The sequence below is a fragment of the Magnolia sinica genome, chromosome 13 (assembly GCF_029962835.1).
Source record: "Magnolia sinica isolate HGM2019 chromosome 13, MsV1, whole genome shotgun sequence".
In the NCBI taxonomy this organism is placed as follows: Eukaryota; Viridiplantae; Streptophyta; class Magnoliopsida; order Magnoliales; family Magnoliaceae; genus Magnolia; species Magnolia sinica.
The window spans coordinates 21,404,047-21,548,225 of NC_080585.1; the positions used below are offsets into that span (position 1 = coordinate 21,404,047).

Genomic DNA, 144,179 nt, shown 5'->3' on the forward strand with positions numbered 1-144,179 from the left:
CTTCTTTTCATATGTTAAAATGATCTGAGAAAAATGATGAACGGAGTGGATAAAACCCTTACGTCAAGGTGGGCTCCACAGAGGGTAGGACGCAATCCTCGTCCATTTGGGACTTGAGAGTGACACTTTCATGTAGAACTATCAAGTGGACCACACTGAAAAAAGCAGCGGGGATTCAACGTCTACCATTGAAACCCATTTCGGGGTCACAGAAGTTTTGGATAATTTATTTATTTTCCTCTTAATGCAGGTCCTTGTGACCTCATGAATATATTGTATTCAAAATAAACGTCATGGTGGGCCTATGATTTTTTATTTTTATTTTTTGGGTTAGCTTGTTAGTACACACCATGTCAGTACACACACTCCATGTAAGCAACCCCCGCTAGGGATCGATCCCAAGACCTCAGTCTACCAGTTGAGCTATGGATCTGGGTGTGGCCCTATGAATTGTTTAACGGTGATAATCATTATCTCCGCTGCTATTTGTGGTGTGGTCCACCTGATCTTTGGATATGATTATTTTTTGGATAATGCTCTAAAATGATCTCTAAAAATAGATGAACAGTGTAGATATAATAAATACATCACAGTGGGGCCCATGTAACTTTGATCTCCTTTGAACCGTTCGTACAACTTGAGCTCGAGGAGCGTCAGTGCTCGTCTTCGCAGGACACGTACCTACAGCAGCTATATAGCTGGTGTGTGGTACACCAGCCAATCCGCTTCCCGCTTGTTGGCCCATATCTCCGTCCACGTGCTATGCTAATAGCGTATCTAGTTCCCTACTAGTGCTGGGGAAAGGAACTGTGAGGTCCAGCTTGTGCTTGGGAAAGGGAACTATGAGGTCCCATCAGATTTATGGGTCTCTTCTAATTTATTGGATGTCCAAAAAATCAGCTGCATCAGGAGCTTACGTGGGCTACATAATGTGAAATCATGCCTAAAACATCTAAAAGCACTTGGTGAGGCCCTACCTGAGTTTTGGAATGGCCTAAAATTTGATGTGACCCCTCATCCGAGTGGGACTCACACAATAGGTGGCTGGATGGCTGAACAACCTCTCAGTGGGCCTTATAAACCATCAGAAAGCTTTCAACGGGTGGGAATCCACTCTCAACTATTATCTGTGGTGGCCCACCTAAGTCATGAATTGGCCTGATTTTTAGGCCTACGGCCCACCACGGAAGGGTGCATCTGTTGAAAGTGTGGATGTCTAACACACATCAAGTGTGTGGATGTCTAACACACATCAAGTGGGGCCCACAGAGCTCGACCTTATTGGAAGCTTCCATGAGGTCGACCTCAGAGTACCGTTCCCCAGTGCTGATCAATGATCATCATGAAATCATGAATTATCTTTTGAGTGCGTTCCAGAGCTGCAGTTGTGTTTTTTCTTATGTCTTTTTATTTCTTTACCCGTTTCCAGCATTTTTTAAATGCATTAAATAATAAAAATTTAATTATTGAAATGTTAAGTCAAGTCAATCGAGTGACCCAACCTGCCTTGACCTAAGTTAGGCTGAGGCAAAAGAAACAAGCTAACATGTGATTCTGATGTGTGATTCCGGTGGGCCACACCAAATGAAACAGTTGGGAAATTGATGCCCACCCTTAATTTTTATCGGGCCCACCATGATTATTGTACGAAAGCACTCCGATCATTAAATTCTACAAATATTTAGGCATGTGTCCAAAAAATTATAATAATATCTAATTCACACATGCGAGCATTGCCCTATACTTTTGTTTCAAATTATGTGGTCCACCTTGATCACGAATGGAGCTGATTTTTAGGTTCTTGGCCTAACATGCGGTGATGCACCTAGTGGTTGAGGGGGATTTTAGGGAACATCACCGTGAGGCTTATCTAAGCCACTTACCCATTTGTTTTGGCAACAGCACCGTGGAATGATCACTATGGTGGTCAATGATGTAGCTTTTTGAAAAATGTACTGAAATGTCAATTTTATATTAATCAGGTAGCTTTTTGAAACTATTCCTTTTTATTTACTTATTTATTTTCTATTTTGATGCTCACTGATCCAAAAGCCGTTAACCCATAGCCATGTCGTTTCATTAGAATTCTGTAACTGGAATTGTAGTGTAGTAAGTTAATTTGCTTATTTCAAGGCATGTGGATGACTCCTTAGCAGTGGAAATGTGGAATTTGTGCAATTTGATATTTGAACATGCTGTCATGAGGAATTTGTACATTGAAGTAGGCAAGAGGATGATTATTATAGAATGGCATATAAAATTAACTCCTCCATATGAGATATTGATGGTTTTTTTATTTCTATTGCCATCGAGATTACAAAAAGAAATGGTGAGAGATCAACCCGCGGGGTAGCACTTTTCTCTATCAGATCCTCCACAATGACAAATAACAAAGTTGAGAAAGGGAGTACGTGCATGTGTGTTATAGGTAGACCACACAGATTCCAAATGTGGACCGTCATTGATGCTTTTTAATTAGTCACATCCGTATACATTTTGTTGTGCATATGTCTTGTATTCTACACTTGAGAGCTTTATTAGTTTGATTGATAAAATGTGAGTTTTCTTAGGAGCAGAGCATGTTTTGTTAGTCTAAGTTGGTTCGACCAATACAAGTTTGCCAGTCTGACCAATGGTCCCCTTGGTCCAACCGATGGACTTCGGTTTAATTATGTGGTTTTGTCCAAATTGAAATATTTAAGCTTAATTATGATTAGAGCTTATTACTACAAGTGTTTTATCTGTAATGACAACGGTTTTGCATTAATCGAGGAGAGACATATTGGCTTAAAGGATCAACATCAACTCTTAAAAGGAAAAATCACATCACAATTCCAATTATTCAAGAGGGTATATTCTATTTATCCATTCTTAATGGATCTAGATGTTGAGATGTGGAGCTATATCTGGGGGGCTGCACGATCGGTCGTGGCCCCTGCTCGATCCGTCGTGCAGCCCCCACGACCAGTCGTGGACTGGCTCGACTCAAAGTTTAACGATCATCAATTTGTGGGTTCTAAGGTGCTCGACCGGTCGTGGCTCATGCTTGACCAGTCGAGGGGTCCGCTTGACCGGTCGAGGTTACGCAGATTCGTTTCCGATTTAATGTGGACTGGGGAAATTTGAGTCGATTTTCGCGAAGGTGCGAAAGAGAAGTTGCTTAAACTATAAATAGGTGTCCCTAGGGCTTTTCTAGTTGATGGAAAATAATTCTAAGGTGTTGGCAAAGGGTTTTCTCTGTATTTTTCAGGGAGAAGTTAGTATATTGCCTTGTAATCTTTGTTTTTCTTCATAGTGGAAGTTTGCATCCGTGATTTTTTTACCCTAGTTTAAGATTTTTCCACGTATATCTTGTCTTGTGGTTTGTTTGTATTGATTTAATCTGTTTCTAGTTTATATTTCTTCTTGTTTATTGTTTGTAGGTGAAACCGAAGATTGGATCTCGGTTCACTGCGTTGTTGTCGTGTTGCGCAACACTAGACGAATAGAAATATGATATTATCACAACGTGAGATTGATAGGATTAAAATATAAATTTTGAATATATAAAGAACATAAATTTCATTGAGTTTTTAATTAAAATCCTAGTTTAGATATTTAATAAACCAAAAATTACTCTTATTTTATTATCCAACTTTCAAATTGATGGACATTTATTAAATAGTTAAAATGAAAAATATCCAAGGTCCTATTTCAACCAAAATTAAGTGTCCACAAATCAGAGGTTACAATCATTTAACCAAACTGATTTTGGAAATGTTACAGTTAGACAATTTAATTGGTTTGAAATGAGTTAATGTAAGAGTCGTGTACAAATTCTAAGTGCCACATTTAAGCATGGTATGCAACCGAAGTATCAAACAATTCCCCATAACCAAATGCCTATCTCACTAATTGAAAGTGTGATTATATCCTTGATTGTTTTTGTGGGCCAACTTAGAGGTTAAGTAAACTAACCAAACTATTGTATGTTCATGTTTCCTTAGGCTGTAAGGTGCTTTTTTTTTTTTTTTTTAAATAACATTTTTTATACCTTGATTATGATTTCATAATATTGGTATTAGTTATACTAAAATGTGGGTCGACACATATCACGTCAATCACACTTTAAAAAGATTAATTTTTTGAAGGGCTATATATTGATTCATGAGATGGACTAAATTAAAATTACTACACGTCAAACCATGTGAATTGGTGGTTGTGGGCGCAATGACATCCACAATGATTAGACAATCCCAATTGTCTTATCATTGTGAATATATATGGCTTTGTGAATTTGATTAGACCTCACCTATCGCAACTAGATCCAACAAGTAGGATACATGCTTGCAGTCAGAGATGTATGTGGGATCAAAATCCTTGAGGCATCATCCTCCTAGCAACATGTAGCAAGCAAGCATGCATAACTCAGCACAATTCGAAGGCCGTGATAATAAGTGACATATAGCTGAATTTAATTAGCCATATATAATTGTAGACTCCTAAGTGGCGCATTACAAGAAGAAAACTGTCAGCTATTTGGAAACAGAAACACGACTATACACGGCAACATAATGCTTAGCTGCCTCTGTCTCAAAGATAGAAACATACCAAGCCAAGGTTATTCCGAAAGCTAAGAACCATATGTAAGGCCAACGCCTAACCTAATTCTATAAAACCAACACAGAATGAAGAGCACTGGGCCCTCACTTATCCAAACACAACATCTCATTTCAGCTCAACGTTGTCTAATAAATAAGTGGTGGAAACCGACTGTCGCTTCATTGCGGAGGCGTCATCCAACCCCTGAGATAACACATCTTGGAATATTTGGTATTGTTACAGAGTTCCATCAACTTCGAGGTTTCTCACACCCTTAGGGAAGGAAACTCAGTGTGATAATGCTCTTGTGAGATTGGGAAGTGGTGGTTGGCCTAATAGGCAATATTTTCATCGCTCAGATCTTCCCAGCCTCATTAGAGGTCTTATAAACACGGATAACACCAGAGTAGGTGCTCTTAGGAAGATGAAATCTGGTAGGCGTCCTCCATAGAGGTAGGGCCGGGATTCTTTCTGATCTTTTACTTGTGAGGGATGAGGGTGTAAGTTTTTGGCTAGCTCTGCCCGGTCATGTGCATGTGCTAGGTGGTTGGGGGAGATATGATAGGCGAGGCTTGTAGTTTTTTCGTGGAGCCTATCCGAAGTATATGCCTGTATATCTTGTTCATTCAGTATAGTTGTATGTAGCGTTTACCACCGATTGTTTGAAAAAAAAAAAAACTTTTATTCAAACCCTGCGTGTAGGTCTCTCTGAAAAAATAGATGCTGAGAGAAAAATGACCAATAATCCGTACTCAATATATGTTGGATACGGTGGAGGATTTTGCAAATCCAAAACCGTGTGAAGGGTGCGTGTGCTAGCTGTAAGATTTTTTTGGCTGTGAGATTTTTTTAAGTTTAGAATATTAGTTGGAGAAGATAAACAGTAGATTTTTCGTTTGGATTTTTTCTTTCTTTAGATGCCCCTAGGATGAATCTAGACAGGGATAAATTAGTAATTTCATAGTATAAGAAAGCCTATAAAGGCAGTAATGTAATTCATTTGTATTCATAAGAAAATACAGCAGCAGTTCATATCTTTCTCTTTTCAGTCTTTTATTCTACGGTGGCTGCAGCCACACATCGGCAAGTAGTTGGGAGACAAACCCAACAAAGTGGTATCAGAGCAGCATTCGATCATTGGGCCTCATCAGCAAAAGGCAGGTCCTGCTGTACTCCCTGTTTTCAAAAAAATCAAATTGCAGCCGTGAGAAAGAGGTCCTGCTGCCTGTTGCACTCCCTGTTTTTCAAAAAAATCTGTTTTCAAAATCAGATCCTAAAGCTGTTTTTCAAAAACTGTTTTTCAACACTTGTTTTTCAAAAGCCGTGAGAAGGAGGTTTGCAAATCTGTTTTTAAAAAAATCAGATTTCAAAAAATCTGTTTTCAAAAATCAGATTGCAGCAGAGCAGAAAAATCTGTTTTTAAAAAAAAAAAAAAATCAGATTTCGAAAAATCTGTTTTTCCAAAAATCAAATTGCAGCAAACAATCTGTTTCAAAAAAATCAGAGATTGAAAAATTTTTTTTAAAAAAAAATCAGATTTCAGCACAAAAAAAAAAATAAATAAATAAAAATAAATAAAAATCTCTTCTTCTAGTCCATCCTTTTAAAAAAAAAAAAAAAGAAATAGAAAAAGATGACTAGTACGATCCAGCCGCAGGTTCCTAAGTTGTCAAAGGACAACTATGAAAAATGGTGCATCCAAATGAAGGCATTGTTCGGGTCGCAAGAACTATGGGAGATCGTCACCGATGGGTATGAAGAATCCACTATGGAAGAAGAAACCGCCTTCACCAACGAAGAAAAGACTGCGCTCAAAAATCAAAGGAAGAGAGACAATAAGGCTTTGTTTCTCCTCTATCAAGGGTTAGATGAATCCACCTTCGAAAAGATTGCCGAAGCAATATCAAGCAAGCAAGCATGAGATACCCTTGGCACCATCTTCAAGGGTGTAGATCGAGTAAAGCGGGTTCGCCTTCAAACATTAAGAGCCGAGTTCGAAGCGACTCACATGAAGGAAGGTGAGAATGTTACTAATTATTTTTCGTGTTTGCTTATAACTGTCAATAATTTGAAAAGAAATGGTGAAAAGATTGAAGATGTCTGAGTTATTGAAAAGATACTTCGATCCCTCACAACCAAGTTTGAGCATGTGGTTGTGGCGATTGAAGAATCAAAAGATATTGAGAAACTCTCCATTAAGGAGTTGATGGGATCGTTGGAAGTTCATGAGCAACGAATGCAGAAGAATGCCAGTTCCATGCCGATGGAACAAGCTTTGGAGTCAAGATTGACTCTGAATGATAACAATGGTAGACGTGGAAGTTCACAACGTAGTGGACGTTTTACTAACAATCGCGCAAGAGGCAGAGGGCGCGGATACCAACAAAGTCATGGCCAAAACCAACAGAAGAATACCAATTTTCGTGGAAGAGAAAATGGTAGAGGTAGATCTATGCGTGGACGGGGAAGTACAAAGAACATCCAATGCTATAATTGCAACAAGCTTGGCCACTATGCATCTGATTGCTGGAGCAAGCCGGTAACTCAAGACGAGTTATCCAACTATGCTGAAGCATCAGGCCATGAACAAGAAAGCTCCACACTTCTCCTTACACAAGAGAAAAGTAGTGATCAGTAGGATGTATGGTATCTCGACACGGGTGCAAGTAATCACATGTGCGGTGATAAGAAACTCTTTGTGGAACTCACAGAAGGAGTTCATGGCGATATAACGTTTGGAGACTCATCAAAAACGTCAGTGAAAGGTAAAGGCAAAATCAAAATCTTTCAGAAGAATAGTGTTCCAAACTATATCTCTAATGTGTACTACGTGCCCAACATGAAAAGTAACATACTGAGTCTCGGATAACTCCTCGAAAAAGGGTATGTCATACACATGGAGCACTCTTCTCTTTCCATAAGAGATATCCATGGACGTTTGATTGTAAAAGTCCAGATGACGAAGAATCGTATGTTTCCTCTCTATATAAACACAATGCTTGAGAAGTGTTTTTATGGGAAAGCAAAGAATGATTCCTGGACGTGGCATCTTCGCTTTGGCCATCTAAACTTCAGTGGCTTGAAACTTCTGTCCTCATCAAGCATGGTGCATGGCTTGCCTGCCATTGAAGCTCCAGAACATGTGTGTGAGACGTGCACACTTGGGAAACAACAAAGAAACTCCTTTCCGAGTGGAGTATCCCGAAGAGCAAGAGAACCGTTGCAGTTGGTTCACACTGACATCTGTGGACCATTAGAGCCAATCTCTCTTGGAGGTAATAAGTACTTTATTACCTTCATTGATGATTTCAGTAGAAAATTGTGGGTGTATGTAATTAAAGAGAAGTCTGCTGCTTTTACTATTTTTAAAATTTTTAAGGCCCTTGTTGAAAAAGAAAGTGGTCTTAAAATCAAAACTCTCCGATCTGACAGAGGTGGGGAGTACACCTCAAATGTTTTTCGAGAATATTACAGGGAACATGGCATTAAACAACAACACACTGCAGCATACACGCCACAACAAAATGGAATTGCAGAACGAAAGAACCGCACCATCCTCGACATGACGAGGACCATGCTAAAGGAGAAAAGTCTACCAAAGAATTTCTGGGCAGAGGCAGTTGCATGTACTGCCTATCTGCTTAATAGGTGTCCGACCAAAAGTGTTAGATTCAAGACACCGCAAGAAGCATGGAGTGGATACAAGCCGAGCGTGGCGCACCTTAAGATCTTTGGGTGTGTCGCCTATGCTCAAGTTCCAGAAGCGAGAAGGAAAAAGCTTGATAATTGTGGCGAGAAATGCATCTTCATCGGTTACAGCGAAGAGTCAAAGGCATACAAGCTCTACAACCCACTAACCAATAAGCTGGTGGTGAGTAGAGATGTGGTATTTTGTGAGGAAGAAGCATGGAAATGGAATGAGGGAAACTCGGCCAAAGAAAAGCAGGTCGAGGTCGAAGAATACGAAGAAGAGAGACCTGAGATTCAAGAGCAGACATCACCCCCTTCGAATCGCCAAAGTCCAGGAGTATGCTCCATCTCTCCTGGAAGTACTTCATCAAATCAGAATTCATCCAGCACATCTTCATCCGATTCTTCTTCACCCTTGGCTCCTATTAAAATGAGAAGCCTCAACGACGTCTATGCAGAAACTGAGAAAGTAAATTTACTCTGCCTGTATGCGGACCATGAGCCTCTCACATTCGAGGAGGCTGTGAATGAAGAATGTTGGAGAAAGGCTATGGAAGAAGAGATTCATGCCATCGAGAAGAATCAAACATGGGTGTTGACCTCACTCCCCAAAAGCCAGAAGACCATTGGTCTCAAATGGGTGTACAAAATCAAGCGAAATGCCGATGGTAAAATCGAACGATATAAAGCAAGGCTCGTAGCAAAAGGTTACAAACAGAAATATGGCGTAGACTATGAAGAAGTTTTCGCCCCAGTTGCTCGCCTTGACACTGTAAGAATGATAATCTCCCTTGCAGCTCATCACAGTCGGATGATTTACCAACTGGATGTGAAATCTGCATTCTTAAATGGGGTACTTGAAGAAGAAGTATACGTTGACCAGCCTGAAGGCTTTGTCATGCAAGGGGAGGAACACAAGGTGTATCGGCTGAAGAAAGCCCTGTATGGGTTGAAGCAAGCTCCTCGTGCTTGGAATGCACGGATCGACAGTTATCTTCAAGAAAATGATTTCGTCAAATGTCCATATGAGCATGCCGTCTACACAAAGAAGAATGCTCGTAGTGATATGCTTATCGCTTGTTTATATGTTGATGATCTGCTGTTCACTGGGAGCAGTCAGGCGATGTTTGAAGAATTCAAGCAGGCTATATTCAAAGAGTTCGAAATGACTGATGGTGGATTGATGTCTTTCTTCTTGGGCATTGAGGTGAAGCAACAAGTCGGCGGCATTCACATATCCCAGAAGAAGTACACAAAGGAACTTCTTGAGAAGTTTCAGATGGTCGACTGTAAAGCCGTAAATACACCTGTTACAACATGCCTGAAGCTCACGAAAGATAGAGAAGGAAGAAATGTCGACTCAACCCTATTCAAGAGCCTAATCGGAAGCTTAAGGTACCTCACAATCACTAGGCCAGATATAGTCTACAGTGTTGGGCTTTTAAGCCGGTATATGGAAGCCCTAAAAGAGTCACACTGGCTAGTTGCAAAATGAGTACTGAGGTATATCAAAGGAACTATTGAGTTTGGTCTCTTTTATCCGTACAATGATGATGCGATGTTGTATGAATACTCTGATAGTGATTGGGGTGGTGATCAAGATGAAAGAAAAAGCATCACAGGCTATGTTTTCTATCTTGGGTCGACAGCATTCACATGGAACTCGAAGAAGCAGAGTGTGGTCGCCCTGTCCACATGTGAAGCAGAGTACATGGCAGCATCGTCCACCGTCTGTGAAGGAATTTGGTTGAGAAATTTGCTAAAGGAGCTGAAACATCCGCAGGAAGAATCCACAGTCATATATGTGGATAACAAGTCGACAATTGAGCTAGCCAAAAATCCGGTGCAGCATGGAAGAAGCAAACACATCGATACCCGATACCATTTTCTGAGAGATCATGTGAAGCAGAAAACGATGAAATTAGAGTATTGTCATACTACGGAACAGGTGGCGGATATTTTCACAAAGGCATTGCCGACAGATGCATTCAAACGACTAAGAACGATGTTCGGAATGAAGCCGGTTTTGGTTTGAAGGGGAGTGTTGGATACGGTGGAGGATTTTGCAAATCCAAAACCGTGTGAAGGGTGCATGTGCTAGCTGTGCATGCTAGCTGTAAGATTTTTTTAGCTGTGAGATTTTTCTAAGTTTAGAATATTAGTTGGAGAAGATAAACAGTAGATTTTTCTTTTGGATTTTTTCTTTCTTTAGATGCCCCTAGGATGAATCTAGACAGGGATAAATTAGTAATTTCATAGTATAAGAAAGCCTATAAAGGCAGCAATGTAATTCGTTTCTATTCATAAGAAAATACAGCAGCAGTTCGTATCTTTCTCTTTTCAGCCTTTTATTCTACGGTGGCTGCAGCCACACATCGGCAAGTAGTTGGGATACAAACCCAACAATATAGACAGCACCTCTCCGAATGAGAGGACCTGCGCTCTCTCTCTCTCTCTCTCTCTCTCTCTCTCACACACACACACACACACACTTTGTTTCGCTTCTCCATGAACAGACCCCACCCAGAAACTGTTCCGCTTTGAAAGTCCATATACCAAATTTCGGTGCCTTTTCAGTTGAATTTAGACCGTTTCTGTAGTTCTCTGCGCCTGCTGTCTATTTGCAGCCCACAAAGTGAAAATTCAGATTGTTAAATGGACGAGATTTCTGGGGCGTGGTCCACAGTAGGGTCCAACAGACCACTGGTCTAGATTACTGAACCGTGCACCTCACTCTTACAAAATGAGAACAGGAGCATCCCGTGCATGTCCTTGGATTTATTTTATTTATTTTATTGTTTTTAAAAAAGGTTGGATAATTCTCTCTGAAATGTATGATATGTTTCAAGTGAAGCTTTGAACTTTGTTGAATTATATATAGGTATTATATCCTCTAAATCCCTCTGAAAAAAAGATATAAATTAGCATTCTCTGAGTCTTACCATTGCAATAGCTACTTGAAAGTTGAAATACCTTTCTTTATGGCTATATGATTTCAGGTAGAAAAGAAGGCAGAGAACAATAATATACAGCCCTTGCAGATTAGAACATATATTAAAATGGAGTTAGTGATGTCACGTGATAGAACTGTTGCTGGCCACACATCAAGGAGCTCTCAATACATCAGATCCTGCACACCCATTGAAGAGATAATCGAGGTCAGGAAGATTCAGTATAAGACTGCATCTATATCCTACATAACTATCAAGAAAAGGAATGTATTTAATTATGATGTATGAGAGAGATTACTGAGCAAATTCGATGTTGATTTTGGTATTGGGGATCGTAGAAATGGCGTCAAAGGCTTTGTTAGATAAGGCCAGTGTCGACTGGCATGGATTGTCTCGACAAAGATCAACCACCTCTACTGTTATGGTGTTGTCTTTGCATGGTCGCCTGAGCCCGCTCAAGCACCGCAATCTATACTTCCGACCGCATGCCGCACCATTGTCCCACACCCCATTGCTTGCCGCGGCGAACAAACCATCCCCTGGAAACCGTTCTCTGCTGTAACCTGGGCATCTTGTGGCTACATCAAGGACAAGGAAAGCTAGTAATATTAGATGGAGCATCATGTATGCTTGGTTTACATTGTTATATCAGTGAATGTTGTAACATATGTTAGTTTTTAGCAAGACTTCAATGCGCACCGTACGTGAGCATTGAGTGTCCATGCTGACTTGTTATCTCCAATCTTTGAAAGGCAGTTTGTCATCTAGCAAGCATTTTGAAATGCAAATATTTAAACTCTCATTTGAAATGCATGTAGATATTCCACCAACATATTCAGTAACGGTAATGGTGGACATAACAGCCACCACCGTTCCTTTACGAAACAGGCCGTAATAATCTTTACAACCTCATTTTCTACTTAAAAAATAAATAAATAAATAAAAACTGGATAAACTTATATTTGCCTTGTAATGAACCGTTACCGCCCTTATGCCGCGCAACGGTAATCGTGGGTCATTTTTCCATAACGACAGTTACGGCCCTAAATACCTATAATATATAATGGTTATTATCATTACCTTTATGTAACGGCTATTATGGTCCATCACAACCGTTATAGCACACCATAAATTCCACCAACAAATATGCAACTCTTAACGAATTTTAGGCCCACGGAGTTCAAAACCGTGTGACCTTTTAGAAATTTTCCCAAAAAAAAAAAAAAAAAAACACCTCCTCAGTGTATATATATATATATATATATATATATATACACACACACACACACACACACACACATACACACACACTAAAACATACACAATCAGTGACATAAACAGAAGAGTATTCTACATACGTAGGTAAGGAGGGTCGTAAGATGTAGCTGTTCCAACGTCTCCCATGACAACAATCATATCGACCCACAACCATCCCACAACAATAGTTGCAAATACCAACCTAATTCCCATTGTCATCTCTAATGATGCATGTAGCATGAACTAGCTTGGTGCTTGCTTTGCCTGGAGATCACATCCTTGCTTGCTGATTTATACTGGTAGCCGTGGGACCCTCATTCTGTTATGGGCAGCCCTGTTAGCTGTAGGAATGTCCTCCACGCAACTTAAAATTTATAAATATAGAAACGGGTTGGTTATCCAACAATAGAAATTGGTTTTCGCTTAACCATTCTCATCTTTGATGATAAGGTTTTATAATGCAATTCAATCTTTCCCATGAATGTGTCATGTGTGGCTGACCTTTAATGTCTCCTTCTCTTTTCTATTTTAAGTAGTTTTGATGTTATTGGTATCTTTGATGATGGAAGTGGATGGAGGTTTACGGCACTTAAGTGGCCCTCCCACTTAAGAGCACTTAGTTTTTATATACTTGAAAAAGTGCCATTCACACGGGGAAATGTATATATATCTCATGAAAGTTGTATGCTTGTGATCGAAACTAACGATATAACGGGCCTTGGAGTGGATGATCCATCAATCTAAAGTCCCCATATTAGGAAAATCATAAATCCTCAATAGTTGGTGACGCAGGGATGGATGTGATGAGTTCAATCACCGTCTTCCTCAAAGGAATAATTATTCTGAATCCATGAACCTTCTCTGGAGTCCTCACAGAGATTTCTCAAATCCACGTGGAAAAATAGAAATAAATTCTAATAAATTTGAAAATAGATTGATTGATGATAAAAATAAAATTACAACCCTTTAAATAGTAATCTCAAACCTAAGAAGAAGTTTCAAAATTAAACTCCAACTCAAACTCCCTAAAAAAGTGACTTACTATAATGGTCATGATTTCTACTAAGCTTCATGGTTCACGGTCAAAAATAAAAAAGTGTCCAATTTGGCCTAACCACGTTATTCTCTTAAATTTTCTAAGCTTTTTTCATGTTGGTCACAAATACTAAAGCTCAAATGATCAAGAGTTATGATCGAATTAAAACTTACTATAAATAGTAAAAATGAAATTAAAAAGGACTTTCAACCATTTATCTTATGGAATCTCACAAATCCGGTGTGGGCAACCCAGTGTAGTGGGTTGGTTGGCTAAAGTAGTTTCTCCTACCCAAAATCATATATGGTACGTCAAATAATTAACTTATTCCCGTTTGCGAGATATGCCTGTTTTAGGGTTCTAACGGTCCTAATCTCTTCCGCCTCCGATTTGGGCCTTCTCTGGTCCATCTTGGACATGAAAGTGTCTGTGACCCACTCTACATCAGTTGGCTGAGAAATCGAAGGTTGCGATAGCTACATAGCAATGGTTTGCACTCTACTAGAAAAAGGTTGCATGCTAAGATTTTTCCAAATGGGGGACTTTGGGTCCATCAGTACGGTGAGACGCATCATATTAACGGTTTGGATCTATGAACATGCCCCAGTTGAACATACTGAATTTCCAAATTGTACTGTACAAACATTCGGCCTGGGTATTTCCATAATCCACAAAGTTGCAGGTGTGCTGACTTGGATTCAAACACTAATCCATTGAGTGGGTCATTCCACCATACATCAGTCCTAATTAGAACCTTCTCATGGGCAGATGTACTCATCAAAACTCCAATTGGAGTAGGATGGAGTAGTAGCAGCTAATCTTTCATTATTCATATAGGCATATGATAAGATTCTATGGGATCGAAATCCGATATATGCAGCCAGCATCCGACTATTTGGACGGTTTATGACTGTATTTTTAGAACTGGTAATGGCTGAATACAGCCAGCTGTATATCCTTCATGTGCAACATCATGCCATTCGAAGTGGCCCCACCTTGAAGATCCTTTTGAGCAAAAATCAGGCTGATCCACTCATCAGGTGGGCCACACTGATGGCTTGGATGAGATAATTTTTGTGGTATGGTCAACCTCTTGGATGGCTTGGATGTCATGCACATATGACATTTTGGACACGTGTGATTTCGACGGCTATATCCGTTTCAAACTCTAGAAGCATGTCTTGAGTCAAAAGAGCTCAGCACTCATTTCCTCGTACCTCCATTTTGTAATTGAATAATGTGTTTAAATAAGCAGTTTTCACTTTTCAGTTTTTGCTAAGAAGGATTAGAGGATGAGTTTATGTAGATCTCTATTGCATATAAGGAGAAAATAGGGTCGTAAGGGCAAAATTCGAGAGCAATTGTTTTTAAGAATTGCTTTATCAAAGGACATGAGAAGGGCTTTAAGCTGAATGTAATTGCATCTGGAACGTTAGTAGCTCTGGATGATTTTACCCATGCAATTGTTCTTGGGAGACTCCGGGCTTTGGGATTTAAAAGGAGATTAAATAAAGGCGCGCTTCCAGTTTCTCTATTAACAGACCCCACTGAAAAACTGTTCTGCTTTGAAGGTCCATCTACCAATTTTGGGTGCCTTTTCAGTTGAATTTAGACCATTTCTTCTTCTTCTTCTTCTTCTTCTTTAAATTTTAATGCGTGCTGTCTATTTGCAGCCCACAAACTGAAAATTCAGATTGTTAAATGGATGAGATTTCTGGGGCATGGTCCTCAGTAGGGTCCAACAGACCACTGGTCTAGATCACTTGACCATGGACCTCACTCTTACAAAATGAGAACAGGAGCATCCTGTGCATGTCCTTGGATTTTTTTTTATTATTATTTTTTTTTAAATGTAGGATAACTCTCTCTGAAATTTATATGTTAGCATGAAAATTACCACTGTTTTGGGATGTTAGAACTCACAAGCCCTCACTATGCTTCCATGCAATTTGGACCGGATGTTTGGACTTGGTACACAGATCACAACGATACTGAATCGACTCAAGAGAGTATCAAGTTAGGCTTTGAGCTTTCTTGGATTATATATAGATATTATATCCTCTAAATCCCTCTAAGAAAGATATAAATGAGCATTCTCCGAGTCTACCATTGCAATAGCTACTTGAAAATTGTAATATCTTTCTTTATTGCCATGTGATTTCGGGTACAAATGAAGGAAGAGAACAATGGTGTACAGCCCTTGCAAATTAGAACATGAATTAAAAATGAAGTGATGTCATGTGATAGAACTGTTGCTGGCCACGCATCAAGGAGCTCTCACTACATCAGATCCTGCATACCCATTGGAGAGAAGATTGAGGTCAGTAAGATTCAGTATCAGACTGCATCTATATCCTACATACCTATCAAGAAAAGGAATGTGAATAACTATGAAGTGCGAAAGAGAACTTACTGAGCAAATTCGATGTTGATTTTGGCATTGGGGATTCTCGAAATGGCGTCAAAGGCTTTGTTAGATAAGGCAAGCGTCGATGGGCATGGATTGTGACGACAAACATCAACCACCTCTACTGTTATAGTGTCATCTTTGCATGGGCGCCTGAGCCCACTCAAGCACCGTAATCTATACTTCCGACCGCAGGCGGCACCATTGTCCCACACCCCACTACTCGCCGCAACAAACAAGCCATCCCCTGGAAATTGTTCTTTGCTGTAGCCAGGGCATCTTGTGGCTGCATATCAAGGACACGGAAATTAACAAGTAATATAAGATGAAGCATCATGCTTAGTTGCATTGTTATAGCAGTGACCAGTGAGTTTTGTCCAATCTTTGAAAGGTAGTTTGTAATCTAGCAAGCATTTCGAAATGCAAATATTCAAACTCTCATTTGAAATGCATGTAGGGATACCACCAAGGTATTCTGTAATGATAATGGGCCACCACTGTTACCATTATATATAATTACTGACTCATTTTCTATTGAAAAATAATAATGATAAGTGCATACACATCAATTTTTTTTCATAATGGCAGTTATAACCCTAACAAGAACCGTTGCGATCATTACCCTTACATAACGGCCTTTACAGTCCATAAAGGCCGATACGGCACGACATGGATCCCACCCAATATTATTAGAGGATATGTGCACATTCACTCACAAAGACTCTGTCTAAATTTTTTTTATCACTAAAACACACACATCATCAGGCAATAAAATCAGAGACATAAGAAGGGTATGTTCTACATACGTATGTAAGGAGGGTCGTAAGATGTAGCTGTTCCAACGTCTCCCATCACCACAACCGCATCGAACCACAACCATCCCACAACCATAGCTGCTAACACCAACCTCATTGTCATTGTCATCTCTAATGCTGCATGTAGCATGAACTAGCTTTGTGCTTTCTTTGCTTGGAGACCACACCCTTGTATGTTGATTTATACTAGCTAGCCGTGGGACCCTCATTCTGTTAGCCGTAGGAATGTGATCCACGCAACTTAAAATTGATAAATATAGAAACGGGTTATTACCCAACAATAGAAATTGCTTTTCCCTTAACCAGTATCAATATTTGATGACAAGGTTTTACAATGCAATTCAATGTGTTTGGCTGACCTTTGATGTCTCCTGCTTTCTTTTCTTTTGAAGTAGACTTGATATCATTGATATCTTTGATGAATGAGGTGGATGGAGGTGTACGGCACTTAAGTGGTCCACCCACTTAAGAGCACTTAGTTTTGTTTTTTGCTATACAATATCATGATAGTTGTATGCACGTTGTGTTTTTTTTTTTTTTTTTTTTTTTTTTATATACAATATTTGTTCATGTGCCATTAGGGCTTTCATTTTGTACAAGTGAAGCTATTGTTCGTGATCCAAACGGATGATATGATGGGCTTGGAGTGGATGGCCCATCGATCAAAAATCCCCATTTTGGGAAAATTATAAATCCTCAATAAGTGGCTGAGAAATCAAAGGTTGAGATAGCTGCATAGCAATGATTTGCACTCTACTTGAAAAAGGCAGCATGCTAAGATTTTCCAAATGGGGGACTTTGGGTGTATGGGTCATTTCACGGTGAGACCCATCATATTAACGGTTTGGATCTATGGATATGACCCAATTGAACATACTGAAAGTTCGAACCGTACTGTACAAACATTCGGCCTGGGTATGTCTGTAATCCACTAAGTTCGAGAGCGACTTTCTATTTGCACGTGTGATGACGTTGTTTTTAAATACAAATCCATTGAGTGGGCCATTCCACCATGTATGTCCTCAGCAGAATATTCTCATGGGTAGATGTTCTTATCAAAAACCCAACTGAAGTAGGATATGGTGAGGTGGTATCCAATCTTTCATTATATTCACATGTGTATGATAAGATTCCTGGGGATCGCAATCTGATATATCATATATGCAGTCAGCATCCGACTGTTTGGGTGGTTTATTATTGTGTTTTTAGGATTAATATGGTTGAATACATGCATGTGCAGTATCCAAGCCATCCTAATGGGCCCCACCTTGATGATCCCTTTGAGCAAAAATCAGGCTGATCCGTTCATCAGGTGGTCCATGCCGATGTTCATTACTTTTGTAATTGTTGCTGTCTAATTAGTGGATTGCTCTTATTTTGGCACGAGATGATCTTCGTGGTGTGGCTGATCACCTCGTGGCTGGTTTGAATGTCATGCGTATGTGACGTTTTGGACACATGCATGAGGTTGACGTCCATTTCAAACGTTAAAAGCACGTCTAATTCTTGAGTCAAAGGTTTTAGTGCTCTCTTATTTTCATTTTGTAATTAAACCATGTGTTTAAATGAGTAGATTTCACTTACATATTGGTGTTATTCAATAAGATATGAGGCCACGTGTAATGAACGGTTCATATTTGGGCAAACATGTGTGGTTAAGATTAATGTCAGATGTGCTAGAGTCATATTTGACTTCAATCGATTGGACGATTTTGACCCCAGGCACCAAATCAGCCGGATTATGATCAGAACTGTGAAGGTCGTTCTGACTGTTCACCACCAATGTTGCAGCGATGAAGCGATTTACAATGGAGAGTTTAGTATGGGCCGTTCGTTGATGTGGACCATTCATTGTGTGGGCCCCACCTTCAGTATGGGTCGTTCATCATGCGTGCCCACTTTTGATGTCAACCGACCATCATGTGGGCCCACCTTCAATGACCATCATCCATCATGTGGGTCCCATCTTTGACGTGGGCACCCATTAAATGGGGCCCACTTGATGTGGATGTTCCGTCATTCCAGGCCACACTTTAATGTTGGCCATCCATCATGTGGGGCCCACCTTTGATGTGAACCATTCATTATGTGGGCCCACCTTGACCTAGGCCATACTTCATGTGGGGCCCCACATTCAATATGGGTTATTTATCATGAGGGGCCCACCTTTAATCTCCACCATCCATCATGGAGGACCACATTTTGATCTGAGCCATCCATCATATGCAAGTCCCACCTTTGATGTCTAGCATCTACGATGATAGTCCCACCTTTGTTGTGGATCATCCATCACATGGGCCTACCTTTAATGTCAACCTTCCATCATGTGGTCCCACATTCAATGTCCACCATCCATCATGTGGGTCCCACCTTTGAAGTGGATCATCCATTAGGTAAGGCCTACTTGATGTGGATCATCTATCATGTGGGGCCACACTTTGATACAGACCATCCATCACGTGGGGCTCACCTTTGATGTGATGATGCATTATGTGGGCCCACTTTTGGTGTGGACCATTCATCATGTGGGGCTCCACCTTCAATATTAGTTGTTTATCAAGTGGGCCTACCTCATAGAGATTGTAAAGTAAAGAAGAAAGAATGATGAAAATTACTTAGTAAGTTCAAGGACAAATTTGTCCAAAAATTAGCTTAAAATGTCTACATGCTTAAACTAGCTTTATAAGCTCTTTTGAAAAAATAACATCTTTCTGACTTATAAAATTAAAACTTAATTATTTGTTACTTTCTAAATAAATAAGTCCCTTAATTACACTTTTACTAAACAATATAAAAGTTAAATTTTTTTAAAAAATAAATTGATAAACTTTTATTTGTAAATATGACAAAAGCTCCCTAAGCCTCTTCTAGTTCTTGCGAGAGACTCATTTAAATCGTTTAGCAGGGAAAATAAAGAATCATGTTGCCACACTTACATGCACATATGTGATATGTGCCAACAAAAACATAATCAAACAAGCCTATCTAAAAAAAAAAAATCCTAATTCACGTGGAACCAAACTAACGGTATGTTGGCCATTTAACAATGGGGGACCATTATGGATGGTTGGATACCATACACAGGCCATGATGAGCCCCATAGACAACTAATTGTACAAACATTTCATCTATTATGGATGGGTTGGATGCCATACATACACCATGATGGGCCCATATACAATTAATTGCACCAACAATATTTCATCTATTATGGATGGGTTGGAAGCCATACACACCATGATGGCCACCATATACAACTAACTACAAGAACCTTTCATCTATAGAATGATTAGCTGCGTGTGAGACGTTCTCAATAGTTCTAAGTAACAAGCCAAGACATTTAAATGTTGATTTATTTGATTGATTGGCCTCCCTCCCCTCTATTTTGGATTATTACATATACTGCTCTTTTGTTTCAAGGAATCATTGTAGGTTATGTCATCCAACAACGAGTCATTAAGCATACTGTCATCAATTCGTCATGAAAATCTGACACCCTAGAAATCAGTGCGATCCAACCACCAGGCGGCCTACTTTGATGGTTTTCCATTGTATTGTATGTTGTGGCTCATCTAATGATTGGATTATCCTGATCGTTTGAAAGTTCAATTTTAATAGTGGTGTGATATTGCTGGATGGGTTGGATCCCATTTATACATAAAGCCTTGGGTGGGTGAGGGAATCCAATTCCTTCCTAATTTATAGGTAGCATTAGGAGTAGGGGTGTACACAAACCGAGCTAGCTCGGTTAGCTCACTCGACTCAACTCGAAAAAGCTCGATTCAACTCGGTTCAAAATTGAGTTTGAGCCAAGTCGAGCTAATTTTTTTAGCTCGAAAATGAGTTCAAGCTGAGTTCGAGCGGGCCCTAGCTCGACTCGACTCGTCTCGAATCCGGCTCGAATCGAACTTGAATCGAACCAGTTTGGTGACTCGGTTATTTTGCCATTGATGTTGCTCACAAAGTGTTTGATAAAATGACTCAACAAAGTGTGGCCGGTGGCAAGGTATGTACATGAAATAAATACTTTTTTTTTTCTTAGTTTTTCTTGGTTTTTATGTTGCTTAGAAGGTGTTTGATAAAATACCTGTAAAACCATTATTTCTGTTTCACATACAGAAAGATTTTGAAGGTGCAGGCAAGATGTGGAAATCCCTCAATGGCGAACTCGGCTCGATCTTGGCTCGAACTCGGCCCGAGCTGCTGGCCGAACCAAGCCGAGCTAGCCAATCAAGCTCGAGGACCGAGCCGAGCCGAGTTCAAGTTGAGGTCAACTAGTGGTCAAGTCGAGTCAAGCTAAGGCCAGCTCGACTCAGTTCGACTTTATGTACACCCGTAATTAGGAGTTTATTAATTCCACACGCATTGGACAGCCCTACCCATCCACATGTAGCCATAAATGTAAGATCAGACCTTTCCACTAGGTGGGCCATATTGCTTATATCTTCTTACCTAAAAATTGGGCCATTTCACTTCTCAATTGAGCCATGACATACAAACAAAATGGATGGCTTGAAAATAATTGTGTGAACCATCAATTTTCTGTGTACTTTGTGCCCCCACCAGGAGAATGAAAGTACCTGATTTTTTTTGGAAGAGATCTAAGCATTATTCCCAACTAGATGGAAAGCTCGGGTCTTGCATGCTATTCCATATTGGCACACGTGCCTGCACATGGATGGATAGGGCTCCACACGTGTGTGGAGTTACTAAACCTCATTGTGACATGTAAGGGTGTACACCGAGTCGAACCGAGTCAAGCTAGCCTCAGCTTGACTTGGCTCGTCCACTAGCTGACCCCAGCTCGAACTCGGCTCGGTCCTCGAGCCTAAGTGGCCAACTCGGCTCGGCTCGGTTTAGTCAACAGCTCAAGCCAGTTCAAGTCGAGTTTTCCTGTGTAGCATTTTTACAAACACATGGACTACACTTTTAAAATCTCACTGTATGTAAAACAGCAACAATGGTTTTATAGATATTTATCAAACACCTTCTAAGTAACATAAAAATCAAGAAAAAAAAAAGGGTACTTGTTTCATATACATACCTTCCTTGCCACTAGCCACACTTTGTTGAGTCATTTCATCAAACACTTGGTGAGCAACATCAATATCGAAGTAACCGAGCCATTGAACTAGTTCGATCTGAGTTCCATTCGAGTTGAGTTGAGCTGGAGAACTCATTTTCGAGCTCAAAAAATCGGCTCAACCCGGGTCGAACTTAGCTTTGAAGCGAGTCAAATTGTCCTTTTTTGCGTCGAGTCGAGAGAGCTAACCGGGCTAGCTCGGTTCGTGTACACCCATAGTGACATGGTAACGGATTGGCTACTCCCCTTGCAGCCATTAGTGCTCCGTGGGCCCCACAATTATGTATGTGTTTCATCCATGCCGTCCATATGTTTTTCCATATTATTTTATGACATAATACAAAAAATGAGGAATATAAAAATCTCAAGTGGACCGCATTACAGGAAACAATATTGAATGAACGATCGACCATTACAAACTTTTTGGGGGCAATAAAAGTTTAGGATCAACCTGATCTTTGTTTTTTCCATTCATCTGGGTCTGTATGACCTAATCAACAGATTGGATGTCAAATAAAAAGTACAGTGGACCTTAGGAGGATTTTTATGGTGGATATCCAATCACTATTACTTTCCTCTGGTGTGGTCCACCTGAGATTTATATCCCTCTAAAATGATCTGTAAAAATGGATGAACGGCATGGATGAAACACATACATCATGGTGGGGCCCATAGATGACCGACCACCGCCCACCGGGGTGGTGGCAGGGGGAGTAGCCAATACGCTTTCCTTGTGACATTAGCGTTCGGAAGCTTCCTAAAGATCGATTCGCATCCAACTTGTGTTGATATCTACGTAAGAGAAAATAATAATAATAATCGGAATATGCTTGTTCTACATTGGAATCATGTGCGGGAAATATATGATCCTCCACCATTAGATAAGTGGGCCCATGGTCCAGTCATCCAGGCATTAGATTAGATGGGCCCACCACTACGATGGATCACGCCCCAAGAATCCTAACCATCAAGTAACCATCGCCAAAACGCAGTTTGAATGGATAGGATTGTTCCACTGCTCAGAAGAACTTCCGGGCATGGTTCATCCAAGACGGGTCCCATGAGATCAAAAGCTTGGATCAACCAACTACGGGCCCACCTATTCAAATTGAGGACCCAAGGATAATACTTCACACATCCTCAGATGAGGATCATATGATTCCACTTCACAACGTTGGATAGGTCTTAATCTAGATGAGGATAAAAGAACCCGTTTGCAACATGTGGATTATACCTATGGGACCCACTTATTGGAACATGTGGATCACTCCTATTAGGGTTCAGATGGACGTGTTAACCGTATCTCAGTTGCGATGATAAGGGACCAAACAGATGGACGTGTTAACCTTATCTCAGTTGCGATGATAAGGGACCAAAATGTTAAAAATAGTATAAGTTGATGGCCATGTTACCCTCACATAAAAGCGAGTTAAAAATACTCTGGCGTAATGTGACTAATGATACTCGAGCACTTACATAATTACTTAGATATTGCACAAGTAGGATACTATCGGATAGGTGGACATTGATTGACCTATTAAAATAAAATAAAAATATATTTAAGATCTTTGTTGATGAAGAAATCTCATCAACCCTCCCTGGTTGTTCGGGAACCAACACAAAGAACAAACAAAAAAGAAGCGAGGACCTTCCGATGCCAAAGCTAGGGATCCGGGTCTTAGTTAAGTGTGGAAGGATTAGGGCTAGAGATTCTGCGTACCTCTCATCTTTGGGAATTTTTTTTATTTATAGGTGAGGAGAGGCGGTGGCGTAGAAGGCATCTGTTCCTGTATTGGCAGAGACAGAATCCTAGTACGATTCTAAGTTTTATGTGCGAGGGATCTTTCTAGATTATTGACTGGGATATCAAGGAGAATCGTGTTGGACATGGCTCCCGCAATCTTCGACGTGGATCACAGGCTAACTGGATGTTGGTTAGGTCGGGCTCAGCCATTTTGGGATGATCTGACCTGGTTGTCTCAAGGTCGCGTCGTCATTGCCACCCCGAGATGGACGATCTCTTTCAGATGGCCCTCTGGCCTATTGAGGTCGAGCTCAGCCTTACGTAGGGGTTGGACACGACCTATCTGCTGAGGTTGGGCTCAACCTATTGTTGAAGTCAGGCTCGACCTTAAGCTGAGAAGTTGAGCGTTCTTACTAATTGGCCCAGAGGTGAGAGTTGGCCTGCTAGCTCATGCCTATCATTGTCAGAGTACTTGAACTGGCCCATCAACGACCTACATTTTCACCATAACAATTCTAATTTAGCAAATAAGAGGTTACAATTGTGCGACCAAACTGATTTTTGAAATGTAACTGCCATACATTGAGATAGACAATTTTTCTTTTTCTTTTTTGAGATAAACAATTTAATAAGTTTGATTTAAGTTAATCTGTGCGTCATGTACAATTTCTGAGTGCTGGAGTATCAAGTGTGGTATATAGCCGGAGTATTCAAAAAATGCGTGTTCACATTTCATTTGGTGGTAAGTGTTTTTTATATATACATACCTTGATATATAAAAAGTGGGCCACATCACTCATGATCATACTTTACAAAGAACGAATTTATTGAAACGCTATTGACCCAAATGGACTAAAACTAATACACGTCGACAAACCATGATTGAGAAATAGAGTTCAAGTCAAAGCATGTGGACTGGCGGTGGTGGCCCAATAAAATCCACATTGATTGGTGATCCCAGCCGTCTTATCACCGTGAATTTTCCTTATTGAATGTCGGCATTTTGTCTTTCTTCTCCTCATTCTGTTTATAACCGTACATTTGTATTCCACTAAGCACGAATGTGAAGATGGATTAATTATAATCTGTTGACTTTGGACTATCGTCCACACATGCATGTGGTGGCTAACAAGTTAGTGGTTCCATTGAGTGCATTAGATTTTCAAGTGTACAGTGGTGATGCGAGGCAGGGGAGAAGGGGAGGTCGAGCACCGTCTTCCTCAGGAGGATAACTGTTCCAAATCCACCGTATCCGTACTTTTCTAGACTCCTCATGGAGACTTCTCAAATCCACAAGGGAAGAAAGCAAGAAAAAGAAATAAATTCTAATAAATTCATAAATTGATCTATGATTGAAATAAACAAGTTCACAACCCTTTAAATAAGGATACCAAGCAATGTGAGAGAAATCAGAATCAAACTATAACTAAAACTCCTAGAATTCGCAACTTACCATTTATAGATGGTCATGAGGGTAAGTTTTTCAGCCAAAAATAGTAACTGTCCTATATAGCTTCGCCAAATTGTTCTCCTAATTATTCTAAGCTCTTTTCACATTCGACGCAACTCCTAAAGCCCAACATATGAAGAATTATAATCAAACTAAAACTTATTATTTATAGTAAAAATGGAATTAAAATAGGGAAACGGCCATCAATCTAGTAGTATTTCGCAAATCTGGCTTGCGCAACCTAGCGTAGCGGGTTGAGTGGCTAAAGTAGCTCGTTCTACCCTAAAATTATATATTTTACGTCCGATAATGCATTCTAGATTGCAAAATACACCTGATTTAAGGTCTGACGGTCTAGATCACTTCTGTCATCGACCAGGTCTTTTCTGATCCTTCTTGGCCATGAAACTATCCACGACCCTCTATACACTATGATTTTAGAGAACATGAACTATTAGATGGATGAACAAATTCATTTTACTAAGGTGTCATATGATACAACTTATTTTCAGTATTTATTACTTAAATTTAATATTTTTAATGATTTTCACTAATTTAGGTTGTTCGATAATTTAATTTATTAAGTGCTTAAATTAATTTTTACTTAAAATATGAGTCCTTTTGGTTATCTCATTCCCTTATGCTAAAAGCTAAAGCAAGTCATACATTAAAATTTTCTTTCATTTTACTTCTTAAAATTATTTTTAAATTAAAATTCAACACTTTAAGTTTTTAGCACTTAAATTGATTCATGACTTATTTTGCAATTTAACAAACAACACCTCAGTGGAAACTCTTCAAATCAAAGGATTGAGCTCGAAGGTTGGCAATGGGAAGAGTGGGCCTACATGCTTGGCAATGAAGTGGACCCGCTTCCGAGGTGTGTTCGGGCCAAGCTAAATGGGTAGTGGGTTAGGCTTGGGTTACTGATCTGGCCCATTTAAGTAAATGGGAATAAGGTTCAATTCGAACCCTACCTAAGATAGCGTTCAATGGGTTAGGCCATACGTTCCAACCTTACCCAACTCAAAATTTAAAACAAATTAATAGATTGTAAGCATAGATACATAATGCATTTATTACGTTCCTTGATTAAGCTAGGCAAGCTTACTTTTTAGCCCCATATTCCATTTGTTGGCCCACGTGGTCAAGTTGGGTTGGTCCACTTCAACCCAACCTGAATACAGTTAAATGGTTCAAGTCGGGTTAGGCTTGGGCTTAGTGATTGTAAAATCAATCGAGTCAAGCCACAGGATAATGGGGCTTTCGGTTGTCCTTAACCCAGCGCAAACCTAACCCATTCCAACCCATAGCTCCAAGAGATTGCATTTAGCTTAGTTTCAACAGCGGGTGGTGTAAAATCAATATGAGCCCTAATTTATTAGTCATGTGGATATGAAATGGCAAATTTCAATAGTAGATCCTGATTATCATGTGTCCTTATGAACAATATGATATACATTAGTTAGTGTGTTGTGTTACCTTAAACTTACAAGAATATGGGTTATGTAAGGAGTGACTCAGCGGGTTTTCCTTGGGAACCTGAGATTGAATGTGATGGTCATTGACCATGGAGAGTTGTAATCTATGAATCTCAGTATTCTATTCAGTCATATAACCATCTTAAGTACTTGGGACACACTTGTAAACATCATCTAATGAAATGTACAGCCATCCCATGCAAGGGAAATAGCTTAAGTCAGGATGGATGGTCTCCACCATCGGGAGCTAACTTGGCATCGGTTGTCCCTTCATTCTTATCCTACATGATAATGTGAGAATATCATGGATGCAAGATGCAAGTTTAGACTTTTAAAGCTTGCAATAGAGGATTGAGTTCAAGTCACTAGTTTAAAGGCCCACTGCCTTGACTATGATTAAGACTTGATGTTGTATAAAATATGATTAATCCTTAGAGTTGAGAAGTGTAAAGATTACGATCTTGATTAGATGGTTTGAATTCCTTTTATGAGGTTGCTTAGAGACTACTAAAAGTGGGTGTACTGGGTACGTTCATTAGGGTTAATTCTTTCATGGGCCAATAAAAATTTATCGAATTTTATTTAGGAACTTATTTATAATTAAATCTACTTATATTAGAAACTTTTCAAATGGTTTTACTATTAGACTCAACACTTAAAAGGTTTTAAACGGTTTCAAAGGTCTTCAACTGTTAAAATTTTGCTTTAATTGTAAAATTATTTTGATCGTACTTAATGATGATTTGATGGTTCATTATTTGATTAGTATGGAATATATTTTTTAATGGATGACTATGATAATAGAATGATTGAATCATAAATGTAAATATGGATAAGGCAGATTAACTAATTTCCTTTATAGTAGGGTTCGAGTCGTTACCTCAGTGGTAGACCATGAGGAGTTTCAACAAAAGTTCTTAGGTTCGATACCCATAGGTGATGAAATTCCACTATAGTGTGCGTGGGTGTGTGTGTCTGGTGCATGTGTGAAAAAAAAAACCAACAACTTCCTTTACGGTATAATATATCGAAGTTCCTAGGGTGGTGGAACATTATACCAAAAGAGAGTGAGAGAGGGAGAGAGAGATTGTATTGATTCCGTCTCCCTTCTTCCATCATCTTCACACATTTGCATGTGTGGGGTCGAGTCTTTGGAAAGCGTGATCTTAAGCCCCTATCAGAAGATTTGACTGTTGCTCTCTACCTACTTCCACCTAAGATAGATTAGAGAGAGACTTGTTAGCTTAGAGAATTGATATTAATAAATCAAAGGAAAAAATCATACTAAAATTCTAATCACCTAATGAATTAAGAGAAGTAGAAATCTAAGATTATTGCAACGAAAGGTCCTCAGAATTAAATGCTAAAACTTAAATTTTTGAAAAACTTAAATTTCGATGCATTTTTAATTAAAATCCTAATTTAGATGTATTATAAACTAAAAATTATTCTTATTGAATTATCTAACTATCGAATTGGTGGACATTTATTACACAACTAAAATGAAAAACCTCCAACTATTTCAACAAATAAATATCTACAAATCAGAGGCAAATCAGAGGCTACAATTGCCCAACCAAACTGATTTTGGGAATGCTACTGAGATACATTGAGTTCGACGATTTGGTCAGTTTGATTTGAGTTAATGTATATGCCATGTGCAATTTCTAAGTGCCTACATATCAAGTATGGTATGCAACCGGAGTATCTGAGTAACTCCCCATGGCCAAATGGCCATCCCACTAACTAAAAATATGATTATATGCTTGATTTTTTTTTCTTCGGTCCAACTTTTTTTTTTTTTTCGGTCCAACTTGAGGTTGCGTAAACTAACCAATGTAGTCCATGTTCACATTTCATTAGGAGCCAAGTGTTTTTCTATTATTATTATGTTTACACGTTGATTATGATTTCATAATGATGGTACTAGTTGTACTAAAAAGTGGGCCACATCAGTCGCTATCACACTTTACAAAGATCAAATTTTTTTTTAAAGAAATAAGACCCAACTCAAAGCATGTGGACTATAGTGGTGGTGTTGGCCCAATAAAATCCGCCGTGAATGGACAATCCCACCCGTCTTATCTTTGTGAATTTGGCTCATTAAGTGTAGATATTTTGTATTTTTTTTCCTCAATCATTCTGTAACCGTACATTTCTACCCCACTAAGTACCAATACCAAGCTAAGATGGATCATAATCTCTTGAATTTGGACTATGGTCCCCACATGCGGCCACTAACAAGATTAGTGGTTCCTTTGAATGCAGAGATTTTCATATGTATAGTGGCAATGCTAGAGTGCGTCTACTATTGGGTGGATTTTTTTTAAAAAAAAGTTCCACTTAGTGGAAACTATTCAAAAAGGACTGAGTACCAAGTGGGGGTGGAAATGGGAATGGTGGACCTGCTGGTCAACTGATTGGGCCAAGCTAAACGGGTAGTGGGTTAGGCTTAGGTTAGATATGAGACCCATTTAAGTAAATGGGTTGGTTTGGGTCGAACCTTACCCAATATTGTAAATCAATGGGCTGGGTTAGATGACCTATTCATATGATGTATGAACGTTTATGTGTAATCGCTAATTGGGCTGGGCTGGGCTGGCATACCTTTAGCCCTATATTCCGTCCGTAAGCCCACATGTGGTCGAAATGGGTTGGGCGAGTTTGACCGGACCTGATTATACTTAAATGGGTCAGGTTGGGTTAGGGTTGAGTTTAGTGATTTTGAAGTTGCTCAAGTTGAGTTGGTAGGGTTGGGTTGGGCTGGAATTCATGGTAAGTGTAGTAAATGGGTGGGCTTGGGCTGTCCTTAAACCAACCAGAACCAACCCAATCCCACCCTTGCTCCAAGTGATTGCATTTAGCTTAATTTCAATAGAGGGTGACACCTAGTGGCACTAAAAGAGTAAAATGGTCCAAATTTAAAAGAGTTTTTGAGATATCCTAACAGTTGAGGAATACCATCATGTAAAAGGTTTTTATTATAAAAGCACTTGCACGGATTGAAAATTGTTTTTAAACTACATTAGCATATTGGAGATGGAAACTACTCACAGATGTCTTTAAATTATCCATTCCTTTTACATAATGGCGACCTACTTGATGTTTGGACTGGGCTAACAGGCCAATCCAAACCATTCATGATTGCCCCAACCCAACACCTGGCCAGATTGCAAGCACCGGTCGGCCGTCGGATCAGGTGTAGGGACCTAGCTTTACTGGGCTAGGCCCATTGCCACCCCTAGGTTTTAAATTTGGTTTAAATGGAAAATAGAGCTTTGCTACAACCACAAACGCATGCACAAGTCTGCCAATGGACATGCGCAAGACAGGTGCAATATTGTGGAAGTCATTCATCAAAAGGTACCACAATGTAGATTCCCTATCACAAATGCCTGTCAACTAGTCAGGAATGTTACCATAAATGAAAAAATGTACAGTTGTGAGAAAGTCCGTTCCAGTTTTCTAAGTGGTCTACTTATTTATAATATCACGACAAATCTAGAGTTTACCACCTTTTTTTGTTTTTTTGTTTCAAGCAAAGCCAATCTTCATTGAAAAAGAAAGGAGACTGTACAGCCATTCGGGCAGGGGCTGACAAAAAGGACAGCCCTGCCTATCATATGTGTAAAACAAAGATCTAAACAAAGACCCCCAACAAGCAAGCAAGAGGCCCAGGTTAGGGAGTTCTGATTGACCCTAGACCCACCTTGTCAAGGAAAGCTAACCCCCTAATCTTGTGGAGCAGAGATGAAAAGCCGGAAAAGAAATGGAAGGATTAGGAAGCGCTACCCAGTTTTGTTAAGGCATCCGGCACATTAGCTTCCCTAAACACGTGTTGAAAGTTGACCCTCCCCAGATTCCCCAAATTACCAATCCTCGATCTCCAATAGTGCCAGGACCAACCGTGGTATGAGGTGGAGTGCAAAGTGTCCACCACGAGCTTGGAATCAAATTCCAAAATGATGTTGTGAAGACCCTAGGCAAAGCAGAGGAACAGGCCATCCCAGACCACCTTTGTCCTTCGGCAACAGCATATGCTGTGGCTTGTGCATTAGCTCACCTATACACATGTGAGATTAGCAAGGCTCAGGAAGATAACTCTAATTTAAGGGTATTCATTTCTCTTGGAGGTTTGCTCGAATGAGTGCGGATGCGGATACATTGCAATAAGATACAATCGGGAGCTGGACCTTTTTTAATGACACAAACCATTTATTTGACGATGCTCTCCACGGTTCGGAAATATATATATATATATATATATAATTTTTTAAAAAAAATTAAAATAACACCCTCTAAGATTGGATATTTCCACCTATTAATTATAACCATAGAAAGGGCATAGTGATGGTGTTCACAACAAAAGAGCCAAATTACCAAAGGGTTGGAATAATCCAACTGAAAGATTTCACTTGCTGTCTTTCCACTGTATAATGTAAGATTTGTCATATAAATGGTTTGAATCATTGGAAGATGACCCTGGACTCAAAAGGCTAATGTAAGAGATTAAAGTTTTTATCGCAACACGTGTCAACAAGGCGAGCATGTGCTAGATATGAGCCATTCAACACGCGGGTCTACTTGAGCATGCATTGGAACAAAAAGAAGATGGTCTACTCATCAGTTGGGCCACACAAGCATGAGAAAAATGGATAGTTATATATATATTGAAAGTTGGAATCATGGGCTCTCGAGATAAGCAGTTTGAAATAGCTTTATTCAGCGGCAACTAGACCTAGTTGTCGGATGCTTGAGGAAGGATCATGTGATCTATGACCACTTACATTATACCGATAATCAAAGTGGCCCCATAACGGGCGGGCCAAGTCAGCCCACCAAATGAATGGCCTCATACACATTGGATAGGGAGAAACCAAAATGTGATGTGGAAAACAACAGTAGAATCTTTTGGATAGGGAAACCTGTGAAAATTAATACAGTTTACTCTGTTCAATAAGATTGTTTTATGTGAAAATATAAAAATATTGAAATGTCGATAGTTAAAATGATAATTATAGAACACTGACGCTGATCTAACTCTCATATCAGGTAGGGATACAAGATCGGGCACGGCCCAGATCTGGAACAACCTCTTTGAGCTGGATTTTCAATGAATGTTGGGGCCCATGGGCTGGGCCTGGGACACAAGTTCTGAGGCCTGATTACAAGATTTCCGGTCTTGGTCCTAGGTATGAACAAGGGGTAACAAGATAAGACAGGCCTGGGCCTAGATTGTGCTCACCATGACCATGCATTGACTCAAAATCTGGCTATTCTACTCTTCAGGTAGGCCGCACGTGTAAATTGAATACCCCCTTTTTGTTACATGCATAGCACACCTAATGAACTGCCCACCCTGAATTTTGGAACAAGGAGAATGCTAGCCTGATGAACGGTTTGGATCTTGCTCATATCTGCGACATTGACATTGCCACGTGTGATGGGCGAATGCTTGCTCATCCGAAGTACATACGCGGATGCAAAGGAGGAAAAAAGGAAAAACTAGGATCTAGAAGGCATATATATTAGATGCTTTCAGATATGCAAGCTAAGTATAAAGTGCAATATCCGAGCCGACCATCAGGTGGGTCCAGCTGGGAAAATACTCTCATATAAATTTCAGGCGGTACAACTAATCAGGTCGTCCGTGAAGTTAGAAACAGGTGGATGGCTTGGAAATTTTCAGCCAAGTTTCTTTAAGCCATGCATTTGTCTTGATAGTTCTGGCCATTCTGATTAAGTAACCCACCTGATTCTTGGTCCACGATATCTTCACAGTACTTCCACGCTGATGGATGAATTGGATCTTGCACCTATGTGCCAAGTTGGCACAAGTGGTGGCGATGTGCATCATCTTTCTTATACAGGCATGTGGGCTTAGCGAAACCTAGGAACAAGAATCATGCAACCGGGCCAAATCAATGGGTGGACCACCTCAGGAAATAAAAAATACACACACACATCAGTGCATTTGATGGGTCCACTTTTGGTTATAGGATATCCCAAAAATAAGCTATATACAGAATTTAGCTGGGCCATACCATCTAAAACCATGTTAAGACATGCCTAAAATATATAAAAGCACTTGGTGGGGTCCACCTGAGTTTTGGATGCAGCTCGAAGATGGTCTAACCTTTCATCCAAGTGGGACACACACAATGGATGGGCTGGATTTGCGAATCAGATCTCGGTGGGCCAAATAAATGATTATCAATGTTTTAATGGGAGGATAACCCCTCTCAATTGTTGTATGTGGTGTGGCCCACCCAAGTCATAGATTCCCATGATTTTTAATCTTTTGGTCCACCATGGAATGTTGCATCTGACTGATGGGGTAGATGTTCAACACACATCACAGTGGGGCCCACACAGCTTCCCATGAGGTCGACCTCATAGAACTATTTCCCATATATATATATATATATATATATATATATATATATATATATATATTCTAGTTTTCCTTCTTGCAAAGCATATATTCCCATACATTCTTGATTATTAAAGCATCTCTCCCACAAATTGATTTATAAAATAAAATAAAATAAAAAACCACCCTTAAATGAAACCTCAGGATGTGCGGTTGATCTCATTTAATGTGCCTCATCTTTGCTTTTATTTTCTCGTGGATCACTTTTGAGATGGACCCTTGATTCTTAAGGTCGCAACCAATTGTACGGTTAGGGTTAGGTCTGTCCATGTGCCGGGTGGCCCATCTGGCTTTTCAGTGAGACTTAGATAAATGTTAGGCCCGTGGGCCAGTCCCTTTTTACTAATAGGGCCGGGCCTGGATAACCCATTTAGGTCTTTACGGACATTTTTTGTCATATATCATATGTTGAGATATGCTTAATGAACAGCCCAGATCTTACGCAAAAATAAGAGGCTAGCCTCGGGCTCGGTATAACCTCTTTCCTTTGGCTGGGGCAGGCTCTGGCCTTGGTTTTACTTTTTAGGCTGGGCTTAGAAGCACCTCTGCCTGGACCAAGCCCCGCCTGTTGAAATCCCTAGTTATGATCATACAAAAGAGGTGACGGTGGGTCATGTCCCTTTTCCTATTTGGAAAGGCCGGATCAATGACATTGACGTCGTGAAGTGGACCCCACCTCCAGAAGCGTTGGGTTTTACAAATGGGGTGTGCATCAGGAAGAGGCCTGGCCTATGGACCTGGATGTGGGCGTGCAAGTGGCCTAAATAGAAAAGGTCCTCAGAGCGCCTACATAAGCCAAGGTCATTTTATTTGGGAGGCCTAAACTTCAAGACCTAGGCACATACTATAGGCCTAGGAAAATGGCCCAATCACACCTGTGGTCGTAGGCCAGGTTGGCCCACTTCTAACCCTAGTTATTTGTGCAATCAAATGAATAAATGGCCCAAGCCCACTTGTGTTAAGGTCCTGACATGTGTTGGGATGAAAGGGATTTCCAACATATAAAAAAATAACCCAACATTGATTGGACTTTTGCCATTACTTCACACAGGAGTATAGTGTGCCATAAATAAAGAATCTGATATTGGACCACTGGACAATCGTATTGGTGGATCGAAGTTCAAGTAAATAACCTAAGGGACCATTAGCCTGCACTATGTTCACTAACTCAAAGGTGCATTAGAAATTAAATCCTTGGACTTGAAGATGTGTAATGGTCAACCTTAATTGAGTGGTTTTCTTTATTTATGAGGGTTCTTAAGGCCATTTAAGTAGGTGATGTTGGGTACATCAAGATTTATTAATTTCCACATCAGCTAATGTAGGATCCATTCAAAGATTCATTTAGATGGGCTTAACCTAATAGCATATTTTGTACCAAGTTTTCTAATATAATTATAAAACTTTTTAAAAAATAATTAAAGAAAACTACTCCAAGTACTCTTTAGCATAAATACCCAATATTCAAATAAAAAAAAAAACTATCCTTTTTTTAATATTTAGCCACCCACCTACATGGGCACTTGATCAATGGTCTCAATGTTAAAATAGGAGTCTCTTCACCACCAAGCCATGGAGCTAGAGAAAAATAAAACTACTTAAACACACATATGCTTACACCCACACACACTACAACAGATACTTACACGCGTATGATTGTTCACTTAAAAATTTACTACATATAAACAATTAAAGTAGCCAATTTTTAAAATATCAACAAAAAGATATGACACTAATTATCTAATCCAAATGATTTTTTATCCGTAGGTAACGCCAGTGGTAGGGTGTCAATGGGCCGGGTTGGCCCATTTTATGTTGGGCTTGGGCTGCAGTATCAGGCCAGAGGAGCAGGATTGGCCTTAAATTTTAAGCCTGTTTTAAATCTGGGCCAAGCTTGGACTAAGAAGTCCAAAAGCCCATCAACCCAACTTAACCCATTTGGCTTTACACAAGAATTTTAAAATTCAAATAGTTTAAGTGAGTTCCCATTTACAATTTCAGATAGCTTCATTCACTAGAGGTTATCTTAGGCCTTAAATTGCTGGCTCGGTTGGGCCCCAAAATGATATCTATTTGCAATCCACCCCAACCAATAGGTTTGTCACTCCTTTTTAGGCTCAGTATCAAAACATAAGCTCTATTTATATTTCAGGTGGACCACATGATTAGAAACAGTATACAGGTCAACAATCACCTTCCAAATTATTTCTCTTTTTGTGGCCCACCTAAATAACTTGTAGGCTTCCATATTTAGTACCCAGTCCTAAGTTTTAGTGTGGTATCTAATGGTTGAAAGGATTGTATATAATCACTATGGTGGACCCTATAAATATCAAGGGTGGACATTTTAGTTTTTTGTCCATGGACCTAAAGTAGTAGTAGTGCACTTCTAACAGTCAGAGTAGATCTTACATATACATCAGAGTGCGCCCCTAAAGATAAAGGTTTGCTTGCTAAGAAGAGTTACTTTATGTAGACAACCTAGAGCAATCATTATTACACCACTTTTCAGACTTAGGTGGGCTTAACCTTGGTTTTGATCTTAGATCCACCTGGACCATCAGATGTGTCACACTATTAGAGCCTATATCCCAAACATCAGCCACTTCTGTATTTCAAGTGGACCACATGATTGCAAACATGGTTCAAGGCATACTCACCCTTCAAATTGTTTCCCTCCATCTGGTCTATCTGATTAATTATTGGGCCTGATGTTTGGACCTCAGGCAAACGTTTTAATGTGGTATATAATGGTTGGAGTGGATTTTATACAGTTGTCACAATAAACCTTGTAAACATCCTAAGGAGAGATGTCATTTGCCACAACTTTTGGGAAAAGCCGACCAGTAGCCGGGGCGGCCCTGTGTGATCATTTCAGGCCGGGCTTAGCTGGATTGTCTTGGCCCGTCATTGCTTGAACCGGTATGGGCTTTGGATTAACAATACGAGCCGGGGCTTAGACAGAGCTTGGCCCGGCCCGTTGACACCCCTGGCCAATGGGCCACCGCGACGAGATCGATTTCTCCCAAATCCCCTTCTCCTCTCTCCCGAACCCGCCGTGTCGCAGACGAATTCTCCAATATTCTCAAAACCCATCATTGATGGGACCAAATCCTCGAAACCCTATTCGCCCAGGACCCCGAAATCGCCGTCTCTGATGTCTTGGAATGAAATCGCGACGTTGAACTGGGCCTCATGCTCTTCAGCAGGGCCTCTCGCCGGAACGACGGATCTCCCGACGCTTCCACTTATTCCGCCATCCTCAAGATCATAGTCCGATCATCAGAGTTTCAAGAAATCGAATCCGTGCTTGTAAAGATGAAGAGTGAAAAGAAAACTCCGAGCTGCGAAGTGTCCGATGCTCTAGTCAAAGCCTTTTTCCGATTCTGCGTCGGTCCAGAAAACGCATCAGCTCTCCGGTTGTGAAGAAAACACATCGCTGTTTGCCAAGCGTCTTTGCCTCAAATTCGTTGCTTTCTCCTTTGATTGCCCGTGGGCAGATTAACATTGCTTGCCAAGTATATGACTAAATGCTCAAAAGAAATGGAAACGGTGATGGTGATGTTTGTATTGATAACTACAATACTTGTATAATGGTGAGCGGATTGTGTCGGGAAGGGAAAGTTAATGAAAGCAGGAAGATGATTGAGGACAGATGAGGAGATGGATGCATTCCGAATGTCGTCTTTTTCCAATACACTCATCAATGGTCATGGCAGGAAAGGAAATATTCAACATGCTTATAACCTTAGGAAGGAAAAAAAAAAATGAAATTGAAGGGGATTGATGCCGAATAATTTCAGTAATGCATGATTCAAAAGTAACCGCCAACCCCCACCACTTGCGCGTAACCATCCACCACGAGATTCGCCCACATTCACCACTCACGCACATCTTGCCTAACGGCTGAGATGGTGCCTAGGATTACGGGTCACTAAACCTTTTAAATCGACTAGACCTAGATTCCTAGCTTGACTTTGGCATCGGAGGGTCTCTGCTCTAGCCAGATATCCTTTATTCTTCTCCTATGCAGGAGGTCAGAAGAGGGCGGTCCAGATTCTTGCATCAGATCCTGCATGCCCATTGGAGAGGCGATCAAGATCAGTAAGATTCAGTATAAGACTGCATGTATATCCTACATGCCTTTCATGAGAAGGAATGAATATAATTATGATGTATGAGATAGAAATTACTGAGCAAAATTGATGCCGACTGTGGCGTTGGGGGTCCTCGAAATTTTCTCAAATGCTATGTTAGATAAGGCCATCATTGCCGGGCATGGATCACACAAATCGACAATCTCTACTTCTGTAGCGTCGTTTTTGCACGAGTACCCGGGGCCGCTCAAGCACTGGATTTGGTACTTCCTACCACATGCCGCTCCATTGTCCCACAGCGCTTGGCTTACCGCGGCAATTAAACCATTCTCTGGAAACTGTTCGCTGCTGTATCCCGGGCATTTTGTAGCTGCAAGGAAAACCATTAATATAAGACTTCAATCCAGTGTGTAGGCGTGTGTGATTTGGGGTGAATCTAGCGATCATTTCCAAATGCAAATATTCAAACTCACATTTGAAAAAAAAAACCAACGAATTTATTTTCTTATTTTGAAAAAATTCAACAGCATGTGATACGTACGGATGTAAGGAGGGTTATAAGATGTAGCTCTTCCAATGACTCCCATGGCTACAACCGCATCGACGCACAACCATCCCGTAAACAGAGCTGCTAACAGAAACCTCATCGTCATCTCTAATGCTGCACTTTTAGCATGAACTAGCTCAGTGCTTGCAATTTTTATGGGCGCGGATTGGCTACTGACAGGTTGAGTAGCGAGACTGCTACTGAAGTGACGTCACCAAGTTCTGTGGACCCCACCATGATGTATTTTTTGTATCCACGCCGTCCATACGTCTAGAGAGATAATTTTAGTGTAATATCCAAAGAATTAGTCACATACAAGGCTCCAGTGGACCCCACCAACAAAACAGTGGGGAGAGTGATGCCACCGTTAAAAACTTCTAAAGGCCACAAAAGTTTTCGATCAAGCTGATATTTGTGTTTTACCTTTTTTAGTGTCTTTTCTAACTTTTGAACAGGTTGGATTTTGAAAAACATCCTGGTGGGCCTTAGGAAGGTTTTAACGGTGGGAATCAATCTTCCCGCTGTTTTCTGTGGTGTGGTCCATTAAAGATTTGGATCTGTCTCATTCTCTGATTCATACCTTAAAATAATATCTCCAAATGGATGGACGTTGTGGATAGAACACATGCATAATGGTGCCGTCCACAGAACTAGGTGACGTCACTTCAGTAGCCACTCTCGCTACTCAACCTGTCAGTATCTAATCCGCGTCCAATTTTTATACGGTTACCATGGCGTGTGCTCACCTGCGCACCTTCTTACGTGAGCATCCGTGCGCACCTTTGCACACGTATCATGGGCACAGAATCTGAACGGTCCACGTGATGCGATGCCCATTGAAACCTCAGGAGCTCAATTTCCAGCCTCATACAAAATTCTAGTTGCTAACAAAAAAAGAGAAATGAAAATCAAGGGAAGAAATTGTTTCCTTTTTCCATAGTCCACAGTGTTATGTATCAAAGCTGAAAGTTGGATTCCGAGGTTTCAAGGGGTGCTGCATCACATGGACCGTTCAGATTCTGATTCTACGCCCATGATACATGTGCAAAGGTGCGCACCGTGCTCACGTAAGAAGTTGCGCATTCCTCAGCTACCGTATAATTACGGGCCGCCCGCCCTTTCAGACGTGAGTAAATGAGACACGCAATTCACAAAGTCGTAACAGCTCAAAACCTAGAAAACGAAGATTGATTTTTTCCTTTTTTGGCCGTTCTCAATATTCCACGTGATGGCGTGATCTTTAACCAACAGAAAAGGACTTATTTATTCAAATTGAATTAAGGTCCCGGGCCATGAGATCAAAAGCTTGGATCAACCAACCATGGGCCATTTATTCAAATTGAATTAAGGACCCAAGGATAAGATGAAGATCGTATGATTCCACTGCACAATGTTGGATGGAACTTAATCAAGATAAGGATAAAATACCCCAATTGCAACATGCGGATCATACCCTAAGGGACCCACTTGTTGGAACGTCTGGATTTCTCCTATTAGGGTTTAGATGGACCTGCAGTTTAGTTAAGTTAATGTATGCGTCAGTACACTCTCTCGGCGGGTAGGTTACTACCAGATTCGCTGGATTAATCTGAAAACAGCCTCCTGACAGACGGTTTCAATACGCCAACACTCTCTCTTGTTTTTTCTATGAAAGCTAATTTTTTATATAAAGAGTGGTTGATTTGATAGAGTAGTGTAATGGATGGACCAAATCGGTGGTATGGACCCAGGTGGTATGGACCCAACTGTAATAAGACAGACGCAACATGACTACGTCCACTTTTTTCATGATTATCCTATCTTCTTCTGTTTTTTAATATATATAAAGAAAATGATAAGAAGGGGTTACGTTTGGACTCTCCCATCCATTTTATTCTTTCGATAAGTGCGTGTATGTTTATATTTGGACTCTCCCATCCATTTTATTGTTTCGATAAGCGCGTGTATGTTTATGTTGTATGTGAACACACACTTATGAGTGGTACTTAACTGGTGTGCGTGTGTCATGCATTCATATACGGTGAGATGCACACAAGTATGTATGATTGGATGAGGTAAATGAGTGGTTTAGAATGAAGACTTGGTATGGATAAATGGTTGAGACATATGAATAACTTAAATGGGCTGATGAATGAATGAGTTGGATTGAAGGGTGATTGTGAAAATAAGTTGAGTTGAATTGCATTTGATGATGAATGATTAGGATGGTTGATGGGATCCAAGGATAGATGGCTAGATATGAATGAAATAGGCGCATAAGCAACACTCACCTATATATCGCCATGTTCATTTTTATTTTAATTTTCATTATTACTTTTGCTCTACCTTGCGTACAATGAGTTCCTCTAGACCCTTTATGCATCTATTTTGTATTTTATTCTTGGACTATTAGATTTAGGTAGAACTTGACCATGGCCCGCTACTTGACAAGCTAATATAATATCGACATATGATTCTTTATAATGGACCGAAAATAGAATTTCAATGGCTCCTTCCCTGCTGATCTCACATGACATGCAAGCGTGTCCCATTGGGATACTAATCAGTGGATTTAGATTATACTTTACAATTTATGAAATGAATAGTTTACTTTGGTAGTTGGGTGACGCAATTGAAGGATACAAGTGGGATAAACAGTTAATGGTGAGATACAATTAGGATAATTAGATGTTTAGGAGTGTAATCACATAACTAAGTTAACGTAAGGTCACTTTCATTAATAAATAAGTACGAAGTGGGTTTTTCATATGAATCATCCGGATAGTCTGTTGAATGAAAGGTTTAAATTGCTAATTATAAAAATATATATATACGATTGTGTACATGGATAGACAAGTGGATGGTTGAGTAAGTTTAATGCATGTTCAACGGTTAAGATTGGTTGAATCTATGAATGGATAGTTTTGTATGCATTAATGATAAGAGTACAAGTATATATGTATATATATACACACACATAAATCACATAATTAATAATCACACAAGTCAATGTTCACCCTAATTGATAGATCATGCATATCAACGGTCACAACTTTCATAAAATGATGAATGCATGTATGCATGAACGCATGGATGTATGCATAGACATATGCATGTGTGCTTCAATGAATACAAGTATATATGCATGCACGTGTACACTTACGCACCAAAATCATGGGTCATTACTTATTATGGTAATGTATGTCAAATAAATGTGGAATTTCTACCAAGGAAATCATAAGGACCCTTTTTCTATTCTTATTTTTCATATACATCCTTTTTTTAAGGCATGGATTACATAGCTGTGATTGCCTAAAAAATAGACGGTACAATAGTTGTTGGAACTAGAGGTGTACACGAGTTGAACCAAGTTGAGCTTGGCACAGCTCAACTTGGCTCGGCCACTTGTTGACCCTAGCTTGAACTTGGCTCGGCTCAGTCCTCGAGCTTGACTGGTCAGCTTGACTCGGCTCGGTTCGGTTAGCAGCTCAGGCCAGTTTGAGCTAAGTTCGCATGTGCAGCATTTTTACAAACACATGGACTGCACCTTCAAAATTTCACTGGATGTAAAATAGCAGCAGTTGTTTTATACGTATTTCATCAAACACCTAAGCAACATAAAATCAAGAAAAAAGAGAGTATTTGTTTCATATACATACCTTCCTTGCCACCAGCCACACTTTGTTGAGTCATTTCATCAAACACTTGGTGAGCAACATCAATATCAAAGTAACCGAGTCACCAAATTGGTTCAATCTGAGTTTTCGATTCGAGTTGAGTTGAGCTTGGGCAAGCTCGAACTTGGTTCGAAATTTTTTCGAGCTCAAAAAGTCGGCTCGATTCGACTCGAACTCAGCTACAAACCGAGTCAAATCAAGCTTTTTCAAGTTGAGTTGAGCGAGCTAGTGTGCACCCCTAGTTGGAACTATTTTGTTAGTATATGTCAAATCAATGTGATGTTGGCATCATAACCAATGAAATTTCTACTCAACCTAACCAATAGTCTCTCCATCAATGGACTGAATTGTCGACTGTTCCAATGCAACTAGGATTACCCGAGCATTCATCCTCTCTATAAATGGTAGGAGATAAGAGTTTTCATCATGGCACGTGCCAACAAGGTGAGCATGTGCTAGATATGAGCCATTCAACACACGGGTCCACTTGAGCATGCATTGGAACAAAAAGAAGATTGTTAATTCATCAGTTGGGACACAGAATCATCAGAAAGATGGATGGTAGAAAAAATACTTCCTAAGGCCATATTTTATTATACATGGTCGCCCACTTGAGGAGTAGAGCAACTTGCAGACGTGGAATTGTTCTTGAGAAAGTTGGGAGGACAAGGGCCACATTGTATCGATCATACATGGGTGGCCCACTTGAAAGTTGGAATGACGTGGACTCTCGAAACAACTAGACCTAGTTGTAGGATACTAATGTTCGTGGTTGTCTCAAGGAGCGACTCATCACTTGAGGAAGGATCATCTGATATATGGCACTTAAAATGCACGGATCGTCCAAGTGTCTGAATCACAGATTGGCCGGGCCCACCTTAAGTAATGGTCCATATGGCACTTTCAATCCCAAAAGCCCTTATATCAGATAATTAGGATTTGAGATTTTAGGAGTTCGACCCATCCACATGTGGCCCACCAAATGAATGGTCTCATCCACATTGATAGGGAGAAACCAAAATGTAGACATGGGAATCCACGGTGGAGTCGTTTGGTAGGGAAACCTGTGAAATTTTAAGGCCACGTCTAGATCGGGAACAGCCTCTTTGGGCTGGATTTGGAATGAACGTTGGGGCCCATCGGTTGGGCCTGGACACAAGTTCTGAGGCCTGATTACAGGATTTCCGGTCTTGGTCCTAGGGGTAACATGATAGACGAGCCTGGGCCTATATGATTAGCTAGCAAGCTGGGCCCGAAGTTCCCGTACAATTGAAATTGGATGGCTTTACCGCATGCACGTGCGATATCTAGTCCATTCATCACGTCTGGCCCTCAGTAAACACCCATTGGGCCCGGAGTTGGGCCCATCGGCTAATGGGTAGTCAACACTTGCATGTTGATTTTGGACTATCGGTCCATTTTATCGTGGATGTATGGCTAATCTGACTAACTCATAGCAGGGCCTACCTGACTAACGGCCCTGATTTCGCACACATTGCACTCCCATTCATCCATCCCGTGCAAGCGAGTTCTTCCGTTCGGGTAAATGCACTCGCGTGAGGTGTAGAAAAAAGGGAGAGCTTAGATGCGCATGTGACAATTGCCATGGCCTCTCACACCAGTGACAGTTCTGGGACATCCATCAGATTGTGCTCACCATGAACATTGACTGGCCCAAAATCAGGCCGTTCTACTCTTCAGTAGGCCACACGGGTACATTGAATACTAACAGCCACTAATAACAATTTCTTTTAGCCACCCATTTCTTTTTTACATGCATGGCCCGCATAATGAACGGACCACCTTGATTTTTGGACCAAGAAGTGAATTAACCTGATGATCAGCTTGGATCTTTATCATATCTGCCACATTGCCACGTGTGACAAGCAAGTGCTTTTCTTTTTTTCTTTTTCTTTTTTTACACAGGCACACACACCCCACACACTCACACCGGAGAAGATTTCACCACCCATCGGTGTAACAGCCCATGCCCACACTGTATGATATTATTCGCTCTGGGCATAGCTCGCACGGTTTTGTTTTTGGAAAAATCCCCCAAAAGACCTTATGCAGTATATGGTGACAACTCCACATATAACTACCATTACTTCAAACGACACTTTTAATGTGGGACAAACTTTCACCTTCATTGTGTGCACAGTAGCCTGCCAGCCATCTTGGAGCCTGCCCACATGTAGCCACAGTGATGGGGCGTCACAATGGTGCTCGAACCTTGACTAGCTGTTGAAACTCTTGGGAGTCTACCACCGAATCAAGAGTAAAGGATTAAAAAATTAGGATGTAGATGGCATGTATACCATTACATGCGTCCACATAAGCGAGCTAAGCAGATAAAGCGATATCCAAGCCGTCCATCAGGTGGGTCCAACTGGGAAAATATCATCCAAAATTCAGGCTGTACCACTCATCAGGTCGTCCATGATGTTAGAAACAGGTGGGATAGCTTGGAAAATTTCAGCCGTGCATTTGTCTTGTAAGCTGTAGCCATTATGATTAGGCGGCCCATCTGATATTTGGGCCACCATTTCTTCCTAGTGTTACCACCCTGATGGATGGATTGGATGGATCTCACACCTACGTACCACGCTGGCACAAGTGCTAGCAATGTGTATGATCTATCTTATACAGGCGTGTGGGCTTAGCAAAGCATAGAAACAAGAATCATGCCACCGGATCAAATTAATGGGTGGGCCACCTCAAGAATATATTCCCACGCGTTCTAGCTGATTAAAGCATCTTTTGCCCACAAATTGGAAAAAATAAAAAAATATTGAAATGAAACCTCAGGATATGCGGTTGTGATCATTTCAATACGCATCATCTTTTCTTTTCTCTTCTCATGGATCACTTATGATATGGACCCTTGTTTCGCAAGGTTGCAACCAATTGTCTGTCCATGGGTCGGGTTAGCCCGTCAAGCTTTTGGGTGGGACTTTAACAAATATTAGGCCCATGGGATGAGTCCACGCCAAAATTTAAGCCCGTTTATTAATATCGCCGAGCCTGGCCTGACCCGTTTGGGGCTCCACGGGCATTTTTTGTCATATTTCATGATGTTGGGATACCCTTAATGAACAGGCCAGATCTTACACAAAAATGTGAGGCTAGACTCGGGCTTGGACGGTATGACCTCTTGCTTTTAGCCGGGGCAGGCTCTGGCCTTGGTTTTACTTTCGGGCTGGCCTTGGAAGGACTTACTGGCTCAATGATTTTGATGTTCTGAAGTGGGCCCCACCTTAAGAATTGTTGGGTTTTACAAATAGGGTGTGCATTGAGACAAAGGCCTCGACCTGAGCTTGCATGTGGCGTAAATAGAAAAGGTCATGAATCCATACACCTAAGCCAAGATCATTTCATTTGGGAGGCCTAAACTTCGCGGTGTAAGCACATCCTACAGGCCCAGAAAAATGGCGTAAGCCCACCTTGGGGGTGGTAGGCCTAAAACCCACTAGAGAGGTGGGCCCACTTCATCCCTAATTGTTTGTGGAATCAAATGAATAAAAGAAGATGTTCGTCTGCTAGGATTTTGGTGTAGTGTAGGCTAGGCTGGCATACCTTTAGCCCTACATTCCACCCGTAGACTCGCATGTGGTCGAAATGGGTCGGGCGAGTCTAACCCGACCTTATTATATTTAAATGGGTCAAGCTAGGTTAGGGTTCGGCTTAGTGAATTTGAAGTTACTCAAGTTGAGTTGGTTGGGTTTGGGCTGGAATCCATTACGAGAGTAGTAAATGGGTGGGCTTTGGGCTGTCCTTAGTCGAACCTGAACCCAACACATTCCCACCCTTAGCTCCAAGTGATTGCATTTAGCTTAATTTCAATAGAGGGTGACACCTAGTGGCACTAAAAGAGTAAAATGGTCCAAATTTAAAAAAGTTTTTGAGATATCCTAACTGTTGACGAATACCATCATGTAAAAGGTTTTTATCATAAAAGCACTTGCACGGATTGAAATTTGTTTTTAAACTATATTACTAAAAGAGTGAATGATCAAAGGTTTAAAATGGTCCAAATTTTTTTAAAAAAAAGTTTTTGAGATATCCTGACAGTTGAGGAATACCATCATGTAAAAGGTTTTTATCATAAAAGCACTTGCACCGATTGAAAATTGTTTTTAAACTACATTAGCATATTGGATATGGAAGCTACTCACAAATGTCTTTAAATTATCCATTCCTTTTACATAATGGCGACCTACTTGATGTTTGGACTGGGCTAACAGGCCAATCCAAACCATTCATGATTGCCCCAACCCAACACCTGGCCAGATTGCAAGCACCGGTCAGCTGTCGGATCAGGTTTAGGGACCTAGCCTTACTGGGCTAGGCCCATTGCCACCCCTAGGTTTTCAATTTGGTTTAAATGTAAAATAGAGCTTTGCTACACCCACAAACGCATGCACAAGTCTGCCAAATGGACATGCGCAAGACAGGTGCAATATTGTGGAAGTCATTCATCAAAAGGTACCACAATGTAGATTCCCTATCACAAATGTCTGTCAACTAGTCAGGAATGTTACGATAAATGAAAAAATGTACAGTTGTGAGAAAATCCGTTCCAGTTTTCTAAGTGGTCCACTTATTTATAATATCACGACAGTTCTAGAGTTTACCACCTTTGTCCTTCGGCAACAGCATATGCCGTGGCTTGTGCATTAGCTCACCTATACACATGTGAGATTAGCAAGGCTCAGGACGATAACTCTAATTTAAGGGTATTCATATCTCTTGGAGGTTTGCTCGAATGAGTGCGGATGCGGATATATTGCAATAAGATACAATCGGGAGCTGGACCTTTTTTAATGACACAAACCATTTATTTGACGAACCTCTCCACAGTTTGGATATATATATATATATATATATATATATATAGGGAAAAGGTACTATAAGCTCGACCTCACCATAAGGTACCGTGAGGTCGAGCTATGTGGGCCCCACCGTGATGCGTGTCGACCATCAACACCGTGCATTTGATGGGTGCCCTCTAAATTATGGGATATCCCAAAAATCAGCCGTATAAAGAACTCAGGTGGGCCATACCATCTAAAATCATGTGAAGACACCGTTAAAACATATAAAAGCACTTGGTGGGGCCTACCTGAGTTTTTAATGTTGCTGAAACTTGGTCTGAACCCTCATGCAAGTGGGACACATATAATGGATGGGCTGGATATGCAAACCACACCTCGGTGGGCCCAAAAAATGATTATGAATGTTTTAATGGTGCATGGCCCCTCCGCACTTCTGTATGTGGTGTGGCCCACACAGCTCGACCTCATAGGACGGACTCGTGAGGTTGAGCGCATTGTACCTTTTCCTATATATATATATATATATATATATATATATATATATATAGTCACGCTCCCCTGCGCACCTATGCACGTGCGCACCTTTGCACACGTGTCATGGGTATCTAATCTGAACGGTCCATGTGATGCGGAATCCCGTGAAACCAACTGTGACAAAATTTCACCCTGATCTAAAATTCTGGTGGGCCATAGCAAAGAGAAATGCAAATCAAAGGAGGAAACTGTTTTCACTTTTCATGGCCCATCAAAGTTTTAGATCAAGGTAAAACTTGGTCCCAGGGGGTTTCACGAGGTGCTGCTTCACATGAACAGTTCAGATTTTGGATCTACATCACGTATGATGGGTTCTTTAAAAAGTTCGTATGTAATACGTACGAACTGGTTCACAGGTGAGCGTTTCCGTATGTGTGTGTATATATATAGGGAAAAGGTACTATGCGATCGTGCTCATGGGAACTTCCCATGAGGTCGAGCTGTGTGGACCACACCATGATGCTTGTCAAATATCAACACTGTGCATTTGATGGGTCCCCTTTAAATTATGGGATATCCCAAAAATCAGCCATATACGGAACTCAGGTGGGCCATACCATCTAAAGTTTGTGAAGACATGCCAAAAACATATAAAAGCACTTGGTGGGGCCCACTTGAAATTTGGATGCGTCTGAAACTTGGTCTTAACCCTCATCTATCTTTCTCATGCTTGTGTGGCCCAACTGATGAGTAGACCATCTTCTTTTTGTTCCAATGCATGCTCAAGTAGACCCGCGTGTTGAATGGCTCATATCTAGCACATGCTCGCCTTGTTGACACGTGTTGCGATAAAAACGTTAGTCTCTTATCATATATAGAGAGGGACATTAGCCTTTGAGTCCAGGGCCATCTTCCAATGATTCCAACCATTTTTATGACAAATCTTACATTATACAGTGAAAAGACCGCAAGTGAAATCTTTCAGTTGGATTATTCCAACCCTTTTGGTAATTTGGCTCTTTTGTTGTGAACACCTTCACTATACCCTTTCTATGGTGATAATTAATAGGTGTATCCAATCTTAGAGGGTGTTTTTTTAATTTTTATTTATATATATATATATATATATATATATATATATATATATATATATATATTGAAAGTTGGAACCATGGGCTCTCGAGATAAGCAGTTTGAAATAGCTTTATTCAGCGACAACTAGACCTAGTTGTTCGGATGCTTGAGGAAGGATCCTGTGATATCCTGTGATATATGACCACTTACATTATACCGATAATCAAAGTGGCCCCATCAAGGGCGGGCCAAGTCAGCCCACCAAATGAATGGCCTCATCCACATTGGATAGGGAGAAACCAAAATGTGATGTGGAAAACAACAGTAGAATCTTTTGGATAGGGAAACCTGTGCAAATTAATACAGTTTACCCTGTTCAATAAGATTGTTTTATGTGAAAATATAAAAATATTGAAATGTCAATAGTTAAAATGATAATTATAGAACACTGATGCTGATCTAACTCTCATATCAGGTAGGGATACAAGATCGGGCACGGCCCAGATCTGGAACAACCTCTTTGAGCTGGATTTTCAATGAATGTTGGGGCCCATGGGCTAGGCCTGGGACACAAGTTCTGAGGCCTGATTAGAAGATTTCCGGTCTTGGTCCTAGGTATGAACAAGGGGTAACAAGATAGACAGGCCTGACCATAGATGGTTTGTTAGCTAACTAGGCTTGAATTTCCCATGATGTTTGAGATAGGATGGCTTTGCCACATGCACGTGCGATATCTAGGCCATTCATCAGGTGTGGCCCTCAGTGAAGACACATTGGCCCCCGTCGGCTTATGGGTAGTCCAAACATGCATGTTCAATGTGGACCATCGGTCCATTTTATCATGGATATGTGGTTAATCCGATAAGTAGACCACGCTAACTTTTGGGCCAGGGTATACTAACAGTAGGACCCGCCTGAGTAACGGCCCTGATTTGGCACACAATGCATTCCCATTCATCCATCCCGTGCAAGCGAGTTCTTCCGTTAACTTAAATGGTGAGTGCACTCGCGTGAGGTGCAGAAACCCGAAAGAGCTCAGATGCACATGTGCCAGATGCCAAGGCCTCACACCTGTGAGAGATCTGGGACATCCATCAGATTGTGCTCACCATGACCATGCATTGACTCAAAATCAGGCTATTCTACTCTTCAGGTAGGCCGCACGTGTACATTGAATCTCCCCTTTTTGTTACATGCATAGCCCACCTAATGAACTGCCCACTCTGAATTTTGGAACAAGGAGAATGCTTGCCTGATGAACGGTTTGGATCTTGCTCATATCTGCGACATTGCCACATGTGATGGGCGAATGCTTGCTCGTCTGAAGTACATACGCGGATGCAAAGGAGGAAAAAAGGAAAAACTAGGATGTAGAAGGCATATATATTAGGTGCTTTCAGATATGCGAGCTAAGTATAAAGTGCAATATCCGAGCGACCATCAGGTGGGTCCAGCTGGGAAAATACTCTCATATAAATTTCAGGCTGTACAACTAATCAGGTCGTCCGTGAAGTTAGAAACAGGTGGATGGCTTGGAAAATTTCAGCCAAGTTTCTTTAAGCCATGCATTTGTCTTGATAGTTCTGGCCATTCTGATTAAGTAACCCACATGATTCTTGGTCCACGATATCTTCACAGTACTTCCACCCTGATTGATGAATTGGATCTTGCACCTATGTGCCAAGTTGGCTCAAGTGGTGGCGATGTGCATCATCTTTCTTATGCCGTGCTTAGCAAAACCTAGGAACAAGAATCATGCAAACGGGCCAAATCAATGGGTGGACCACCTCAAGAAATAAAAAATACACACACACACACATATATATATATATATATGCCAAACATCAATACAGTGCATTTGATGGTTCCACTTTTGGTCATAGGATATCCCAAAAATAAGCTATATACAGAATTTAGCTAGGCCATGCCATCTAAAACCATGTTAAGACATGCCTAAAATACATAAAAGCACTTGGTGGGGTCCACCTGAGTTTTGGATGCAGCTCGAAGATGGTCTGACCTTTCATCCAAGTGGGACACACACAATGGATGGGCTGGATTTGCGAATCAGATCTCGGTGGGCCAAATAAATGATTATCAATGTTTTAATGGGAGGATAACCCCTCTCAATTGTTGTATGTGGTGTGGCCCACCCGAATCATAGATTCCCATGATTTTTAATCCTTTGGTCCACCATGGAATGTTGCATCTAACTGATGGGGTAGATGTTCAACACACATCACAGTGGGGCCCACACAGCTTCCCATGAAGTCGACCTCATAGAACTATTTCCTATATATATATATATGGGAAAAGGTACTATGCGCTTGATGGGACCGTCCCATGAGGTCTAGCTGTTTGGGCCCCACCGTGATGCGTTTCGAACATCTACCGCATCAGTCAGATGCACCATTCCATCATGGGCCTAGGTCTCAAAAATCAAGTCAATCCGTGACTTGTGTGGGCCACACCACATATAGAAGTGGGAAGGGGCCGTGCACCATTAAAACATTCATAATCATTTTTTGGGCCCACCGAGATGTGGTTTGTAAATCCAGCCCGTCCATTATGTGTGTCCCACTTGGATGAGGGTTCAAACCAAGTTTCAACAGCATTCAAAACTCAGGTGGGCCCCACCAAGTGCTTTTATATGTTTTTGGCATCTCTTCACATGATTTTAGATGGTATGGCCCACCTGAGTTCCGTATACGGCTGATTTTTGGGATATCCCATAATTTAGAGGGGACCCATCAAATGCACGGTGTTGATGGTCGACACGCATCACGGTGGGGCCACACAGCTCGACCTCACGGGAGCTTATCGTGAGGTCGAGCGCATAGTACCTTTTCCCTATATAACTCCTTTTCCATATATATATATATATATATATATATATATATATATATATATATATATAAAAACGCTCACCTGCGAACCAGTTCGTACGTACTAAGTACGAACTTTTTTGGGAACCCATCATACATGATGTGGATCCAAAATCTGAACCGTTCATGTGAATCAGCACCTCCTGAAACCCCCCGGGCCCAAGTTTTACTTTGATATGAAACTTTTGTGGGCCATGAAAAATGAAAACATTTTCCTCTCTTGATTTGCATTTCTCTTTGCTATGGCCCACCAGAATATTAGAATAGAGTGAAAATTTTCCACATGGGGTTTTATGGGATTCCGCATCACATGGACCATTCAGATTAGACACCCATGGCACGTGTGCAAAGGTGCGCACGTGCGTAGGGGACCATGACTCTCTCTCTCTCTCTCTCTCTCTCTCTCTCTCTCTCTCTCTCTCTCTCTCTCTCTCTCTCTCTATATATATATATATATATATATATATATAGTTTTAAGAAACAATTTGTAAATCATCATAAAAAAAGAAACTCGATCACATATTAATTTTTTTAAAAAAAGAAAAAAAAACCCACCCTTAAATGAAACCTCAGGATGTGCGGTTGATATCATTTAATCTGCCTCATCTTTGCTTTTATTTTCTCGTGGATCACTTTTGAGATGGACCCTTGATTCTTAAGGTCGCAATAGGGTTGAAAGTTGGGCGGGTTCAACCCGACCAACCCGTGACCGACCTGACATTGGGTTGGGCTCGAGCAGGATATATCAGGTTCGATCTCAAGCTTGGGCTATACAAACACCAACCCGATAAAACCTAGGTTGGGCTCAGGTTGCCTGACCCAAGCCGAACCCGATCAATATATTAGTTACTTATAAATTGTAATTGAGTGTGGATCGTTTGTGTCAAAGGCACACTAGTGATGTCGGGTCTCATTTGTCCACGTCATTTCCAAGTACTCAAGCTAACGCAATATGCCAGATGTCTCTCTCCCAAATAGATTGCATGCCGCTACATGACTTTTAAAGGAGTAGTTGTCATATATATTAGCTTGTTTTTTTTAACGAAAAAAAAAAAGTTCTTTAGGGTGAATAATCACATATATAATTAATAAAATCATAGATACAAAAAATAAGTCTTATATTAAAATATAATAAACTAATGTAATAATGAAAATATTAGCACATGTACACCTGACCAACCCGATCAACTCGACCAAGCCCGCTTGGGTTGGGCATTGGTTGAGAATTCCCAACCTGAGCTTGGGTTGGGTTGGGTTAGGGTTGAAGTATAGGAACCTTGGGTTGGGTTAGGGTTGAGCACCAACCCGACCGAACCCGCCTGACTTACAGCCCTAGGTCGCAACCAATTGTACGGTTAGGGTTATATCTGTCCATGTGCCGGGTGGCCCATCTGGCTTTTCAGTGAGACTTAGATAAATGTTAGGCCCGTGGGCCAGTCCCAGTTTATTAATAGGGCCGGGCGTGGATAACTCATTTAGGTCTTTACTGACATTTTTTGTCATATATCATATGTTGAGATATGCTTAATGAACAGCCCAGATCTTACGCAAAAATAGGAGGCTAGCCTCGGGCTTGGTATAACCTCTTTCCCTTGGCTGGGGCAGGGTCTGGCCTTGGTTTTACTTTCAAGGCTGGGCTTAGAAGCACCTCTGCCTGGACCAATCCCTAGTTATGATCATACAAAAGAGGTGACCTTGGGTCATGTCCCTTTTCCTATTTGGAAAGGCCGGATCAATGACATTGACGTCGTGAAGTGGACCCCACCTCCAGAAGCGTTGGGATTTACAAATGGGGTGTGCATCAGGAAGAAGCCTGGCCTATGGACCTGGATGTAGACGTGCAAGTGGCCTAAATAGAAAAGGTCCTCAGAGCGCCTACATAAGCCAAGGTCATTTTATTTGGGAGGCCTAAACTTCAAGACCTAGGCACATACTACAGGCCTAGGAAAATGGCCCAATCACACCTGTGGTCGTATGCCAGGTTGGCCCACTTCTAACCCTAGTTATTTGTGAAATCCACTTATGTTAAGGTCCTGACATGTGTTGGGATGAAAGGGATTTCCAACATATAAAAAAATAACCCAACATTGATTGGACTTTTGCCATTACTTCACACAGGAGTATAGTGTGCCATAAATAAAGAATCTGATATTGGACCACTGGACAATCGTATTGGTGGATCCAAGTTCGAATAAATAACCTAGGGGACCATTAACCTGCACTATGTTCACTAACTCAAAGGTGCATTAGAAATTAAATCTTTGGACTTGAAGATGTGTAATGGTCCACCTTGATTGAGTGGTTTTCTTTATTTATGAGGGTTCTTAAGGCCATTTAAGTAGGTGATGTTGGGTACATCAAGATTTATTAATTTTCGCATCAGCTAATGTAGGATCCATTCAAAGATTCATTTAGATGGGCTTAACCTAATAGCATATTTTGTACCAAGTTTTCTAATATAATTATAAGACTTTTAAAAAAAATAATTAAAGAAAACTACTCCAAGTACTCTTTAGCATAAATACCCAATATTTAAAGAAAAAAAAAATATCCTTTTTTTAAATATTTAGCCACCCACCTACATGGGCACTTGATCAATGGTCTCAATGTTAAAATAGGAGTCTATTCAACACCAAGCCATGGAGCTAGAGAAAAATAAAACTACTTAAACACACATATGCTTACACCCACACACACAAGGGATACTCACACGCGGATGATTGTTCACTTAAAAATTTACTACATATAAACAATTGAAGTAGCCAATTTTGAAAATATCAACAAAAAGATATCAGACTAATTATCTAATCCAAATGATTTTTTATCCGTAGGTAATGCCAGTGGTAGGGTGTCAATGGGCCGGGTTGGCCCATTTTATGTTGGGCTGGAGTACCAGGCCAGAGCAGCAGGATTGGCCTTAAATTTTAAGCCTGTTTTAAATCTGGGCCGAGCTTGGACTAAGAAGTCCAAAAGCCCATCAACCCAACTTAACCCATTTGGCTTTACACAAGAATTTTAAAATTCAACTAGTTTTCCTATTTACAATTTCAGATAGCTTCAATCACTAGAGGTTATCTTAGGCCTTAAATTGCTGGCTCGGGTGGGCCCCAAAATGATATCTATTTGTAATCCACCCCAACCAATAGGTCTGTCACTCCTTTTTAGGCTCAGTATCAAAACATAAGCTCTGTTTATATTTCAGGTGGACCACATGATTAGAAACAGTATACAGGTCAACAATCACCTTCCAAATTATTTCTCTTTTTGTAGCCCACCTAAATAACTTGTAGGCTTCTATATTTAGTACCCAGTCCTAAGTTTTACTGTGGTATCTAATGGTTAAAAGGAATTTATATAATCACTATGGTGGACCCTATAAATATCAAGGGTGGATATTTTAGTTTTTTGTCCATGGACCTAAAGTAATAGTGCACTTCTAATAGTCAGAGTAGATCTTACATACACATCAGAGTGCGCCCTAAAGATAAAGGCTTGCTTGCTAAGAAGAGTTACTTTATGTACACAACCTAGAGCAATCATTATTACACTACTTTTCAGATTTAGGTGGGCTTAACCTTAGTTTTGATCTTAGATCCACCTGGACCATCAGATGTGTCACACTATTAGAGCCTATATCCCAAACATCAGCCACTTCTGTATTTAAAGTGGACCACATGATTGCAAACATTGTACAAGGCATACTCACCCTTCAAATTGTTTCCCTTCATCTGGTCTATCTGATTAATTATTGGGCCTGATGTTTGGACCTCAGGCAAAAGTTTTAATGTGGTATATAATGGTTGGAGTGGATTTTATATAGTTGTCACAATAAACCTTGTAAACATCCTAAGGAGAGATGTCATTTGCCACAACTTTTGGGAAAAGCCGATCAGTAGCCGGGCCGGCCCTGTGTGATCATTTCAGGCCGGGCTTAGCTGGATTGTCTTGGCCCGTCATTGCTTGAACCGGTATGGGCTTTGGCTTAACAATACGAGCCGGGGCTTAGACAGAGCTTGGCCCGGCCCGTTGGCACCCCTGGCCAATGGGCCACCGCGACGAGATCGATTTCTCCCAAATCCCCTTCTCCTCTCTCCCGAACCCGCCGTGTCGCAGACGAATTCTCCAATATTCTCAAAACCCATCAATCATGGGACCAAATCCTCGAAACCCTATTCGCCCAGGACCCCGAAATCGCCGTCTCTGATGTCTTGGAATGAAATCGCGACGTTGAACTGGGCCTCATGCTCTTCAGCAGGGCCTCTCGCCGGAATAACGGATCTCCCGACGCTTCCACTTATTCCGCCCTCCTCAAGATCATAGTCCGATCATCAGAGTTTCAAGAAATCGAATCCGTGCTTGTAAAGATGAAGAGTGAAAATAAAACTCCGAGCTGCGAAGTGTCCGATGCTCTAGTCAAAGCCTTTTTCCGATTCTGGGTCGGTCCAGAAAACCCATCAGCTCTCCGGTTGTGAAGAAAACACATCGCTGTTTGCCAAGCGTCTTTGCCTCAAATTCGTTGCTTTCTCCTTTGATTGCCCGTGGGCAGATTAACATTGCTTGCCAAGTATATGACTAAATGCTCAAAAGAGATGGAAATGGTGATGGTGATGTTTGTATTGATAACTACAATACTTGTATAATGGTGAGCGGATTGTGTCGGGAAGGGAAAGTTAATGAAAGCAGGAAGATGATTGAGGACAGATGAGGAGATGGATGCATTCCGAATGTCGTCTTTTTCCAATACACTCATCAATGGGCATTGCAGGAAAGGAAATATTCAACATGCTTATAACCTTGAGAAAAAAAAAAAAATTGAAATTCAAGGGGATTGATGCCGAATAATTTCAGTTATGCATGATTCAAAAGTAACCGCCAACCCCCACCACTTGCGCGTAACCATCCACCACGAGATTCGCCGACATTCACCACTCACGCACATCTTGCCTAACGGCTGAGATGGTGCCTAGGATTATGGGTCATCTTGCCCTACGAACACTATAAATAAGGGGCTAACCTACATGAAAAGGTAGATAGAATCTCTCACATTAAACCTTTTAAATCGACTAGACCTAGATTCCTAGCTTGATTTCTCTAGCCAGGGTATCCTTTATTCTTCTCCTATGCAGGCGGTCAGAAGAGGGCGGTCCAGATTCTTGCATCAACAGAAGATACAATAAAATAGATTCGGTGAAGGCATCTGATAGAACTGTTGTTGGCAACACATCAAGGAGCTCGCAGTACATCAGATCCTGCATGCCCATTGGAGAGGCGATCAAGATCAGTAAGATTCAGTATAAGACTGCATGTATATCCTACATGCCTTTCATGAGAAAGAATGAATATAATTATGATGTATGAGATAGAAATTACTGAGCAAAATTGATGCCGACTGTGGTGTTGCGGGTCCTCGAAATTTTCTCAAAGGCTATGGTAGATAAGACCATCATTGCCGGGCATGGATCACACAAATCGACAATCTCTACTTCTGTAGCGTCGTTTTTGCACGAGTACCTGGGGCCGCTCAAGCACTGGATTTGGTACTTCCTACCACATGCCGCACCATTGTCCCACAGCGCTTGGCTTACCGCGGCAATTAAACCATCCTCTGGAAACTGTTCGCTGCTGTATCCCGGGCATTTTGTAGCTGCAAGTAAAACCATTAATATAAGACTTCAATCCAGTGTGTAGGCCTGTGTGATTTGGGGTGAATCTAAATGCAAATATTCAAACTCACATTTGCGCAAAAAAAAAAAAAAAAAAAAAAAAAAAAAAAACCAACAAATTTATTTTCTTATTTTGAAAAAATTCAACAGCATGTTATACGTACGGATGTAAGGAGGGTTGTAAGATGTAGCTCTTCCAATGACTCCTATGGCTACAACCGCATCGACGCACAACCATCCCATAAACAGAGCTGCTAACACAAACCTCATCGTCATCTCTCCTGCTGCACTTTTAGCATGAACTAGCTCAGTGCTTGCAATTTTTATGGGCGCGGATTGGCTGCTAACAGGTTGAGTAGCGAGACTGCTACTGAAGTGACGTCACCAAGTTCTGTGGACCCCACCATGATGTATTTTTTGTATCCACGCCGTCCATACGTCTAGAGAGATAATTTTAGTGTAATATCCAAAGAATTAGTCACATACAAGGCTCCAGTGGACCCCACCAACAAAGCAGTGGGGAGAGTGATGCCACCGTTAAAAACTTCCAAAAGGCCACAAAAGTTTTCGATCAAGCTGATATTTGTGTTTTACCTTTTTTAGTATCTTTTCTAACTTTTGAACAGGTTGGATTTCGAAAAAACATCCTGGTGGGCCTTAGGAAGGTTTTAACGGTGGGAATCAATCTTCCCGCTTTTTTCTGTGGTGTGGTCCATTAAAGATTTGGATCTGTCTCATTCTCTGATTCATACCTTAAAATAATATCTCCAAATGGATGGACGTTGTGGATAGAACACATACATAATGGTGCGGTCCACAGAACTTGGTGACGTCACTTCAGTAGCCACTCTCGCTACTCAACCTGTCAGTATCTAATCCGCGTCCAATTTTTAGGAAACGGATTGGCTACTCCCCCTGACACTAGCCAATGGCTGGTGGTCGGTGCTCCGTGGGACCCACCATGATATATGTGTTGCATCCATGCCATCCATCTATTTTTAGAGATCATTTTACATATGAGACCAAAAATTAAGTATATCCCAATCTCAAGTGGACCACATTATAAGAAATAGTGTTGATGAGCGTCGACCATTAAAAATATTTTGGGGGCCATAAAAGTTTTGGATCAAGCTGATTTTTGTTTTTTCCCTTCATCTGGGCCTATATGACCTAATCAACATATTGGATGTCAAATAAACAGTACAGTGGGCCTTAGGAGGATTTTAATGGTGGATATCCAATTGCTATTGTTTTCATATGGTGTGGTCCACCTGAGATTTATATCCCTCTCGTTATTGGGATCAATGTATAAAATGATCTCTAAAAATGGATGAAACACATAAATCATGGTGGGGCCCACAGAGCACCGACCACCAGCCACGAACGCGGATTTCCTGCGAAAGGCACGCGCAGGAACTTCCTGCGAAAGATGGCGTGTCCCAATGAAAACATGCCATTTGCATAGGTGACGTGGCAAGACTTAAATCCAGTTAACGGAGTCTCCGTTAACGGTGAGAATCGAGCACTACTCAGCGGCTCTTCGTTTCGCATTTCCTTTTTTACTTTTTCGTTTTTTCTCTTTCTTCTCCTGCCCTTTCTTTCCCTCTAAATCGGAAGCCAAAAAATAAAAACTTGCCAAGCTTTTATTTTGAGATACCACACTTTGGCAAGGAGATAATCTAGAACTTGCATACGTTCTCCCATTTGAATAGGTAACTATTTAGAGTTTCCTCCCCCAAATTTTAGGAGTTTTTTTCTTCTTGTTTTTCTTTTCTTTTCTTTTCTTTTTTTCTTTCTTTCTTTTTTTTTTTCTTTTAAATTTCTGTTGAAATCTGAAAATGTAAGAATTTGCTTTTTTCATAGTTTAGGGGCATATAAGAATTTATTATCATCCTGTTTACGAAAGTTCACATAAATAATGCCGGCCGGTGAACACGCAGGCAAGGTACCGCTAACTTGTGGTGAACTACTTTCTTTCCTTCAGATCTACAAAATCTGTACCATCAAAGTTATAGACCCTACCATGAAAATCATCTGACCGGAAAATCAAGCTGTTTTTCTAATCAGGTGGGCCACATTGTTGAAATCAACTTACAACTGATGGTTGGACTTAACATAAAATATTGGCCCACCTACTAAACGGATTAGCCTGCTTTTCTGGAAAGCTGGACTTCGTGGTTGGGCCTATCATTTTCATGGTACTGATTTCCTTAACAGGTGCCACGTTTGCAGAAAAGATGGCTTGGTGCTACACATTGTGGTAGGTCCTCTTGTCATTCTAGACCCGGTTTTCTCAAATATATGGCCCACCTTGGCAAGGCTGGGATGTTCTAACCGGACGCGGTTTGGCTAGTCATGCCACCACCAGCATTCTAGACCCAGTTTTCTCAAAGATATGGCCCAACTTGATCAGTGAGAATTATTTGTGGCCTATTTAATAAATGAGTCAGGTTTGAGCTGATTCTAATCCAACCTGAATCCGGCTCATTGCCACCCCTAATCAAGTGAAGCTTCTAAAGATTTTGTATATATGCATTTACTTTAGGAAAATGTAGAAAGTGTGCTTACTTTTTTACTTAAATGAATTATTTTATAATTTTTATTCTTGGTTTTGCACTTTCCTATTTAAATGAATACACTGACAATTTCATTTTATTTTTTTTAATGGCACACTGTTACTTTTTCTATTGTAAGAATGTGTTGCCTTTTTTTTTTTTTTTTTTTTTAAAGATTTTTTCACTATTGCATATGTATATCTACATTTATGTTTTGACAATTTTATACTGGTAGGTAAATGGATGACATGGGTGCCTTGGATAGCCAAAATTTTCCCCAATCATGTCAAAGGTTGGACTTCAATGTTGAAAAGGAACATCATGTTCAAGAAACAGTACATGAAGTTTTGGTTGAGATGGGTGAAAAATTAGATGAACCAAACCTTGGAATGGAGTTCAATTCTGAAGAGAGTGCATATGAGTTTTATAATAAATATGCTGGGAAGATAGGGTTTAGTGTTCGAAGATCATTGTATAACAAATCAGATAATGGTATCGTGATTCAAAAAACATTTTGTTGTTATAAAGAAGGTCGAAGACAGGAAGATAAACGAACTGATCAAGTAAAGTATCAACGTCCGAATATAAGAACAGGATGTTGAGCAAAAATGACTATTAGGCTTCAAATGAATGGTAGATTCAGTGTCACTAAATTTGTTGCAGAGCATAACCATGAGGTCGTTACACCATCAAAAGTACACATGTTAAGGTCACAACGAGGTTTAACTGATGCTCAATCAGCTGTAGCAGATATGGCAAACAATTCAGGCATAACACCATCAGCAACTATGACATTTATGAGCAAGCAGGCTGGAGGTCGAGAGAATTTGGGATACCAACCTGTTGATTACAAAAATTACTTGAGAAAAAAGCGAATGAAAGCGATGGAAAGGGGAGATGCAGGAGCTGTTTTAGAATATTTTACAAAAATGCAAGTAGAGAATCCATCTTTTTTTTATGCAATACAGGTAGATGAAGATGATCAAATCACCAATATTTTTTGGGCAGATGCAAAGTCGATAATGGATTATAGCTATTTTGGGGATGTGATCTACTTTGATACTACATACAGGATAAACAGCTATGGTCGTCCATTTGCCCCATTTATTGGGGTAAATCATCATAAACAAACAGTCATATTTGGTGTAACCTTATTATATGATGAAACAACTGAATCTTTTAAGTGGTTGTTTGAAACTTTTTTAAAGGTAATGTCTGGAAAGCAACCAAGGACAATGTTAACAGATCAATGTGCTGTAATGGGCAATGCAATAGCTGATGTGATGCCGGAAACATACCATCGTCTATGTATCTGGCATATATACCAAAATACTGCAAAGCACCTTAGTAATGTATTTCATGGTTCAAAAAGTTTTGAATATGATTTCAGTAGATGTGTGTATGATTATGAAGAAGAGGAAGAGTTTCTAATTGCATGGAATAATATGCTTGAGAAATATGATTTGATGCAAAATAAATGGTTACAAGCGTTGTTTAAAGAAAGAAACAAATGGGCTTTGGTGTATGGCAAAAATACATTCTGCGCTGATATGAAGAGCACACAACGGAGTGAAAGCATGAATAATGTTTTGAAGAAATATTTAAGTTCCAAATACAATCTTTTGTGTTTCTTCACGCATTATGAACGAGTAGTGGCTGATCAACGATATCGAGAATTGGAAGCTGATTTCAAAATGAGGCAAAGTACCCCAATATTGTATGTTGATGTGGAGATGTTGATGGAAGCGGCAAAAGCATACCCTCCAGAAGTATTTAAAATGTTCCAAAATGAGTACAAAAAGTTTTTTAGTCATACAATTCATAAAAGTGGTGAATTTGATACAGTGTTAGAGTTTCAAGTTATTTGTAATGACAAAGTTGGAGGCCATCTTGTCAAATTTGACACATCAAACAATACCGTCACATGTAGTTGTAAGAAATTTGAGTTTGTCAGGATACTATGTAGCCATGCACTAAAAGTTCTGGATTATTATAATATAAAGGTGCTTCCTTCCAATTATATTTTGAAAAGATGGCAAAGAGATGCAAAAGTTGGTGCTGTGAAGGACCATCTTGGGTTTACCATACAAGGTGATCCTAAGATTTCTTTAGAGAAGTGTTATAGCTATTTGTGTCGCAAGTTTGTTAAAATTGCTTCAATGGCTGCGGAATATGAAGATGCATTTGATTTTGCTGATAGATATTCAGACAAATTTCATGATAAATTGACAGAGTGTATAAAAGGGATCAAGAAACTTCCATTGATGACATATCAAACTAATGATGAAAATGTAGATGCTGAAATTGTTTGTCATCAATCGACTGACAATGAGCTGCCAATTATGACATCTCAAATTAATGATGAAAATGTAGATACTGAAAGTGTTCATCATCAACCGACTGACAATAAAGTTACTTTCGTTGATAGTCTCCACTCACAAATTGTAAGTGGGATTAAAATGAAGCCTAAAGTTGTAGGTGGTCGCCGTACATTTAAAAATCCTTTAGATAAAGGAAGGAAGAAAAAATCCAGAACCGAATCCATTCAGCTACAAATGAATCAAGAGAGAAATGATTCAACCCAAGCACCAAATATCTTTCACCTTCCTTCATTTCACCCTTCACATTGTCCAAGTGTATTCTCTTAACTAAGCCAAGTCAATCAGGTATTATGGACATTTTATTTACTAAACTTGTCATAACATTTGTTATCCACATTACAGTTTTTTATACTTTATTTTTTCATACCAGGGTCAAAAAGTTCCTATAATGAGTCCTTTTGGATTACCAGTAGCTTATTATGGGTACCATCAACCTAATATTAACATATACCAGCAAAATTCCTTGAGCATCAGATCTCAGGTAAATTTGAGATTTTTTAAAACTAAAATATATCATATGTGGTTCTCACAACATGTGCTCATGAACTATGATTCTGTTATTTTGTTATTTCTTTGTCAGGGTAGCTTTGTTACTAGCGGGAGTTATTTTGGAGTACCTGGTGGAAGTTGGGTAGCTGGCACCAGTGGATCCATGAATACACATCATCTGCCTCTTGTGGGTGCCAAACAGGCATCAACTGGTAACAACAAAATTATTCGAGGACCAGCGCCTGCCTAAGGTATGAATTGTTGTAACATGTATTAAATTTTTTTTTCTTGGCACATAAGCTTACAAATATTTTGACTAATATGTATGGTTTTGTTTTTGTTTAGCATTCTAGTAATTACATATTGAGTTGTTAATTATATTGCAGTTTGTAGGGCAGCGGGTTCGATGTCAATGTTAGCTACATTGCTGTTTGAAGGGCAGAATAGTTGTTTTGTGCTATGAATGTATGGGGGATTTCTTGGATGCAGAATATGAGATATTGTACTATGGATGTATGGGGTCTTTTTGTTGTATGCAAGTCTACTCACCTTTTGTGCATGTTGGATTTGTTGAATGCGAGGATAGCCCTTTTCCATCATTTCTTGTTGTAAGTTGTGGAGCTTACTATTGGTCTTGTGCTAGGGTTTGTAAGGCTATTCCACTTTAGTTCAGAGGTAGTGTTTTTTTGGTGTGTTTGAGTTTGCCCATTGTTGGTTAGATTGTGATAGTTTGTATGGCATTTTGTCGAAGCTGTCTGAGTGCTTAGACCTCTCGCTTATTGTCTTATTTTGTTTGTTTATGTTATTTTTGTATACTTCTCTTCCATATAATAGGCATGGTTTCCTATTATTTTTGTACAGTCTGCCTAAATAGACGTACAAGCTATTTTTTGTGTGTAAAGAATGTTATGCAGGAAAGGGAATAGAGGAAAGGGAAAAAAACAAAGGAAAATTTAGTTATCACTCACTTGGTAGGTGTATGTTATGATTCTTTTGAGTATGTTGTGGGCTTGGTTTCATGAAAGCCATTGTTCTGTTCTGTTGTTGTTTTTTTTTTTTTTTAGTTGATGTGATTAATGTTATTTGTATCATTGAGATATGGAACTCTTTCAAATCCTATTTGAACTCTTGGGTTGTTATGTTTTGCATTCTAATCTTGTATTAGAAGCTTGATCAGTTTCTAAACAAAGATAACTAAGTGAAGAATTTGAGTGTGCTATCTTGATGAGTGGCCCATTTAACACATGTTATGAAAATAAGATGTGAAATAACACCACCAGATTGATGCAACTAGCACTTGTAACACCGAACCCTCATAGTGAGCCCTTGCACGCATGTAAATAAGGGGGCTCTTTTTGTCACATGCACCAATGTGTGACAATGTGTGTAGGATATAAGCTCATTTATGAAGTGCAGGCACAAATATCGGTGCTCATTCTCAAGCAAGCACATCCCCACATGCCACATGTGTATGAGATCCTGAGCTTTCGATTAGGTGGTTTATATGAGTTAGAAATTTGGCCTAAATTTTAGATCGTTTCACTCTATAGCTATGTGACTATGTTAAAAAAAAATGGTGAATAACCATTCGAATGAGAACATGTGAATAATAACACTAAATTGATACAACTAGCACACACAACACTAAGCCCTTGTAATGGGGCCCTGCACATGTAAAAAAGGAAGTTCTTTTGTCCCATGTGCCAACATGGGACCATGTGTGCAAGATATGAACTCATTCATCAAGTGCTGACATTAACATGGAACCATGTGTGCAAGATCCTGCACAAATGAGCCACATTAACTTACTCATTAGTTGCATCCATTTCTTAAATTCAGGTCATCGTTTTGGCCTCTTTCATAGAAGCGAACAATTTATTCAGCATTTTTCTCATCGATAACCCGAACTCAATTCTCAAATCAAGTTGAATGCAAGCTATTGATCCATAGGCTAGAACAAATTGTTAAAGTTGTCTAAAGTGGACATTTTTTAGTTAATGGCCAAGAAAATAATAGCATTTGAAGAACATTTAATGGCCAAAATGCTTTCTATCCAGATCAATATCCAAATGAGAAATCCAACCCGTCCAACTGATTTTTCGAGCTCATTTTATGAGTTACAATAAAAAATGAGTATCCAAAACTCAAGTGGTCCGTATGAGTTCATATCTTGATGAATGAGTTCATATCCTGCACACATGGTCCGTATGAGATGAAACAGTGGCGAAATGAGAGCTTACCGTCGAAACATTCCTAGGCTCCACCTTGATGTTTATATTCCATCCAAACCGTTTATAATGTCATTTTTACATAGATGAAGTGAAAATATTAAGAAGCTAAACCATACAAAACTTTTGTGGCCCATTTAAATGTTTCAATGGTGGTCACTAAATCTTCACTGTTTACTCTCGTGTGGCCCATTTAAATTTTGGATATACTTTATTTTTTATCACATGTCCTAAAATGAGCTCGAAGAACAGATGGACGGAGTGACTTTATAAAAAAAACATCGCACTGGCTCACACAGAATTTTTGCACAAGTTATTTGTGGCCAAATGCTTTGGCAGGAAATAGAAACCGAAGAGGCGCTCACGTACGTGCTTGAGTCTCACTGTTAATGGAGACTCCGTTGACCAGATTTAAGTCTTGCCACGTCACCTATGCAAATGACATGTTTTCATTGGGACAGCCATCTTTCGCAGAAAGTTCCTGCGCGTGCCTTTAGCAGGAAATCCGCGTCAGCCCCGGGGCTGGTGGCAGGGGGAGTAGCCAATCCGTTTCTCAATTTTTATACGGTTACCATGACGAATGCTCACCTGCGCACCTTCTTACGTGAGCATCCGTCCGCACCTTTGCACATGTCTCATGGGCACAGAATCTGAACGATCCACGTGATGCGATACCCTTTGAAACCTCACAATCTCAATTTCCAACCTCATACAGAATTCTAGTTGGCCATGTAAAAAGAGAAATAAAAATCAAGGGAGGAAATTGTTTCCAATTTCCGTAGTCCACAGGGTTATGTATCAAGCTGAAAGTTGGGATTCCGAGGTTTCAAGGGGTGCTGCATCACGTGGACCGTTCAGATTCTAATTCTGCTCCCATGATACATGTGCAAAGGTGCGCACTGTGCTCACGTAAGAAGTTGCGCGTTCCTCAGTTACCGTATAATTACAGGCCGCCCGCCATTTCAGACGTGAGTAAATGAGACACGCAATTCACAAAGTCGTAACAGATCAAAACCTGGCAAACGAAGATTGATTTTTTCCTTTTTTGGCCGTTCTCAATATTCCACCTGATGACGTGATCTTTAACCTACAGAAAAGGACTTATTTATTCAAATTGAATTCAAATCGATGACGTGGCCCTTTCAAGGACTTCTTTATTCAAATTGAGATCAAAAGCTTGGATCAACCAACCATGGGCCATTTATTCAAATTGAATTAAGGACCTAAGGATAAGATGAAGATAGTATGATTCCACTGCACAATGTTGGATGGAACTTAATCAAGATGAGGATAAAATACCCCAATTGCAACATGCGGATCATACCCTAAGGGACCCACTTGTTGGAACGTCTGGATTTCTCCTATTAGGGTATAGATGGACCTGCAGTTTAGTTAAGTTAATGGATGCGTCAGTACACTCTCTCGGCGGGTAAGTTACCTGCCAGATTCGCTGGATTAATCTGAACTTGGCCTCCGGACAGACGGTTTCATTACGCCAACTGTCTCTCTCTTGTTTTTTATATGAAAGCTAATTTTTTATATGAAGAGTGGTTGATTTGATAGAGTTGTGTAATGGATATTGGTCCAAATCGGTGGTTTGGGCCCCACTGTAATAAGACAGACGCAATATGACTATGTCCACTTTCTTCATGATTATCCTATCGTCTTCTTTTTTTAATATATATAAAGAAAATGATAAGAAGGGGTTACGTTTGGACTTTCCCATCCATTTTATTGTTTCGATAAGTGCGTGTAACTGGTCTGTGTGTCATGCATTCGTATACATGAGATGCGCACAAGTATGCATGATTGGATGAGGTAAATGAGTGGTTTAGAATTAAGACTCGGTATGGATAAATGATTGAGACATGAATAACTTAAATGGGCATATGAATGAATGTGGATTGAAGGGTGATTGTGAAAATAAGGTGAGTTGAATTGCATTTGATGATGAATGGTTGGGATGGTTGATGGGATCCAAGGATAGATGGCTAAACATGAATGAAATAGGTGCATGAGCAACACTCACCTATATATTGCGATGTCCATTTTTATTTTAATTTTCACTATTACTTTTGCTCCATCTTGCCCTACAAGCAGTTCCTCTTGACCCTTCACGCATCTATTTTGCATTTTATTCTTGGACTATTAGATTTAGGTAGAACTTGACTATGGTCAGCTTCTTGACAAGCTCTATATAATGAATATAATATCGATGTATGATTCTTTATAATGGACCGAAAATAGAATTTCAATGGCTCCTTCCCAGCTGATCTCACATGACATGCATGAGTGTCCCATTGGGATACTAATTAGTGGATTTAGATTATACTTTACAATTTATGAAATGAACGGCTTACTTTGGTAGTTGGGTGACACAATTGGAGGATACAAGTGGGATATACGGGTTAGCCCGTCAAGCTTTTGGGTGGGACTTTAACATGGGATGAGTCCAAGCCAAAATTTAAGCCCATTTACTAATATCCGCCGGGCCTGACCCGTTTGGGGCTCCACGGGCATTTTTTGTCATATTTCATGATGTTGGGATACCCTTAATGAACAGCCCAGATCTTACACAAAAATGTGAGGCTAGACTCGGGCTTGGACAGTATGACCTCTTTCTTTTAGCCGGGGCAGGCTCTGGCCTTGGTTTTACTTTCGGGCTGGCCTTGGAAGGACTTACTGGCTCAATGATTTTGATGTTCTGAAGTGGGCCCTACCTTAAGAATGGTTGGGTTTTACAAATAGGGTGTGCATTGAGACAAAGGCCTCGACCTGAGCTTGCATGTTGCGTAAATAGAAAAGGTCATGAACCCATACACCTAAGCCAAGATCATTTCATTTGGGAGGCCTAAACTTCGCGGTGTAAGCACATCCTACAGGACTAGAAAAATGGCGTAAGCCCACCTGTGGGGTGGTAGGCCTATAACCAACCAGACCAGGTGAGCCCACTTCCATCCCTAGTTGTTTGTGGAATCAAATGAATAAAAGAAGATGTTCGTCTGCTAGGATTTTGGTGTAGTATGGACTAGGCAGGCATACCTTTAGCCCCACATTCCACTTGTATACTCGCATGTGGTCGAAATGGGTCGGGCGAGTTTAACCCGACCTTATTATATTTAAATGGGTCAGGCTAGGTTAGGGTTCGGCTTAGTGAATTTGAAGTTTGTCAGGTTGAGTTGGTTGGGTTTGGGCTGAAATTCACTACGAGTGTAGTAAATGGGTGGGCTTGGGCTGTCCTTAGTCGAACCTGAACCCAACACATTCCCACCCGTAGCTCCAAGTGATTGCATTTAGCTTAATTTCAATAGAGGGTGACAATAGGGCCTGCCTCCGCGTAGTCCACAAAGCGTTGGTCTACCAAGGCTCTAATCGAGCCAAAAAGTCTATGGGGGCACTAAAAGAGTGAATGATCAAAGGTTTGAAATGATCTAAATTTAAGAAAGTTTTTGAGATATCCTGGCCGCTGAGGAATACCATCATATAAAAGGTTTTGATCATAAAGGCACTTGTACGGGTTGAAAAGTGTTGTTAAACAACACGAGCTTATTTGGATATGGGAACTACTCACAAATATCTTTAAATTGTCCATACCTTTTATATATATATATATATATATATATATATATATATATATATATATAATGGCGACCTACTTGATGTTTGGACTGGGGTAACAGGCCAATCCAAACCATTCATCATTGACCCAACCCAACAGTGGCCAGATTGCAAACACTAGTAGGCCCTCGGATCAGGTGTGAATCATGTTTTGGGGGATTTCATTTGTTGTCTTTCGGCTCTCATATAAATGTTTGAATCATTGGAAGATGACCCGGACTCAAATGCTAATGTTCCTCTCTCTATATATGATAGGAGATTAAAGTTTTTATCGCAGCACATGTGCCAACAAGGCGAGCATGTGCTAGATATGAACCATTCAACACGTGGGTCTACTTGAGCATGCATTGGAACAAAAAGAAGATGTTATGCTCAAAAGAAGCATGAGAAAGATGGATGGTTATATATATATATATATATATATATATATATAGGAAAAAGGTACTATACGGTCGACCGTATTATACCTTCCATGGTAAAAGTTTTAAACAACGTGGAGATTTTATAGGAAACTGAAGAAACACAGCCTATATTTTATAGGAAATCTGGAGAAACAAAACTTGTGCTATGTGGAACCTACCATGATGTATATTTTCTATCCATGCCATCCATCCATTCTGAAATATAATTTAAGGGATTTACAAAAAAAAAATAAGTTATATCTGAATCCAAGATGGACCACACCATGGGAAAACAGTTGTTATTAAATTTCTACCGTTACAAACTCCTAGGGCGCACTGTAACGGAAGTGTATGGAAAAATAAGTTGTTATTGAATTTTTACCATCCAACCTATTCATAAGGTCATGTAGACGTGGATGAAGTGAAAACACAAATATGAGCTTGATCCTAAACTTCTCTAGCTCGTAAGAAGTTTTTAATGGTGGAAGTTCAATCCCCACCTTATGGTCCACTTAAGCCTTGGACCTGCCTAATTTTTTGGTTCATATATTAAAATGATCTGAGAAAATCGTTGAACGGCGTGGATATAAAACACTTACATCACGTTGGGCCCCACAGAGCCCTACTCGGACGGATTATCGTCCGGGAGGTGGTGGTCGCAATCCGCGTTACGCTCCTCCAACTCCGAGTTGTACAAATGATTTAAAGGAGATCAAAGTTACATGGCCCACACTGATGTATTTATTATATCTATATGGTTCATCTATTTTTAGAGATCATTTTAGAGCATTATTAAAAAAATGAATCATATCCAAAGATCATGTAGACCACACCACAAATAGCAGTAGAGATAATAATTTTCACCGTTGAAAATTTTGTAGGACCTACCATAACATTTATTTTCTATCCAATATGTTCATAAGGTCAAAAGGACCTGAATGAAGAGGGAAAAAAAATTAATTGTACTGATCCAAAACTTCTGTGACCCAAAAAGGGTTTCAATGGTAGACGTTCAATCTCACACTGCTTTTTGCAGTGTGGTCCAATTGATAGTTAGATCTGTCTTATTTTTCGTCCAAAGCCTTAAAACGGGCTCACCAAATGGATGGACGGTTTGGATATATATAACACATACCTCATGATTAGACCAAAAAAAAACTTGCCAACGTCAATACAGGGTGAGGTACACCAGCCAATCCACTTCCCTTTTTAATCTGGAAGTAAATGTACGCACAGTTGAGTAGTGAGTCGGCTACTCAAGCTACGTCCCCAAGTTCTGTGAGCTCCACTATGACGTATGTGTTGTATCCACACCGTCCATCTATTTTGAAATATCATTTTAGGGCATTAGTCAAAGAATGAGGCAGATAAAAATCTGTAGTGGACCCACCTCGGAAAATAGTGGGGAGAGTGATTCCCACCATTGAAACTATCCCAAGGCCCACAATAATGTTTATTTGAAATCCAACCTGTTCAAAAGTTAAAAAAGACATGAAATAAGAGAAAACACAAATATCAGCTTGATCTAAAACTTTCGTGGCCTTTAGAAGCTTTCAATGGTAGGCCTCACTATCCCCACTGTTTTCTATGTTGGGTCCACTAGAGCTGTGGATTTAACTCATTCTTTGCATGTTGCCCTAAAATAATCTCGCCAAGTGGATGGAAGGTGTGGATATAAAACATACATCATGGTGGGGCCCACGGAACTTGGTGATGTCACTTCAATAATGTTTCTAGCTATTTTACGGCGTGGATTAGATAGTAAAATAGCTAGAAAAGTTATTGAAGTGACGTCACCAAGTTCCATGGGCCCCACCATGATGTATGTTTTATATCCACACCTTCCATCCACCTGGCGAGATTATTTTAGGGCAACATGCAAAGAATGAGTTAAATACACATCTCCAATGAACCCAACATAGAAAACAGTGGGGATAGTGAGGCCTACCATTGAAAACTTCTAAATGCCACGAAAGTTTTAGATCAAGCTGATATTTGTGTTTTCTCTTATTTCATGTCTTTTTTAACTTTTGAACAGGTTGGATTTCAAATAAACATTATTGTGGGCCTTGGGATAGTTTCAATGGTGGGAATCACTCTCCCTATTGTTTTCCATGGTGGGTCCACTACAGATTTTTATTTGCCTCATTCTTTGACTAATGCCCTAAAATGATATTTCAAAATAGATGGACGGTGTGGATACAACACATATGTCATAGTAGGGCTCACAAAACTTGGTGACGTAGCTTGAGTAGTTTAAATGATTTTAAACTCGCAAGTATACGAATCAGATGTAAATATGGTACGTATTACGAGATCATTCCCACGAGGACTGGTTGTCACAATTTAAATCTACGATTCTTCTTAACTAATCCAACAAATAATTGAGCAAACTACCAACACAAATATACGGAAAGTAACGAGAATAATGAGGAAAATTCAATCAAGGAAAAGACTAGGACTTTCGAATCCACCCCTAATTATCCTAACCCTTGTTTTACCTGTTGATTCACCCTATTCAGATTGATATAAATTAAATAAATTACAAACATGTCCTTGGTCAGGCACACAGAATGTATAATCCCTTAAAGCATATGGATCACATCTTTCCATCCATGGTCAGGCATGAAGAGATGTAGATTCTTGTTTCTTCCTCTATAGGAAACCTGTTCATGGTCAGACACAAGCACATAGAATAATATTCTAAACAACATCCATAACTAGAATTTGGTTAAGCTCATAGCATGGAGAAGTACGGAGATTTCGGTTAAGCACACTAGAAACAAATCAATCAAATCAGATGAAATCAACACATAACAAGGGTTATTCAAATTAGGGGCTTCATTTCAACCCTAGCTAAAAGATTAGCAATCCATAAATTCAAATAAAAAGAAAGAAAAATAAAATTGATAAAAGGAGAATATCCTTCTCTCTCTTCTTTCTTCCTCTCTCTCTTTCTCTTCTCTTTCTTCTCTCTAAACCGAGCTCTCCCTGGATCTCCTCTCCCCCCTCGTCCACGTTTTGCATCTCTTTTTATAGCTGCTGGAGTGGCTGGAGTGGTGAAAATCGGATTTGGAAAGCTGTTGCATGCGCAGCGAAAGCCTTTTCGCAGCAAACTTTAGGGCTTCATAAGTCCCTTGTTCTTTGTACTTTATCCATAAAATCAACGTCTGGGACGTTTTTGGCTGGCCTATATGATGGACGGATTAGATCTTCCATCTGATCAAAGATGGTGGGCCACAACCGCCCGGAAGTCCGTCTTTCACGGACGTGCATAAGCCTACGCATGTACAACGCTGCGATGATTGGTGAGCCCCACAGAAGTGTTTTCGGGAAAATCCACCCCATACATTGGATTCAGGACGAAATTTTGTTCAAATATGGATGGTTTTGAACGTTCATTGACGCGGCCCAGAGAAGAAATCATGCTAAAATCAATTTAAACGTTGCAGGGCAGTCCGCTTGTGACCTCTGTACCGAACACGTGTGCACGTATGGGCACAAAATGTAAACATGGTTTTGCAGTTCTCGAATCCTTCTACATGATGAACGGTTTGGATTAGATGTACGTGCCATGGGTGGGCCCCACAGAGGTCCGTAAAAACGGACTTTCCGTCCGTTACACTAAATGAAAATAGCAACTGCCGTTTTGGAAAGCAGACACGGGTCAGCGCCTGCTGACCCGCCTTAGCTGGTTCCGTGCTCGGTGGGCACGTGTACATGGTGTACGCACATGCTGCACATACAGGGCCCTCTGTGATGCTTATGAGAAATCTTCACCGTCCATCTATTTTGTCTCCCTGATAAAGGGGTTGAGACCAAATTTGAAGCATATCCTGTTATCAGGTGGGCCCCACTTAATGAATTAAGGGGCTGATCTAGCCGTTGGGTCACTTCCTCAGTGATTTAATGGCTGAAATAAGATTGTCTTCAAAAGGAGGAGCTCTCAAATCTTCAGACATTCATCATCTCTTTTTCCGGGTTCTTCCTTCCAATTCTCGTTTACATAGCTTTCTCTTGTTTTTAGGAATTCATAATTTTTATTTTTAGTTTTATTTCTCTTAGATTGCATCTTAGTTTAGTTTTCTTTCTTATATTGCAATAACATAGTTTATGCTAGGACGTAGATCTCTGAACATAGAAATAGCACCTTTTGATCCTGAAATAGAAAGAACCTTTCGTAAAAGATTTAGAAACATCCTATTTGAAATGGCGGACGAGAATGGAACTAAAGCTCTTAGAGATTATTCTGCTCTTGTCCAATTCAATGCGCCTTCATGTATAGTGTTGCCCACTACCACGGCAGCACACTTTGAACTTAAACCTGGGGTCATACAATTGTTGCCCTCCTTTTATGGTTTAGATAAGGAGGATCCATATCATCATGTGAAAGAATTCTTAGACATTTGCTACACCTTTAAGTTCCAAAACTTTTCAGACGATTCGATCCGTTTGCGCCTTTTTCCTTTTTCTTTGAATGATAGGGCGAAAGTATGGTTGAATTCTCTAGGAGTTGGGTCTATCACTGCATAGGACCAACTGTCTAAGAAGTTCTTAAACAAGTTCTTCTCGGTTCACAAAACTAATGCTCTTCGTAGAGAAATTACGAATTTCACACAAAAAGAGGGTGAGCACTTTCATGAATGTTGGGAAAGATGGAAGGACTTACTTCTTAAATGTCCACACCATGGTTTTGAAAAGTGGCAATAAGTTCAATACTTCTATGACGGTCTGACACCCCAAAACCGTCGCATGATTGACGCCACCAGTGAAAGGTCATTCATGACCAAAAGTGATGTCGAAGCTTGGAATTTCTTTGAAACCTTGTGTGAAAACTCCCAGCAATGGGACTATTCAAATAGAGGTGAAAGAAGTCCTCAACCACTGAAGAAAGGGGGTATATATGAGGTACGAGTCATGCCAGATCTTTATGCCAAAATTGATAGCCTGACAAAGAAAGTGGATGCTTTAATGTTAAACAATGGACCTCCACAAACAACTCAAGTCGAGTCATGTGCCATATGTTCCAGTCTCGCCCATCCTACGCAGTCTTGTCCATCTAGTTCAGCATTCCAGAATTTCTCTCTGAACAAGTGAACGCTATAAACACTTTTAGGAGAACTGAGAATGATCCTTACTCAAACACCTACAACCCAGGGTGGGCTAGACATCCAAATTTCTCTTGGGCAAAAGGACCACAACAAGGAGGACCATCTGGAAATCCTCCTATGCAACCTTACTCCAAGTTGGCAGTCAACAACCTCAGCAGTTCCCGCAGTATCAACAAGTACCTCCACAATCTAGGAAACCATCTCTTGAGGACACACTCAATCTTTTTATGCAGAGTTCACTTCAATTTCAAAAAGACACCCAACATACTTTACTAGCTAACCAGCAAAGTTTACATGCAAATGCGCAATCCATTGCCAAGCTAGAAGTACAGTTGGGTCAACTTGCTGCCACATTGAGTGAGAGAGAGAAGGGCAAGTTTCCTAGTCAACCTGTGGCAAATCCAAAATGACAGTATAAGATTGGCTCAAATTCAAACCAAGAACAATATCATAAGCAAGTCAAATCAATCATTACCCTTAGGTCCGGTAAACAGATCAAGAACAAAGTAGAGACGCCTAGGGAAGAATCAAATTCCAAATCAGAAGATCAAAATGAAGCAGAGAGACATACTAATGCATTGAAAGCCCAAAAGCACTCTGACTCTCTAGGAACCACTCATGTGCCATCTTATGTGCCTAAAGCACATTTTCCTCAACGTCTGGCACCGGTTAAGAAAGGAAATAACTTTAATGAGATATTGGACATGTTTAAGCAAGTGCAAATCAACATTCCATTGCTTGATGCTATCAAGCAAGTTCCTGCTTACACTAAGTTTCTTAAAGATTTATGCACTCAAAAGCGTAAGATGAATGTTCATAAGAAGGTCTTCCTTACGGAGCAACTCAGCTCCATGATTCAACACAACACCCCTCCTAAATTTAGGGATCTGGGAGCTCCTACCATTTTGTGTGTCATAGGAGATCATAAGGTTGAGAAAGCATTGCTTGATTTAGGGGCGAGCGTCAATTTGTTATCATATTTTGTGTATGAGCAGCTAGGACTTGGTGAACTGAAATCAACCAAAATAACACTCCAACTAGCTGATAGATCTATCAAGGTGCCCCGTGGTGTTATTGAAGATGTGCTAATCCAAGTTGACAAGTTTTATTTTCCAATGAATTTCATCGTTCTAGATACTCAGCCTGTCCAGAATCCTACAAGTTAAATCCCGGTTATCTTAGGACGTTCATTCTTGGCCACATCCAATGCAATCATAAATTGCAGGAACAGAGTTATGAAGCTATCTTTTGGTAACATGAAGATTAAACTCAATGTTTTGAATGCTGGACAACAAATGTCAGACTCAGATGATATATTTGAAGTAAACATGATTGAGAGTCTAGTGCATGACTCTTTCCTTGAATCTTCCGAAGACGCTCTTGAGACTTGTTTAGCACATTTTGGCATAGATTTTGACATAAAAAGTTCCATCCAAGAAGTCAATGCATTGTTGACTCTAATCCGGAAATGGATACAACAAAATGAAAAGCTAGAGTGGAACTTCTTCCACCTTCTGAGTCTAAACTGGTCCCGTCTATTGAGAAACCACCCGAAGTCGACCTTAAAGAATTACCTGAAACTCTCAAGTATACATTTTTAGGACCTTCTGAAACCCTGCCTATCATCATAGCTGCTAACCTTGATAAAGAACAGGAGAGTAAATTGCTTAATGTTCTTAGAGAACATAAGGCAGCTATTGGGTGGACAATAGCGGACATAAAGGGAATAAGCCCCACTGTATGTATGTATCGTATTCATCTTAAAGAAAATGCAAAAACATCGCGTGAAATGCAAAGGAGGCTTAACCCTAACATGAAAGAGGTTGTTCGGGCTGAGGTGCTAAAATTGTTAGATGTTGGTGTCCTTTACCCCATTTCGGATAGCACATGGATCAGCCCAGTTCAAGTTGTTCCCAAAAAGTCTGGGATTATAATGAAAAAGAATGAGGATAATGAGTTAGTGCCAACTCGCATGACTACGGGTTGGCGAGTTTGTATTGATTACCGTAAATTGAACCTGGTCACAAGGAAGGATCACTTTCTTCTTCCTTTTATAGACCAGATGCTTGAGAGATTGGCAGGGCATAACTACTACTGTTTCCTGGATGGTTATTTCGGGTATAATCAGATTTCCATTGCTCCAGAGGATTAAGAAAAAACCACATTTATATGTCCGTTTGATACATATGCCTATCGGGGTATGCCATTTGGGTTGTGTAATGCGCCTGCGACCTTCCAACAATGCATGATGAGTATTTTTTCAGACATGGTTAAGCGTTTCCTTGAGATTTTCATGGATGATTTTTCAATTTTTGGCTCTTCATTTGATGAATATTTATACCATCTATCTCTTGTCTTGGAAAGATGTGAAAAAACGAACCTGGTATTGAATTGGGAAAAGTGTCATTTTATGGTTCAAAAGGGGATTGTACTCGGGCATGTTATTTCAAGTAAAGGCATTGAAGTTGATAAAGCCAAGATTGATTTAATTTCTAGTCTTCCTCCACCTAGAACGATTAAGGAGATTAGATCATTCTTAGGGCATGCGGGATTCTACAGGAGATTCATTAAGAATTTTAGCAAAATTTCTCGACCCTTATACAATTTACTAGCTAAAGATGTTGCTTTTGTCCTTAATGATGAGTGTCGGCAAGGTTTTGATAAGTTGAAGCATTTACTGACTTCTGCTCCAATCATCCAACCACCTGATTGGAGTTTACCTTTTGAGCTTATGTGTGATGCTTCGGATTATGTTGTTGGAGCCGTCCTAGGACAAAGATTGAACAAAATGTCTCATGTCATTTATTATGCTAGTAGAACTCTAAATGATGCACAGCTCAACTACTCTACCACTGAAAAAGAATTGTTGGCAGTAGTATTTGCTCTAGACAAATTCAGGTCGTATCTCATAGGGTCAAAGGTTATAGTGTTCTTAGATCATGCAGCATTGAAATATCTTCTTTCTAAAAAAGACGCTAAACCTCGATTGATTCGGTGGATTCTCTTGCTACAAGAATTCAATATTGAATTCGGGACAAAAAGGGTTCCGAAAATGTGGTAGCCGACCATTTGTCTAGACTTGTCTTAGAGTCCACAGTGGATCCTTTACCAATGAACGAGTCTTTCCCTGATGAACAACCTCTAACTATTTCTCAATTACCTTGGTATGCGGATATTGTAAACTATCTTATTACAGGTCAACTTCCTTCTCATTGGACTAAATAAGATAAAACCAAATTTCGTGCTGAGGTTAAACATTTCTTTTGAGACAACTCATACTTATTCAAAATTTGTCCTAATCAGATTATTAGGAGATGTGTGCCTGAGAGTGAGTTTCATAGTATAATCTCCTTTTGTCATGATCATGCATGTGGTGGTCATTTTGGTTTAAAGAAAATAGCTGCGAAAGTCTTACAAAGTAGATTTTATTGGCCTACACTATTTCGAGACACCCATGCCTTTTGCTCAACATGTGATAGATGCCAACGTACGGGTAATATTTTCCACAGGAACATGATGCCACTTACCAATATTCTCATTGTTGAAATATTTGATGTTTGGGGTATTGACTTCATGGGCCCATTTCCCCTGTCATTCGGTTATGTGTATATCCTTGTGGCCGTCGACTATGTCTCTAAGTGGATTGAAGCAGTGCCATGTAAAACGAATGATCACAAAGTTGTGGTCCGTTTCTTAAAAGAGAATATCTTTTCTCGTTTTGGCCCTCCTCGAGCAATTATAAGTGATGGGGGTACTCATTTTTGCAATAAACCGTTTGAATCTTTAATGAAGAAATATTCCATCACTCATAAAGTTGAAACGCCATATCATCTACAAACAAGTGGTCAAGTTGAGGTGTCAAATCGGGAGATTAAACAAATTTTAGAGAAAATGGTTCGCCCCGATCGTAAAGATTGGTCGCAAAGTTTGAATGATGCTCTTTGGGCATATCGTATGGCTTTCAAAACCTCGATTGGAATGTCTCCGTACAGGCTTGTCTTTGGGAAAGCCTGTCACTTACCTGTGGAATTAGAACATCATGCTTATTGGGCCATCAAAACTTTTAATTTTGATTTAAACAAGGCTGGATCACACTGTAAACTTCAACTCAATGAGTTAGAAGAAATTTGAAATGAGGCATATGAGAATGCAAAAATTTATAAAGAGCAGACAAAAATCTTCCATGACAAATCAATTCTTCGCAAGACATTTGAACCGAACCAGAAAGTATTATTGTACAATTCCAGGCTACGCCTCTTTCCTGAAAAACTACGTTCGCGATGGTATGGTCCTTATCGAGTAGTACAAGTATTTCCTCATGGAGCAGTTGAGATTCAAAATCTAACAGACGGGAATATCTTCAAAGTAAATGGTCAACGGCTGAAACCATATTTAGATGATTTGGTGAACAAAGATGTTGAGGAAATTTATTTGGCGGACCCAGGTTATCAAGATTGATTAATTCATGGTCCATTCTTGTCTGGCTGAAGACGTTAAACTTAGCGCTCCTGGGAGGCAACCCAGTTTTTCATTCCATTTCACTTTTCTCATTCATTAGTTCAATGTTTATGGATAGTATTGCTGCAAACCCTCACGAGACTACAACTCGTCTACTAGGGGTAACCTAGGGGTTTAAAGGCTTGTTGCATACGCTAAATACAATCGAGAGCACCTGCGAAAGTGGTATAGGTAGGATTTTCTTTTTGCGTTTTTATCATTTTGCTTTTGTTGATTTCTCTCTTATGCTAACTCGCTCTTACATGGATATTTTTTGGAAAGCCTCTAGATTCTTTCATACAGGTACTATTTGTCCATCACTCCTCTTTTACTTTTGTTGTCTTATGAGCAATGCATGTTTATTTCTTTTACATTGAGGATAATGTAGATTTTAGGTTGGGGGTGGGCGATTAGGTTACCTCATCAGTATTTTCTTGATCTTAAGCACAAATTGTGAAAATTTTTAAATTTTTCTGAAATTTCTTGTGCATTTGAAGTGATTTTGAAGGATAAGTGTGATTTTAACATTGCAAGGTACAGAATGTCGGTAATTTATAACTCTTGGATTCAGCCATCCGTTAGATTTCACAGTTAAGTTTGAATTGTTAACCCATGATTAGAACTTTTAAACATTAATTGAGTTATGATCTCACATATCACATCTCGGTTGCATATTAAGGTTCCGTGTCAACATTGAATAATTAACTTGGTAATCACTAAGCATGAAAGGAACCAGCCTGAATTTTTTTATTTTTTTTTAGCTTCGGTCTATAGATAAGAATTGAAAGAAAGGGTAAGTCATATAATCTTCACCATAGGTTTGCTCCTTATAGGTGTAGATTCGATTCCCTATGGTTGTCATTTGAAAAAGTTAGGCGACAAGTTTTCGCCAAAGGTTTGCTCCCTATAGGTGAGGACTTGATTCCCCTCCTTGGCGTTACTGTTCAAAAAAAAAAAAAATCAAGGGCTGATAGAATGAAAAGTTAACCTATCAGGCAAGTGTTGGTTTCAGTTGTCATGCATTCCGTTATTAATTACTAATGATATCATGAAATTGACAATTAGATCTCTTAATGATAGTAAGCTGAGATTACACTATACACTCGTGGAACTCAATGTTTAGAATATTCTCATTAATGGATTAATTTTTTTGAATTTGATTATGAAGTTTACCGTGAGCTTCATTCCAGAAAGAAAAATTCTGCTCACCATTCATGAATCTTAGAATTCTCGCATCTCAACCATTTGATCACAAGTCACTTGGGTTTACAGGAATTGTCGAGTATTTCTGAAATTATTTTTCGCATGTTTTGCTCGGGACTAACAAAATGCTAGTTGGGGGTTATGATAAGGGTCGAATATTGCATATCAAACCCTAATTATTTCCTGATTTTAAGTACATGATAATGCTTAATGGAATATTTTAATCATATTTTTGTTGTAGGGTGTAATCAGAAGCATTGACTGAAAAAAGTACTAAAAGCGTGGATTTGATGCTCCGAAGCCACCAAAGCAAGGGACGGACCCCAGGGGACCAAGATCAACGAATTTACATGCTAGGGATCCAAGAAAATCAAGCCGCTCACATTAAAAAGGCTTGAAAATGGTCTAGAGTGCAAGATCACATAGTACCTGCCATCCGATTGACACGAAACTCCATACATGAGATGGGGATCATAAATTAACCGTACAAATTAAATTTCAACCATTGAATCACTGAGGAAGTGGCCCAACAGCTAGATCAGTCCCTTAATTCATTAAGTGGGGCCCACTTGATAACAAGATATGCTTCAAATTTGGTCTCAACCCCTTAATCGGGGAGACAAAATAGATGGACGGTGAAGATTTCTCATAAGCATCACAGAGGGCCCTGTATGTGCAGCATGTGCGTACACCATGTACACGTGCCCACCGAGCACGGAAACAGCAAAGGCGGGTCAGCAGGCGCTGACCCTTGTCTGCTTTCCAAAACGGCAGTTGCCGTTTTCATTTAGCATAACAGACGGAAAGTCCGTTTTTACGGACCTCTGTGGGGCCCACCCACGGCACGTACGTCTAATTCAAACCGTTCATCGTGTAGAAGGATTCGAGAACTGCAAAACCATGTTTACATTTTGTGCCCATACGTGCACACGTGTTCGGTACAGAGGCCACAAGCGGACTGCCCTGCAACGTTCAAATTGATTTTAGCATGATTTCTTCTCTGGGCCGCGTCAATGGACGTTCAAAACCATCCATATTTAAACGAAATTTCATCCTGAATCCAATGTACGGGACGGATTTTCCCAAAAACACTTTTGTGGGGCTCACCGATCATCGCAGCGTTGTACGTGCGTAGGCTTACACACGTCCGTGAAAGACGGACTTCCGGGCAGTTGTGGCCCACCATCTTTAATCATATGGAAGATCTGATCCATCCATCGTATAGGCCAGCCAAAAACGTCCCAGGAGACGTTGATTTTACGGATAAAGTACAAAGAACAAGAGACTTATGAAGCCCCAAAGTTTGCTGCGAAAAGGCTTTCGCTGCGCATGCGACAGCTTTCCAAATCCGATTTTCACCACTCTAGCCACTCCATCAGCTATAAAAAGAGGTGCAAAACGTGGACGAGGGGGGAGAGGAGATACAGGGAGAGCTCGGTTTGGAGAGAAGAAAGAGAAGAGAAAGAGAGAGAGGAAGAAAGAAGAGAGAGAAGGATTGTTAATCTTTTAGCTAGGGCTGAAATGAAGCTCCTAATTTGAATAACCCTTGTTATGTGTTGATTTCATCTGATTTGATTGATTTGTTTCTAGTATGCTTAACCGAAATCTCCGTACTTGTCCATGCTATGAGCTTAACCAAATTCTAATTATGGATGTTGTTTGGAATATTATTCTATGTGCTTGTGTCTGACCATGAACAGGTTTCCTATAGAGGAAGAAACAAGAATCTACATATCTTCATGCCTGACCATGGATGGAAAGATGTATCCATATGCTTTAAGGGATTATACATTCTGTGTGCCCGACCAAGGACATAGTTTGTGATTTATTTAATTTATATCAATTTGAATAGGGTGAATCAACAGGTAAAACAAGGGTTAGGATAATTAGGGGGTGGATTCGAAAGTCCTAGTCTTCTCCTTGATTGAATTTTCTTCATTATTCTCGATTACTTTTCGTATATTTGTGTTAGTAGTTTGCTCAATTATTTGTTGGATTAGTTAAGAAGAATCGTAGATTTAAATTGTGACAACCAGTCCTCGTGGGAACGATCTCGTAATACGTACCATATTTACATCTGATTCGTATACTTGCGAGTTTAAAATTATTTAAATCAGATTGGTTTAAAAATAAAACATCAAGTTTTTATCTCCCCGATTAAGGGGTTGAGACCAAATTTGAAGCATATCCTATTATTAAGTGGGCCCCACTTAATGAATTAAGGGGCTGATCTAGCCGTTGGGCCACTTCCTTAGTGATTCAATGGCTGAAATTTAATTTGTATGGTTAATTTATGATCCTCATCCCATGTTTGGAGTTTCGTGTCAATCGGATGGCAGGTACTATGTGATCTTGCAATCTGGACCATTTTCGGGCCTTTTTAATGTGAGCGGCTTAATTTTCTTAGATCCCTGGCGTGTAAATCCGTTGATCTTGGTCCCCTGGGTTCGTTTCTTGCTTTGGTGGCTTCGGAGCATCAAATCCATGGTTTTAGTACTTTTTTTAGTCAATGCTCCTGATTACACCCTACAACAAAAACACGATTAAAATGTTCCATTAAGCATTATCATGTACGTAAAATCAGGCAATAATTAGGGTCTGATATACAATATTCGACCCTTATCAAGTAGCCGACTCACTACTCAACTGTGCATACATCTACTTCCAGATTAAAAGGGGAGGCAGATTGGCTAGTGTACCTCACCCTGTATTGATGTTAGCAAGTTTTTTTTAGTCTAATCATGAGGTATGTGTTATATATATCCAAACCGTCCATCCATTTGGTGAGCTCGTTTTAAGGCTTTGGATGAAAAATAAGACAGATCTAACTATCAATTGGACCACACTGCAAAAAGTAGTGTGAGATTGAACGTCTACCATTGAAACCCTTTTTGGGTCACAGAAGTTTTGGATCAGTATGATTTTTTTTTTCCCTCTTCATTCAGGTCCTTTTGACCTTATGAACAAATTGGATAGAAAATAAATGTTATGGTAGGCCCTACAAAATTTTCAACAGTGAAAATCATTATCTCTGCTGTTATTTGTGGGGTGGTCCAGATAATCTTTGGATATGATTCATTTTTTTAATAATGCTCTAAAATGATCTCTAAAAATAGATGAACCATATAGATATAATAAATACATCAGTGTGGGCCATGTAACTTTGATCTCCTTTAAACCGTTCGTAGAACTCGGAGCTGGAGGAGCGTAACACGGATTGCGACCTACCACCTCTCGGATGATAATCCGTCCGAGCAGGGCTCTGTGGGGCCCAACGTGATGTAAGTGTTTTATATCCATGCCATTCAACGATTTTCTCAGATCATTTTAATATATGAACCAAAAAATTAGGCAGGTTCAAGGCTTAAGTGGACCACAAGGTGGGGATTGAACTTCCACCATTAAAAACTTCTTACGAGCTAGAGAAGTTTGGGATGGAGCTCATATTTGTGTTTTCACTTCATCCACGTCTACATGACCTTATGAATAGGTTGGATGGTAAAAATTCAGTAACAACTTATTTTTTCCTACACTTCCGCGCCCTAGGAGTTTGTAACGGTAGAAATTCAATAACAACTGTTTTCCCATGGTGTGGTCCATCTTGGATTCAGATATAACTTATTTTTTTTTTGTAAATCCCTTAAACTATATTTCAAAATGGATGGATGGCATGGATAGAAAATATGCATCATGGTAGGGTCCACAGAGCACCAGTTTTGTTTCTCCAGATTTCCTATAAAATATATGTCGTGTTTCTTCAGTTTCCTATAAAATCTCCACGTTGTTTAAAACTTTTATCATTTGACCAATAATGTGCCGCCAACACTCGACCTTACGAAAGGTATAATACGATCGACCGTATAGTACCTTTTCCCATATATATATATATATACACACACACACACACACACACACACACACATACACACACACACACACACACACATATGGAAATGGTACTATGAGGTCGACGTCATGGGAACTTTTTTGAGAACCCATCATACGTGATGTAGATCCAAAATCCGAACCGTTCATGTGAAGCAGCACCTCGTGAAACCCCTTGTGCCCAAGTTTTACTTTGATCTAAAACTTTGATGGCCCATGAAAAATGAAAACAGTTTCCTCCCTTGATTTGCATTTCTCTTTGCTATGGCCCACCAGAATTTTAGATCAGGGTGAAAATTTGTCACATGAGGTTTCATGGGATTCCGCATCACATGGACCGTTCAAATTAGACACCCATGACACGTGTGCAAAGGTGCGCACGTGCGTAGGTGCGCAGGGGAGCATGACTCTCTCTCTCTCTCTCTCTATACACTCTCTCTTCTATATATATTTATATATATATATATATATATATATATATATATATATATATATATATATATATAAACCCACATTGTATTTATTTATTAGTAAAAGTGACCGTATGTTAACCTAGTTACGTGATTACACTCTTAAACATGTAATTATCCTAATCGTGTCTCACCATCTAACTGCATAACCCACTTGTATCATTCAATTAAGTCACCCAACTATCAAAGAAAACTGTCCATTTCATAGCTTATAAAGAGAAATCTAAATCTACTGGTTAGTATCCAAATGGAACCCCCACGCATGTCACGTGAGATCCAAAGAGAGGGAGCCATTGAAATTCTATTTTTGGTCCAACATCAAGGATCATAAGTTGATATTAGACTCATTATGTAGAGCTTGTCAAGTAGTAGGCAATAGGCAAGTTCTACATCAATATAACAGTCTGAGTATAAAATACACCTGATTGAACATTGAAAGATGAAAAGGAAGAAAGTATGAAGGTGTGAAAGTAATAATGGAAAATAATGAAATAGAGGAATATAAGTGAGTATTAATCATGCACCCATTTCATTCATATCTAGTCATCCATCCTTCGATCCCATCAACTATCTCAACCGTTCATCATCAATGGCAATTTAACATAACTTATTTCCCCAACCACCCTTCAATCCAATCAACTTATTCATCGGCCCATCATATGTCTCAATCATTTATCCAAACCAAGTCTTCATTCTAAACCACTCTTTCACCCGTTTGTTCATGCATGCATGTGCATTACATCTTATATGAATGTGTTACACACATTTACACCAGTTAACCAGTTAATCACTACATGAGTGTGTGTCCATGTATAGCATATGCATGTGCGAATTTATCAAGCCAAGAGAATGGATGTGGGAGTCCATATCCCTTATTTTCCTTCAGCTTAAAACGATTCTCTTATTATTTTCGTTTTTTAAAAAAATAATAAGAAAAAGATAAGAATGAAGAAATGAATGGTCACCCTGCCCAATTTCTCCCAACGTGTGGCCCACTTAATCTCAGACCTTCTTCATTTTAGATTCATGCCCTATCTTAATATGATAAATCAAGGGGACGGGCTGGATTTTTTTAAACAAACATCGTAGTGGGCCATTGATTTTAATTGTCAAAAAAAAAATAATAGATAAAACATTTACATTAAATATCGCACATTACCGTGTGCTGAGGGGAGTCTCGCTCGAATTTCTCTATCACTTCCGTCTTCTTCTCACCATAAGCTATTCATGGGAACCATCACATCTTCATCCTATTACGGTGAGGCTCAAACCAATGATCTAGACCATCCATTGGACTGCCCTACCAAATCAACCACCCCTTATATAAAAAATTTCTATAACATACATGTTTTCGGTCAACACATTACTACCAAGACTCTCCTTCCACTATTCTTCTTCACATCTTTATGACAGTAATGGCAGATTAAATGCAGCAACTTTAAAAAATAATAATAAATAAATAAATAAATAACATCAAAAAACTGTCAGAGAAAACAAGAAAGAGAGAGAGAGAGAGAGAGAGAGAGAGAGAGAGAGAGAGATATGATGTTATGAATCTGTCAATTAGGCTATTTTCATTATTGAATTCGAGTCAATCATAGGCCAGGTTCAGATAAATCCAGTGAACTAAGTGGGTGATCCAATCTCATATGTGGACTTTTTAGATACTTGTTTATTTATATATATTTTAAAATCTTTTTATTTATCTTTTAAATATTTTAAGAAATTCATATTTATTTGCTAAATATATTTTGTTGATGGGCATATGAAAATATAATGATCATATCAATTTATTTAAAACAAAGAAAATTTCTAGATTATATATTTTAATATATGAGTTTATGAAGTAATGAATTTATTTAAATTAGTAAATTTGAATTAATTCCAAGATACTCTTAATTAATGATTATGTTAATTATTAAATTTAATCGTGTAATTGATCCGAATTATAAAAATAAATAAATATTCAAGTTAAAAGGTCATCCAAAATTTAAATTCCAATACTTAGAATTAATTAAAATAAAAAAATAATAATTAAAATTTGAATATGTAAAAATAATAGTATCTAAAGTCGAAATTAATAATTTGCTTTAACTTATTAAATTTAGATATAAAAACTGAATAAAATTATGAATTTAAAATATTTGATTTAAAATAAAAAGATAAAATAATAATTACTTTAATTTAAGATAGTTTAACTTAAATTATTAAATAATAATTTAATTACATTGTTAATTTTATGAATTTATGGAATCTGATTAATATATATATATATATATATATATATATATATATATATATATATATATATATATTTATATATATATAAAGATTAAAATCTGAATTTTAATTCTAAAATTTTAAAAAATTAATTAATTTAAATATTAAATGAATTTAAATTTAAGAAAATTTTCAAAATGTTGGAATTGAAACTAAATTGATTAGATTTCTATATTTTGAAATTTTAGAAATTAATATATTTAAAACTTTATTAAATTGAAATTTTAATAAAATATAATATTATATTTTAAACTTAAAAATCTTCTCCTTATAGTTCAAAATTTTTGTTTAAATTAAAATTTAAATAAACTTATCGATTAAACCTAAGTATGATTAAAGTGGTCAATTTTGGAGAAATCAACAAAAAGACACGGCATTGATTATCTAATCCAAATGATTTTTTGTCCGTAGGTAATGCCACTGGTAGGGATGTCAATGGGCCAGGCTGGCCCATCTAATACTCGGCTTGGGCTAAAGTATCAGGCCGGAGAATCAAGTTATGCCTTAAATTTTAAGCCCGTTTTAAATCTGGATCAGGCTTAGACTAAGAAGTCCAAAAGCCCATTAGCCCGACTTAACCCTTTTGGCTTTACACATGAATTTTAAATTTCAAATAATTTTAATGAGTTCCAATTTCAAATTTTCAATAGCTTCATAGGGTTTCATGTTTCACTAGAGGTTATCTTAGACCTTGGGTTGCCTGCTCGGGTGGGCCCCAAAATGATGTTTATTTGCAATTCACCCCAGCCAATAGGTGTGTCACTCCTTTGCTCATTATCAAAATATAAGCTTTTTCTATATTTCAAGCGGAAAACATGATTAGAAAGAGTGTACAACGCAACAATCACCTTCCAAATTGTTTTTCTTTTTGTGACCCAACTAAATAACTTATTGGCTTATATATTTAGTATCTAGTGCTAAGTTTTAGTGTGGTATCTAATAATTGAGTGAATTTTCTATAATCACCATGGTGGACCCTATAAATATCAAGGGTGGACATCTCTCTTCTACCTTTTCTCTTAGTGTGGTCCACATGAATAATGGGTCAGGTTAATTTTTTGTCCATGGGCCTAAAGTATTAGTGCACATCTAATGGTCAAAGTGGATCTTACATACATATCAGAGTGTGCCCCTAAAAATAAAGGTTCTCATCCTAACAAGAGTTATTTTATGTACACAGCATAGAGCAGTCATTATTAGACGACTTTTCAGAAAGGACCAGTAGCTTAGGTGGGCTCCACCTTTGTTTTGATCTTAGATCCACCTGGACCATCAGATGTGTCACACTATGAGAGCCTATATCCCAAACATCAGCCGCTTCTGTGTTTAAGGTGGACCACATGATTGCAAACATTATACAGGCCCGTCATGGCATGAGCTGGTATGGGCTTTGGTTTAACAATACGAGCCGGGCTTGAACAGACGTTGGCCGGGCCCGTTGAGACCGCTTCGCCAGTGGGCAACCGCGACGAGATCGATTGCTCCCAAACCCCCTTCTCCTCTCTCCCAAACCCGCCGTGTCGCAGACGAATTCTCCGATATTCTCAAAACCCATCAATCATGGGACCAAATCCTCGAAACCCAATTCGCCCAAGACCCCGAAATCGCCGTCTCTGACTTCTTGGATCGAAATCGCCGTCTCTGACTGGGCCTCATGCAGTTCAGCAGGGCCTCTCGCCGGAACGACGGATCTCCCGACGCTTCCACTTATTCCGCCCTCTTCAAGATCATAGTCCGATCATCAGAGTTTCAAGAAATCGAATCCGTGCTTGTAAAGATGAAGAGTGAAAATAAAACTCCGAGCTGCGAAGCGTTCGATGCTCTAGTCAAAGCCTTTTCCGATTCTGGGTCTGTCGAGAAAGCCCATCAGCTCTCCGGTTGTGACGGAAACGCATTGCTGTTTGCCAAGCTTCTTTGCCTCAAATTCGTTGCTTTCTCCTTTGATTGCCCGTGGGCAGATTAACATTGCTTGCCAAGTATATGACTAAATGCTCAAAAGAGATGGAAATGGTGATGGTGATGGTTGTATTGGTAACTACAATACTTGTATAATGGTGAGCGGATTGTGTCGGGAAGGGAAAGTTGATGAAAGCAGGAATATGATTGAGGACGGAGGGGGAGATGGATGAATTCAGAATGTCACCTTTTTACAATACGCTAATCAATGGGCATTGCAGGAAAGGAGATATTCGACATGCTTGTAACCTTTTCAGAAAAAAAAATAAATTTTGAAATAGAAGGGGATTGATGCCGAATAAGTTCAGTTATACTTATATCCCTCTTATTCACTTGTATTATAGGAATGGAGAGTTTGTTAAGATGTCGAATTTGCTCATCGAAATGATGAAAGGAGGCATGGACTGGATTTGGTGGTTTACAGAGCTCTCATTCATGGGCTCGTCATCACTGGTAAGATTGATGATGCGTCGGTGATCCATGATAAAATGTTAGAGAGGGGAGTGTTTCTGGATGTGGGTGATGCTGGAACAGAACATTCTTCCGGATGCATTTGTTTATGCTACTCTGGTTTATGGTTTCATTAGACACGGGAATCTTGATGAAGAAAAAATGGTGTTTGAGTTCATGGGAGATAAGGTATTGAGCCTGGAATGGTTGATTGCAATACCACTATCAAGGATTATTGTAAATTTGGGTTGATGAATGATGCGATCTCATGCATTGGTAATGTGATAAAGGACCAGCTTTATCCTGATAAATTTACTTACTCAACAGTTATACATGATATGTAAAACAAAACAACATGGATGGGGCTCTAAGGATATTTGGTCACATGTTGAAATGGAACAGAAGCCGAATATCATCACTTATTCCACGCTGATTAATGGATTTTGCCAGAAGGGAGATTTTCAGAGAGCCCAAGATCCATTTAGTGAGATGCAGCACTGTGGTTTGATTCCTAATGTAGTTCATATAGTATCCTTATCAGAAGCTTTTGTAAGGAAGGTAATCTTGAGAAGTCTACCTCATTTTTTGAAACAATGTGTTTTATTTTGAAACAAATGTACCCTCAACAATGTCACATATCGATGAGAAAAAAATAAAATAAAATTGTTATATTCATTTATTTCGAATATTTGTGCAAAGCAACTCTAATGGACCCAAGTACTCAACCACTAGTAATGGGTTTGCATAGAACAGGCCTCAGTGCTACATGACAAGCCTCTAGTTGGGTGTTAGCTACAATTGCAGATTCTGCATTTTCACTCCTTGGGGGGGAGCTTTTTGGCAATCAATGATCTGTGACAACCTGCTTCTATTGGGTTTGTGTTGTGGAAATCTGTTGTTTCACCAATCAATACAAGTACACTGATGAAGCATCTGACACAATCGCCTCCACAAACGGATTTCAATGGACCAGGCCTGGGGTCAGTTTCGGCTCAGATTTTGAACTAATTAGTCTGGCCTATTCAAATTTTGATTTTGCTAGGCCTGCCATGGCCCTTTGACAGCCCTACTTCCACAGATATTGGAATCCACAAGCCCTCACTCTGTTTCCATGTGATTTGGCCGGGATGTTTGGACTTGGTACACTGATCACACCGATACTGAATCCACTTGGGAGACAAGTGAGGCTTTGAACTTTGGTGGATTATGTATAGGAATTATATCCTCTAAATCCCTCTTAGTTTTGTTTCTCAGAAAAAAAGATATATATTAGCAAGCTGTCTACCATGCGATAACTTCTACTCAAAACAAATATCTTTCTTTATGAATATGTGATTTCAGGTAGAAAAGAAGGTAGAGAAAGCCGGTATACAGCACTTCCTTATTAAAAGATACATTAAAATGGGTTAGGTGATGGCATGTGATAGAACTGTTGTTGGCCACACATCAAGGAGCTCGCAATACATCAGATCCTGCATACCCATTGGAGAGGAGATCCAGATCAGTAAGATTAAGTATAAGACTGCATGTATATCCTACATACCTTTCAAGAGAAGGAATGAATATAATTATGATGTGTGAGAGAGAAATTACTGAGCAAAATTGATGCCGACTTTGGTGTTGGGGGTCCTCGAAATGGCCTCAAAGGCTATGTTAGATAAGACCAGCATAGCTGGGCATGGATTGTTTCGACACAAATCGACAATCTCTACTTCTATAGTGCCGTCTTTGCATGGGTGCCTGAGGCCGCTCAAGCACTGGATTTGGTACTTCCGACCACATGCCGCACCATTGTCCCACACCGCTTGGCTCGCCGCAGCAAATAAACCATTCTCTGGAAACTGTTCTCTGTTGTAGCCCCGGCATCTTGTGGCTGCATCAAGGAAAATTACCATTAATATAAGATGAAGCAAAATCCTTGGTTGCATTGTTGTAGCAGTGAATGTTGTATCATTTATTAGTTTTGAGCACCACTTCAATCCAGTGTGTGTACTGAGAAACCATGTAGGCCTGAGCGATTTGGGGTGAATCTAGTGAGCATTTCAAAATGTAAATATTCGAACTCACATTTGAAATGCATGTAGAGATCTCACCCACTATTATTGGAGCCTTGCTGTGACCTTTCCAAAAATTTCCAAAAACTCTCCCCCTCAGAATTCCTTTTTTATCATTAAAACTACACACATCATCATGCAACAAAATTAGTAACATAAAGCAGAAGAGTATGTTCTACGTACGGAGGTAAGGAGGGTCGTAGGATGTTGCGGTTCCAAAATCTCCCATGACGACGGCATAGACCCACAACCATCCCAAAACCAGAGTTGCTAACACCATCCTCATTGGGATTGTCATCTCTAATGCTGCACGTAGCATGAACTAGCTTGGTGCTTGCTTTGCTTGGAAACTATTGCCTTGCATGTATATTTATACTAGTTAGCCGTGGGACCCTCACTCTGTTATGGGCTGTAAGAAAGTGATTCAAGTAATTGACAAAATCAAAACTGATTGACCTAACAATAGAAAACTGAAGATCTCGTCTGGCAATTCTCAATCGATAATATGGTATTATAAGTTACAATTCAATTCAAAGTCTATTTGACTGACCTCTGATGTTTCTTTCCTTCCTATGTGTTTAGGCGTAGACTTGGATGCCATTGATTTCTTTGATGCACTTAAAAAGTCGTCCACCAACTTAAGGCTCACGTGAGTTTGTTTTATTTTATTTTTATTTTACTATACAATATTTGTCCTGTGCTATTAAGGCTTTCAGTTTGTATAAGTGGGACCGTTGTTGTGATCCAAACTGATTATATAATCGGCCTCTGAGTGAATAACCCATCAACCAAAAGTCCCCCATAATGGGAAAATCATGAATCTTCAATAGTTGGCTGAGAAATCTAAGGTTGAGATAGCTACATAACAATGGTTTTCACTCTACCAGGAAAAAAATGAAGGCCGGATGCTAAGATTTTCTAAAATGGGGGATTTTGGGTGCAGGAGACCCATCATATTAACGGTTTGGACCTATGAAAATCCCCCTTGAACATATTGAAAGTTGGAACCGTAGTGTACAGACTTTAGGCCTGGGCATTTCTGCAATTCATTAAGTTGAGGGCGACTGTCCATTTGCAAGGTGTGATGAAGCTGGGGGTTCAAACACCGAATCCATTTGACTGGGATATTTCTAAGTGCAACTTTGACTGGGACCCACTTGTTGGAACGTGTGGATTACTCGTATTAGGGTTTAGATGGACCTGCAGTTTAGTTAAGGTAATGTATGTGTAATGTATAATATCTGAGCGCCTGCATATCAAGTGATATGTCGTCGGAGTATTAAAAAGAAAAAGGAAATAGGAAAAAAGAAAAGTCACGAGAGCTAAAAATCCATCTCATTTCTTTTTGGTTTTATTTTGCTATCGACACAGATGGACTAAAACCAATACAAGTTAAAAAATGGTTGAGAAATAGGGCCAAGTCAAAGTATGTATAAGAGCAGCTGTGAACCCAATAAAATCCAGTGTAATTGGGCGATCCCAGCTGTGTTACTATTGCGAATCTCGCTCATTGAATGCAAAGACAGTCCCTTTTTTGGACGCCAACCACTGCCAGCAAATGCGATGCTGGATCACAATCTGTTGACTTTGGATTGTGGTCCACACGTGTTGGGTGACAAGATTAGTGGCTCTGTTTAACGCGGCCGATTTCCCTGTGTACAGTGGTGATGTCAGAGAACGTATGAAATATATATATATATATATCATACTTACCTGCCACCTATGCACGTGTGCACCTTTGCATGTCATGGGTGTCTAATCCGAACAGCCCATGTGATGCGAAATCCCATGAAACCCCAGGGGACAAATTTTTACCCTAATCTAAAATTCTGGTAAGCCATAGAAAAGAGAAATGCAAATCAAGAGAGGAAAATGTTTTCATTTTTCATGGTCTACCAAAGTTTTGGATCGAAGTAAAAATTAGGCCTAGAGGGTTTCATGAGGTGCTGCTTCACGTAGACCATTCAGATTTTGGAGTCACATCACATATCATGAGTTGTCAAAAAAGTTCGCACGAGTTCCATGCGAATTGGTGCGCAGCTAAACATATATATATATATATATATATATATATATATATATATATATATATATATATATAGAGAGAGAGAGAGAGAGAGAGAGAGAGAGAGAGAAATGCTCTACTACACATTGGTTCGCACGTCATTACGTGCGAACCTTGCTATCAACCGTCGAATAAGACAGACGATCTAGATGAAGGCGCTCTTAGCGTAAGTTTGAAAGAGCGAGTTTCCTTCTCCGGCACGCCTCTTCACATTATTCTCTAACTCTCCAAAGGATGCGATGGAAGCCTTTCACATGAAGTTCTTCCCCTGAAAACCTAAGTGGGACCCATTGTTCTGTTTTTGAGAAATTCAATCCTTTCATCCATTTTGTGAGATCATTTTAGGACACGAGGCCAAAAATGAGGAGGATACAATACTCAAGTGGGCCGAAAAAGTAAGGAATGAACACACACGGTTGAAATATTCCTAGGGCTCAGAAGCTTTGAATCAGGCTAATATTTGTATTTTCAGTTCATCTCAGTGTTAATGACATTACGAACGGTATGGATGGCATGTAAACATCACTGTCGACCCTAGGGAGGTTTCAACGGTAGAAAACTCCCTACCCACCTTTTCCTTTAGTTCGGCCCACTTGAGTCTTGCATCCTACAAATTTTTGGTCTCAGGTCCTAAAATGAGCTCAAAAAACGGATGGACGGGGTAGATTTCTCAAAAACATCATGGTGGGCCCCACCTAGGTTTCTAGCGACTGAAAGACTTTCGCAGGAAATCCGCGTTCGACCAAACTGCGCCCCGGATTTCGTGCGAAAGCCTTTTCGCATGAAGTTCCTATGCTGGAAACCTAAGTGGGACCCACCGTGATGTTTTTGAGAAATCCAATCCGTTCATCTGTTTTGTGAGATCATTTGAGGACATGAGGCCAAAAATGAGTATGATACAATACTCAAGTGGGCCGAAAACATAAGGAATGAACACACACAGTTGAAATATTCCTGGGGCTTAGAAGCTTTGAATCAGGCTAATATTTATGTTTTCAGTTCATCTCAGTGATAATGACATTACAAACGGTATGGATGGCATGTAAACATCACTGTCGAGCCAGGGAGGTTTCAACGGTAGAAAATTCCCTACCCACCTTTTCCTTTAGTTCGGCCCACTTGCGGCTTGCATCCTGCTAATTTTTTGTCTCAAGTCCTAAAATGAGCTCAAAAAATGGATGGACAGGGTAGATTTCTCAGAAACACCCCACCTAGGTTTCCAGCGCCTGAAAGGCTTTCGCAGGAAATCTGCGTTCGCCCAAACCGTGCCGCGGATTTTGTGCGAAAGCCTTTCGCATGAAGTTCCTATGCTGGAAACCTAAGTGGGACTCACCGTGATGTTTTTAAGAAATCCAATCCGTCCATCCATTTTGTGAGATCATTTTAGGACATGAGGCCAAAATTGAGCAGGATACAATACTTAAGTGGGCCGCACTAAAGGAAAAGGTAGGTAGGGAAATTTCTACCGCTGAAACCTCCCTGGGGTCGACAGTGATGTTTACATGTCATCCTTACCATTTGTAATGTCATACCTACTGAGATGAATTAAAAACACAAATATTAGCCTGATTCAAAACTCCTGTGGCGCCGACAGTGATGTTTACATGCCATCCTTACCATTCATAATGTCATTCCTACTGAGATGAATTGAAAACACAAATATTAGCTTGATTCAAAAATCCTATGGCGCCACGAATATTTCAACTGTGTATATTCGATCCTTACGTTTTTAGCCCACTTAAGTACTGGATCCTGCTCATTGTTTTCCCTCATGTCCTAAAATGATATCACAAAACGGATGGACGAATTGGATTTCTCAAAAACATCACGGTGGGTCCCACTTAGGTTTCCAGCGTAGAAACTTCATGCAAAAGGCTTTTTCACGAAATCCGCAGCACGGACGTGGATTTCCTGTGAATGCCTTTCGCGCACTAGAAACCTAGGTGGGGCCCACTATGATGTTTTTAAGAAATCTACCCCATCCATCCATTTTTTGAGCTCATTTTAGGACCTGAGACCAAAAATTAGCAAGATGTAAGACTCAAGTGGGTCAAACTAAAGGAAAAGGTGGGTAGGGAATTTTCTACCGTTGAAACCTCCCTAGGGTCGATAGTGATGTTTACATGTCATCCATACAGTTCGTAATGTCATTACCACTAAGATGAACTGAAAACACAAATATTATCCTCATTCAAGGCTTTTGAGCCCTAGGAATATTTCAACCGTGTTCTCATTCCTTACATTTTCGGCCCAATTGAGTATTGTATCCTACTCATTTTTTGCCTCATGCCCTAAAATGATCTCACAAAACGGATGGGCAGATTAGATTTCTCAAAAACAGAATGGTGTGTCCCACTTAGTTTTCCAGCGAAAGAACTTCATGTGAAAGGCTTCTGTCGCATCCTTCGGAGAGTTAGAGAATAAGATGAAAAGGCATGCCGAAGAAGGAAACTCGCTCTTTCAAACTCACGCTAAGAGCGCCTTCATCCAAACCGTCTGCCTTATCTAACGATTGATAGCAAGGTTCACACGTAATAACGTGCGAACCGGAGATGTTTATATATATATATATATATATATATATATATATATATATATATATATATATATATATATATAACACACACACACACACAGAGGAGAGAGAGAGAGAATGTTCACCTATGCACCGGTTCGCACGTCATTACATGCGAACCTTGGTGTCAACCGTAAGTTCTGACGTATGGGCCAGATTATGTGAGAGTTTGAGCGTGAGTGTTGAGGGTCAAATATTGCATATTATCCCCCATTTATATCTTAGTTTTATGAACATGATAATGCTTAATGTTCTATTTTACTCATGTTTGTGTCGCAAGGTGAATTTAAGAGCTTATATTGAAAAGGGTGCTAAAAGCATGAATTTGATGCTCAAGAATCACCAAGGCAAGGGACGGATCTTAGGAGACCAAGATTGAAGAATTCACATACCAAAGATTCAAGAAAACGAAATGAGGAATGAAGAGAATCAAAGATTTGAAGTTAAGAACAAGAATCCTGAAATCGTCCTAAAAAACATATTTTGAAACTCTAGGTCATTATGTGAAATTGCACAGAGTGAAGTCTATTTTAACAAACTGCGTAAATTTGAGACGTTTTTTTAGAGTTTTCTAACTAGGTGCGAAAGTTGGAGTTCCATAATTATAAATAGGACTCCCTAGGATGTTTTTAGGTATCTTCTAGGGTTTAAGGAGTGGAGCAAAAGAGTGGAGATGCCGTTGCTAAGAGTTTTTCTTCTTCTTCTTTAGTTGTTTTCATGTTTTTCTTAAGAAACTTTGGTCCAATAATATCAATGGTTGGCTAAACCTCTTAGCTAAAACTAAGAGGTGAAGCTTGTAGTGTGATGGGATGTTTCTATTGCTTTGATTCATGTTTATGTTGAACTTATTTTAATTCTAGTTTGATTTTTAAGGAATACTTGTAGTTTTTAATGGTTTGTTGTAACTCAAATTACAATAGATCTGCAATAGCTTTAAATATATTCTTTTCATGCTTTGAGATTATGAAATTAGGAAATCATATTGCTCATCATTGTCTCTTAGGCATGGTTAGATGATGGAATCCCTTCTAATCTTCATAATTCTCCTATGTTTGTGGAATTGATATATCCAGTTGTTTTCCATTGTCTCCAGGGCATGGCTAAGTGATGGAATCACTTCCAATCCTCACAACTCTCATCCATTGATAATTAGGTCAAAGAAAGTTCAGATTTAATCTTAATTGCTATATCTTCCAATTGGATAGGAAAGGACTCCAATTCCAATTGTGTTACTTGAATCAAGTAAGGAATCACCCTGATTGCTATAAGTGGATCCTTAGAAACCCTAGTTTCCACCTTTAAATTCATTAGTTGTAATTACTCTATTCACAATTACTCTCTCAACTACTGAAGAATTAGTTTTACATCTTCTCCTAATTTTGATTCTAGTTACTTTCAGATTACACACGAGATATCGACCTAAGTCTCACCGAGATTATTACTACATCGCGACCCTACACTTGGGGTTGTGAACAAGTTTTTGTCGCCGTTGCTGGGGATTAATGGTTGTGTTTTCTGGATTTCATTAGTTTTGAAATTATATTAAGATTATGATTTATTTACTTTCTATTTTTAGGTTAAGGTTCTTTCTAAATTTTTTTAAAAACTAACTTTTCTTTCTATTTTTAGATTTAGAAACTTTCCTAATTTGTTTTTAGAAACGAACTTAGCTTTCTATTTCTAGGTTTAGAAACTTTCCTTTTTCGTTTTTAGAAACTAAGTTGCTTTTTTAGACACTTTCCTAATTTATTTTTAGAAACTTTCCTAATTTGTTTTTAGAAACTTTCCTTTTTCATTTTTAGAAACTAGGTTTTTTTAGAAACTTTCCTAATTCATTTTTAAAGACTTTCATTTTTCTTTTTTAGAAACTAGGCTGTTTTTTTTAGAAACTTTCCTTTTTTAGTTTTAGACATTAACTCATCTTTCTATTTCTATTTTTAGAAACTTTCTTTTTTTTTTTTTAGAAACTAATTCACTTTCATTTTTCTTTTGCAGGATCCTAACATAGAAACTTCTAATTTGGTAACTTCTTTCTATTTCTAGATTTCCATTTCCCTTCTTTCTTTTAGGTTTAGGTTAAATTCTGAAATTGATGACTGAGAGTGTTTCATGCCCAAGTGGGTCCGTGATAACACTCAATGTCTCTTGAATGAAGGAGGATTGGTTGAGGGGTTATCTATCCATCACAGAATTAGACACCACTCGAGATCCATAAAGTTAACTGAAGTTATGGCTGCTAATCAACCTCCATATCCTCAACCTAGGGTTAAGGAAATCCACGATGAGAATGAGATGCATCAAGCACCCCCGCCTCGTACTTTACAAGATTATTTACAACCAGCGGGGGCGAGCACACCTTCTTGTATAGTTTTTTCAGAGAATGCAGGACATATGAATATCAAGCCAGAAGTGATCCAACTCCTTCCAAAATTCCATGGACTTGAATCTGAAAATCCATATCTACACTTGAAAGAGTATGATGAGATAATGGCCACTTTATACTTTCCTAATGTGTCTGAGGACACGGTCAGGCTGAAACTCTTTGCCTTCTCCTTAAAAGAAAAGGCCAAGATGTGGTTACACTCACTACGTCCACGATCGATTGTTAGATGGAATGACATTAGAAGGGAGTTCACTAAGAAATTTTTCCCATATCATAAAATGAACACCCTCAGAAAGTCAATCATGAACTTCACCCAAAAGGAAGATGAAACATTTTTTCAATGTTGGGAGCGATTCAAGGATCTTGTCAGTTCATGCCCACAACACGGTTTTAAAATGTGGCGCATCACAAATTTCTTTTATGATGGACTGACATATTTCATGCACCAATTGGTTGAGACGATGTGCAATAGGGAATTCATAAACAAAGTGTCAACGATATGTGAGATTATTTAAACAAACTTGCTGAAAACACACAATCATGGGACATCTCTCCAAAACCCACAACTTCTAAGCCTACTCAATCAAAGGAAATAGGAGGAATGTATGCTATAAAAGAAGAAGATGACTTGAGTGCAAGGGTGGTTAATCTTACAAGAAGAGTCGAGGCCATGGAACAACAGAAGGATAAGGCTAAGAAAGAAGTTTGCGGTATTTACGGTTACAACATACATGCAACTGAAATTTGTTCAACAATACCTGCTTTTCAAGAAATTTTGAATGAGCAGTCAAATGCCGTGAACAATTACCAATGACCTTTCAGTGGACCCATCTCAAATACATACAATTCCAGCTGGAGGAATAGACAAACTACTACTCCTCAAGGATTCCCTTACCAATTCCTAAATCAAGGGAACCTTCAAGAGGATCTAGTTTTAAAATACCTTCAAAATCAAGAGCTTTTCAACTAGAGTATAATGCAGGTCATTCAAGACCTTTCAAAGGCTATATAAGGGTGTGAGACAAAAATTTCAAGTGGGGAGAAAGAGATCTTTCCGGCCCAACCTCTCCCTAATCATAAACCGCAATATAAAATTAGCGAACCAAACTCTTCAATCAATATGTGGAACAATCTAAGTCTATCACCACTCTTAGGAGTGGTAAAACAATTAACAAATCTACTCTGGTAAAGACTGAAAAGTCTAAAGACCCGAAAGAAGACACGGATGATAAACCTAGCATTGCTCCACATAAACTAGAACTAGAACCTCAAGGCAAACCGATTGTTCCATTCCCTCAACGGTTGATTGCACCAAAACTTCTATCAAACTCTCGGGATATTTAAGAGGTGCTTAAGCAAGTGAAGGTCAACATCACTCTATTGGATGTTGTTAAACAAATCCCTTCATACACCGAATTTCTAAAAGATCTATGCACTACCAAGAGATGGCAGACTATTCAACAGAGAATTTTTCTGACAGAAAAAGTGAGTATTATCCTCAAGTAAGATGTGCCACAAAAGTACAAAGACCCTAGTAATCCAACCATCACTTGTGTAATTGGGAACTACTGAATCGAGCACGCACTTCTTAACTTAGGGGCGAGTGTTAATCTGATTCCTTACTCGGTTTATGAACAACTGGACCTAGGTGAATTAAACCCACCCGGACCACATTACAACTTGCTGATCGATCAGTTCATGTACCGAGAGGGATCATTGAGGATGTGTTGGTCTAGGTTGATCAATTTTATTATCCAGTAGATTTTATCATCCTAGATACTCAACCCATTGTGGATATGAGCACTTAAATTCCCATCATTCTTGGTCGCTCTTTCCTTGCTACATCAAATGCAATTATTAATTGTAGGAATGAAATCATGAATTTATCTTTCGGAAATATGACATTATGGCTCAATATTTTTTTCAATGTGAGCAAATAGGCAGAAGATGATGACGAGGCCCACGACATTAACATGATTGATTCATTCGTGGAAGATAGAGCGCTCCTGACTTTATACTCTGACCCTCTTGAGACATGTTTGCCCACTCCCCTGATTTGGATGATGACACGATTAAGGAGATGGATGTCATGCTTGAAACTGTGCCGGTACTTGAAGTTAACCGATGTAGGCCACAATTTGAAGATTTACCCCAAATTGATGTAATGCCTCTACTGTTTAACTTCAAGACACCAAAACTTGACTTAAAATCTTTGCCCGTTGATCTTGAACAGGTTTACTTAGGTCAAGAAGAGACATACCTGGTGGTGACTTCATCCCACCTTGAGAAAAAACAAGAGAGTACATTCATTTCCACTCTCGAAAAAGATAAAGGAGTTATTGGGCATACCATCACATATCTTGATATGATGAACGAACTCCTTTCAACTGAATGTTTCAAAGATTGCTTGACACACTTTGTAAATTTAAATGGTCCCATGATAAAAGAAATAATGGATGTCTTGCAAAACAATACCTCGGTGGTTATTACTGATCGAGAGACCCCTTATTCTGAAGCCCCTCCTTCCACAGATCTTGAATATTTACCATTAAGGGAGGAGGAGCTGAAAGTTGAACCGAAGCCTGAAACTTCAAAATATGTTGAGACTACATCACCTACTGAGAATTTCTCTAAATTTTATCTACTTGTAGTCTCTGATTCATCATGTTGCACTAACTTTGAAACTTTCTGTCTCAGGTAAATCATATGTACTTTGGACACCTCAGGAGATTAAAAAGAAACTTTATGCTGAGGTCCACAAATTTCTCTGAAAAATTATGCTCTAAGGGATCCAAGCCTATTACAAAAAGAGCTTTTGGATGATCTTGTTAAGAAACCTACTAAGAAATTTTCAAGATACTGGCCAGAGGAGGAACCTTACAGTATGACTAAGTAGTTTTCCCTGTTTTCTTATTTAGGTTTATTGCTTTCAAAGAATTTATGATTAGGATAGTTTTCTTTTCGCCATTTAGGATAGTTTGTTTTCCACTGTTTAGGATAGTTTACTTTCCACTGTTTAGGATAGTTTACTTTCTATTGGTTTAATTCTTGTGCTAACTCATCTTCACAGTGAGACCATTCGAAAAGCCTGAAAATTCATTCTTCTGATATTACCTTTCCATTACTTTCCTTCTTTTTTTTATTGCCTTTTTTGCATTACATTCTTATTCCTTTCACATTGAGGATAATGTAGATTTTTCGGTTGGGGATGAGGGATTAAGTGAACTAATCAGTGTTTTCTCAGTTTTGAGCAAAATTTTTAAAAATTTTCAATGTTTCAAGTTGAAATCTATTTGGAAAGTGATGAATTGTATACTTAAAAATGTGTTGGGTATAATAAAAACAGAGATTGAATTTTGAATTGTTGGAGTTTGATCAACTAAGTAATCTATCACCTAAGTTCTTGCACTCAATTGATTAAGAGATAGTTTGAATATCATGTTAATCTAAATCATAAGACACATTCAATTTATCTTTTGTAAGACATGCTAGAAGTTTTGATTGTTAGTATGTGAATCATTGATAGATGGTGAGAATCAAATATGGAGAATTTTATCCACCTTAAAAGAAGAAAAAAACCAGTTAAAAAAATTAAAAAAAAAACAGGAGATCGACAAAGAGGTGATGAAAAATAATAAAAAGAATAAAAAATATAGAAAAGAATGAATAAAAAAATTGACCGTCGATATAAAATCAGAGACTGGAAAATGAGAGAAAATGGGATAAGCTCGGAATCGGTACTTGAGTTTTAAACTGATCTTGAAGTGATGAGTATGGCTAACATGATAAACTAATAGTATTCGTACAGGAAGTAAGTTGATTTTCACTGAGCACATTGAAAAACTTGATAAGTAAATTATGCTCGATTTAATGGACAAAGAATTTACTTGATTGGTTGCTTATATGGTTCGGTTCTAAGCTTTCAAAACCCTACTTTCGTATCTTAATTCTACCCTTTCATACTTGCGTGTACAAAATATTGTTTTACTAGAGAGGTTTTGGACATTAAGCATTGAGATTTATTTCATGCATACTTTGCTCGGGACTAGCAAAATGCTAATTGGGGATTGTGTTGAGGGTCAAATGTTGTATATTATCCCCCATTTATATCTTGGTTTTATGAACATGATAAAGCTTAATGTTCTATTTTACTCATGTTTGTGTCGCAAGGTGAATTTAAAAGCTTGGATTGAAAAGGGTGCTAAAAGCATGAATTTGATGCTCAAGAATCACCAAGGTAATATATGGATCTTAGTAGACCAAGATTGAAGAATTCGCATGCCAAAAATTCAAGAAAATCAAGTGAGGAATGAAGAGAATCAAAGATTTGAAGTGAAGAAAAGGATCCTGAAATCGTCCTGAAAAGGCATATTATGAAACTCTGGGTCATTCTGTGAAATTACGTAGAGTGAAGTCTATTTTGGGAAACTATGCAGAGTAAAGTCTATTTTAGTAAGCTGCGTAAATTTGAGGTGATTTCTAGAGTTTTCCAATTAGGTGTGAAAGTTGGAGTTCCACAACTATAAAGAGGATGCCCTAGGATATTCATAGGCATCTTATAGGGTTTAAGGAGTGGAGCAAAAGGGTAGAGAAGCCGTTACCAAGAGTTTCAATTCTTCTTACTTAGTTGTTTTCATGTGATTCTTAAGAGACTTTGGTCCAATCATGTCTATGGTTGACTAAACCTATTAGCTAGGGTTAAGAGGTGAAGCTTGTAGCATTATGGGATGTTTTTATTGCTTTGATTTATGTTTATGTTGAACTTATTTTGATTCTAGTTTGATTTTTAAGGAATACTTCTAGTTTTTAATGATTTGTTGTGACTCAAATTACAATAGATCTGCAATAGATTTAAGTATTTTCTTTTCATGCTTTAAGATTATGAAATTAGGAAATCCTGTTGTTCACCATCATCTCTTGAGCATGGTTAGATGATGGAATCCCTTCTAATCTTCATAATTCTTATATGTTTGTGGAATTGGTATATCTTGTTATTTCCCATTGTCTTCAGGGCATGACTAAGTGATGGAATCACTTCCAATCCTTACAACTCTTATCCATTGAGAATTAGGTCAAAGGAAGTTCAAATTTGATCTTAATTGTTATATCTTCCAATTGGATAGGATAGGACTCCAATTCCAATTGTGTTACTTGAATCAAATAAGGAATCACCTTGATTACTACAAGTGGATCTTTCGAAACCCTTATTCCAATCTTTAAATTCATTAGTTATAATTACTCTATTCACGATTACTCTCTCAAATACTTCAGAATTAGTTTTACATCTTCTCCTAGTTTTGATTCTAGTTGCTTTCAGATTACACACGAGATTAGTCTCTATGGATTCGACTTCGGTCTCACCGAGATTAGTACTCAATCACGACCCTACACTTGGGGTTGTGAACAATGAGTTTTGGTTCTCCCACTCACACGCCTCCTGATGCGGATTTCCTACTGAAGCCTTTCACAGGAAGTTACTGTGTTGGGATGCTAGGTGGGGCCCACCATGATGTTTGTGAGAAATTCTACCCGTCCATCCATTTTGCAAGATCATTTTAGTACATTAGACTAAAACTGGAGTTGATCGAAAATTCCAGTGTATTGCACAAGAGGAAACAATGAGGATTCAATGACTACCATTGAAAGATTCATTCGGCCATAAAAGCTACTTATGAAGCTAAGTTTTTTTTTTTTTGTGATTTTACTTCATCACATTAGGAATGACCTTATAAACAGTTTAGATGGCATATAAACATCCAGGTGGAGCCCATGAAGGTTTCAATGATAGTAAAGTCTTTCCCCAGTTTTCCATCTTGTATGACCCACTCAAGTTTTGAATGTCCTATTTTTTTTTATCGTATGTCCTAAAATGATCTCGCAAAACAGATGAATAGGATGGATTTCTCACAAACATCATGGTCGGCCCCAAATAGCATCCTACCACGCGCCACTCCCCTACTACTAGCTAAATGCTCTGTGAACCCAAACATGGTGTGTGTGTCTCATCCATGTCGTCCATCCATTTTTCCAAATAATTTTATGGTATGAACCCAAAACTAAGGTAGATCAAAATATCAAGTGGGTCACACAGTGTTGATTGAACTCTCTCCATTAAAAACTTCTTGGGGCCACGAAAGTTTTGGATCAAACTATTTTTCTTTTTCTTTTTTCTTTTTTTTTCTTTTTTTTTGCCTTCATTGAGGTCTGTATGACATGATATAGAGGTTGGATATCAAATAAACATTATAGTGGGCCATAGGAGGTTTTTAATGGTATATGTTTAATCACTACTGTTTTCCCATGGTGTGGTCCACCTGAGATTTTGATCTGCCTCATTTATGGGATAAATTATTAAAATGATGTGTAAAAATGAACAAACGGTGTGAATAAAACACATAGATCATGGTGGAGCCCACATAGCACTGACCGGTAGCCACCCATTAGTGCATCGTAACTTGCCAAACCACGTCCTCATTACGCAACCAGATTGGATGCAGATTGCATCCTATGGACGCGAATTTCTTGCAAAAGCCTTTGGCAGTAAGTTCTTGTGCAAGGTTGCTGGATGGGCCCACCTCGATAGTTGTGAGAAATCCACCTCGTCCATCTATTTTTAGAGATCAATTTAGGACATGCGACTGAAAATTAGGTGTATCCAACACTTAAGTGGACCACACGAGAGGAAACATTATGCATTCAGTAAGCACCATTGAAGCATTCTTACAGCCATAAAAGTTTTATATCATGCTATATTTTTTATGTTTTCACTTCATCCCATTATGAATGACCTTATAAATAATTTGGATAGCATATAAACATCAAGGTGGAGCTTACGAAGGTTTCAACGGTAGAAATTTGTTTCCCTAATTGTGCCTCTCGTGTGACCCACTTGAGTTTTTTATCCACCTCATTTTCGGTCGCATGTCTTAGATTGAGTTCTCAAAACGGATGGACGTAATTGATTTCACATACGTTTCAGTAGGGCCCACCCACAACCTTGCACAGGAACTTCCCGCGAAAGGCTTTAGCAAGAAATCCATGTCCGCGTCCTACCCCCGTCTGTCTCCCGCTGGCAAATGGAAGCAGCTTCAATTGGCCACCATGATGTGTAAGTCTTATCCACACCGTCCATCTATTTTTTAAAAATCATTTTAGGGTATAAACCCAAAAATGAGGCAGATCCAAGGCTCAAGTGGAATATACAATGGGAATTAAACTCTTACTGTTGAAAACTTCTTGGGGGCCACAAAAGTTTTAGATGGAGCTGATATTTGTGTTTTCTCTCCATCCAGGTCTACATATCTTTATGAATAGGTTGGATGGCAAATAAACGTTGCGTTAGGCCCTAGAAAAATTTCAACGGTGAGAATCATTATCACCGCTACTTCCTGTGGTGTGGTCTACTTGAGACTTGGATCTGGCTCATTTGGGGGCTTATCCCCTAAAATGATACGCAACAATGGATGGACGATGTGGATAAGACTCTTACATCACAGTGGCCACTCAAAGTTGTTGTCGTTCCCAGCGCAGTAACTTCTTGCGAAAGGTTTCTGTAGGAAACCTGCTTCAGGAGGCATGTCAGTTGGAGAGCGTTTATCTCCGCAACGTGTACATGACCGAAACCCACTCTCAAACTCACACGTAATCTATACCATACGTCAAATCATATGGTCGACATCAAGGTGCGTAAGTGAGCATTCCTCATATGTGTGTGTGTTTAAAACTTAAATATGCAAGTTAATTTAAGTTATTAATTTTAATTTTTAACTTAATTTAATTTCAAGTTAAATTTAACAATTCTGATCTAAATCAATAAAATTTATATTTAGATATTATATTACACCGGCTTAAATAATTCATATACTAATTCGAACTCAATCTAGTTTTAATAATTTACTTTTATATCAATTAATTTTGAAATTTAGGAATAAAATCATATTTAAATTTAATCTTAACAAAAGAAATTCTAGAATTTCTAAATTAAAATATAAACTTGGTAAATTTGTTTTTTTCCAAAACACAAAAATAAAATCAGTTAGTATTTATTCTAAATTAAACTAATTTTAAAATAATCAGTCTAATTTAAATTTGATCTAAATTTATTTAAATTAATTTAATACACAAACCAAATTTCAGAAATAAAGTCAAAATATAATTAAACTCTACGAATCAATCAGATTCAATTAATGTTAAAATTTGAAAAATAAATATCATGGTATAAATAAATTTTAACAATATTAATCTAAAGAAATCATTTCAAAAGTAAATCTCATAAAATATATAAAGTTAGAAAGTTCAGAAGTGAGTAAGTTACCTATCGATTCGTTAAATTGATCCGAACACAACCCACAAAAGACGGTCTCATTGCACTAACTCTCTCTCTCTCTCTCTCTCTCTCTCTCTCTCTCTCTTGTTTTCTCCAACAGTTTCTGAAAGCCATTTTTTTATATAAGGGGTGGTTGATTTGATAAGGTAGTTTAATGGATGGTACAAATCATTGGTTTGGGCCCCCATTGTAATAGGACAAAGATGTGGTGGATTCGCTACCACAAGTGAAGAAGACGAAAACGATGGAAAAATGGGAGAGAGACTCCCCTCATCACGCGGTGACGTGCATCCTTATGAAATCTCATGGGGACTGTCCATTTTATTCATTCTTATCGTATCTTCTTTTTAAATATATATAAAGAAAATGATAAGAGAAGTTATCGTTTTTGAGTTAAAAAAAATATAAGTGCGCACATGTGTATGTCGCACTCATGTGGTTCGTAACTGGTGTGCATGTGTGTCATGCATTCATATATGTTGAGATGCACACAACTATGCATGATCAGATGACGTGAATGAGTGGTTTATAATGAAAACTTGCTTTGAATAGATGGTTAAGACATATGAATAGCTTAGATGGGCGTATGAATGAATGGGTTAGATTGAAGGGTGGTTATGGAAATAGGTTGAGTTAAATTGTCTTTGATGATGAATAGTTAGGATGGTTGATGGGATCGAAGGGTAAATGGCTTGATATAAATGAAATGGGTGCATGAGCGACACTCATATATACTCTTCTGTTTCATTTTTTTTCATTATTACTTTTTGAGATTTTTTCAACTGTAAATCTCACATTTCATCCATCGGCTTTCTGAATGCTCTCAAACTTTACTTTCCATGACTAAACCACCGCCTTTTTCTGGACAAAAATACCCCTGCATTACAAACTTATTTTCTATAATCTTCTCTCCTCTCCTCTTCTGCAAAAACCCATTTTTTTGCAAAAATTCATTTTCTAAAGTCTTCTATCTTCTTCATACAGCAATACCCCTTTACCTAAAACTCATTTTCTGAAATCTTCTCTCCTCTTCATACAACAATACACATCTACCTAAAATCCATTTTCTGAAATCTTCTGTCTTCATATAAAAATACCCTTCCACCAAATCATTACTTCTTTGTCTTCGTTTTAGTTTGTCAAGAAAGGACAAAAATGTTACCTCCATCGAATAAAGCACAACTATAGGTATATTTGATCAAATTGCCCTAAACCTAAACGGAAAATATTTCTTGTGAGCTATAAAAGTTTTGGATCAACCATACATCTGTGTTTTCCGTTCATCCATGTCTACATCATCCTATGAACATGTTAGATGACAAATAAAACATCATTGTGGGGCCTAGCAAGGTTTCAATGGTGGAAATGATTATCCCAACTGTTTCCTGTGGTAAGCTCAATTTCATGTTAGGCTCACTCAATTTCATTTGAAGCTCGCTCAATTTCATGTTAGGCTCTCTCAATTTCATTTAAAGTTTGCTCAATTTTATGTGAAGCTCGCTCAAATTCATTTGAAGCTCGCTCAATTTCATGTTATAGGCTCGCTTAATTTCATTTAAAGCTCACTCAATTTTATGATAGGCTCACTCAATTTCATTTGAAGCTCGCTCAATTTCATGTTAGGCTCGCTTAATTTCATTTGAAACTCGCTCAATTTCATTTGAAGCTCGCTCAATTTCATGTTAGTCTCACTCAAATTCATGTGAAACTCACTCAATTTCATGTCAGGCTCGCTCAATTTCATGTTAGACTCAGTCAATTTCATGTGAAGCTCACTCAATTTCATATTAGGCTTGCTCAATTTCTTTTGAAGCTCACTCAATTATCCGTATCTGTATGGCTACGAATCTAATGAAGCAATGGCTATAGATTAGATCCATAACCATAGAACTAATGGCTACGAATCTAATGAAGTAATGGCTACGCTACTAATGGGTACGGTTATAATTAGTAGCCATATGTATTTAGCTACGGCCTTTGGCCCTTTTTCTGGCAGTGGACGGTGGCACCGTGATATCCACGATGCCACCATGAACAAGGCAAAGTCCCACAGTAGCACTGTGGATATCACAGTGCCACCGTGAAAGCAAGGGTATTTTCGTTTATAAAGAGTTAATCCGTACAACAGTGATTTAGTTAGGGAAAGTAAAGTTTCAGTGATTCAAAAAAGCCAACAGGTAAAATGTGAGATTTACCGTGGGAAAAATCTCTTATTTTTACTCTACCTTGTTGTACAAGGAGTTCCTCTGACATCCAGACGTTTCATGCATTCTTTCTTTTCATCTTTCAATATTTAATCTAGTATACTTTATACTTAGACAGTCAAATTGGGGTAGAACTTGAATATGGCCCGCTACTCAACGAGCTCTACATATGATCCTTAATGGTGGACCGAAAATAGAATTTCAATGGCTCCCTCCCTCCTGATCTCACTTGACATGCACAAGTGTCCCATTGGAATACTAACTAGTGGATTTAAATTATACTTTACAAGCTATTAAATGGACAGTTACTTTGGTAGTTGAGTGATTCAATTGGAGTATACAAGTGGAATAAAAAGATAATGGTGAGATACGGTTAGGATAATTAGATGTTTAGGAGTGTAATAACATAATTGGGTTAGCATATGGTCACTTTCACTAGTAAATAAGTACAAAGTGTGTTTTTGAAATGGATCCGCTGAATGGTCCATCGAATGAAAGGTTTAGATTGATGGTTAGAAAAATATACTTAGGATCGTGTGCATGGATAGGCAAGTAATGGTTGGGTGAGTTTAATACATGTTCAACGATTAAGATTCGACGAATTTATAAATGGATAGTTAGTTTTGTATGCATTAGTGATAAGAGTGCAAATATATATGTACGTATATACACACAAACGCATGAATTACATAATTAATAATCACATAAGTCAATTTTCATCCTAATTAGATAGATCATGCGTGTCAATGGTTACAAGATTCATTAAATGGCAGATGTATGGATACATGCATGGACCTATGCATTTGTCACCATGCTAGGGGTGTGTGTGTGTGTGTGTGTGTGATATATATATATATATATATATATATATATATATATATATATATATATATATATATATATATATATATATATATATATATATATGCATGTGTGGGATCATTACATATTTTGTTAATAAATGTCAAATCAACGTGAAATTTCTACCAATCATGATTAAGGAGCCTTTTTAATCCTTACTTTCCACCTACATTCTCTTTTTAAGCCATGGATTAGATAGGTACAATTGCCTGACAAATGGATGGTACAATTTTTGTTGGACCTATTTTGTTAGTATATCTCAAATCAATGTGATGTTGGCATCATAACCAATGAAATGTCTACTCAACATAACCGATGGTCTCCATCAATGGATTGGATTGTCTATTGTTCCAATGCAACTAGGAGCACCGGAGCATTCATCCTCTCTATATATGGTAGGAGATAAGAGTTTTCTTCATGGCACGTGCCAGCAAGGTGAGCGTGTGCTAGATGTGAGCCATTCAACACACGGGTCCACTTGAGCATGCATTGGAACAAAAAGAAGATTGTTAATTCATCAGTTGGGACACAGAATCCTCAGAAAGATGGATGGTGGAAAAATATTTCCTAAGGCCTTATTTTATTATAAATGGGTGGCCCACTTGAGGAGTAGAGCAACTTGCAGACGTGGAATTGTTCTTGAGAAAGTTAGAAGGCCAAGGCCCGTATTGTATCATAAATGGATGGCCCACTTATGAGTGGACCAGTTTCATTAGTGCAACTGTTCTTGAAAGTTGGAATGTCGTGGACTCTCAGACAATGTCAGATACTAATGTTTGTGGCTGTCTCAAGGACGGACTCATCACTTGAGGAAGGATCATGTGATATATGACCACTTAAATTGCACGGATCGTCCAAGTGGCCCAATAAAAAATGGGCTGGGCCCACCTTAAGTAATAGTCCATAGGGCATGTTCAATCCCAAAAGCCCATATGTCAGATAGTTAGGATATGAGATTTTTGGGGCTTGACCCATCCACATGTGGCCCACCAAATGAATGGTCTCATCCACATTGATAGGGAGAATCCAAAATGTGGACTTGCGAATCCATGGTGGAGTCGTATGGTAGGGAAACCTGTGAAATTTAACGCCACGTCTGAATACAGCCTCTTTGGGCTGGATTTGGAATGAACGTTGGTGCCCATCAGTTGGGCCTGGACACAAGTTCTGAGGCCAGATTACGGGATTTCCGATCTTGGTCTTTGGTATGATCAAGGGATAACAAGGTAGACGAGCCTGGGCCTTGATGATTAGCTAGCAAGCTGGGCCTGAATTTCCCGTACATTTGAAATTGGATAGCTTTGCACGTGGAATATCTAGTCCATTCATCACGTCTGGCCCTCAGTAAACACGCATTGGCCCCGGAGTGGGGCTCATTGGCTAATGGGTAGTCAAAACATGCATGTTGATTTTGGACCATCGGTCCATTTTATCGTGGATGTGTGACTAATCTGACTAATTCACAGCAGGACCTGCCTGACTAACGGCCCTGATTTCGCACACAAAGCACTCCCATTCATCCATCCCGTGCAAGCGAGTTCTTCCGTTCGTCTGAATGGTAAATACACTCGCGTGAGGTGAGAAGCAAGAGCTTAGATGCACATGTGACAATTGCCAAGACCTCACACCTGTGAGAGATCTGGTACATCCATCGGATTGTGTTCACCATGAACATGCACTGGCCCAAAATCGATCCGTTCTACTCTTCAGGTGGGCCACACGTGTACATTGAATAGGAACAGCCAAATAACAACAATTTCTTTTAGCCAACCATTTCTTTTTAGCATGCATGGCCCACATAATGAACGGACCACCCTGATTTTTGGACCAATAAGTGGGTTTGCCTGATGATCGGCTTGGATCTTGATCATATCTGCCACATTGCCACGTGTGACAGGCGAGTGCTTGCTGGTGCGAAGTATATACGGATGTAAAAAGGAGGAAAAAACTAGGATGTAGATGGCATATATACCATTACATGCATCCACATGTGCCAGCTAAGCAGATAAAGCGATATCCGAGCCGTCCATCAGGTGGGTCCAACTGGGAAAATACTCTCATCCAAAATTCAGGCTGTACCACTCATCAGGTCGTCCGTTATGTTAGAAACAGGTGGGATAGCTTGGAAAATTTCAGCCGTGCATTTGTCTTGTAAGCTGTAGCCATTATGATTAGGCGGTCCATCTGATATTTGGGCCACGATATCTTCATGATGTTACCACCCTGATGGATGGATTGGATGGATCTCACACCTACGTACCACGCTGGCACAAGTGCTAGCAATGTGTATGATCTATCTTATACAGGCGTGTGGGCTTAGCAAAGCATAGAAACAAGAATCATGCCACCGGATCAAATTAATGGGTGGGCCACCTCAAGAATATATTCCCACGCTTTCTAGCTGATTAAAGCATCTTTTGCCCACAAATTGGAAAAAATAAAAAATATTGAAATGAAACCTCAGGATATGCGGTTGTGATCATTTCAATACGCATCATCTTCTCTTTTCTCTTCTCATGGATCACTTGTGATATGGACCCTTGATTCGCAAGGTTGCAACCAATTGTCTGTCCATGGGTCGGGTTAGCCCGTCAAGCTTTTGGGTGGGACTTTAACATGGGATGAGTCCACGCCAAAATTTAAGCCCGTTTATTAATATCGCCGGGCCTGGCCTGACCCGTTTGGGGCTCCACGGGCATTTTTTGTCATATTTCATGATGTTGGGATACCCTTAATGAACAGCCCAGATCTTACACAAAAATGTGAGGCTAGACTCGGGCTTGGACGGTATGACCTCTTTCTTTTAGCCGGGGCAGGCTCTGGCCTTGGTTTTACTTTCGGGCTGGGCTTGGAAGGACTTACTGGCTCAATGATTTTGATGTTGTGAAGTGGGCCCCACCTTAAGAATTGTTGGGTTTTACAAATAGGGTGTGCGTTGAGACAAAGGCCTCGACCTGAGCTTGCATGTGGCGTAAATAGAAAAGGTCATGAACCCATACACCTAAGCCAAGATCATTTCATTTGGGAGGCCTAAACTTCGCTGTGTAAGCACATCCTACAGGCCCAGAAAAATGGCGTAAGCCCACCTGTGGGGTGGTATGCCTATAACCCACCAGACCAGGTGGGCCCACTTCCATCCCTAATTGTTTGTGGAATCAAATGAATAAAAGAAGATGTTCGTCTGCTAGGATTTTGGTGTAGTGTGGGCTAGGCAGGCATACCTTTAGCCCCACATTCCACCTGTAGACTCGCATGTGGTCGAAATGGGTCGGGCGAGTTTAACCCGACCTTATTATATTTAAATGGGCCAGGCTATGTTAGGGTTCGGCTTAGTGAATTTGAAGTTTGTCAGGTTGAGTTGGTTGGGTTTGGGCTGGAATTCACTACGAGTGTAGTAAATGGGTGGGCTTGGGCTGTCCTTAGTCGAACCTGAACCCAACACATTCCCACCCTTAGCTCCAAGTGATTGCATTTAGCTTAATTTCAATAGAGGGTGACAATAGGCCCTGCCTCCGCGTAGTCCACTAAGCGTTGGTCTACCAAGGCTCTAATCGAGCCAAAAAGTCTATGGGGGCACTAAAAGAGTGAATAATCAAAGGTTTGAAATGATCTAAATTTAAGAAAGTTTTTGAGATATCCTGGCCGTTGAGGAATACCATCATATAAAAGGTTTTGATCATAAAAGCACTTGTACGGGTTGAAAAGTGTTGTTAAACAACATGAGCATATTTGGATATGGGAACTACTCACAAATGTCTTTAAATTGTTCATACCTTTTATATATATAAAATGGCGACCTACTTGATGTTTGGTCTGGGCTAACAGGCCAATCCAAACCATTCATCATTGACCCAACCCAACAGTGGCCAGATTGCAAACACTGGTAGGCCCTCGATCGGATCAGGTGTGAATCATGTTTTGGGGGATTTCATTTGTTGTCTTTCCGCTCTCATATAACGGTTTGAATCATTGGAAGATGACCCGGACTCAAATGCTAATGTTCCTCTCTATATATGATAGGAGATTAAAGTTTTTATCGCAGCACATGTGCCAACAAGGCGAGCATGTGCTAGATATGAGCCATTCAACACGTGGGTCTACTTGAGCATGCATTGGAACAAAAAGAAGATGTTATGCTCAAAAGAAGCATGAGAAAGATCGGATGGGTATATATATATATATATATATATAGAGAGAGAGAGAGAGAGAGAGAGAGAGAGAGAGAGAGAGAGAGAGAGAGAGAGAGTGGAATGCTCATTTTGAAATATGTCAACCTATACGTCATACATCCAATTTGCATGGACCCAAATTGAGTGGATCCAAAACTTGTGTATGCTACACGAGAGGAAGCAATCTGATTTAGTTATTACTGTTGAAACATTCATTCAAGCTTCTTATCAGGCTTACTTTTCGTGATTTTACTTTATCCCATTATGAATGACCTTTTAAACGGTTTAGATGGCATATAAACATCAATGTGGAACTTAGGAAGGTTTCAATGGTAGGAAAGTCATTCCTTAGTTTTCCATCTTGTATAGCCCACTAGAATTTAGAATCCGCCCCATTTTTGGTAGAATATCTTAAAATGATCTCGCAAAACATATGTACGGAATGGATTCCTTGCAAACATGAACGTGAACCCTACGTAGCATACCTCACTATGTGCACAGTCAATACGCAATCCCCTGCAGGGACACAGATTTCTGCTAAGCCCTTAGGGGTAAGTTCCTACGCTGGAAACCTAGGTGGGTCCCACCACCGTGTTTTTTTAAAAATCTACTCCGTCCATCTTTTTTTAAAGCTCATTTCAGGATATGAGGTAAAAAAGAAAAAAGAGCCGAATCCAATACTCAAGTTGACTGAAAACGTGAGGATTGAACGCCCACAATTGAAATATTCATGGGGCAACAGAGGTTTTGAATCAGTATAATATTTGTGTTCTCAATTCATCCCAATACGATTGACATTATGAACGGTATGGATGGTGTGTAAACATCACCTTTGAACCCAGGGAGGTTTCAACGGTAGGAATTTCCCTACCCACATCTTCCTTTAGTGCGGACCACTTGAATCTTGGATCGAGTTCAATTTTTCTTGCAAGTATTAAAATGATCTCACAAAATGGATGAATGGGGTAGATTTCTCAAAAACATAAAGGTGGGCCCTACCTAAGTTTTCAGCGCACAAACTTACTTTCCCGTCCGACTCTCTGGATCAACCGGAGTCCTGAACGGATTGGCTACTCTCCTGTCAGTACCCTGTGGACCCAAAAATGATGTATGTGTCTCATCTATGCCGTTCATAAATTTTTAAAAATAATTTTATAGTATGAACCCAAAACCTAGGTATATCAAAATCTTAATTGGGCCACGGTGTCGATTGAACTCTCACCATTAAAAACTCCCTAGGGCTACCAAAATTTTGGATCAAGCTGATTTTTTTTTTTTTTGCCATCATTTAAGTTTGTATTACCTAATCTACAGGTTGGATGTCAAATAAACATCATGGTGGGCCCAAGAAAAAAAATTAACGGTGAGAATCATTATCACCACTACTTCCTGTGGTGTGGTCCACTTGAGATTTGGATCTGCTTCAGTTTTAGTATTAGGCCATGAAATGATAAGGAAAAATGGATGGACAGTGTGGATAAAACCCATACATCATGGTGGCCACTCAAAGCTCATGCCCGTTCCCAGCTGCAGATGGGTGGGGTAAGACGCAAAGGCGGCTTGGCTCGTGACACTGCAGCTAGCCAGGCGGCAAGTGGTCGATGCCATGTGGACCCACCATGATCTATGTGTTTTATCCATACCGTCCATCCATTTTACACATTATTTTAATAATTTACCCCATAAATGAAGCATATCAAAATCTCAAGTGGACCACACCATGAAAAAATAGTAGTGATTGAACGTCTACCATTGAAAATCTCCTAGGGCCCACTATAATGTTTATTTGACATCCAACCTGTAGATTAGGTCATAGAGACTTGATGATGGCAAAAATATATATATAAGCTTAATCCACAAGTTTGGTAGCCCTAGGAAGTTTTTAATTGTGAGAGTTCAATCAACACTATGTGACCCACGTGAGATTTTGATATATCTCAATTTTGGGTTCATACTATAAAATTATTTTTAAAAATGTATGAATGGCATGGATGAGACATATACATCATGTTTGGGCCTACATTGTAATGACCCAAGATTTCGGTGCACAAGTGTACACGTGCATGCATGTACACTTGTATTCATTGAAGCACACATGTATAGGTTCATGCATACATCCATGCATCCATCATTTTATGATACTTGTGACCATTGATATGCATTTTTTATCTAATTAGGGTAAACATTGACTTACGTTGATTGTTAATTATGTGATTTTTGTGTTCGTGTGTATGTACATATATACTTACACTCTCATCACTTATGCCTCCGAAACCAATTGTCCATTCATATATTCATCCAATCTTAACTGTTGAACATGCACTAAACTCATCTAGCCTTTCACTTGTCCATCTGTGTGCATGGTCATGTTATATTTCTCTAACCATCAATCTAAACTTTTCATTCAATGAACCATATGACAGATCCATATATATATAAACCCACATTGTATTTATTTATTAGTAAAAGTGACTGTATGTTAACCTAGTTATATGATTATACTCTTAAACATGTAATTATCTTAATCGTATCTCACCATCTAACCGCATAACCCACTTGTATCCTTCAATTGAGTCACCCAACTATCAAAGTAAACTGTCCATTTCATAGCTTATAAAGAGAAATCTAAATCTACTAGTTAGTATCTAAATGGAAGCCCCGCACATGTCACGTGAGATCCAAAGAGAGGGAGCCATTGAAATTCTATTTTTGGTCCACCATCAAAGATCATAGGTCGATATTAGACTCATTATATAGAGCTTGTCAAGTAGTAGGCAATAGCCAAGTTCTACATCAATATAACGGTTTGAGTATAAAATACACCCGATTGAACATTGAAAGATGAAAAGGAAGAAGGCATGAAGGTGTAAAAGTAATAATGGAAAATAATGAAATAGAGGAGTATAGGTGAGTATTACTCATGCACCCATTTCATTCATATCTAGTCATCCATCCTTCGATCCCATCAACTATCTCAACCGTTCATCATCAAAAGCAATTTAACTTAACTTATTTCCCCAACCACCCTTCAATCCAATCAACTTATTCATCCGCCCATCTAAACTATTCATATGTCTCAATCATCTATCCAAACCAAGTTTTCATTCTAAACCACTCTTTCATATGCATGTTTGTGCATTACACCTTATATGAATGTGTTACACATATATACACCAGTTAACCAGTTAATCACTACATGAGTGTGTGTGTGTGTGTCCATGTATAGCATACGCATGTGCGAATTTATCAAACCAAGAGAATGGATGTGGGAGTCCATATCCCTTATTTTCCTTCAGCTCAAAACGATTCTCTTATTATTTTCGTTTTAAAAAAGATAATAAGAAAAAGATAAGAATGAACAAATGAATAGTCACCCTGCCCAATTTCTCCCAGCGTGTGGCCCACTTAAGTCTCAGACCTTCTTCATTTTAGATTCACGCCCTATCTTAATATGATAAATCAAGGGGACGGGCTGGATTTTTTTAAACAAACATCGTAGTGGGCCATTAATTTTAATTGTTAAAAAAATAATAATAGATAAAATATTTACACTAAATATCGCACGTTACCGTATGATGAGGGGAGTCTCGCCCGAATTTCTCTATCACTTCCGTCTTCTTTTCACCATAAGCTATTCGTGGGAACCATCACATCTTCATCCTATTATGGTGAGGCTCAAACCAACGATCTAGACCATCCATTAGACTGCCCTACCAAATCAACCACCCCTTATATAAAAAATTTCTACAACATACATATTTTCGGTCAACACATTACTACCAAGACTCTCCTTCCACTATTCTTCTTCACATCTTTACGACAGTAATATTGGCAGATTAAATACAACAACTTTTTAAAAAATAAATAACATCCAGAAACTGTTGGAGAAAATAAGAGAGAGAGAGAGAGAGAGAGAGAGAGAGAGAGAGAGAGATGATGTTATGAAACTGTCGATTAGGCTATTTTCATGACTGAATCCGAGTCAATTATAGGCCAGGTTCAGATAAATCCAGCAAACTAGGTGGGTGATCCAATCTCAAATGTGGACTTTTTAGATACTTGTTTATATATATATATATATATATATCCTCTGAAATTTTTAAGAAATTCATATTTATTTGCTAAGTATATTTTGTTGATGGGTATATGAAAATATAATGATCATATCAATTTATTTAAAACAAATGAAAATTCTAGATTATATATTTTAATATATGGGTTTGTGAAGTAATGAATTTATTTAAATTAGTAAATTTGAATTAATTTCAAGATACTCTTAATTAATGATTATGTTAATTATTAAATTTAATCGTGTAATGATCTGAATAATAAAAATAAATAAATATTCAAGTTAAAAGGGTCATCCAAAATTTAAATTTCAATACTTAGAATTAATTAAAATTAAAAATAATAATTAAAATTTGAATATGTAAAAATAATAGTATCTAAAGTCGAAATTAATAATTTGCTTTAACTTATAAAATTTAGATATAAAAACTGAATAAAATTATAAATTTAAAATATTTGATTTAAAATAACTAGATTAAAAAAATAATTACTTTAATTTAAGATAGTCTAACTTAAATTATTAAATAATAATTTAATTACATGGTTAATTTTATGAATTTATGAAATCAGTGTAATATATATATATATATATATATATATAAAGATTAAAATCTGAATTTTAATTCTAAAATTTTAAAAAGTTAATTAATTTAAATATTAAATGAATTTAAATTTAAGAAAATTTTCAAAAAGTTGGAATTGAAACTAAATTGATTAGATTTCTATATTTTGAAATTTTAGTAATTAATATATATTTAAAACTTTATTAAATTGAAATTTTAATAAAGTATAATATTATATTTTAAACTTAAAAATCTTCTCCTTATAGTTCAAAATTTTTGTTTAAATTAAATTTTAAATAAACTTATCGATTAAACCTAAATATGATTAAAGTGGTCAATTTTGGAGAAATCTGCAAAAAGATACGGCATTGATTATCTAATCCAAATGATTTTTTGTCCGTAGGTAATGCCACTGGTAGGGATGTCAATGGGCCAGGCTGGCCCATCTAATACTCGGCTTGGGCTAGAGTATCAGGCCGGAGGATCGAGTTATGCCTTAAATTGTAAGCCTGTTTTAAATCTGGATCAGGCTTAGACTAAGAAGTCCAAAAGCCCATTAGCCTGACTTAACCCATTTGGCTTTACACATGAATTTTAAATTTCAAATAATTTTAATGAGTTCCTATTTCAAATTTTAAACAGCTTCATAGGGTTTCATGTTTCACTAGAGGTTATCTTAGACGTCGGGTTGCCTGCTCCGGTGGGCCCCAAAATGATGTTTATTTGCAATTCACCCCAGCCAATAGGTGTGTCACTCCTTTGCTCATTATCAAAATATAAGCTTTATCTATGTTTCAAGTGGACAACATGATTAGAAAGAGTGTACAACGCAACAATCACCCTCCAAATTGTTTTTCTTTTTGTGACCTAACTAAATCACTTATTGGCTTATATATTTAGTATCTAGTGCTAAGTTTTTGTGTGGTATCTAATAATTGAGGGAATTTTCTATAATCACCATGGTAGACCTTATAAATTTCAAGGGTGGACATCTCTCTTCCACCTTTTCTCTTAGTGTGGTCCACATGACTGATGGGTCAGTTTAATTTTTTGTCCATGGGCCTAAAGTATTAGTGCACATCTAACGGTCAAAGTGGATCTTACATACACATCAGAGTGTGCCCCTAAAAATAAAGGTTCTCATCCTAATAAGAGTTATTTCATGTACACAGCATAGAGCAGTCATTATTAGACGACTTTTCAGAAAGGGTTAGTAGCTTAGGTGGGCTCCACCTTTGTTTTGATCTTAGATCCACCTGCACCATCAGATGTGTCACATTATGAGATCCTATATCCCAAACATCAGCCGCTTCTGTCTTTAAGGTGGACCACATGATTGCAAACATTACACAGGCCCATCATGGCTTGAGCTGGTATGGGCTTTGGTTTAACAATACGAGCCGGGCTCGAACAGACGTTGGCCTGGCCCGTTGACACCCCTTCTCCTCTCTCCCAAACCCGCCGTGTCGCAGACGAAAAATCCGATATTCTCAAAACCCATCAATCATGGGACCAAATCCTCGAAATCCAATTCGCCCAAGACCCCGAAATCGCCGTCTCTGACTTCTTGGATCGAAATCGCCGTCTCTAACTGGGCCTCATGCAGTTCAGCAGGGCCTCTCGCCGGAACGACTGATCTCCCGACGCTTCCACTTATTCCGCCCTCTTCAAGATCATAGTCCGATCATCAGAGTTTCAAGAAATCGAATCCGTGCTTGTAAAGATGAAGAGTGAAAATAAAACTCCGAGCTGCGAAGCGTTCGATGCTCTAGTCAAAGCCTTTTCCGATTCTGGGTCAGTCGAGAAAGCCCATCAGCTCTCCGGTTGTGACGGAAACGCATTGCTGTTTGCCAAGCTTCTTTGCCTCAAATTCGTTGCTTTCTCCTTTGATTGCCCGTGGGCAGATTAACATTGCTTGCCAAGTATATGACTAAATGCTCAAAAGAGATGGAAATGGTGATGGTGATGGTTGTATTGATAACTACAATAATTGTATAATGGTGAGCGGATTGTGTCGGGAAGGGAAAGTTGATGAAAGCAGGAAGATGATTGAGGACGGAGGGGGAGATGGATGAATTCAGAATGTCACCTTTTTACAATACGCTAATCAATGGGCATTGCAGGAAAGGAGATATTCGACATGCTTGTAACCTTTTCAGAAAAAAAAATAATTTTGAAATAGAAGGGGATTGATGCCGAATAAGTTCAGTTATACTTATATCCCTCTTCTTCACTTGTATTATAGGAATGGAGAGTTTGTTAAGGTGTCGAATTTGCTCATCGAAATGATGAAAGGAGGCATGGACTGGATTTGGTGGTTTACAGAGCTCTCATTCATGGACTCGTCATCACTGGTAAGATTGATGATGCGTCGGTGATCCATGATAAAATGTTAGAGAGGGGAGTGTTTCTGGATGTGGGTGATGCTGGAACAGAACATTCTTCCGGATGCATTTGTTTATGCTACTCTGGTTTATGGTTTCATTAGACACGGGAATCTTGATGAAGAAAAAATGGTGTTTGAGTTCATGGGAGATAAGGTATTGAGCCTGGAATGGTTGATTGCAATACCACTATCAAGGATTATTGTAAATTTGGGTTGATGAATGATGCGATCTCATGCATTGGTAATGTGATAAAGGACCAGCTTTATCCTGATAAATTTACTTACTCAACAGTTATAGATGATATGTAAAACAAAAAAACATGGATGGGGCTCTAAGGATATTTGGTCACATGTTGAAATGGAACAGAAGCCGAATATCATCACTTATTCCACGCTGATTAATGGATTTTGCCAGAAGGGAGATTTTCAGAGAGCCCAAGATCCATTTAGTGAGATGCAGCACTGTGGTTTGATTCCTAATGCAGTTCATGTAGTATCCTTATCAGAAGCTTTTGTAAGGAAGGTAATCTTGAAAAGTCTACCTCATTTTTTGAAACAATGTGTTTTATTTTGAAACAAATGAACCCTCAACAATGTCACATATCGATGAGAAAAAATAAAATAAAAATTGTTATATTCTTTTATTTCGAATATTTGTGCAAAGCAACTCCAATGGACCCAAGTACTCAACCACTAGTAATGGGTTTGCATAGAACAGGCCTCAGTGCTACATGACAAGCCTCTAGTTGGGTGTTAGCTACAATTGCAGATTCTGCATTTGCACTCCTTGGGGGGAGCTTTTTGGCAATCAATGATCTGTGACAACCTGCTTCTATTCGGTTCGTGTTGTGGAAATCTGCTGTTTCACCAATCAATATGAGTATATTAATAAAGCATCTGACACACTCGCGTCCACATACTGATTTCAATGGGCCAGGCCTGGGGTCAGTTTTGGCTCAGATTTTGAACTAATCGGTCTGGCCTATTCAAATTTTAATTTTGCTAGGCCTGGCGTGGCCCTTTGACAGCCCTACTTCCACAGATGTGAGAATCCACAAGCCCTCACTCTGCTTCCATGTGATTTGGACCAGATGTTTGGACTTGGTACACTGATCACACCAATACTGAATCCACTCGGGAGACAAGTGAGGCTTTATATCCTCTAAATCCCTCTTAGTTTTGTTTCTCAGAAAATAAGATATATATTAGCAAGTTGTCTACCATTGCAATAACTTCTACTCAAAACAAATCTCTTTCTTTATAAATATGTGATTTCAGGTAGAAAAGAAGGAAGAGAAAGCCGGTATACAGCACTTGCTTATTAGAAGATGCATTAAAATGGGGTAGGTGATGGCATGTGATAGAACTGTTGTTGGCTTCACCTCAAGGAGCTCGCAATACATCAGATCCTGCATACCCATTGGAGAGGCGATCGAGATCAGTAAGATTCAGTATAAGACTGCATCTATATCCTACATACCTTTCAAGGGAAGGAATGAATATAATTATGATGTATGAGAGAGAAATTACTGAGCAAAATTGATGCCAACTTTGGTGTTGGGGGTCCTCGAAATGGCCTCAAAGGCAATGTTAGATAAGACCAGCATAGCCGGGCATGGATTGTTTCGACACAAATCAACAATCTCTACTTCTATAGTGCCGTCTTTGCATGGGTGTCTGAGGCTGCTCAAGCACTGGATTTGGTACTTCCGACCACATGCCGCACCATTGTCCCACACCGCTTGGCTCGCCGCGGCAAACAAACCATTCTCTGGAAACTGTTCTCTGTTGTAGCCCCGGCATCTTGTGGCTGCATCAAGGAAAATTACCATTAATATAAGATGAAGCAACATCCTTGGTTGCATTGTTATAGCAGTGAATGTTGTATCATTTATTAGTTTTGAGCACAACTTCCATCCAGTGTGTGTACTCAGAATCCATGTAGGTGTGTGCTCTTTGGGGTGAATCTAGTGAGCATTTCAAAATGCAAATATTTAAACTCACATTTGGAATGCATGTAGAGATCTCACCCACTATTATTGGAGCCTTGCTGTGACCTTTCCAAAAATTTCCGAAAACTCTGCTACCCCCTCAGAATTCCTTTTTTATCATTAAAGCATATACACATCATCATGCAACAAAATTAGTAACATAAAGCAGAAGAGTATGTTCTACGTACGGAGGTACGGAGGGTCGTAGGATGTTGCAGTTCCAAAATCTCCCATGATGACAACGGCATAGACCCACAACCATCCCAAAACCAGAGTTGCTAACACCATCCTCATTGGCATTGTCATCTCTAATGCTGCACGTAGCATGAACTAGCTTGGTGCTTGCTTTGCTTGGAAACCATTGCCTTGCATGTATATTTATACTAGTTAGCCGTGGGACCCTCACTCTGTTATGGGCTGTAAGAAAGTGATTCAAATAATTGACAAAATCAAAACTGGTTGACGTAACAATAGAAAACTGAAGATCTCGTCTGACAATTCTCAATCGATAATATGGTATTATAAGTTACAATTCAATTCAAAGTCTATTTGACTGACCTCTGATGTTTCTTTCCTTCCTGTGTGTTTAGGCGTAGACTTGGATGCCATTGATTTCTTTGATGCACTTAAAAAGTCGTCCACCAACTTAAGGCTCACGTGAGTTTGTTTTATTTTATTTTTATTTTACCATACAATATTTGTCCTGTGCTATTAAGGCTTTCAGTTTGTATATGTGGGACCGTTGTTGTGATCCAAACTGATCATATAATCGGCCTCTGAGTGAATAACCCATCAACCAAAAGTCCCCCATAATGGGAAAATCATGAATCTTCAATAGTTGGCTGAGAAATCTAAGGTTGAGATAGCTACATAACAATGGTTTTCACTCTACCAGGAAAAAAAAAAAAAAGAAGGCCGGATGCTAAGATTTTCTAAAATGGGGGATTTTGGGTGCATGAGACCCATCATATTAACGGTTTGGATCTATGAAAATCCCCCTTAAACATATTGAAAGTTGGAACTGTACTGTACAGACTTTGGGCAAATTCATTAAGTTGAGGGCGACTGTCCATTTGCAAGGTGTGATGAAGCTGGGGGTTCAAACACCGAATCCATTTGACTGGGATATTTCTAAGTGCAACTTTGATTGGGACCCACTTGTTGGAACGTGTGGATTACTCGTATTAGGGTTTAGATGGACCTGCAGTTTAGTTAAGTTAATGTATGTGGTAGACTCTCAGGAGTTTCAACACCTGGTTGAGGGTTCGAGTACCCATAGGTGGTGAAATCCCACCATGGCGTGAGTGTGTGGTGGTGTTTGTACGTGTGAAAAAAAAATAAAAAAAAATGTATGTGTTATGTATAATCTCTGAGCGCCTGCATATCAAGCGTGATATGCAGTCGGAGTATTAAAAAGAAAAAGGAAATAGGAAAGAAGAAAAGTCGCCATCTCATTTCTTGTTGTTTTCTTTTGCTACCGGCGTAGAAGGACTAAAACTAATACATGTCAAAAAATGGTTGAGAAATAGGACCAAGTCAAAGCATGTATAAGAGCAGCTGTGACCCAATAAAATCCAATGTGATTGGGAGATCCCAGCTGTGTTATTGTTGTGAATCTCGCTCATTGAATGCAGAGACATTGTCTCTTTTTTTGGACACCAACTACTGCCAACAAATGCGATGCTGGATCACAATCTGTTTACTTGGGATTAGTGGCTCTGTTCAACGCGGCTGATTTCCATGTGTACGGTGGTGATGTCAGAGAGCGTATGAAATTGTGTGTGTGTGTGTATATATATATATATATATATATATATATATATATATATATATATATGGTTCTATGCGGTCGAGCTCATGGGAACTTCTCATGAAGTCGAGCTGTGTGGGCCCCACTGTGATGCATGTCGAACATCAACACCGTGCATTTGATGGGTCCCCTTTAAATTATGAGATATCCCAAAAATCAGCCGTATACGGAAGTCAGGTGGGCCATACCATCTAAAATCATGTGAAGACATGCCTAAAACATAGCACTTGGTGGGGCCCACCTAAAATTTGGATGCATCTGAAACTTGGTCTGATCTCTCATCCAAGTGTGACACACATAATGGATGGGCTGGATTTCTGAACCACATCTTGGTGGGCCCAACAAATGATTTTGAATGTTTTAATGAGAGGTAACCCCTCTCAACTTTTGTACGTGGTGTGGCCCACACAAGTCATGAATTGATTTGATTTTTAATCCTGATGGCCCACCATGGAATGGTGCATCTGACTAATGGGGTAGATGTTCGACACGCATCACGGCATGGCCCACACAACTTGAGTTCCCATGAGGTCGCCTGCATGGAACCATTTCCCATATATATATATATATATATATATATATATATATATATATATATATATATATATATATATATATATATATATGCACCATTCCATGGTGGATCTAGGGCTTAAAACTCAAGTTAATCCGGGATTTGTGTGAGCCACATCACATACAAAAGTTGAGAGGGGCTACCCTCCATTAAAACATTCATAATCATTTGTTGGGCCAACTGAGATGTGGTTCACAAATCCAGCCCATCCATTATGTGTGTCCCACTTGGATGAGGGGTCAAAGCAAGTTTCAGACACATCCAAATTTCAAGTGGGCCCCACTAACTGCTTTTATATGTTTTAGACATGTCTTCACATGATTTTAGATTGTATGGCCCACCTGAGTTCCGTATACGGCTGATTTTTGGGATATCCCATAATTTAAAGGGGACCCATCAAATGCACGATGTTGATGTTCAACACACATCACGGTGGGGCCCGCACAGCTCGACCTCATGGGAAGTTCCCATGAGCCCGATGCATAGAACCATTTCCCTATATATATATAGTCATGCTCACCTACGCACATGAGCACCTTTGCACACGTGTCATGGGTGTCTAATCCGAACGATCAATTTGATGCGGAATCTCATGAAACTCCAACGTACAAATGTTTATCCTGATCTAAAATTCTCTCTCTCTCTCTCTCTCTCTCTCTCTCTCTCTCTCTCTCTCTCTCTATATATATATATATATATAGAGAGAGAGAGAGAGAGAGAAATGCTCACCTACACACCGGTTCGCACATCATTACAAGCGAACCTTGATGTCAACCTTAGATTATGTGAGAGTTTTAACATGAGTTTTGGCTCTCCCACTCGCACGCCTCGTGACGCGGATTTCCTACTAAAGCCTTGCACAGGAATTTACTGCATTGGGATGCTAGGTGGGGCCCACCATGATGTTTGTGAGAAATTTAACTCGTCATATATATATATATATATATATATATATATATATATATATATATATATATATATATATATATATATATATATATATATAAACTTTAAAATTCTGATCTAAATCAATAAAATTTACATTTAGATATTATATTACATCGACTTAAATAATTCATATAGTAATTCGAACTCAATCTAGTTTTAATAATTTACTTTTATATCAATTAATTTTAAAATTTATGAATAAAATCATATTTAAATTTATTTTTAACAAAAAAAATTCTAGAATTTCTAAATTAAAATATAAACTTGGTAAAAAAAAAAATTTCCAAAACACAAAAATAAAATCAATTAGTATTTATTCTAAATCAAACTAATTTTAAAATAATCAGTCTAATTTAAATCTAATCTAAATTTATTGAAATTAATTTAATATACATAAATCAAATTTCAAAAATAAAGTCAAAATATAATTAAACTCTATGAATTAATCAGATTCAATTAATGTTAAAATTTGCAAAAAATAAACATCATGGTATAAATCAATTTTAACAATATTAATCTAAAAAAATTATTTCAAAAGTAAATCTCATAAAATATATAAAGTTAGAAAGTTCATGACGTAGGGGAGGACGTGAGGTCGAGCACCGTCTTCCTCAAGAGGATAACTATTCCGAATCCACGGAACTTCTCTGGACTCCTCACAGATACTTCTCGAATCCACGAGGAAAGAAAGCAGAAAATAGAAATAAATTCTAATAAATTCGAAATTGATTGATGAATAATTAAAAACGAGTTCACAACCCTTTAAATAAGGGTACCAAGCAATGGGAAAGAAATTAGAATCAAACTACAACTCAAACTCCTAGAATCCGTGACTTACTATAAATAGTAAACTTACTATTTATAGACGGTCGTGATGTCTATTAGTGCGCAAGGTTTTCGGCCAAAAATAGTAAGTGTCCTATTTGGCTTCACCAAACCGTTCTCCTAATTATTCTAAGCTCTTTTCACGTTGGGCACAACTCCTAAAGCCTGACGGATGAAGAGTTATAATCAAACTAAAACTTACTATTTATAGTAAAAACGAAATTAAAACAGGGAAACGACCGTCGATCAAGAGGTTTTTCGCAATTCCGGGCTGCATAACCCTGCGTAATTGGGTTGGTTGGCTAAAGTAGCTCGTTCTACCCCAAAATCATATATTTTACGTCAGAAAACTCATTCCGGATTGCAAGATACGCCCGATCTAAGGTCCGATGGTCCGGATCACTTCTGTCGTCGACCGGGCCTTTTCTGATCCATCTTTGCCATGAAACTGTCCACGACCCGCTCTACATCAGTTCACAAGTGAGTAGGTTACCTAATCGATTCGCTAGATTGTTCTGAACACAACCCACGAAAGACGGTCTCATTGCACTAACTCTCTCTCTCTCTTTATCTCTTGTTTAATGGATGGTTGATTTGATAGGGTAGTCTAATGGATGGTACAAATCATTGGTTTGGGCCCCCACTGTAATAGGATGAAGATGTGGTGGATATGCTACCACAAGTGAAGAAGACGAAAGCAATAGAAAAATGGGAGAGAGACTCCCCTCATCACATGGTGACATGCGTCCTTACAAAATCTCATGGAGAACATCCATTTTATTCATTCTTATCATATCTTCTTTTCTTAATATATATATATGATAAGAGAAGTTATCATTTTTTAGTTGGAAAAAAATATAAGTGTGTGCATGTGTATGTTGTATGTGAACATGCACTCATGTAGTGCTTAACTAGTGTGCATGTGTGTCATGCATTCATATATGTAGAGATGCACACAACTACGCATGATCGGATGAGGTGAACAAGTGGTTTATAATGAAAACTTGCTTTGAATAGATGGTTAAGACATATGAATAGCTTAGGTAGGTGGATGAATGAATGGATTAGATTAAAGGGTGATTATGGAAATAGGTTAAGTTGAATTGACTTGATGGTAAATGGTTAGGATGGTTGATGGGATCAAAGGGTAGATGGCTAGATATGAATGAAATGGGTGCATGAGCAACACTCACCTATACTCTTCCATTTCATTTTTTTTCACTATTACTTTTAGAGATTTTTTCGACTGTAAATCTCACGTTTCATCCACCGGCTTTCTAAATGCTCCCGAACTTTACTTTCTAAGACTAAACCACTGCCTTTTTCTGGACGAAAATACCATCTGCATTACAAACCCATTTTTTGTAATCTTCTCTCATCTCCTCTTTTACAAAAACTCATTTTCTGCAAAACCCATTTTCTGGGTTCTTTCATCCTCTTCATACAGCAATACCCCTCGACATAAATCTATTTTCTGGAATTTTCTATCCTTTTAATTCAGCGATACCCATCTACCTAAAACCTATTTTTTAAAATCTTCTTTCTTCTTCATATAAAAATACCCTTCCACCAACTCGTTACTTCTTTGTCTTCGTTTTAGTTTATCAAGAAAGAACGAAAATGTTGCCTCCATCGAAGAAAACACAACTACAGGTATATTTGATCAAATTTTCCTAAACTTAAACTGGAAAATTTTCTTGTGAGTCATAAAAGTTTTGGATCAACCTTGTATCTGTGTTTTCCTTTCATCCATTTCTACATCATCCTATGAACAGGCTAGATGACAAATAAAACATCACTTTGGGGCCTAACAAGGTTTCAATGGTGGAAATGATTATACCCACTGTTTCCCATGGTAAGCTCAATTTCATGTGAAACTCGCTCAATTTCATGTTAGGCTCACTCAATTTCATGTTAGGCTCGCTCAATTTCATTTGAAGCTCACTCAATTTCATGTTATGCTCACTCAATTTCATTTGAAGCTCGCTCAATTATCCATAGTTGTATGTACTTTTCGTTACAGAAAAAATGGCTACGGATGTAATCCGTAGCCATAGAACTAATGGTTGCGAGTCTAATGAAGCAGTGGCTATGGCCTTGCTATGGTTATAATTCGTAGCCAAATGTCTTTAGCTACGGTGTTTAACTCTTTTTTCTGATATCCACGGTGCCACTATGAAAGCAAGGGTATTTTCATCTATAAAGAGTTAATCCGTACAACAGTGGTTTAGTTAGGGAAAGTAAAGTTTAAATGGTTTAAAAAAGCCGATGGGTAAAATGTGAGATTTATAATGGAAAAAATCTCTTACTTTTACTCTACCTTGTTGTACAAGAAGTTCCTCCGACGTCCAGACACTTCATGCCTTCTTTTTTGCCATCTTTCAATGTTTAAATTGGTGTATTTTATACTTAGACAGTCAAATTGGGGTAGAACTTGACTATGGCCCTCTACTCGACAAACTCTCCATATGATCCTCAATGGTGGACCGAAAATAGAATTTCAATAGCTCATTCCCTCTTGATCTCACGTGACATGCATGAGTGTTCCATTGGTATACTAACTAGTGGATTTAAATTATACTTTACAAGCTATTAAATTGACGGTTTATGTTCACTCCCCAAGTATAGGGTTGTGATGTAGTAATAAACTCGGTGAGACCGAGGTTGAATCCCAAGGGATTAGAACCTGTACGTAATATGAAACTAAATAGAACTGTAACTAGACTAAGATGTTATCTAAATTGAACGTAGTTGAGGGAATAATAGTAAAATATTAATTTAAAACTCAAAGAATTCAGAGGTAGGAAACTAGGGATTCAGATGATCCACTTGTAGAGATCAGGGAATTCCTATGCCTGCATCAAAAACTTAACTGGACTTAGAGTCCATCTTTATCCAGTTGAAGGGTGTAACCACGAAAATCAAACTGAACTTCCTTTGATATAGTTTTCAAGAGATGAAATGTATATGAATTAGAATGGATTCCATCACCAAACCATGCCCTGGAAACAAATTAAATAACAGAATTAAACTAATTACCAACCAATCAATAATGTATGAAGGTTATGAAGGGTACCGTCATCCGACCATGCCCAGGAAACGATGGTGAATAATAGGGCTTCCTGATGTTATAAACATAAAAAGGAAAGGAACATGCTCAAAACTATCGCAGACCTATTATAATTTTAGTCACAACAGACCACTAAAAACTAAAAACATTCTCTTAATTAAACTAAAATTAACATCAGTTCAGTCTAAACAAAAGGCACAAGCAAAAAGTCTCCCATTACGCTACAAGCTTCACCTCTTTGCCATAGCTAAGAGGTTTAGCCACTCATAGACATGATTAGGCTAATCTCTTAAAAGAAAATAACTAAAAAACTAAAATAAAAATAGGCTAACAAACTTTAAAAAAACACTCTATCTTGCTCTCCCGTCCAGCACCAACTCTGGAAATTGAATGTCCTTTCCTTTCTTCCTCTCTTTCTTTTATAGGCATGGGAGAGTCGATGCTGGGGCTATGGAGACATTCGTAAGAGGCTGGAGTCAGTGGAGATTCTTACGCAGCGTGCGCGGTGAAAAATCGAAATACCTTCGTGTAGTCCAAATCAGAGCCTCCCAACTCCCATTTTCCTTGCATTTCGTTCGTAAGATCAACGTCCCTTGGAATTTTTTGGGATGGCCTACACGATGGACGGTTCAGATCATCCATACGATCATCGATGGTGGGGCGGGACAATCCAGAACGTCCAGTTCTTCCGGACTGCGAAACAGAGCCAGCGACTATCGATGGTGCCCACTCCTTCCAATGTCTAAAAAATTCACTCCTTCCATTGGCTTCAGGACGAAAAAAATTTCGGATAGGCCGAGACCAGGTTGATTTCAATGTGGCCCACAGGACTTTTCATTCCACCGTCCATCTTGCGTTTAATCACGATCCACATGCGTACACGTGTATAGGGAAAAAAAGCCACCTAGGCAAGAGTTTTGGCTACCACATAGACGTAATGAACAGTCCAGATCATTGTTCTGGGCACTGATTGGGGCCCACTAGTGAAACCCAATTGGACGGGGACCGTCCCTGACGTGTTTGGGAAACTTTCTAAAGAAGCATCGATCAGCGCATGCTGACCGATTTCTTGATTTTTTGGTGCTCGTCCAGTGCATGTGTGCTGTGCACACACACCATATAAAGTGGGTCCCATATTGATGTATATGAAGAATCTGCTCCGTTCATTCTTTTCCTCATCCCATTTAACGCGTTGAGACCAAGATTGAAGCATATCCAGATATCAGGTGGGCCCCATGTCAGAATTTAAGGGGCTGATCTGTCCATTGGGCCATTTTCACAAGGGTCCAATGGTCCTAATTTTACCTATACGGTTAATTTATGATCCTCAGGCCATATATGAAGTCTCAAGGCAAATGGATAGTGAGAACCTTATGATCTTGTATTCTAGCTGACTTTTAAGCTACTTGAGCTTCAGTTTCTCAATTTTCTCGGATCTCTAGCGTGTAAATCCGTCGATCTTGGTCCCCTGGGGTCCGCCCCTTGTCTTTGTGACTCATGAGCATTAAATCCATGCTTTTAGTATCCTATTTCAATCCAAGCTCGTAAATACACCCTACATCACAAACATGATTAAATCGGGTCGTTAAACAGTACCATGTTTGTAATTCTAGGCAATAACTGGGGTATGATATGCAATATTTGACCCTTAATACAACCTCCAACCAGCATCTTGCTAGTCTCGAGCAAAGTATGCGAAAAATAAGTTGAGCATTACAGGATGATTTCTCTAGACCCGAGTGAATTTTGAAAAACTATCTAGATCTCAGAATCCTAAGATTTATGAATGTTGGGCATTACTTTCTCCTGGCATCAAGTGTACGGTAAACTTCATAATCAAATTCAAAGTATTAATCCATCAATCAAAAAATTTTCTAAACATTAAGTTCCATGAGTGTATAGTGAAATCTCAACTTATCATCATTAAAATTCACTTCTCTACTTCAGGATATCATCAGTAACCAATAAAAGAATTCATGATAACCAAAACTTGTCTCACAAATTATCTTTTCATTCTTTCAGTTTTTGAATTTTTCATTAAAAGCAACGCCCAGGAGGGGAATCAAATCCTCACCTATAGGGAGCAAACCTATGGTGAAGACTGTATACTCAACCCTTTTCACATATCAACCATGGGGAATTAAATCTACACCTATAGAGAACAAACATATAGTAAAGATTATTTACCCAACCCTTTCCAAAGGTATCTGTTTTTTTTTTTTTAAGTTGGGTATTTTCTTTTTCTTCAATTGATCATAACGGGCAAATTTTCCAGGCGGGTTCCTTACATGCTTAGTAATTACCAAGTTAACCCTTCAATATCAAATTGAAACCTTAATGTGTAAGCGAGATGTGACATGTGAAATCATGACTCAATCAATGTTACAATTTCTAATTCTGGATTAACAATTCAAACTTAACTGTGAAATCTAATAAATAACTGAATCCAATAGTCATAAATCCAACATCATGTATCTTAAAATTCTAAGTGCCCTAGATGGCAGTCAAAATCACTTCGAATTCACAAGAAATTCCAGAATGAAAATCTTATGCTCAAGACTAAGAAAACACTGATTAGGAAACCTAATCTCCCACCCCCAACCTAAAATCTACATTGTCTTCAATGAAAAAGATATGAGCATGCAATGCATATGGGACAACGAAAGTAAAGAAAAAGTGATGGGAAGATAGTACCTGAATCGAGAAAGACGTTTCCACAATGATCACAGTATGAAAGCCGATCAGCACGAGAGTGAAGATACGAAAGCAAACTATCCTAAAACAATGCAGGAAGCAAACTAACCTAATGGCATAAAACTGTCTATCCTAAAACAGCATAAAGCAAACTACCCTAGTCCTATGAAAGTAGGAAAAAACTACTCGATCGTGCCGCGAGGTTCCTCTTCCGACAAATATCTTAATAAGTTTCTCAGTAAGTTCCTCAACAGGATCATTTAAAAGCCCTTTTTGCAATAGGTTTGGACGCCCTGGAGCATGACTTTCCAGAGAAACTTATGTACCTCATAAGAAATTTTCCGTTGAATAGCTTGAGGTATCTAAAGTATATACGATTCACCAGTGACAGGAGAAGTTTCAACATTAGTATCTCATGGTGAATCAGAGACTACAAGTAGATAAAGTTCAGAAAACTTTTCAGGAAGTGATGTAGTCTTAACACATTCCGAAGTATCAGACTTCGGTTTTATTGTCAGCTCCTCCTCCTTTAATGGTAGACAGTGACGATATGGGGAGGGAGGGGCTTCAAAATAAGGGTTCTCTCAGTCAATGATGACTACCGAGATATTATCTTGCAAGGCATCCATTATTTCTTGTATTATGGGGTCGTTAGAATCTGCAAAGTGTGTCAAGCAATCATCAAAAAAGTCAGGAATTTCAGCTTAGAATAACTCGTTTTCCTCATTGAAGTCTGTAATGAGATGCTCAAGGACTCCATCGCCCTTAAAAGTAAATGGAGGTATGCTCTCTTGCTCCAGCCCTACACAGGCAAATTGAGGGTCGACAGTAGATGAAGTATTGATGTGAGGACTCTGTTCATTGATACTACTCAGAAGAGGCATTGAATCGTCAAAAGTGTATATCTCAGATGGTGGCCTCAACTGGGTGGTTTCAACTTTTAGAGTCATATCGAGCGGCTCGTTCATCTCCCGAATAATATCATCATTCAATTCAGGGGAGTGTTCTAACAATGCTTTACAAAGGTTGAAAGGTTTAGGTGAAAGTGGTTCATCCTCCACATTTAAATTGGTCATGTCAGATAGGTGGAGTGGAACTTCCTATGCCTCGTGATCACCTTCCCGGACCATAATTGAAGTTGATTCCAGTGAAATTTGGGCTGTGATCTCATGAATCTCATCCCAATACTTCTTAGCTTCCAATTCAGTGCAGTACATACTTGAGATGGGATTGCTTTCCTCACATTCTATTCCTAAATTCAGTTGAGGTTCGAATAAACTAACCTCTACCTCATCATTGAAATCCTGTATGTCATGTGAGTGCAGTATGTCACTATCATTATATTTGAAAGACACGTCTCTTGACCATTCCTTTGGACTATTATTGAGATCAACTCATCAGGAAATTGAACCATATGCTCATTAATAGACTCCAACTCCTCATTCGTTATTCTAGAGTTCTTCAAAAGTGAGTTAGGATCATTTTCCTCGCATTGTATTTCTGTAATGAATTGTGGCTGTGATGAATGAGCCTCCTCTACCTTATCAAGGCGTGAATTAAGCGCTTCCAACGATTTTCTAATTTCCGCAAGACAGGCCGTGTTACGCTGAAATGAATCCTTTTGGATCGTTTCTGGTTAGATTTCAAAGGTAGGGGATCCAAGAGAATAATCATTATAACATGTTGTTGGTTCATTTTCCCAATTTTGATGTTTTCACTAATCATAGTTATACGGGTCATAGGTGGGAGAGTTTGATAGTTGTTGGTACACATTATGACCCCAATAATCACGATGACCCCAATAATCACGTACTGTTTTCTTAATCGGTGGGGTGTAAGTATTCTCTATCATATGATCGCGTATATACTTCTTAATCGGTGGAGAATTATATTCCGGTCAGTTCTCAATCATGGTTTCTGCAAAATTTTGAGATATGGTTGTTTCCAAGCATAAGCATTTAACACGTTTTCACAAAACCTCTCATTTTGTAGAAATAAATTACCATACTCACGTGCCCACTCTAGCCCCTCTTGTTCGTTTATGGTGAAAACTTAATTCTGAATCTAATCCTAAAAAAATAAAAGAAAAGATCTTACAGCAGTATGGAAAGTAAAATGAGGAGAAGTTAGAAAGAAGTTACCAGGTTGGAGTGTCTATTTTAAGATCATGTAAGAGAAAACAAAAAAAAAAATAGTTTTTAAAATAGAAAGTCTAAAAATAGAAAGTTCCTAAAATATAAACTAGAAAATAAACTAGTTTCTAAAAGTAAAAGAAAGGATAGATGAAATAATTTAGGAAAATTCTTAGAATAAAACCTAATCTAGAAATAGAAAGTTATAAAAACTAGAAAATCAGAAAGAGATTACCAATTTATAAAGTATATGTCAGAATCCTACAAAACAGGAAAAACAGGTTAGTTTCTAAAAATCAGGAAAACTAAACCTAAAATCTGAGGTTAGAAAATCCTAATCTTAAACTAATCCCAAAACTAATTAATTTCAGAAAAACGTAACCGTCAGTCCCTGGCAACGGCGCTAAAAACTTGTTCACTCCCCAAGTATAGGGTTGTGATGCAGTAATAAACTCGGTGAGACCGAGGTCGAATCTCAAGGGACTGGAACCTGTACGTAATCTGAAACTAAATAGAACTACAACTAGACTAAGATGTTACCTAAATCAAACGTAATTGAGGGAATAATAGTGAAATATTAATTTAAAACTTAAAAAATTCAGAGGTAGGAAACTAGGGATTCAGAGGACCCACTTGTAGAGATCAGGGAGTTCTTATGCCTGCATTAAAAACTCAACTGAATTTAGAGTCCATCTTCATCCAGTTGAAGGGTGTAACCATGAAAATCAAATTGAACTTCCTTTGATATAGTTTTCAAGAGATGAAATGTATATGAATTAGAATGGATTCCATCACCAAACCATGCCCAGGAGACAAAGTAAACAATAGAATTAAACTAATTACCAACCAATCAACAATGCATGAAGGTTATGAAGGGTACCGTCATCCGACCATGCCCAGGAGACAATGGTGAACAACAGGGCTTCCTGACGTCATAAATATAAAAAGAAAAGGAACATGCTCAAAGCTATCGCAGACCCATTGTAATTTTAGTCACAACAGACCATTAAAAACTAAAAATATTTTTTTAATTAAACTAAAATTAACATCAGTTCAATCTAAACAAAAGGCAAAAGCAAAAAATCTCCCATTACACTACAAGCTTCACCTCTTTGCCATAGCTAAGAGGTTTAGCCACTCATAGACATGATTAGGCTAATCTCTTAAAAGAAAAGAACTAAAAAACCAAAACAAAAACAGGCTAACAAACTTTAAAAAAAAACACTCTATCTTGCTCTCCCGTCCACCACCAGCTCTGGAAATTGAATGTCCTTTCCTTTCTTCCTCTCTTTCTTTTATAGGCATAGGAGAATCGATGCTGGGGCTGTAGAGACATTCGTAAGAGGGTGGAGTCGGTGGAGATTATTACGCAGCGTGCGCAGTAAAAAACCGAAATACCTTCGCGCAATCCAAATCAGAGCCTCCCAACTCCCATTTTCCTTGCATTTCGTCCGTAAGATCAACGTCCCTTGGAATGTTTTGGGATGACCTACACGTTGGACGGTTCAGATCGTCCATACGATCATCGATGGTAGGCCAGGATAATCCGGAACGTCCGGTTCTTCCGGGCTGCGAAACAAAGCCAACGCTTCTTGCACTGGTTGTTGGTGGGGCCCACTCCTTCCAATGTCTACAAAATCCACTCCATCCATTGGCTTAAGGACGAAAAAAAATTCGGGTATGCCGAGACCAGGTTGATTTCGGTGTGGCCCATAATACTTTTTATTCCACCGTCCATCTTGCATTTAATCACAATCCACGTGTGTACACGTGTATAGGGAGAAAAGGCCACCTAGCCAAGGGTTGTGGCTACCACACGGACGTAATGGACGGTCCGGATCATTGTTCCGGGCACTTATTAGGGCCCACTAGTGAAACCCAATCGGACGGGGACCGTCCCTGACGTGTTTTGGAAACTTTTTAAAGAAGCATCGATTATCGCATGCTGACCGATTTCTTGATTTTTTGGTGCTCGTCTAGTGCATGTGTACTGTGCACATACATCATATAAAGTGGGTCCCCCCTTGATATATATATATATATATATATATATATATATGAAGAATCTGCTCCGTCCATTCCTTTCCTCATCCCATTTAACGCGTTGAGACCATGATTGAAGCATATCCAGATATTAGGTGGGCCCACGTCAAGATTTAAGTTGCTGATCTGTCCGTTAGGCCATTTTCACAGGGGTCTAATGGTTCAAATTTGACATGTACAGTTAATTATGGTCCTCAGGCCATATATGAAGTATCGAGGCAAACGGATGGTGAGAACCCTATGATCTTGTATTTTAGCTGACTTTCAAGCCACATAAGCTTCAGTTTCTTGATTTTCTCGGATCTCTGGCATGTAAATCCATCGATCTTGGTCTCCTGGGGTCCATCCCTTGCCTTGGTGACTTATGAGCATTAAATTCATGCTTTTAGTATCATATTTTAATCCAAGCTCATAAATACACCTTGCATCACAAACACGATTAAATCTGGCCGTTAAACAGTACCATGTTCTTAATTCCAGGCAATAACTGGGGTCTGATATGCAATATTTGACCCTCAACAATTTACTTTGGTATTGAGTTACTCAAATGGAGTATACAAGTGGAATATACTATTAATGGTGAGATAAGGTCAGGATAATTAGATATTTAAGAGTGTAATCACATAACTAGGTTAGCATACGGTCACTTTCACTAATAAATAAGTACAAAGTGGGTTTTTGAAATGAATTAGCCAAATGGTCCATCGAATAAAAGGTTTAAATTGATAGTTAGAGAAATATACTTACGATCACGTGCATGAATAGGCAAGTAGATGGTCCGGTGAGTTTAATGCATGTTCAACAATTAAGATTGGACAAATCTATAAATGGATGGTTAGTTTTGTATGCATTAGTGATAAGAGTACAAATATATATATATATATATATATATAATGAATTAGCCAAATGGTCCAATGTAAGAAAATTTTTAAATTGATAGTTAGAGAAATATACGTACGATCGCGTGCATGGATAGGCAAGTAGATGGTTCGGTGAGTTTAATGCATGTTCAACAATTAAGACTGGACAAATCTATAAATGGATGGTTAGTTTTGTATGCATTAGTGATAAGAGTGCAAATATAAATAGCGGAACGCTCACCTACGATCTAGTTCATATGGACTACATACGAACTTTTTTGAGAACTCATCATATTTGATGAGTCTCAAAAATCTGAATGGTCCACATGAAGCAGAACCTCTTGAAGCCCCTTAATACCAATTTTTACTTTGAACCAAAACTTCGGTGGGCCATGAAAAATGCAAACAGTTTCTTCCCTTGATTTGAATTTCTCTTTGCTATGGTCCACCAGAGTCTTAAATCTGGGTGAAAATTTACCCCCCGAGGTTTCATGGGATTCCGCATCTTATGGACCGTTCGGATTCGACACCCATGACACGTGTGCAAAGGTGCGCATGTGCGCCTCTCTCTCTCTCTCTCTCTCTCTCTCTCTCTCTCTCTCTCTCTCTCTCTCTCTCTCTATATATATATATATATATATATATATATATGGAAAAGGTTTTATATTGTCGAGCTCATGGGAACTCCCCATGAGGTTGAGCTGTGTGGGCCCCATCGTCATATATGTTAAACATCAACATCGTGCATTTGATGGGTCCCCTTTAAATTATGGGATATGCCAAAAATCAGCCATATATGGAACCCCGGTCGGCCATACCATCTAAAACATGTGAAGACATTCCTAAAACATATAAAAGCACTTGGTGGGGCCCACCTGAAATTTGGATGCATCTGAAACTTGGTCCAACCCCTCATCCAAGTGGAACACACATAATGGATGGGCTGGATTTGTGAATCACATCTTGGCAGGCCCAAAAAATGATTATGAATTTTTTAATGGAAGGTAACCCCTCTCAACTTTTGTATGTGGTGTGGCTCACACAAGTCACAGATTGACTTGATTTTTAAGCCCTGGGCCTACCATGGAATGGTGCATCTGATTGATGGGGTAGATGTTTGACACGCATCACGGTGGGGCCAAGATTCATAGTCATCTCCTCTAATAATAGTACCTTCTGTTACGCCCTGAAATTCGGTACCCGAGTTGGCCAGACCCAGGTCCGAATCCCAGGTCATGATTTAATATTAAACATTCACAACTACACTTAATCAATCTCATTACAATAACAACGTTCATCAAATATAACATTTAACTATTACAGCCTAAACTCACTTCTAAATTCTTATTATACATTTTTTTCCATCGGTACAAATAAAAGATAAGTAAATTGATGATTGGATCTTCACTCCACTTTGCCCTTGACTAAACTCTGATGCCCTGAAACACTGTTATTTTGGGTATGAGCACAACCGCTCGTGGGATCTTATCCAACCAAATCTGAAATTTCTAAATTTATATTAAACAAATAAATAATAAAATTACTTTCTTGAAATTCAAAACATGAATAAAACTATTAAATATTAAATATGATATGAATGTGATGTTGGAATCATAAAGACGTACTGAATGCTACACTATCATGAATTCAATAATAAAATTAAATAATCATCACATCTTACAACACCGTACTTAGGTGTATGGTTACGTTGCATTAACGCCCACACACTGGTACCTCGTGGTGAGGAACCCATTTATACGTTAGCTGGTCAGACTACTGCTCCAGTTGTACCTCTGACGTATGTCCGCGCACACAATTGTACTCATACGCCGTACACAAAGGAGACTCCAAAGGATCCAGTGGGTTGTAGAGTCTTTCACCCAAGGGACATAATTGCCCTACTTGCTGGCTTTAGGGTATCTCACCCAAGGGACACGATTGCCCTACTTGCTAGCTTTAGGGTCTCTCACCCAAGGGACACGATTGCCCTACTTGCTAGCTTTAGGGTCTCTCACCTAAGGGACACGATTGCCCTACTTGCTAATACCACAATCATTTACTCATTTTTCTTTCTTTTTCCATAAATTTGTAATTATTAGAGATGAATGCATGTCATGAATTATTCCAAAATCAGTAGCGAAATAATTTAATTATTTAAATCCCGATACAACAATGCAAGTTCTATACAAATGTGCAGAAATTCGATGCCGTAAAAATTCAATTCATGAAATTTACTGAAACATCAAGTTATTTTCTTTGCCTTTTTTTTTAAAAAAAATCAAAATTTAGAATCAAATTATTAATATTATTTTAAACCAATTAATTTAAATCAATTACTTTAATACAGATTTAAGGTCTAAATCCTAACACCAAATTTCATAAATAAAAGTTAGATTAAAATCTAACTCTACAAGTTAATCAAATTCAATACATGCTAAAATTTAGAAAAGTAGATATTAGGTATAAAGGAATTTGACAATATTAATTTGAAGTCATTATGTCAAATAAATAAATAAAATTTCTAAAATACATAAAATCAGAAAGTTCATACATGAAGGAGAATCACCCACCTGATATTTGGACCGTCGATTTCTGGACTAGACCATACGCCCACGACTTACTTAGCATCGCATGCTAGACCTGACCCACGCTTACGCTCTCAACGAGTTTCTCCCACTAATGTAACATATAGCATTAACTTGCTGTTTACACTCGTTGGATGCATGAGAAGTTGAGTTTCAGGACACCATCTACCAAAAGAAACTAACACCTAAGTGGTCTATTTGATGAATGGTTTGAATTTTAAGTTAGTCTATTTAACCATGGCTGTTTTCAATTAAGGTTTTCTACTGTTCGTGTTGTTGGGCTGATATGGTATGTAAGATGAATCACTGTTTTACAATCAAAAATATCAACAATATAAAATTTTATTTCTAATTAATAATTCTAGATATCATTTTGTTAAAACTTTAATAATTCAAATACTTAAATAAAATATTATTTTTACTATTATTTAATTTAGGAATTACGGTGAAATAATGTACAAGAAATTTTATTTAAATTCTAACTTTAATTAAATTAATTTTTTTACTTAAATAATGTTAAATATTAGTATAAAAATATTTATTATTTTTATTCACTAAATTCTAAAATTAAATTTTATTATTTTATTTAGCACATAAACTTAACAAACAAACACACACACACATACACACATATAAATAAATTGAAATAACTTGATTATTTTATAAAAAATTTTAATTTCTCTTTGATAATTCATTGAGAATGTATATTTAGGTTTAATCGGTAAATTATTTAAAAAGTTGAGAGATTGTTTGAACAGCAGGAAAAGATATATATATATATATATATATATATATATATATATATATATATATATATATAGTTAAAAATCTAATATTATACTTTATAAAAATTTTAATTTAATAAAGTTTCAAATATACATTAATCACTAAAATTTCAAAGTATAAAAATCTAATCAATTTAGTTTTAATTCCAAAATTAAAAAAAATAATTTAAACTTAAGTTCATTTAAATTTAATTTAATTAACTCTTCAAATTTTAGAATTAAAATTTGAATTTTAATCTTTACATAACAAAAATTATCACACTGATTTATATAAGATAACATTAATAATGTAATTAAATTATTATTTGATAATTTAAAATTTATTATTATTATTATTATTTTATCTAACTATTTAAATCTAAATTCAGAATTTTATTATTATTTATTTTTAAATCTAAACTAAATAAGGTTAAGAAAGATATTAATTTGGACTTTGAATACTATTATTATTATATAAATTATTTGTTACCACATTATGTCAAGTATGATTAACCTTGTTTTATAATTGACTATCTAAATTAATAAATTTACTTTTGTTTGATACATTTAATATAATTATTATATTACTTTTATGTTAAATTGTTAATATCATCATTTACATAATTTTTTTTAAAAAAAAATAATAATAATAAATTATATTTATTACAGCTTTTATATATTATCAAATAAAACTTTTCTATTTTGTTACTTATAACATAATCATATAAATAATATTAAATACTTATGTATTAATTATGTAATATAATGTTATCTTACACATGTTTACTTTAATTATGTTATATATTTTGTCATTTTTTTTGTAACCTACAATTATATTGTATTACTACTATATTATTATGAAACATAATATTTATATTTTACTATACCTTAATAATCTTATAAACCTTTTTATTTTATTTTATTTTATTTTATTATATATCTTATTATATGTCATATTAATACTGATTACATATTACAATTATATAATTTATAATTTGTTATTATTATTATAAAATTTTATTTTATTTCATAATCATATTTGCTTATATATACTTATCAATCTTACATCACTTATATTCACAATTCTACATAATGAATCATCAATACTTTAAATAATTAATTATATATTCTGTTTGTACTGTAAAATATTGTAGGATATTATAATTTATTTGAAATTTAATTTAATAATTTTTTTTTCTTAACAAAACATTTAAGAATTAATAAAATAATCTTAAATAAACTATTTATTTTATTTTATTTATTTTATTTCATTATTAAATATTTTAAAAAAGAATAAAATAGAAATTTCTAAATGAGTAGATTCTGTACATAAAAAATATTCAACTGACAATAATATTTCTACGAAAATTTGGATTAATTAAACATAATAAAACTGAAAATGGTAAATTTCAGGTTAAGATCACCTACCTTAAAGTCTGACGATCCGGCCCCGCTTTAATCTCTCTCTCTCTTGATTTACAGCGCTCTCTCTCTGTCCCACTCTAATTTTTTTTTATTTGATTGATTTCTTCGATTCTCTCTCTCTCTGTTTTTTTTATATAAAAGGATGCGTAATGGAATAAAGGAGTGGAAATCATGAAACGGTTTCATTTAGTGGGAGGTTCGGCGGCCATTACCGTACAAAACGGAAGGAAAGTGGAGAAAGTGGATTAGTCGTGCGGAAGTATAACTTTTATTTTTTATTTTATTTTATTTTTATTTTTTAAGATATGGTGGGTCCCACTAACAATAATTTAAATCTACTCCGTCCATCATCTCGGCCTGGCCAAGAGAAGATATAAGGCAAAAAATGAGGCTGATCCGAAACTCAGGTGAGCCACACACAAGCGGACGGTGGGGTTGGTTCCCACAAAAAATGGGTTGTTCTCGATTTTTATTTTATTTTTTAACAACAATCTAGTGGTTAAGATCAGATTAATCTCAGTGCACAGTCAATAGTTGATGTTGGCTAGATTTGGATTAGTTAATAATTAAACACGTGGTCTTAAGTATATGAGTTGAGAGAGTGCATTATAAATAAACTTATATATATTCTACCAAAATCATGTAATCATTAATGACATTAATTAATAGTTCACACTAAGCAAAACGATCACACATCAACGGTCACAATTTACATGAGCCGATAGATGCATGTGTGCATGGGTGCGTGGATGTATGCATGGGTCTATGTGTGTATACTCCAATGAAGGCAATTGTACATACATGTATGTGTACGCACGTGTACCAAAATTCTGGCCCATGAGCTTGACCGTACGGAACCTTTTCCCACACACATGTATATACACACACACACATAAATAACATAATTAATAATCACATAAGTCAATATTCGTAGATCACGCATAACAATGTTCACAAGTTTCATAGAATGATGGATGCATGGATGTATGCATGGACCTATTCATGTGTGTTTCAATGAATGCAAGTGTATATGTATGCATGTGTACACTTATGCACCACCGAAATTGTATGTCATTACATACTTTGTTAATATACATCAAATCAATGTGAAATTTCTACCACAAAAATCATGAGTAAGGATTTTTTTTGTCCTTATTTTCCACCAACATTATTTTCTTAGGCCATGGATTAGATAGTTACACTTGCCTGACAAGTAGATGGTACAATTGTTGCTGGACTTATTTTGTTAGTATATCCCAAATCAATGTGATGTTGGCATCATAACCGATGAAATGTCTACTCAACCTAACGGATAGTCTCCATTAATGGATTGGATTGTCTATTGTTCCAATGTAACTAAGAGCACCTGAGCATTCATCCTCCTATATATGGTAGAAGATAGAGTTTTCTTCACGGCACGTGCCAACAAGGTGAGCATGTGCTAGATATGAGCCATTCAACACACAGGTCCACTTGAGCATGCATTCGAACAAAAAGAAGATTGTGTATTCATCAGTTAGGACACAGTAGCATCAGAAAGATGGTTGAAAATATATTTCCTAAGGCCTCATTTTATCATACATGGGTCACCCACTTGAGGAGTAGAGAAACTTGCAGACGTGGAATTGTTCTTGAGAAAGTTGGAAGGCCAAGGCCCATATCGCATCATACATGGGTGGCCCACTTGATGAGTGGACCAATTTCGGCGGTGCAACTGTTCTTGAAAGTTGGAATGTTGTGGACTCTCGAGACAACTAGACCTAGCTGTCGGATACTAATGTTTGTGGTTGTCTCAAGGAGCGACTCATCACTTGAGGAAGGATCATATGATATATGACCACTTAAATTGCATGGATCGTCCAAGTGGTCCAATCACAGATGGGCTGGGCCCACCCTAAGTAATAGTCCATAAGGCACGTTCAATCCCAAAAGCCCATATGTCAGATAATTAGGATTTGAGATTTTTGGGGCTTGACCCATCCACATGTGGCCCACCAAATGAATGGTCTCATCCACATTGATGGGGAGAAACCAAAATGTGGAAATGGGAATACACGGTGGAGTCATGAAATTTAAGGCCACCGCAAGATCTGGAACAGCCTCTATGGGCTGAATTTGGAATGAACGTTGGGGCCCATCAGTTGGGCCTGGACACAAGTTCTTAGGCCTGATTATGGGAGTTCCGGTCTTGCTCCTAGCTATGATCGAGAGGCAACAACATAGACGAGCATGGGTCTAAACGATTAGCTAGCAAGCTGTGCCTGAATTTCCCATACATATGAGATTTGATAGCTTTGCCGTATGCACGTGCGATATCTAGTCCATTCATCACGTCTGGCCCTCAGTAAACACGCATTGGCCCCGGAGTTGGGCCCATTGGCTAATGGGTAGTCAAAACATGCATGTTGATTTTGGACCATCGGTCCATTTTATCGTGGATGTGTGACTAATCTGACTAATTCACAGCAGGACCTGCCTGACTAACGACCCTGATTTCGCACACAAAGCACTCCCATTCATCCATCCCATGCAAGCGAGTTCTTCCGTTCGTCTGAATGGTAAATACACTCGCGTGAGGTGCAGAAACAAGAGCTTAGATGCACATGTGACAATTGCCAAGACCTCACACCTGTGAGAGATCTGGTACATCCATCGGATTGTGCTCACCATGAACATGCACTGGCCCAAAATCAATCCGTTCTACTCTTCAGGTAGGCCACACGTGTACATTGAATACGAACAGCCAATAATAACAATTTCTTTTAGCCACACATTTCCTTTTTTGCATGCATGGCCCACATAATGAACGGACCACACTGATTTTTGGACCAATAAGTGGATTTGCCTGATGATCGGCTTGGATCTTGATCATATCTGCCACATTGCCACGTGTGACAGGCGAGTGCTTGCTGGTGCGAAGTACATACGGATGTAAAAAGGAGGAAAAAACTAGGATGTAGATGGCATATATACCATTACATGCATCCACATGTGCCAGCTAAGCAGATAAAGCGATATCCGAGCCGTCCATCAGGTGGGTCCAACTGGGAAAATACTCTCATCCAAAATTCAGGCTGTACCACTCATTAGGTCGTCCGTTATGTTAGAAACAGGTGGGATA

General features: G+C 38.7%; 8 protein-coding genes and 2 non-coding genes across 10 annotated transcripts; 2 read left to right on the forward strand and 8 right to left on the reverse strand.

Moving 5' to 3' along the window:
- Window positions 1-11,261: 11,261 nt before the first annotated feature.
- LOC131224057 (EG45-like domain containing protein) lies at window positions 11,262-12,743 on the reverse strand. Its single transcript, XM_058219631.1, has 3 exons — window positions 12,581-12,743; window positions 11,521-11,800; window positions 11,262-11,401 (listed from the first exon to the last, which is right to left on the reverse strand). The coding sequence occupies exons 1-3, from the start codon at window positions 12,717-12,719 to the stop codon at window positions 11,395-11,397; spliced, it is 426 nt and encodes a 141-aa protein (XP_058075614.1). The 5' UTR covers window positions 12,720-12,743; the 3' UTR covers window positions 11,262-11,394.
- Window positions 12,744-15,634: 2,891 nt separating this feature from the next.
- Window positions 15,635-17,219, reverse strand: LOC131224058 (EG45-like domain containing protein). Its single transcript, XM_058219632.1, has 3 exons — window positions 16,729-17,219; window positions 15,929-16,208; window positions 15,635-15,807 (listed from the first exon to the last, which is right to left on the reverse strand). The coding sequence occupies exons 1-3, from the start codon at window positions 16,865-16,867 to the stop codon at window positions 15,801-15,803; spliced, it is 426 nt and encodes a 141-aa protein (XP_058075615.1). The 5' UTR covers window positions 16,868-17,219; the 3' UTR covers window positions 15,635-15,800.
- A 19,778-nt stretch (window positions 17,220-36,997) lies between these two features.
- Window positions 36,998-37,723, reverse strand: LOC131224060 (EG45-like domain containing protein). Its single transcript, XM_058219633.1, has 2 exons — window positions 37,567-37,723; window positions 36,998-37,395 (listed from the first exon to the last, which is right to left on the reverse strand). The coding sequence occupies exons 1-2, from the start codon at window positions 37,676-37,678 to the stop codon at window positions 37,118-37,120; spliced, it is 390 nt and encodes a 129-aa protein (XP_058075616.1). The 5' UTR covers window positions 37,679-37,723; the 3' UTR covers window positions 36,998-37,117.
- Window positions 37,724-55,612: 17,889 nt separating this feature from the next.
- LOC131223184 (EG45-like domain containing protein) lies at window positions 55,613-56,476 on the reverse strand. The gene is made up of 3 exons (XM_058218498.1): window positions 56,324-56,476; window positions 55,867-56,140; window positions 55,613-55,745 (listed from the first exon to the last, which is right to left on the reverse strand). The coding sequence occupies exons 1-3, from the start codon at window positions 56,433-56,435 to the stop codon at window positions 55,739-55,741; spliced, it is 393 nt and encodes a 130-aa protein (XP_058074481.1). The 5' UTR covers window positions 56,436-56,476; the 3' UTR covers window positions 55,613-55,738.
- A 2,846-nt stretch (window positions 56,477-59,322) lies between these two features.
- On the forward strand, window positions 59,323-61,834 carry LOC131224150 (protein FAR1-RELATED SEQUENCE 5-like). Its single transcript, XM_058219695.1, has 4 exons — window positions 59,323-59,826; window positions 59,923-61,158; window positions 61,466-61,576; window positions 61,676-61,834. The coding sequence occupies exons 1-4, from the start codon at window positions 59,323-59,325 to the stop codon at window positions 61,832-61,834; spliced, it is 2,010 nt and encodes a 669-aa protein (XP_058075678.1).
- A 10,584-nt stretch (window positions 61,835-72,418) lies between these two features.
- LOC131224430 (small nucleolar RNA R71) lies at window positions 72,419-72,525 on the reverse strand. Its single transcript, XR_009160915.1, has one exon. It is a non-coding gene; the product is annotated as a small nucleolar RNA R71 (small nucleolar RNA).
- A 16,028-nt stretch (window positions 72,526-88,553) lies between these two features.
- On the reverse strand, window positions 88,554-89,683 carry LOC131223186 (EG45-like domain containing protein). Its single transcript, XM_058218499.1, has 2 exons — window positions 89,277-89,683; window positions 88,554-89,155 (listed from the first exon to the last, which is right to left on the reverse strand). Exons 1-2 carry the CDS (start codon window positions 89,609-89,611, stop codon window positions 89,149-89,151), a joined length of 342 nt encoding a protein of 113 aa, XP_058074482.1. The 5' UTR covers window positions 89,612-89,683; the 3' UTR covers window positions 88,554-89,148.
- Window positions 89,684-97,044: 7,361 nt separating this feature from the next.
- LOC131224594 (small nucleolar RNA R71) lies at window positions 97,045-97,151 on the reverse strand. Its single transcript, XR_009161066.1, has one exon. It is a non-coding gene; the product is annotated as a small nucleolar RNA R71 (small nucleolar RNA).
- A 21,523-nt stretch (window positions 97,152-118,674) lies between these two features.
- Window positions 118,675-120,684, forward strand: LOC131224152 (pentatricopeptide repeat-containing protein At1g52620-like). The gene is made up of 5 exons (XM_058219696.1): window positions 118,675-118,796; window positions 119,197-119,305; window positions 119,387-119,491; window positions 119,705-119,860; window positions 120,616-120,684. The coding sequence occupies exons 1-5, from the start codon at window positions 118,675-118,677 to the stop codon at window positions 120,682-120,684; spliced, it is 561 nt and encodes a 186-aa protein (XP_058075679.1).
- Window positions 120,685-120,863: 179 nt separating this feature from the next.
- Window positions 120,864-121,634, reverse strand: LOC131224153 (EG45-like domain containing protein). The gene is made up of 2 exons (XM_058219697.1): window positions 121,517-121,634; window positions 120,864-121,147 (listed from the first exon to the last, which is right to left on the reverse strand). Exons 1-2 carry the CDS (start codon window positions 121,632-121,634, stop codon window positions 120,864-120,866), a joined length of 402 nt encoding a protein of 133 aa, XP_058075680.1.
- Window positions 121,635-144,179: the final 22,545 nt, after the last annotated feature.

Excerpts from the sequence above, each read along its gene's own strand:
- LOC131224057 (XM_058219631.1), bottom strand. The coding sequence starts at position 12,719 with ATGCTACATGCATCATTAGAGATGACAATGGGAATTAGGTTGGTATTT. Across the intron at positions 11,801-12,580 it reads TTACGACCCTCCTTACCTAC|CCACAAGATGCCCAGGTTAC; the intron begins GTATGTAGAATA and ends TCCTTGATGTAG.
- LOC131224060 (XM_058219633.1), bottom strand. The coding sequence starts at position 37,678 with ATGACGATGAGGTTTCTGTTAGCAGCTCTGTTTACGGGATGGTTGTGC. Across the intron at positions 37,396-37,566 it reads TTATAACCCTCCTTACATCC|CTACAAAATGCCCGGGATAC; the intron begins GTACGTATCACA and ends TTTTCCTTGCAG.
- LOC131224152 (XM_058219696.1), top strand. The coding sequence starts at position 118,675 with ATGAAGAGTGAAAATAAAACTCCGAGCTGCGAAGCGTTCGATGCTCTA. Across the intron at positions 119,306-119,386 it reads TCATGGACTCGTCATCACTG|AACATTCTTCCGGATGCATT; the intron begins GTAAGATTGATG and ends ATGCTGGAACAG. Across the intron at positions 119,861-120,615 it reads CAGAAGCTTTTGTAAGGAAG|GTAGAAAAGAAGGAAGAGAA; the intron begins GTAATCTTGAAA and ends ATGTGATTTCAG.
- LOC131223184 (XM_058218498.1), bottom strand. The coding sequence starts at position 56,435 with ATGACGATGAGGTTTGTGTTAGCAGCTCTGTTTATGGGATGGTTGTGC. Across the intron at positions 56,141-56,323 it reads TTACAACCCTCCTTACATCC|CTACAAAATGCCCGGGATAC; the intron begins GTACGTATAACA and ends TTTTACTTGCAG.
- LOC131224058 (XM_058219632.1), bottom strand. The coding sequence starts at position 16,867 with ATGCTACATGCAGCATTAGAGATGACAATGACAATGAGGTTGGTGTTA. Across the intron at positions 16,209-16,728 it reads TTACGACCCTCCTTACATAC|CCACAAGATGCCCTGGCTAC; the intron begins GTATGTAGAACA and ends CTTGATATGCAG.
- LOC131223186 (XM_058218499.1), bottom strand. The coding sequence starts at position 89,611 with ATGCAACCAAGGATTTTGCTTCATCTTATATTAATGGTAATTTTCCTT.
- LOC131224153 (XM_058219697.1), bottom strand. The coding sequence starts at position 121,634 with ATGACAATGCCAATGAGGATGGTGTTAGCAACTCTGGTTTTGGGATGG. Across the intron at positions 121,148-121,516 it reads CTACGACCCTCCGTACCTCC|CCACAAGATGCCGGGGCTAC; the intron begins GTACGTAGAACA and ends TCCTTGATGCAG.
- LOC131224150 (XM_058219695.1), top strand. The coding sequence starts at position 59,323 with ATGACTATTAGGCTTCAAATGAATGGTAGATTCAGTGTCACTAAATTT. Across the intron at positions 61,159-61,465 it reads ATAGTCTCCACTCACAAATT|GGTCAAAAAGTTCCTATAAT; the intron begins GTAAGTGGGATT and ends TTTTCATACCAG. Across the intron at positions 61,577-61,675 it reads CCTTGAGCATCAGATCTCAG|GGTAGCTTTGTTACTAGCGG; the intron begins GTAAATTTGAGA and ends TTTCTTTGTCAG.